The sequence below is a fragment of the Phacochoerus africanus genome, chromosome 14 (genome assembly GCF_016906955.1).
Source record: "Phacochoerus africanus isolate WHEZ1 chromosome 14, ROS_Pafr_v1, whole genome shotgun sequence".
Taxonomy (NCBI): Eukaryota; Metazoa; Chordata; class Mammalia; order Artiodactyla; family Suidae; genus Phacochoerus; species Phacochoerus africanus.
Genome location: NC_062557.1, coordinates 22,104,334 through 22,229,751, shown reverse-complemented (window position 1 = coordinate 22,229,751; position 125,418 = coordinate 22,104,334). Strand labels below are relative to the sequence as shown.

Here is a 125,418-nt window from a genome sequence, read left to right as displayed (position 1 = left end):
GCTGAGCGAAGGACCCTGGGAGATGACTGCGACCTGTTCCTCCTGGTCCCTCTTTCATTTTCCCTTTTGGATGTGGCGGGGATGGATGACAGACAGGTCAGGATGGCTGAGAGGGGCTAGCTCTCCCCCTTCTCTTAAAGAGACAGGGTGACCCTGTTGGCTGGCTCCGCCCCCGGGAACAGACCCAGGGCCACACCCCTTGCTGGGCTCTGCCAGCCCTCTCTTTCCATCCCCTTGCCTACCTGCACCCCATCCCCATCCCGCAGCTGTGTCTCCCACTGGAAATGAAGGAGGGGGTTAACCAGAGCTGCCCCCCTTATTGGGGGAACCAGGGGGCTCACGGAAGCCCACCCCCAACAGACTCCTCCAAACTGGAAGACCTAGATCCACTGTCAAGTGACTGTCCCTATGGAAGGAGGCCTTCAAGGCTGGAGGGAGGTTTGATGCTGGCACTGGGGGCACTGATATTTTAAGAGGCAGAAGACACCTGGTACCTCTGGTTTCAGCTCTGCCACTACTAACCTTGGACAAGTCACTCAGCTCCTCTGGGCCAGAGTCTCCTGGCTTGTCAACTGACCCCCAAGTTTCCTTCCTGCTCTCATCTTTTTTTTGTGGCCGTGCCTGAGGCATGTGGAAGTTCCCGGGCCAGGGATCGAACTCTGGCAACCGCAGCGACTCAAGCTGCAGCAGTGACAACACCAGATCCTTAACCCACTGTGCCACAAGGAAATTCCCCCCAGCCCTGCATCTTAATGCTAAGGTCCCAACTGCATTACAGAGAACAAAAAAGCCATGGCGGTTCCTGCTGTGGCCCAGCAGAAACGAACCCAGCTAGTATCCATGAGGACGCAGATTCAATCCCTGGCCTCACTCAGTGGGAGGGGGATCCGACATTGCCGTGAGCTGTGGTGTAGGTCACAGATGTGGCTCAGATCCACAGCATTGCTGTGGCTGTGGTGTAGACTGGCAGCTATAGCTCCGATTGGACCCCTAGCCTGGGAACCTCCATATGTCGCAGGTGCAGCCTTAAAAAGAAAAAAAGGAAAAAAGAAAAAAAGGAAGAAGAAGTCTGAGCCCAGAAAAATATCTCACATGGAAAAACATTAAGGTATCAAGAGTGTCTGGCTTTCATAGTGAAAGAAAAGCTTTTGCTTCTCTGCTGCTTTTCTGTAATTTCCAGATTTACTGTAATAAGCATGTCATTTTATAATGTGAAAAGGCGTCTTTCCCCCCATATGACTCTGAACTGAGTCACCTTCTTCTGCTCTAGGTGGCAGGAGAAGTTGTCCCATAGGGGAGGGGAGTTCAGATGACCAATGGTCACCTGAGTGGCCAGGGAGGGCCACTCCCAGGAGGACGTTTTTGCTTGTCCCCTCTGCCTTTCTGGGCATCTGCACAGCACTCCCCTCTCTCAGCTGTGCACCTGCTCCGAGCCAGGCCCTGTGCCTTGCCCATCACACCAATTAGCTCATTTAATCCTCCTGATGACCTTGGCAGGCAGGAAGCTGAAGGCTAAGCTGCTTGGTACAGCCACACAGCCAGAAAGAGCAGTTCCTGGCTTCATGCCCAGCCTCACTGGTTTAGAGCCCATGTTCTTTTTTTGGCTGAGCCTGTGGCATTCAGAAGTTCCCTGGCCAGGAATTGAACCTGCACCACAGCAGCGACCTGAGCCACAGGAGAGATGCCAGATCCTTAACCTAATGGATAACCTCCTTTTTTTGTTTTTAGGGCTGGACCTGCAGCATATGGAGGTTCTCAGGATAGGGATTGAATCTGAGCTGTAGCTGCCGGCCTATGCCACAGCCACAGCCATGCCAGATCCAAGCCGTATCTTTGACCTACAGCACAAATCACGGCAACGCCAGAGCCTTAACCCAATGAGCGGGGCCAGGGATCAAACCTGCGTCCTCATGGATACTAGTCAGACTCATTTCCGCTGAACCACGATGGGAACTCCCTTGGTGACACTATCTCTCCTCTTCAGCCATGGGAGGCCTGTGTGTTTTTCCACGTGCTGATGGGGACCCCTGGCCCCATTTCAAGAAGGGGTGGGAAATGTGTCCCTCACCCACACTGGCTCAGGGGCCCAGCCCAGCCTGGAAAAACCCTAGGTTAATGCCCGGGAGTGCTGGGGTTCCCTTGGGACTGGGCCTGGGTTGGGGGACACAGTCCAAAGGAAAGCACGTGCTGGGGCCCATTCGAAAAACAGGATGTGGGTGGGGGTCCCCGCCGACCTCCCCACCCCCAACCTCCACCTGCTCCTGGCAAAGTTGCTCCCTGACCCCTGTCCCCAGCCATGGGGACACAGGGACACACCTCATCTCCCCTGGAATGGTCCCTGCCCTGTCCTCATGGCCCCTGCCAGGTCAGGCCACCAGCCCAGCCTGGAAAAAAACCCATCAGACCAGACCTGTCTGCCTGTGGGGAGTGGAAAGCAGCAGACGTGGTGAGCTAGGGTGGGGCGGGGTGTGGAGCTCATGGTCACCCTGAGCTGTCCCCAGCCCCTGATACCACAGAACCAGACACAGGAGACTCTACAATCTCTGGGGCCCAACCTCCTTCTTAGATAGCACCATCCAGCCTGGGAGGAGGTGTCGCTGATGCTGCCCAGAGCTGGCGACGCGTGGCCCCGTTCTTGGCCATTCTTGAGGGCTGGGGCTGGGCTCAGAGGCCCGTCCTGCCCAGGTCCACACGCAGTCTCTGTCCCAGACACCTCACCCTGGCCCGATGAGCTGTGGATCCTCTTCCCACCTCCATCACGTTCGGAGGCACACATGCCGGCACACTCGTGTTTGAACCTGGTAAATCACTACCTGTGACATCATCAACACACGTGTCCCTTTAACATTTAAAAACATCTTTAGGGGAGTTTCTGTCGTGGCGCAGTGGTTAACGAATCCATCTAGGAACCATGAGGTTGCGGGTTCGGTCCCTGGCCTTGCTCAATGGGTTAATGATCTGGCGTTGCCGTGAGCTGTGGTGTAGGTCGCAGACTCGGCTCGGATCCCGCGTTGCTGTGGCTCTGGCGTAGGCCGGTGGCTACAGCTCCGATCGGACCCCTAGCCTGGGAACCTCCATATGCCGCAGAAGTGGCCCAAGAAATAGCAAAAAGACAAAAAAAAAACTTTACATAAAAGCTGCCCTTTATTAATTGATTGATTGATTGTCTTTTTAGGGCTGCAACTGCGGCATATGGAAGTTCCCAGGCTAGGGGTTGAAATGGAGCTGCACCTGCTGTTCTATGCCACAGCCACAGCAATGCCAGATCCAAGCCACATCCGAGAGCTATGCCACAGCTTATGGCAATGCCATATCTTTTTTTTTTTTTTTTGTCTTTTTGCTATTTCTTTGGGCCGTTCCCGCGGCATATGGAGGTTCCCAGGCTAGGGGTCAAATCGGAGCTGTAGCCGCCGGCCTACGCCAGAGCCACAGCAACGCAGGATCCGAGCCGCGTCTGCAACCTACACCACAGTCACGGCAATGCCGGATCCCCAACCCACTGAGTAAGGGCAGGGACTGAACCCGCAACCTCATGGTTCCTAGTCAGATTCGTTAACCACTGCGCCATGATGGGAACTCCGCAATGCCATATCTTTAAGCCACTGAGTGAGGCCAGGGATTGAACCTGCATCCTCATGGATGCTAGTCAGGTTCTTAACCTGATGAGCCACAAGGGGGACTCGCTAAATGCTGTCTTTTTTTTTTTTTGCCTTTTCTAGGGCCACTCCTGTGGTATATAGAGGTTCCCAGGCTAGGGGTTGAATTGGAGCTGTAGCCGCCTGTCTACACCACAGCCACAGCAATGTGGGATCTGAGCTGCCTCTGAGACCTACACCACAGCTCAGGGCAACGCCGGATCCTTAACCCGCTGAGCAAGGCCAGGGGTCGAACCCCAACCCCATGGTTCCTAGTTGGATTCGTTAACCACTGAGCCACGATGGGAACTCTGCTAAATGCTGTCTTTTAGTGAGGTCTTTCCTAGAGGTCCTAACTGCAATTTAACCCCCTACTTTCTATCCCTTTTCTCAGCTCTATTTCCTTTGCGCTGACCGCTGTACAACACACTGTATATTCTTCTCCCTCTTCTCCTTCTTTTTATGGCTGCACCCATGGCATTTGGAAGTTCCCAGGCTAGGGGTGGAATCTGAGCTGGTGTTGCTGTGGCTTTGGCATAGGCAGCTGCCAGCCTACGCCAAAACCACGGCAACATGGGATCTTTAATCCAATGAGCCAGGCCAGGGATTGAACCCGAATCCTTATGGACATTACATTGGGTTCTTAACCCGCTAAGCCACAACTGGCACTCCTGAATTACTCTTCTCTCTCTCTTTTTTTTTTTTTGTTTTAGAGCCGCACCCTCAGCATATGGAAGTTCCCAGGCTAGGGGCTGAATTGGAGCTGTAGCCGCAGGCCTACAACCACAGCCACAGCAACTTTGGAGTTTTAACCCACTGAGCAAGGCCAAGGATTGAACCTGTGTCCTCATGGATACAAGTCGAGTTCGTTACCTTTGAGCCACGATGGGAACTCCCTGAATTTTTCTTTTTTATCCCAGGGAACATCCATCTCTTCCATTAGCCTGTAAGCACCACGAGGGCAGGGATTTTTGGTGCTTTATTCACTGTCCTGCCCCCATCACCTAGAAGAGTTTGAACAGATGGTAGAAGATCAGCAAATATGGTGGGAAGGAGAATAGGTGAACCTGACTTGGGTGGGAGGGTTGCAAAGGGTTCAGACTTTCTCTGCCCCAAGATGGTGAGGATGCTGCCAGGCCCCATGCCTCAGTGGCCCGCTCTGATCTCCTCCAGGGCTTGTGATCACTAAAGTGGCCGATTCAGTCTGAGATTGACAATTGGAATGTCCAGTTCTGGGCAGAAATGAGAACTCCAAAATGGGTTAATGGGGAAAACCTCTGGCCCCAGCTCAGCCAGAGCATGGAGAGTGAGGGGGTGAGGCGTTCTCCCTGTGGCTCAGCGGGTTAAGAACTGGACTAATATCCATGAGGATGCAGGTTCCACGATCCCTGGCCTTGCTCAGCGGGTTAAGGATCCGCAAGCTGCTGTGTAAGTCCAAGATGTGGGCTCATCCTGTATTGCTGTGGCTGAGGTGTAGGTGGGCAGCTGCAGCTCCAGTTTGGCCCCTCGCCTGGGAACTTCCACATGCTGCAAGTGTGCCACCGCCCCCCCCAACAAATGAGGTGATGAGGGCGGCGGGCAGGGCTGGTTCTCCTGAGTTCCTCCTCCTAGTCTACTGCAGCCCCGCCCCACCGATCTGCGTGGTTTCTGACCCTTTCCCCAGGCTTGAAAATCCTCCAGACCAGATGACCTTCTGTTCACTCGCCCCAGCTCTGTCTCTTCCTCTCATCCTCAGCCTTTGGCTCCCCATAGCCCCTCAGGCTCTGTGGTTTTATCACCAGCTGGGACCTGCTTCCCTGTCTGGCCTTACCTCCTCCCTTGGCTCTATGATTATTAAAGATTATTTTGGCTGTAACAGCATAAATACCCAACAGCAGCTCAAACAAGAGAGAAGCTTGCGTCTCTCGCACCTAAGAGAAGGAGGAGAGTGGGCAACTCTGTGCCCCAAGGTCCTCAGGGGAACTCCTCCCAAACCGCTTCCTGGATCTGGCCTCCTCTTCCTGGATCCACAGAGTCTATTTACATTCCAGGCAGCGGATGGAGAAAGGGATGAAGGTGAAAGAAACCAGCGCAAGGACATCTCGCTGAAAAGCCCTGGGAACCTGCCACGTGACTGACCTGCTGGCATATCATTGGCCAGGATGACCTTCCGCAAGGAAGCCTGGGAAACGTAATCTTTATTTTTCGCAAGGGAGCCTGGGAAATGGAATCATTAGTCCTTGCAAGGAGGAAGGGGAGCGTAAGCCTGGCTGTCGTGCATCTGCTTCTCGTATTATTGACCCTTCATGCTGGGACTCAGAGACCCGATTTCCGTCAAGGCTCCCCCATCAGCCGCTCCTGCACAGCTTCTCCTTGAGGAAAAGGGAGACCTCAGTCTTCCTTGTCCCCCTGTCCCCACGTCCTTCCAAACCACCACACATCTGGGCCTTTATTCCCGTGCCTCTGCCAAGTCCTGTTTCCAATTTCTTGCTCTTGGGCCGAGGAGTCAATACGGCCAACTGGAAGTCCCCATCTGGTCCCTTTTTCTCCATCTCACCCGTTTCTAAGTTGTACATGTAGCAACTTTGCACAGTAAGGATATTAACTGGGTCTGAGGGTGACTGGGGCATCTGAGAGACAAGGGGCATGGGAGTCCCTCTCCATCTCCCTAAAAGCTTAGAGTGAAGGACAGATGAGAGAAGCTGCTTTGGGATTGAGTGGGGAAGGGGATGGGTTTGAGTTTGCAAGAGGCCATTCAAGTCTGAATGGCCTGTTTGTAAGTGAGATGAATATGCAACTGCGAGCCTGCCAGAGGCCCTCTGACCTTCTCTCCACTACCCTGGGGCAGAAGCCAGGTCAGGTTAACTCAAGATCAATTGATAGGCAAACCAGAGTGACTGCCTCCCTTGAAAGCAATCCTCTCCGATCCAAAGGACTGCCCTCCACCAGGCCCTGGAAATTCACAAAAACTTACTAGTGGCAGAAGACAAAATCACTTGTGGACTCGGCGTCCTTTTTTCTGGCTAAAATATCTTTTTCTGGGGTCAGGGGGCACCGCACCTGCAGCATTTGGAAGTTCCCAGGCTAGGGGCTGAATCAGACCTGCAGCTGTCAGCCTACACCACAGCCACAGCCACACCAGATTTGAGCTGTGTCTGTGATCTACACCACAGCTCACAGCCACATTGGATCCTTAACCCACTGAGCGAGGCCTGGGATTGAACCTGAGTCCTCATGGATACTAGTCAGGTTTATTACCCACTGAGCCACAGCTGGAACTCCCCAGCTAAATAAAATATCTTTTTCCACTCACTAGGATGTATTTGGGCCCCCTTGAGGCCAGTGAAGATATTGTCTCACACAAAAGAAACTGACTCCAAAAAGGAGGGAAAAATGATACAACTGCTTTGAAAATGTTTGTTAGTTCTTTAGGTAAAAGTATTCTAAATAACTGACAAATTCCACTTCTAGGTATTTTTATTCATTTCTAAAAGAAATGAAAAAATATGTCTATAAAAGACTTGGGAGTTCCTTTGGGGCAGTGGGTTAAGTATCCACTGCTAAGTTAAGTTGTCGCTGCTGTGGCTCAGATCACTGCTGGCCTGGGAACTTTCCCCATGCCTCAGAAGCAGCCAAAAAAAGGATTTACACTCTTGTGTTCATAATAGCTTTATTTGTAATAGGCCCAAACTGGAAACAACCCAAATGTCCATCAACAGGTGAATGGATAAACAAATCCATACAATGGAATCATATTAAGCAATTAAAAAAAAGGAACAATTGGAGTTCCCTTTGTGACACAGTGGAAGTTAATCTGACTAGGAACCATGAGGTTGCTGGTTTGATCCCTGGCCTTGCCCAGTGGGTTAATGATTTGCGTTGCTGTGGCTGTGGTGTAGGCCAGCAGCTACAGCCCTGATAAGACCGCTAGCCTGAGAACCTCCGAACAAGCAAAAAAAAAAAAAAAAATTGACACATGCAACAATTATGGTTAAATTTCAAAAACATTATGATGCCAAGTGAAAGAAGCCCGACACACAAACATACTCTGATGATGTATGAAGTTCTAGAATATGTAAAACTAACCATAATGGTAGAAATCAGGCCAGTGTTTGGAGTTAGGGTTTGAAGAGATACAGAACTTTTTGGGGTGCTAGAACTATTTTCTTTCCTTTTTGTCTTTTGTCTTTTTAGGGCCACACCTGTGGCCTGTGGAGTTTCCAAGGCTGGGGGGTCTAACTGAAGCTGCAGCTGCTGGCCTACACCACAGCCACAGCAATGCCAGATCCAAGCCATGTCTGCGAACCACACCACAGCACATGGATCCTCAACCCACTGAGCGAGGCCAGAGTTCGAACCTGCAACCTCATGGTTCCTAGTCAGAATAATTTCTGCCACACCAAGACAGGACCCCGAAACGTTTTCTATCTTGATTGTGACGGTGGTTATGCAGAGTACGCATTTGTCAAAAGTCATCAATCTGTATAGAGTGGGTGCATTTTAGGTATGTAAATTATACTTCAATAAAGTTGATTTGAAAAGAAAAGGTCTATCAACTATAATAGAAAAAATAAAAATCATTAATAAAAAAAGTGAGGGAGTTACCAACGTGGCACAGTGGGTTAAGAACCTGACTGGGATACGTGAGGATGTGGGTTTTTTTTTTTTTTTTGTCTTTTTTGCCATTTCTTGGGCCTCTCCCACGGCATATGGAGGTTCCCAGGCTAGGGGTCTAATCCAAGCTGTAGCCACCGGCCTACACCAGAGCCACAACAACGCGGGATCCGAGCCGCGTCTGCAACCTACACCACAGCTCACGGCAACACCGGATCCCTAACCCACTGAGCAAGGGCAGGGACCGAAGCCGCAACCTCATGGTTCTTAGTCGGATTCGTTAACCACTGCGCCACAACGGGAACTCCCAGGATGTGGGTTTGATCCCCTTCCTCACTCAGTGGGTTAGAGATCCGGTGTTGCCACAAGCTGTGGTGTAGGTTACAGATGCGGCTTGGATCCTTCGTTGCTGTGGCTGTGCTGTAGGCCGGCAGCTGCAGCTCTGATTGGACCCCTAGCCTGGGAGCCTCCATATGCCACGGGTGCGGCCATAAAAAGAAAAAGAAAAAAGAAAGGAAAAGTGAATGTTGGTCTGCAGTGAAATGCTTTTGCAGGAGTGACGGGAGGGAGGAGACTCTCTACGTCATCACTACACCTTTCTCTCCGCTGCTCTGGACAAGCTTTCCTCCTCTTCTTCCTTCACCCCCATGTGCCCCCTACTCCCCAGTGGTCATACTACCCCCTGTACAACTCCCTCTTTCCCATTCTTTACGAAATAGAGCAATTTGGCTTGTTCCCACAATCTGAGTTTAATGTCTGAAGGTGGCTTTTGTGCACAAAATCAATATCCTTGGGTTTGAACTTATATTCAATAATTTATTAAAACAAAAACAATTTAACTTTTTCCTGTTAAGCCTTCAACTTATACATTTTGTTATCCTATTTATACATTTAATATAAATTCTTTTTTTCAGGCCCGCGCCTGCGGCACATGGAGGTTCCCAGGCTAAGGGTTGAATTGGAGCTGTAGCCACTGGCCTACACCACAGCCACAGCAACGCCTGATCTGAGCCACGTCTGTGAACTACACCACGGCTTACGGCAACACTGGATCCTTAACCCACTGAGCAAAGCCAGGGATCAAACCCACAAGCTCATGGTTCCTAGTTGGATTCGTTTCTGCTGCGTCACGACAGGGACTCCAAAAAATTTTTTTATTAAAGTGTAGTTGATTTACAGTGTTGTGTCAATTTCTGCTGTACAGCAAAGTGACTCAGTCATATATATATATATATATATATATATATATATATATATATGCACATTCCCTTTTTTTAATTAAAAAAAAATTTTTTTTTGCTTTTTTAGGGCTGCACCAGTGGCTTACGGAAGTTCCCAGCCTAGTGATCGAATAGGAGCTGCAGCTGCTGGCCTACACCACAGCTAGAGATCCAAGCAACACTTGATCCTTAACCTACTAAATGGGGCCAGGGATCGAACCCAAGTCCTTATAGATGCTGTTGGGGTTTGTTGCTGCTGAGCCACAATGGGAGCTCCCATTCCTTTTTTTATTATCTCCATCATGGTCTATCCCAAGAGATTGGATAGTGTTCCCTTCGAGAATTGCCAGGACAAAGAGCTTGACCTTTTTGACCAGGTTCTGGTGAAATGGCTCCCTCTCTCTTTTTTTTCAGTGCCGTGCCAGCGGCAATATGGAGGTTCCCAGGCTAGAGGTCTAATTGGAGCTACACATGCCAGCCTACACCACAGCCACAGCAACGCCGGATCCTTAACCCACTGAGTAAGGCCAGGGATCGAACCCGCAACCTCATGGATACTAGTAGGGTTTGTTAACCACTGAGCCATGATGGGGACTCCTAGTACTTTTCATGTTTTGTTTTTGACGTTTAAATAGTCTGTTTGAACTTAACCTTTGTGTAATATGTGAGGGAGGAGTTAGATTTTTCTAATATATTTTTTTCTAAATGATTAGCCAGTTGCCCCAGTATGATTTTTTTGTTTGTTTTGTTTTTTGTCTTTTTGCTATTTCTTGGGCCGCTCCCGTGACATATGGAGATTCCTAGGCTAGGGGTCAAATCGGAGCTGTAGCTGCCGGCCTACGCCAGAGCCACAGCAACAAAGGATCCGAGCTGTGTCTGCAACCTATACCACAGCTCACGGCAACGCTGGATCATTAACCCACTGAGCAAGGGCAGGGACCAAACCCGCAACCTCATTGTTCCTAGTTGGATTCGTTAACCACTGCGCCACCAAAGGAACTCCCCCAGTATGATTTACTGATATTATCAAGTAGTTGACCAGGCTGTCAAAATATTGTTAAAATAGGAAATCATTAAAAAAAAAAAAAAAGACGTTTGAGAGTTCCCTGGTTGTACAAGGGGTTAAGGACTCAGTGTTATCATTGCTGTGGCCCAGGTTTGATCCCTGGCTTGGGAATTTTTTTAGGGCCGCACCTGGAGCAAATGGAAGTTCCCAGGCTAGGGGTGTAATTGAAGCTTCAGCCACTGGTCTACGCCACAGCCACAGCAATGCAGGATCCAAGTCTCATCTGCACCTACACCGCAGCTCACCGAAACACTGAATCCTTAATCCTCGAAGCAAGGCTAGGGATCAAGCCCACATCCTCATGGATACTAGTCAGATTTGTTTCCACTGCACCACATGGGGAACTCCTGGCCTGGGAATTTCTGCATGCTGCACGGGTGGCCAAAAAAAAGTTTACATTTATAACTATTTATTGATGTAGGGCCAAGGCCTTTGGAGTGTTAAGGAGATGACTTTAGTACCTATGTTTAAAATCCCAGGAAAAACCTGGTGTTGATCTCTCAGACCTTTCACTATGGCCAAGAGCTGTCAGGCACATTAGAAAGGGATCAGAATGGTCCCCCAAACTATTTTACAGTGAATAGTCAAGAGGTATATATTTTATTTTTATTTTTTTGTCTTTTCTAGGAATGCACCCACAGCATATGGAGGTTCCCAGGCTAGGGGTCAAATCGGAGCTATAGCCACCAGCCTACACCACAGCTCACGGCAACACTGGATCCTTAACCCACTGAGGGAGGCCAGGGATCGAACCTACAACCTCATGGTTCCTAGTCAAATTCGTTAACCACTGAGCCATGATGGGAACTCCAAGAGGTATATATTTTAGATAAAGAAAGAGTATACTGCAGGGGGAAAAAGATGGGCAAGAATCATGGGTTGAGATGTTCACATTTTATTAAAGTACAAAATTGTTGGAATTAAGCTGAATAGAAAAACATAGCAAATATTTACAAAAACATTGATAATACCACTCAAGTCACACACATGTAACAAATACAGGAAGGTCTTAAAAAAGTTGACAAGTGGAAAATCTGGAGATTTCTCAAAATAGATAGAACAGTTAGTTCACTGCTTGGTTTGGCATCAACGTAATATGTAAGATCTCTGGAGTGAATGTTGTCCCCACTCCCTGTGATCTAGCGCCGCCTAGAAATTTTGATCTTTGGGACATTCAGACTGAGGCAGCCAGAGGGGTTAAGTCAAGAATTGAGATAATCTACGTTATGGTCTAAATTTCTTCATCCTGTTGACTGTGTTGAGGCTCTGTAGACACAGTCATGGTTTTTGCTCAACTTCTGTTGATATTCAGATGGATGCAAAGAACATGAACAATTTTCACTGCTTCAACAAAAATTCAGCAGATAAAAGGCTGAGAGGAATATTTGATATTGGAACTACATAGAGTCTATCTAATGGAAAATTATCTACACAACTAAGATAAAATAGAGATTTAATCATGCCTAATCTCATATATACTGAATGTAGGCAGAGTAGAAACTTTTGGGTCAAAATGCTCTAAGTTTAGTTTAATGAATGGTCAAAATACATTATGCTGAAGTGACCATAGAACTATCTCTGGAGGCCAGAAAAACTTAAAATCAGATTTAAAAGGAAAACAGACTCAATACATACACAAAGCAGAGAAGAAAACAACGCCCACAAGACAGTCACGACTTAGACAGTATTAGAAACATTAAGGGCCACTTGGGTTCTACACACTTCACTTTGTGGTTCTGAGTTCAACTACCTTCCCCAAACTCAACTCGCAGGGGAGGAGATTAAGAGGTTCAGGTAACTTTAAAACCAGTCTTGGGCTCAAAGAGGCCATTACTTAAAAGAATCACCTCACATCTTAAAACAGATCATCTTCATCTGATTCTTCAAGGTACTTAATTGGCTTCTTGGTCCGTCCAGATTTTGCCCGAGAAGCCACAGCCGAGTCTAAGTCCAGATGGAAGTCATCGCTCTCTGCCTTGGGTTTCTAGAAAAGAAAAGCCCAAGTAATTCGCAGTGTCAACCTGACAGCAGAAAGTCAATGCAAGAAACGTTTTGACAGACTATACCTCAAGGACTTGTCTATTATCTTTTTTTTTTTATTTTTTATTTTCCCACTGTACAGCAAGGGGATCAAGTTATTCTTACATGTATACATTACAATTACATTTTTTTCCCCCAGTCTATTATCTTTTTTTTTGTCTTTTTGTCTTTTTCTTTGTTGTTGTTGTTGCCATTTCTTGGGCTGCTCCCGCGGCATATGGAGGTTCCCAGGCTAGGGGTTGAATCGGAGCTGTAGCCACCGGCCTACACCAGAGCCACAGCAACGCGGGATCCGAGCCGCGTCTGCAACCTACACCACAACTCACGGCAATGCCGGATCGTTAACCCACTGAGCAAGGCCAGGGACCGAACCCGCAACCTCATGGTTCCTAGTCGGATTCGTTAACCACTGCACCACGACGGGAACTCCTATTATCTTTTAATAAATAGTTAGAAGAAGATCCAAGGCAACTCCCTCGTTGACTAATTATCGGCACATTTAACTTTTTACAGCTACATCACATCGAGTAAAAGGCATAATGGATTATGAGATTAAAATTTATTTTCTTAAAAATGTGCCAAATTATTAGGAGCAAAGCTTGGTCGTGTGTTTCAGAACATCTACAGCAAAGGGACTGACTAGGATAAATACCTTGCTTGTGACTGCTTTAGAAATCATTTTCTCGAAATTAGAGTCGGAATCATCAGAAGTGGATGGCTTCCTTTTGCGGCGACCCTTAGGTTTGGGGGGATTAGGCTTTTTAGAGATATCAGAATCCAAGTCTGGATCCTTTTTGGCTCCTTTCGGTGCAGCCCTTTTCTTGGCGCCTGTAGTAGAGGTGGAAGACTGACCTGCAAATCAACACAGACATTGATCATGGCCAGTCGTAGATGAACTGTGGGGAATTGCTGGCACTGAACTTTGTTCAGCACCCTGCTGACTGCTTATGTTTACCATAGGAAAAGACAACCTAATAGAGGTGAAACTATATTAGAGAATCAAAGTTATTCTTAATCTGATTTTTTAGGGCCACACCCATGGCATACGGAGGTTCCCAGGTCACACTGGAGCTGCAGCTGCTGGCCTACACCACAGTCACGGGTGACACTGGAGCCGAGCCTCCTCTACCATGTCTACAACTCATGACAATGCCAAATCCTTAACCCACTGAGTGAGGTCGGGGATCGAATTTGCATCCTCACAGACACAATGTTCGGGTTCTTAACTCAGTGAACCACAATGGGAATTCCTAATAGGATTTTTTTTGTAGGTCTAAGCTTCATGTTAAACATTTGCAACTGTTTGTAAGGCCTATCATCATAGAAATAAGCTAAGATAATGCTTAATGTTTTAAGAAACATGCTATTTTTAAACCTTTTGACTAGCAATTTTGATGCTAAAGACCTAAAGATTTGTTTTCATTTGAAAAAGGCTTAGTTTCAATAACAATAGTAAATCTGGGGAATAAAAAATTGAAATTGACTGGTAGTTGCTGGTTAGTTAATCCCAATATTAGCCCATCTCAAAGATTTAGGCTCACTTTTTGCTGCTGTCTTCTTCACTGTCACGTTCTTCTTAGAAACAGGTTTTATAGTTTCAGTTACAGCTGGGAAATCAGCAACCGGAGAGCTTGGAGAAGGCGGTACATTGTCCTTGGCATCGTCGGTGTCAAAGTCCGAGACTTTAAATAGGAAGGAAAAGAGTCATCTGAGCAACATGTGAAAATCTGTTTACTGCTTTTGTCCCTGCTCTGAATTCCTAGTTAAACACTAAGTCTTAAATAGTCTCTTCTGGAGTATTTAAAACTCATAACTTCGTTCTAATTTCTGGCTTTTTCGTCAGCAAATAATTATTTTTTTGTATCTCTGATACCTAGCAAGCACATCACTTTTAGTATATTAAATGTAGAAATGATTTATGTACAAAACTAAACCTAACAACATCAATGTAATGCTAACAAGAACACACATATATTCTCAAAGGAAGGACGTGGATAACGTAGTCTGGATGGGAAGCCCGTTGGACATGAGTGCGCTGGTCGAGCAGATGTCTATTTTTACCTAAATACTTACCTGGCGGGGTACTTTTCTGTGGCTTCGGTTCTTTGTTAGTATGTCTAGAAAAAAAAATTAACATCCTGATAACAATTCTAAATGTGTCAAAGAACAAAGAACATACCATCTACTACTGTAAACAAACATGATAAAATCCGTAATAGAGAGAATACTTACTTAGGGGAAGTTTCGGCCTTTTGTGGACTAGTATCTGGTGGAACAAAATCTTCATCTCGAGTTTTTTCATCAGAATCTGAGAAATCTTCATCTGAATCCAAGTCCACTGTGAATTTGGTTTTCGCTATTAAAATATACATATACAAAGAATCAAAGAGGATAATAGAAACATTTAATCCATAGACTAATATAACAATTTGTGAAGATCATAAGCTTTTCTAAAAGATGTTTTAGTTTCTCAAAAATTTAATATAACTGCTGCTATGAGAAATTTAATATAATTGCAGCAGTTTCTGGGATTAACTGCCCTGAAATACATTGACTATTCAAATCTTTCAACATATGCAGCCTGTTCTTCAGTTTTCCTTACCTGCTGCTCTCCGTGGCTCTTTTTCTCGTGGAGGGACATTGAAATTACTTTCATCACTGCTTATATCTGATTCCGAATCAGACCAGGGGTTTCTCTTCTTTGCTTTCTTAATTGGTTTAAATGGCAAAGTAGTTTGTTTCTTTGTCTTGGTACCTGGAACAGGGAGATAGGAATTATCCACACCATCTATCTATCACCCATCCATCCTCCAAACAGTTATTGAGCTCTGTGCCGGTACTCAGTGGTGAACATGATGGTGAATACAATGGTGAACAGAAATGGACGTAGTCCCTCTTCCTGTGGAGCTTATAGCTTTGTCATCTAATCCTATAAATAAATACAGTGTGTTTACATAGGGTATGTAGGGCTTTTCCAAGAAAGAGATGGGGGCTTGAGCTGAGATGTGAAGTTTAAATAGGTAACTAGCTAAAAGGAGACAGATGATGAAACATTCCAGTTCATGTACAAAGCCCTGTGAGAAAACATAGTGCATTTAGGAAACTGAAAGAAATCCATTATGGCTGGAAAACAGAAGTCTGGGCGAGAGTGGCTGGTCTTATTTAGGATTTAGTTCCTGTTGGGGTTAAGAACCCGACTAGTATCCATGAGGATGCTGGTCTTATCTCTGGCCTCGCTCAGTGGGTCAAAGATCTGGCTTTTCTGCAAGCTGCGGTGTAGGTTGCAGGTATGGCTCGGATCTGGCATTGCTGTGGCTGTGGCATGGGCTGGTAGATGTAGCTCCAATTTGACCCCTAGCCTGCGAACTCCTGTATGTCACAGGTGCAGCCATAAAAGGAAAAATAAAAAATAGGTGCAAGATCAGGGAGTTCCCATCGTGGCGCAGTGGTTGACGAATCTGACTAGGAACCATGAGGTTGTGGGTTCGATCCCTGCCCTTGCTCAGTGGGTTAACGATCCGGCGTTGCCGTGAGCTGTGGTGTAGGTTGCAGACGCGTCTCGGATCCCGCGTTGCTGTGGCTCTGGCGCAGGGCGGCAGCTACAGCTCCGATTCGGACCCCTAACCTGGGAACCTCCATATGCCGTGGGAGTGGCCCAAGAAATGGCAAAAAGACAAAAAGACAAAAAAAAAAAGGTGCAAGATCAATAGAAGGTTATTGTAGAAGTCAAGGCAATGGAGACAATTCAAAGGGAAAATGGCGAGGACCAAAGCTTGGGGGGCATTTAATGGCTGAGTAAGAAGTTTAAAGTCATTAAGTCTTGTTAATTCTTTTCCCCAAATGTCTCTCACACCCACCCTTTGCTATTTATTTCCTTCATCGAGGCCCAAAGATGAGGAGGACTGTCTCCTTATTGGTCTGTATAGTCCTTTCTTCATATTCTAGTCAGTATCTATTCCATATTTCTTAGTTGAATCCAATCTTATTATCCTCCTCCAACAACTTGGTAACCCTCCCTAATCTTGTTCAACTACTTTCCAATAGAAACCCTCCCATTCTCTTGGAGGGGGGGGGCCCTTCTCATTGTCCTCTACACATTATATGACTATTTTCCTTCTCCTAATCTGGAAAACCTAAATCTTACCCAATATTTACGACTCTAACCAAGTTTTACATCTTTCACAAAGCCTCTATAATCTACATGTATCCACACTGACATCTCACCTTGCTCTAAATCCCTACAATAGTTAGTATGTATTGCTTCACCTTCTTTCCTTTCTTTTTCTTTTTTTTTGTCTTTTAGGGCTGCACCCTCAGCGTATGGAGGTTCCCAGGCTAGGGGTCGAATTGGAGCTGTAGCTGCTGGCCTACACCACAGCCACAGCAACACAGAAACCGAGCCACATCTGTGACCTACACAATTCACGGCAACGGTGGATCCTCAACCCACTGAGTGGGGCCAGGGATCGAACGTGCATCTTCATGGTTTCTAGTCTGATTCGTTACCCCTGAACCAAGATGGGAACCCCCAGGTCTCCAACTTATTTTCCTGTTTTCCCACCTTGTCTGTCAGCTCCAAAGCTGAGAAATGACAGGAACTCCCTCAATGGAACAGTTTAAATGGGTAAATTTGGTATGTGAATATCTCAACGAAGATGTTAAAAAAAAGTAGATACTCAGTAAAGGCATAATCTGTTTAATTTACTGAGTGAGTGTTAAATAATATCTGAAGCATGGTATTGAACTCTCCAGACAATATAACGTGACTAAGATGTGGGCACTGCCTGCAAGAAGCTTTATATAGGAATATACATGGTTTTTTTGTCTTTTTTTGTCTTTTTTTGTTGTTGTTGTTGTTGCTATTTCTTGGGCCGCACCCGAGGCATATGGAGGTTCCCAGGCTAGAGGTCCAATCGGAGCTGTAGCCACCGGCCTACGCCAGAGCCACAGCAACGCGGGATCCGAGCCGCGTCTGCAACCTACACCACAGCTCACGGCAACGCCGGATTGTTAACCCACTGAGCAAGGGCAGGGACCAAACCCGCAACCTCATGGTTCCTAGTCGGATTCGTTAACCACTGCACCACGACGGGAACTCTGGAATATACATATTTTCAAACCTCCTAACTGGCTGGAAAGTGAAATCTAATAAACTGAGCATTTTCTTTAGATTCTAAGGAGGTATTTCATTACAAAATGATCTCCTCCAAAATAAATCAAATTCCAAGGACAACATTAGGGAGGTTCAAGTACACTTCAGACACAGCCCTTCCTGACGTTACTCAGCAAGAACTCAATGAACATCTATGTGGAATGTACTAGGTAACAAACAGAATTTCATCTCAACTCTATACCATTTTCCTCGACATGTTTTAATACCTGGTTCTCTTTTCTGTCTCTTCTCCAGTCTCTGTTTTAGACCCTCTACTTCCATCCCATCCTCTTGAGGGCTTCCTTCAGTATTTTCACTCTAAAAGACAAAAATGGCCAAGTTCTGCCATCTTATTATTTGGAATAATGTAAGGTCAAATATATATCTGGTCAAAGAGTGATTTTTTTTTTCCTTTCCATTTTGGTTAAGAGCTCAGAATAAAGGTAAGAGTATGACTTTTTCAAGATACTTAAACATTAAAAAAAAAAAATCAGGCTCATAAGAAAGGAGTTATTATTAGTTTGATAAATTCAAAACTATGGGATTGGAAATTTTATAATTAGCTCAATTTTAAGTTGAAAAATGCTTAAGGTATTTTATGGATAATGCTTTCAAGAGTATTACCTTGATTTTCTTTTTGATTTTCTTCTCTGCCTCTGCTTTCATCTCTACAGTCACTCGGGGGATGACTCTTTTTCCACATGGAGAAGGCAAAACTTCTGCCATTTGTGTTTTTTTCCCCTTTGCTTTTCCCCCTTTCCCAGGAAGTCCTATTTGTTCATCTTGTTTTTCCTTTGCTTCAACAGCCTATAAAAGGTTGATGTGAGAAAGCAATTTATAAGCTAATAAAGACATTACAGCATCAATGCTGCTTTAGAGAGACAGAATAAAAGGCAATGACTCAACCAATTTTGATTTATTACATTTTAAGATACATTTGTGATAAGCTGTTCTATAAAGTATACCACCAACAATAGTGAAGTTATAATTAAGGCACACTTTGAAAAATGTTGGAGATAGAAGATGGGGTTCTACACATGATTCTACTATTTAACCTCTGTGGATAAAATGGGGAAACTAGATTGAAGATAAAATACATACGTACATGTATACATATTTGTAAACTCAAATAAGAAATAAGAATGTGATTCCACTAATGTACACTAAACCAATCGACTGATTACAAGTCGGACTCCAAACTGAAGTGCAATAATATAAATCTGCACATCAAGCCTTTTCGCTTAGTTTGTGAAATACTTTTTCCTTTTGGTCTTACCCATAGCATGTGGAAGTTCCCGGGCCAGGGAATCAAACCCCCGGCCACAGCAGCAACCTGAGCTGCTGGTAACAGCACCAGATTCTTAACCTCCTGGGCCACAAAGGAACTCCTAAAATACCTTTTCTTATGTTAAGATGTTGAAGAACAAACAATATTAGCAATTTTGGTAACAAGGGATCTTCTGAAACTACCAATTAGCTAGCCCTGAAGGAAACTGTCTTTGCCCTTTTTAGGTTTACTTGGAGGGACTGGGTTGGTGTTCTTCTACCCAGAATTTAAATTCTCTTTATCTCCTCAGTCCCAATAGGTCAAAAAATCAACTCCTGCCCTTTCTCTTCTTTGTCCAAAAACTTCTAGCCAGAATGTTTCCTGGCATCATTTACTTTATTCTAACTAGTTCCTAACAATCTGTTATTTTATGTTATCTTGCAATGTTTCCTCTTGCCTCCTTACTCTTTCCATTGCTAATTGTGAAATTTCTTGACAAAGAGGTGCATTGCTGGAATATGTTATTTCATTAGTAAAAATTCTAACATGGGTGTTATCATTTTTTTTTTTTTTTTGGTCTTTTTGCTATTTCTTAGGCCACTCCCGAGGCATATGGAGATTCCCAGGCTAGGGGTCTAATTGGAGCCGTAGCCACCGGCCTAAGCCAGAGCCACAGCAATGCGGGATCCGAGCCTCGTCTGCAACCTACACCACAGCTCACGGCAACGCCGGATCGTTAACCCACTGATCAAGGGCAGGGACCGAACCCGCAACCTCATGGTTCCTAGTCGGATTCGTTAACCACTGCGCCACGACGGGAACTCCATAACATGGGTGTTATAAACTACACACCTCCAGCTCTTCAATAAAAGCAGCCAAGTCTTCTTTCCACAAATCTGATGGACTCTTTCTCTTTAATGTTTCTAGTTCTTGCTCCTTTATAAGTTAGAAAATTAAAGAGTTAACTTATGTGTATAAACAGCATTTTCATAAAGCACACAATTTACTTTCACTGCTAGAATACAACTAAGCAATGTGTACTATCCATCAACAACTCACTTTTTCATTTCTTAGTTTGCACAGTTCATCTTTCTTTTCCTTGGTTAGATACCAAAGAGGCATATCAAGAAGGTAGTTGAAGGTTGGTCCAGAATCTGCTACAGAGTCACTCTTGTCAGCTTCCTTTTCATTGTCACTTTCTTCATTTTCTTCTTCATCTGGAACCTACAGGAGGAATTAAAATGTAGCTTTAATAGAAAATGTGAAACACAGACATTAGACTTTAACAACACAGAAAACGCTAACCAAATTACCTTTTGCTGGGCTTCTTTCCAAGCCTTCACAGGATCCGAGTCATATCCCCTCTGAATCAGAACTTTAATTAATTCTTTCTTAGGCTTGTTTTCTATTTAAAACAAATATGAACAGAGATAATGGTTTTAAGCAATATTTTAGGAAAGGGATAAGGATTTACAACATTAGGTCAAAAGATTAAAACTGGAAATTAAACTGTCCTCTTGCATAAATTTGTACATTCTAGTGGATAACCAAGTCTTCTCTCTAAACCACTGACAAATGTAATTACCACAAGGGGGCAGTCAAATCATACATGAGGCTGTGATCCAATGGTAACAGAAGACAATCAAAACCCTTAGACTGTTATTGACTTCAGTTATACTCCCTGGTCTTTATAAAGTGGGTGAGTTTTTAATGCCACCCATCCCCATCCAAACATTGATTTCTCTTGATTATGGTCCTCTATAATGCATTTGTTCCCTGTTTTCTATAGTACCCCTCTTCCAATGTCTACTACAGTCAATTTGTTAGACTTTGGGGGATATTGAGAGTCACTAGCTATAACAGAATGAGGTTCGGAGTACCACCTTTCAATTAACTTGACATAGGTCACGGTTTTAGCCCCTCTGTTTTTATTCCTCAAGAAGGCTGGACAGTCCCTATTATTTCCTAAATTTCAGTCAACTAAGTATAATCTTTACCTTTTACTTTTCTATGAGTCATATTCAAGATTACTCATTTTAGCTTTGTCTTAAGCAAAATCATCTGTGAAATCAGGGGACTAATACAGCACTGTTACTGTATTTAAAAATATCCACGCAGGGAGTTCCCGTTGTGGCTCACTGTGTCAAGAACCCAACTAGTATCCACAAAGATTCGAGTTTGATCCCTGGCTTTGCTCAGTGGGTTAAAGATCTGGTGTTGTCGTGAGATGTGGTGTGGGTCGCAGACGCAGGTGGGATCCTGCGTTGCTGTGGCTCTGGCGTAGGCTGGCGGCTACAGCTCCGATTAGACCCCTAGCCTGGGAACCTCCATATGCCACGGGAGCGGCCCAAAGAAAAGGCAAAAAGACAAAAAAAAAAAATTAAAATTATCCTGTGATCACTACTAATTCATGTTGTCATGCTTTGGGATTTAATACTATAAGCCAAAGTTATCTGGCTTTCTTAGCCCTGGCCAGAGTTGAGCCATTTCTTTTAACCTTCCAGCTTTAGTCAAAATTATTTTCCTCCTGGTTACTTAAACTCTGACATAGGTGCTTTTAAGACACGACTTTTTCAGGGACCTCTTCTAGCTCTTTATTCTCTTCCTGTTTAAAGGCTAACTAAATCTTGATTTCTAAAGATGCTCAATTTAGGAAAAGCTATCTCTTTCAAACTCTAAATGCTTAATTAGGTATTTGAAAGAAAGGCTTATATGCAGACAGCAGAACTAAATGGATTTTGCCCTCCCTCCCCACCATTACTCTTACTAAAAATGTTTAAAGGAAGTTAAGCATGATTATAATTTTAGTACAGGCAGTTATTGTTCTAAAAACATACCAATGATTATTTTGCCATCTATTTTTTCTAAGATAAAGCGAGCCTGATTGTTCAGTTTAGCAGATTCAGCACCAAGCATTCCCAGAAGCCATTCTTTTCTTAATCCATAATATTTAAGCCTGAGTTCAAAGAAGTCTCTTAGAATATCCAACACTGTGTCGTATTTCTTTAAACAGCCTACATGATCAAAAAGCACCTAGAAAAGAAAAACAAGATTAGAGCCAACAAATAGGTAAATTGGCTAAGCTTTAATCATTTAAGAGAAATTATTTTATTCTTTGAAAATATAAAAGTAGACTAAGATACCCTTTTAAAATACATATTATTTGTTAATATAAGTGGAAACATGTATTTCTCATAAAACAAGACACACCATAGAGTTGCATGTGAGACTGGTTTGCAGTTTGAAGACTTTGTGTAGTCCGACTCTCTCTGCCTCTGCCAGTTTTTCTTCAGTCATCTTCACAACAAACTTCACAGTGGTGTCTGTGTGGTACTCCCTATAATCTGTTATGAGAGGGGGTGTCTTCTCAGTGCCATTCAACATGGGCTCTAGAACCTGCTCCTTATATGTCTAAAGAAAGAAACAAGCATTTCGTAAGTTTCTAAAACACAAGCTCCTGAACATTCAACAAACATTAATACAAAAATTGTTTCCCTGATCTCAAAAAATAAACCCATAATTACCTGGGTCCATGTTCTGATGGGAAGCTCGGAGATTTCAATAGTTGTGGAATTAAGAATAGCCACTTCACCACTAATCACATACTGATTTGGAGCCAGCTCTTCGATAGTACCTTTGAAGTTCTTGTAACTTGGAAGCTAAATATTTTAAAAAAGAATGTTTTCTGAATGTGCTACTAAAAAGCAGAAATCAAAATAGCACTAAACAATAAATCTAACATTAAAGCATGAAATAAATTTTACATTGGTGTTCTCTTTAAATATATCATCTGCTGAACTGAATAGCTACCATTGGCAAAGGTTCTTCTCCATCCATCAAAAGTCTGATGTTGTTCACAACTTCACGCACATCAAAGTTGGGGATTTTGCAGGACCACCCAGTACCAATTCCTTCAGCGCCATTTATCAGCACCATGGGTATAATAGGAATGTACCATTCAGGTTCAACACGTTGGTTGTCATCATATAAAAACTTCAATGTGTGATCATCTTTTGGTGGAAATAACAACCGAGCCAAAGGACTAAAGAAAACAAAGAATGTTATTTTAAAAAAACATTGGCTTTGACACAACTTTCATGGAAAGAACATGACATGTGTTATCTCAGATGCATACATGAAAACTGCCTTGACTTTAACATGCTGACTAGTATTCATTTATTAATATTTATTGAGTGCCTTCTACATGCCAGGCACTGAATATATAAAGTCCCAGCCTTCAAGGAGCTCAGTACAAGGAGATATTCTAGTACAGAGAGATAGCCAATGAATGGACACATTGTCAGGTGGTGTGGGGTAAATGCTAACATAGAAAAATAAATTAGCTAGGATTGTCCCAGCGCTTCCCCCACAACCTCAGCTCCAGAGGGTCCTAAGGAATGGTAGGTACCTTCGGATAGGATAACGTTTGAGCAGAGAAGAAACAGAGAAAGAGCCATGTGGGTAACTGAAGAAAAAGTATTTATTGCAAGCAGAGGTTCCAATTAGTCAGAGGCCCTGAAGAAGTATGCTTGGCATGTCTCACTATAGGCAAAGAAGCCAGGTGTGTTTGGAGCCAAGACAGTATGAAAAGGAATCAAAAGATTTGGTGAGTGGAAGCACAGGGCCTGGTTTGCTAAAATAGGGCTTTAGTTTTTCTCTGAGTGAAGAAGTTGAAAGGCTCTGAATCAGAGTAACCTATTCAAAAAAATTAATCGGCTGCCAAAACAAAGAAAGATGGTAGACTGTGACGCTCCATGTGAATAAAGTGAATGGGGTGGCTTAGCATTTTTCCAATGCAGAGCCCATAAGATTTGTTGATGAATTGGATACAGTGTGGAGGAAAGGAGTCAAAGGCAACTCTAAGTTTTTAGCCTGAGAATTAGAAGGATGACATTCCTTTTTTTTTTTTTTTTTTTGCTTTTTAGGGCCATACACATGGCATATGGAAGTTCCCAGGCTAGGGGTTGAATCAGAGCTGCAGCCCCTGGCCTACACCACAGCCAGAGCAATGCAGGAGCTGAGCCAAGTCTGTGACCTACACTACAGCTCACAGAAACACTGGATCCCGACCCACTGATTGAGACCAGGAATCGAACCCACATCCTCAGGGATACTAGTCAGATTTGTTTCTGCTATGCCACAATGGGAACTCCCAGAAGGATGGCATGCCATTCATTTACTGAGCCAGGAATATTAAGGATGTGATTTTGGACTTATGTTTGCAATACTTATTAGACTTCCAAGAAGTACATGTTGGGAGGGAGGCTGTACAGAAAATTTAGAGGCTGGAGTTCCGTTGTGGCTCAGCAGACCCCACTAGTATCCATGAGAATGCAGGTTCAATCCTTAGCCTTCTCAGTGGGTTAAGGATCCGGTGTTGCTGTGAGCTGTGGTGTATGTCACAGACATGGCTTGGATCTCATTGCTGTGGCTGTGGCGTAAGCTGGCAGCTGCAGCTCTGATTTGTCCTCTAGATTGGGAACTTCCATTTGCTGCAGGTGTAGCCCTAAAAAACAAAAGAACAAAAACAAATATATACATATATATTTAGAGGCCAGGGCTGGAGCTATGGGACTGGATGTATGAGGTATGATCCACAGATGGGAGGGCAGTATAGTCAGTGTAAAGAGATCTGATGACAAAGCCCTGGGGCAGGCTGGTATGGGGAGATGAGTAGGAGCCAGCAAAGAAGACTAAGAGGGAAGAGAACTAACAGTCTGGTGTCTTGGAGGACAAAGAACAAAGAGTTTTAAAGATGAATGATTAACTGTATCCTATGCTGTTGAAAGGTTGAATGACAGCTGAAAACTGACCATTCATAATGTACATTCCATAGACTTGTAAAGGAAGTAAAATTTCAAACTTGTGTTTAAGAAGAATCAAGTTGTTTTTTATTCGGACTCAAACTCTACAGATGGGTTTCTCAACCTTGGTACTACTGACATCTTGGGTCAGATGAAGGGTGCTGTCCTCTGCATTACAGAGCGTTTAGCAACATCTCCGGCCTCTGCCCACTAGATGCCAGTTCTATGGCTCCCCTGGTCATGACAATCAAAAATGTCTCCAGATATTACTACATGTCCCCTGGAAGGCAAAGTCTACCCTGGTTAACAACCACAGCTTCATAGGAGAAAAAGAGAAGAAAATATAAGAAATGGGAGTAAAAAAATTTTATGATTTGGAGTTCCCATGTGCCTCAGCAGGTTAAGAACTAGGCACGCCACTGCAGCGGCACAGGATCCCTGGCCTGGGAACTTCCGCATGCTGCGGGTATGGCCCACAACAACAACAACAAACCCACCAAAAAATCACAGAACAAAAAAACTACAAACCAAAACCAAAAAACAAAGCAAACAAAAAAGCCATTTATAATCTGCCAAGGAAACAATACTTCTAAGAGACACAAAGTTCAAGCTATCAAACTGAAATGGAATTTTGACTTTCTGCTCATTGCAAAGAGTAGCATATTAAACTTTAATAAATTCATTAAAAAAAATTAATATCCGGGAGTTCCCGTCATGGCGCAGTGGTTAACGAATCCGACTAGGAACCATGAGGTCGTGGGTTCGGTCCCTGCGCTTGCTCAGTGGGTTAACGATCCGGCGTTGCCGTGAGCCGTGGTGTAGGTTGCAGACGCGGCTAGGATCCTGTGTTGCTGTAGCTCTGGCGTAGGCCGGCAGCTACAGCTCCGACTCGACCCCTAGCCTGGGAACCTCCATATGCCGCGGGAGCGGCCCAAGAAATAGCAAAAAAAGACAAAAAAAAAATTAATATCCGAGCATCTGCAACAAAGACATATTTTCTGATTAACTGAATTTAAAAATTTTTGGTCAGCTAAATGTCATAATACTTCAAAAGTGGAAATGGCAATTCACTGAAAATTGGAAGCATACCCACCTGAGCATTGTGAAGATGTATCGAGGACTAGCAGAATCCTTGCCACCATGCAACCTGGTACCAAACTGACCAATGGGCTGTAAGAGGTTCAGATTATTGCTACCCACAAAATTCTGAGCCAAATTGATAATGGTCATCATAAGTGACATCTGGGGGGGGAAAAAGATTCATTAATCTTATCTGTAGGCTTTTAATAATAACTGTCTGATAATGACTATGCTTCACTATACTCCTGTAAGATTTTATGAAATATAGATCTTTATTGGCTTTTTACATATGAAAACATAACAGAAGTAGTATCTAAACCCAAGACTTCTGTCTCCAAGCTCTGGGCTCTTGCCTTACATGGTTTTTATCATCTGACTCAACCTTAAAGGCATAGCTCTTCTCTTCACCCTCAGCAGAATGAAATATTTCCTTCTTTGTGTTAAAACATTTTGCTCATTTCTATTCTAGCATGTTATCAACTCTATTCTACCATTTTGTATGTGTGTGAGAGAGAGAGAGAGAGAAAGAGAGTCATATGGTTAAACTGTGATTTAAACTCCTTAAAGGTAGCAAACATATGATTTATTTTGTACACTTGGTAGATGGTAAGCATTCAACAAATGTTTACTGTGTGAACATTTATTTACTGAGTAGCCCATGTATATATTTTTAATTTTTTTCTTTTTTAGCTACCCCATGGTATATAGAGTTCCTGGGCCAGGGATCAGATTCAAGCCACACTTGCAACCTAAGTTGCAGCTGTGGCAATGCTGGATTCCTTAACCCACTGTGCTAGGCTGGGGACCGAACCTGTGTCCCAAGACACCACCAATCCCATTGTGCCATAGCAGGAACTCCTAGCTGCTATATTTTGATTGAAAGCGACAAGCAAGGCAATCATTACCTTTAAAATTCTAGAAACTTACAGGCAACCTAATTCTTTAAAATTGTTTTACATCAATGCAAAAAAAGCAACTTCAATCACAAAATTAAAAAATGAATATTAGGAGTTCCCATTGTGGTTCAGTGGTAACAAACACCACTAGTATCCGTGAGAATGTGGGTTTGATCTTTGGCTTTGCCCAGTGGGTTAAGTATCCGGCGCTACTGTGAGCTGTGGTGCAGGCCGGCAGCTGCAGCTCTGAGTCGACCCCTAACCCGCAGACTTCCATATGCCACAGGTACGGCCCTGGAAAAGCAAGTAAACAAACAAAAACAAAACCAATATGTATGTTTGTACAAAATCAATTCAGACATATATGAAAAACTGGAAAGTTGCCCTTTCCAATTCCTAGGGATAACCAAAGTTAACAATTTGGAGCACATCCTTCAATTATTCCCCTCACTTGACAATAGAACGTGGACATTCTTCAGTGTTAGCACACATAGATTTACTTAAGTAAATCTGATCCCATGTATAGATGTGTCACAATTTATAGCAATGTTCCAATTGATGGACATTTTTCATGTCTAAATTGTGGCATAACAAAGTTATAGCAAACATTATTAAACATCTTTGAATATAGATCCTTGCATGTCTTTTGATTATAGTATCCTTATATTATTTTTATAAATAGATTTGTAAGGTCAAAAAATAAGCACATTTTACAGTTTGATATTTTTCACCAAATTGCTCTCCACTATGGATATACCAGCTTATATTTTCACCAACTGTTTGGAGACTGACTTTGCAGGTATTTCTGCTATAATGCTTTCTGGAAATATTATGGATTATGTATTTACCTCACCATGATGATAAGAGGACATTTCAGCTACTGACCCAGCTAACTGGGCCACCTTCACTTCTCGCTTGTCATTTCGTTTGAAACATGTAAACAAAACTTTTCTCTGTCCCGGTTTCAAACCTTCAAAACAAAAGAAGTGTAAATATTAATATCCTCAATTTAACCATTTCTGGGCATTGATTTCCATGTTATAATAAAAATAGACCAATAAATTGAAACTCACCATCCACCATAGATGGGATAGATCTCTCATTATCAGAATTTGAGAACAGGATAAGTTCCTTGTTTATGAAGTCATTGTATGTCAGATATGTGGTAGTTTGCCCATACAAGTAATCCTGAGAAACCAAAGAGTGTTACATGATCTAGTTAAAAATAAAAAATATCACTGGTCATAACAATGATTAAGACAAAAATAAAACAAAGGCATTCCTTAGCACTGTTATTTCCACGAAAAAAAAATTTTCTTTTTTTGGTCTTTTTGCCTTTTTAGGGCTGCAGCCGCAGCATATGGAGGTTCCCAGGCTAGGGATTGAATCAGAGCTGCCGGCCTACACCACAGCCACAGCAATGCCAGATCCAAGCCACATCTGTGACTCACACCACAGCCCATGGCAACACTGGATCCTTAACCCACTGAGCGAGGCCAGGGATCGAACTTGCATCCTCATGGATGCTAGTTAGATTCATTTCCACTGAGCCACAATGGGAACTCTCTCCATGATAATTCTTAAGTCCCTCAAAAATAAAGAATTATGAAAAGTATTTTATATGTTTTAAAGACAAAGCGAATTTAACTGCTGCACAATTAGAAAAAAATGCATTAACTTTCTAGTTTCTTTCAGGTTCAACACATTTATGCAGGTGTCTAAATAAGGATATATAGTTATCTATTATTAACATTTCTAGTGAAATAACTATTCAGTAACTTTAATTTGCTCTGTCAATTCTAAAAGGTCAATAAATAGTACATTTCGTGGGCTATATTAAAAAATTTTTTTGTACCTCAGGAAGGCCAAGTAACTTTCGTTGCCGTCTATCTTCCATGAAATGCGTTAACCATTCCTTTCGATCATCTATCTGTTTTTTGCTAAAGGCCTGCAAATTAGAAGATGAAAAAGATGTCACTGGTAGACAGGTTCCAAGTTATTTCTTCTATAAGAAATTAACTAATAAACAACAAAATCTCAGTTTTTTAAAATATATGGCTCCTTTCTCTGGAATATGATTACTGAAAACATTCTACTCTCTCTCTCTCTATATATATATTTTTGGCTTTTCTGTCTTTTTAGGGCTGCACTCGCAGCATATGAAGGTTCCTAGGCTAGGGGTCTAATCGGAGCTGCAGCTGCTAGCCTACGCTACAGCCATAGCAATGCCAGATCCAAGCCGCATCTGCAACCTACACCACAGCTCACAGCAACGCCGTATCCTTAACCCATTGAGCAAGGCCAGGGATTGAACCTGCAACCTCATGGTTCCTAGTTGGATTCGTTTCTGCTGCACCACGATGGGAACTCCTCTACTCTATATTTTATTACGTGAAAATTTAAATGTTTGAAATGACCAGTTAAAGCATTGATCTCTATAACCAGAATGTATGTGTGAAATATAACTCAAACTCACCAGGCTGATTGCAGCATCATCTTCAGGACCGGAATATTTGAATTGGATACGATGTCTTTTCATATCTGCAAAGTATTCTTTAGCTTCTTTTGATGTGCTGGTACCCAAACCTACAAAAGCAAGAAAAGCAAGCTATTCCATATAATCTTATGCCATGGTATATAACAAAACGAGAAGTTCTATGAGTTTCATTACAAACCTTTGTAGTATTTGACTTTCCATTTTTTATGATTTGGTGTAGAACTCTTCCATTCTTCAAATTCAGGAAGGCTATAGAAAGCCATTTCTTGCTTGTTTTTAGATACCTAAGGTACAAAACATATTGCTGTGGGTTTCTATACTGCTGGGGTCCTTGCATACCACCATATACCACTGGGGTTATATGTGTATCTAGGGTTGAGGAGCAGGGCCTTAAAATATCCATTACGTAATCTTAGAAGTTAGTATACCTTTACAATGGGAGTGATAAATTCCTCCAGGAAACGATGTCGCAGAAGAGAGGGCCAGTTATGATGGATAAAGTTAATCAGCAAGCCTTTGATATGGGAACCGTCTTGGTCCTGAAATATTTGGAAAGCCAAAATACAAAAGAATTGCTTAGAAACTAAAATAAATAAATAAATAAAATTACGAAGGACGTACAGATAATTTCTCAAAATTTTTTCTATCGGTATTTTAAAAAAAGGCTATCAAATTCAGACACACTTAAACCGTACATTTAATATACACGTAATATAAACATAATATATCTGATTAGATATGAATTAAAGGTAATGAATACAGCTTCAGGTTAATTATTTTCTTTCAGGGCAGGAAAGTAATGCAATAATAAGACAGGTTTAATTTAATCATCTTAAACAAATCTGACCTGATCTGTCATAATCATTATCTTCCCATAACGTAGAGTCTTCAATGAATCTTCATCTTCATAGTTTTTCTTGTATTGAAGACCCACAATCTTGATTATATTGTTAATTTCAGCATTTTCCATTATCTGAAATGGACGTACAGCAAAAAAAAAAAAAAAAAAAGGTAATATTTTGTTTATAAACTCTAAAAAAAGAGAGAAATAAAATAGTATATGTTGCTTGGGTTTTCTTGAACTCTAATATTTTGTTATTAGCCTATACTTCAGTAAGTCAGAAAGATCTGTTAAGATATGCTACAATGTACCTAATTTCCTAAAATAACAACTAAGATATATTTCAGAACACTCAATGAGAGAATGAAATATGAGCATGAAGTCCTGCATTACAGAACTAGATTGAGATTCTAAAGATAGTTTTTTTATATTCTACCTGTTTATGAGAAGCTTCTCGAACATTGAGTATTTTTCCCCTAAGAGGGAAAACTCCGTATTTGTCTCTCCCAACCACACCAAGGCCTGAAACTGCCAAAGTTTTGGCTGAGTCTCCCTCTGTCAGGATAAGTGTACACTCAGTGGAATTTCGGCCCCCTAAAATAAACAAATTGATATTAACACATTTAGTTCAACCTCAAATACACTAACTCAGATATGTGATAAAATGAAAATAATTTATAATTCATAAAAATTGGCTTGGGGTAAAATGGAGCTAAATAATTAGATACATATTTTAGCTAAAATTCTTTTTTTTTTTTGCTATTTCTTTGGGCCGCTCCCGCGGCATATGGAAGTTCCCAGGCTAGGGGTCGAATCGGAGCTGTAGTCACTGGCCTACACCAGAGCCACAGCAACGCGGGATCCGAGCCGCGTCTGCAACCTACACCACAGCTCACGGTAACGCCGGATCGTTAACCCACTGAGCAAGGGCAGGGACCGAACCCGCAACCTCATGGTTCCTAGTCGGATTCGTTAACCACTGCGCCACGACAGGAACTCCCTAAAATTCTTAATAAAATCTTAGTTTCTTAGATAAATCTCTCACGACAATTATCCTGCTGCTAAACACTGGTTTGATTATATTACATTATTAGTGTTATATTTTTGTTTTTTAGGGCTGCATATGGAAGTTCTCAGGCTAGGGGTTGAATCGGAGCTGCAGCTGCCAGCCTATGCCTCAGCCACACAGGATCTAAGCCACATCTGCATCCTACACCACAGCTCACAGCAACACTGGATACTTAACCCACTGAGCTGGGCCAGGGATTGAACCCACATCCTCATGGATACCAGTTGGGTTCATTCCCACTGTGCCACAACGGGAACTCTTACATTTAATATTTTTGTTGATGATGGGGTTTAGGACATGCCACCCTCACGTAGGAGGTAACCTCCTTATACCACAAAGAATGGGACATTCTAATCCAAGATTGAGGGTCAAGAATCTGAATCTTAGCCTTGCTAATTTTCCCTAAGTTTATTCTATTTCGCTTATAATCTTTGTACTATCATATATTTCCACAACTTTCCATTCTTTGTCGAAGCTAGCATATAAAACACTTAGGTTTAACCATTTCTTTGGGTCTTCATTTCTTTTTTTTTTTTTATTTGTCTTTTTGCTATTTCTTTGGGCCGCTCCCGCGGCATATGGAGGTTCCCAGGCTAGGGGTTGAATCGGAGCTATAGCCACCGGCCTACGCCAGAGCCACAGCAACTCGGGATCCGAGACGCGTCTGCAACCTACACCAGAGCTCACGGCAATGCCGGATCGTTAACCCACTGAGCAAGGGCAGGGACCGAACCCGCAACCTCATGGTTCCTAGTCGGATTCGTTAACCACTGCGCCACGACGGGAACTCCCTTTGGGTCTTCATTTCTTTATAAATGTTCTGGTGTCACATGAAACTATATTTAATAAATTCACCTGCTTTTTTCTGTTTAATTTTCAGAGACAACCAGGAACCTAAGAAGGTCGAGATGACTTTTTTTCTCTTCTACATTAAGTAATAGATCACTGTATTATAAACATTCTTGTTTTATTTTTTTCTTTTTTGGCCGTCCCGCACTGGCATATGGAGTTCCCAGGCCAGGGATCAGATCCGAGCCACAGTTGTAACCCGTGGCTACAGCAATGCCGGATCCTTTAGCCTACTGTGCCCACAGGAAGCTGAATCCTCATCCTGGCGCTACAGAGATGCCGCCTATCCTGTTGTGTTACAGTGGAAACTCCTAACATTCTTGTTTTATACCCCCAAAATAATCATCTCAACATTATTTATAACAGCTAAAAAGTGAACATGACTTAAATGTTCATTAACAGGGGATTGGTTGCTTTTTAACAAAGTACAAATATTCTTTTGGATATTAATTGTCAAGGGAAAATACCACAGTACACTGTTAATGAATAAAACAAATAACTGAACTACGAGATTTAAAGTTTAGAAACATTATTAAATTTATACCTGCATCATTGGCATCATCAAGTTTGGGAATTCCTTTGATTCTGTTATGTTTTACAGCTGAACATTTCTTGTTTAACTGAACTTGGGCCTTAAATTTCACCCAGTTTAGGATGCTTTCTACAATACCACAGCCAATTGCCTGAAAATGAGAAAATTCATCTTAGGGAAGAGTTTTATCAGAAATTGAGACTACAAATGAGCCCCCATAAAAATAAAAATACTTTAAAGATGAAAAGAAGTAGAAAAATAATGGCTAGAGGGTGGCACTTCGTCCTGTCTTAGGTTATCACCACTGACGGAACTGGTTCCTTTGGGTTTTTTCACTCAGCAAATATTTACTGACTACATACTTATATTGTGCCAGATACTGAGCTACATGTTGGAGATCTTGTAACAAATTAAACATGGTTCTTGTTCTCTAGGTGTTTAGTATACAAGGAGGAAGACAGAGAAAATAAAAAGTTACAAGCATGATAAGTATTATGGGTAAGTGAAAAGCATGTTATATTTAGTGAGGTGTGTCCAGTGTTGTACTGGGACAAACTTAGTTAGGGGAAGGAGTAGAAATAGAAGGCAAAGGCTTTTCTGAGGAAATGACATTTAAGACTTAAAGTAGTTAGTCAGGTGAAAAGCATTTCAGGCAAAAAAACTAGCATATGAAAAAGCCTGAAGAGGGGGAAGAATACCATGTTTCTGAGTGTTTTTTTTTTTTTTTGGCTTTTTAGCAGCACCCTTGGCATATGGAAGTTCCCAGGCTAGGGGTTAAACTGGAGCTGCAGCTGCAGGCCTAGGCCAAAGCCACAGCAACTTGGGATCTGAGCCATGTCTGGGACCTACACCACAGCTCACGGCAATGCTGGATCCTTAACCCACTGAGTAAGGCCAGGAATTGAACCCTCATCCTCATGGATACTAGTCAGATTCGTTTCTACTGTACTACAATGGGAACTCCCCTGAGTAATTTAAAGCCAGTAGGAACAAACAAACAAACAAACAAACACAGGGAGTTCCCATTGTGGTGCAGCAGAAACGAATCTGACTAGGAACCATGAAGTTGAGGGTTTGATCCCTGGCCTCGCTCAGTGGGTTAAGGATCTGGCATTGCTGTGAGCTGTGGTATAGGTCACAGATATGGCTCAGATCCTGTGTTGCTGTGGCCCTGGCATAGGATGGCAGCTACAGGTCCAGTTGGACCTCTAGCCTGGGAACCTCCATATGCCATGGGTGTGGCCCTAAAAGACAAAAAAAAAAAAAAATCCGCAGGAGTGAAGCTCAGATAACATAGGAAAATGGTACAGAGATGAGGTTGGAAATGGCAGGGTTTTATAAGCCAAATTAAGAACTTTGGATTTAGATTTATGAAATCTAGTGGTTTGTTGAGGATTTTTACTAAACAGAAAATAGTTTTGCTTTTTAGGGGTGAAAGAGCTCCTTGTATAGAGCTCAGTGAGTATGGAGAGAACTAATTCAGTTTTGGATGTGTCCTGTGAAAGCAACTTTTGGCATTCATTGATTGGCAAGGAATTAGATGAGCTAAGTTCAGAAGTGATCTAAACTGGTGATATGCAATGGGGAAATATAGATGGCATATAGATGGTAATTAAAGGCCAAGGAAGAGTTGTTTTTTTATTTCCTGTTCAGAATAAGATGTGGGAGGAATCTTTTCTTCTGCAGAGATGAGAAGGGCAATGGAAGATAAAGCAAGGTGCTTCTATTTTTGATTTCCCTGTTGGTACTCACAGCTTTGATGAATTTTTCACTCAATTGGCATGTTGATCCAAAGCTCTTGACTTGTAAAGTCATATTCTCCTTTGTCTGGGAGTCAAAGGTTGGGTTTTCAATTAAGGCATTCACAAAAATCCACATGTGATTCTTAACCTGTGGTAAAAGTTGATAGTAAATCACTAAAAACTTACTCATGCTTTATTTATAGTCTTTCTCTTCTTCCTTGACTTTAGCAAAAGAACACTGGTACATCGTACCTGATGTGCTTTTACTGCAACACCACCCTTGTTTTTCTTCTTTACAACATCAACAAGTTTAGCCACAATCTGATCAGCTACATAATCAACATGTCTGCCACCCTAAAGAGGAAAAATACCACATTGTAAATTAATTATCCTCAAAATAATAACAATGAAACTTAGCTTCCTTTATGCTGAAGTAGCCATTCTGGTTCCTTTTCTATATTAAAAATGATAATGCTTATACATAAGGATAAACTGTAATTAATAATTCAAAAATAAAATTACCTTGGAGGTAGCGATGCTGTTGACAAAGCTAATTTGCTGAAAGCCCTTTTCACTCATTGTTAAACACACTTCCCATCTGTGGTTTACTTGTTCATGGATAATTTTCAATGGATTGCCAGTTTCATCAACCTTATCCTTCAAATACAAATCTACATAGCTACGGAATCCTTTTACCTAAACAAATTAAAAATAATGGTTTAAAAAAATTTTTAAAGTAAATTAAAAAGCAGACTATAAAGATTTTTCAAAATCAATGAAAGGGTGTTCACGGATGGGCATTAAGAGGATGGTCATAATGGACATAAGAGGATTTCTTAGGAGATTCTTTGAGAAAGATTTCAGTGAGTTTAAACTGAGCTAACTAAAAAAACGTGGTATACTGTTTTTTTTACAGGAACATATCTGAGGAAGTCTCAAAAAAAAATAGGAGGAAACAAACAAACAAAAAAACACTGCCTTTGACAATGATCACAAACATTGCTCATACTTACCGGAAGCTTATTTCCATTCAGAAAGACCTTGACATCTTTAGTGGATCCAGCAATATCATATGCTCTTCTAACCATAAGTGCAACAATATCTTTGTCTAGGCTTTGCATTTTAAACTTAGACAAATCAGGGTGGAAGGTAATACACGTATAATCTTCTCCATTAAAGGGCTTCAGTTCCATCTCACCAGCTCTCCCCATGTTATCCATCCACGTCTATGGAAATAAAGAATAGGGATTAAAAATTCCAGTAATCTCAGAGTTCTCCTGTGACGAAGTGGGTTAAGGATCTGGCATTGTTACTGCAGTGGTTTGGGTTACTGCTGTGGCTCAGGTTCGATCCCCAGTCCAGTAATTTCCGCATGCCATAGGGGGCAGCCAAAGGAAAAAGAAAAATCAACTAAGTTCATAAACTAATACTAAATAGCACAAATTTACAAGCCCTAAAAAACAAAACCAAACCCCAACACCCCCAAATATATGTTTATGAATAATTTCTTATGATTTAATAACCTATACATTATGTTAAATTAAGCCATTTTTGCCACTATAAACTGCTATAGTACAATTTATAATCAAGGCACAAGATACCCATTTACTTACCTGTTTGAACATTTTCTTATATTCTCTACTGGCTGTTTCCACAGTAAATTTGGTACTGAATATGTTACACAGTTTGGCTCCATAGCCATTTCGACCACCTGGGCAAATACATATGAAGTACTATTTAATTGTTATTATCTCTTAAACAGCTTTTTGTCATAATCATTGGCAATGCTATTCAATTATAGAGATTTATTCCCACACTTTTAACCTCTATGCCACAGAGTCATTTAAAAGATGTATTTCTTCAGCAACAAATATGTTCTTTATTTTCCTCAATACTCTAACCTGTTACTTTCTTTTCTTCATCATCATAGTTACTAGAAGTTAGGAGCTGTCCAAAGATGAGAGCTGGGACATACATCTTCTCAACTTTGTGTTCAACAACAGGAATTCCTTTTCCATTATTCCATATACTAATTAAATTGTTTTCCCTAAGAAAAGAAGATAGAAAAAATTTTTTGTTAAACAGATATTAGTGTTTAATATTTTTATATTTAAATAATATTATTTCTAAAACATGTGAATTCACAAGTTTCAGTTTCTTTGTGACTCTTTTTCATGTACACCTTCTGAAATTCAGAATGCTTAGTTCCTAACACTCCTGAAACAGGAGCCATGAGGGGAAAAAAAAACGAATCTCTTTCCAATACCTGAGCAGACACTGATAATATTGAAAAAATATGAAATTTTAAAATGTTAAGATAAACAAAGGGAAGTGATTTATGTCCAATGGAAAGAAAAGGACAAAACTTGGAAATAATATTATTATACTACTTTTAAGAGGATCATCTGTGCTGTCCCAGCTCCCTTAGCTTTCCCACCCAACAAAGCACATTGCAAAACAAATATGAAAGGGCATTATCCATTGTAAACTTCTCTGCTTGCAAATAAAATGCTACACATTTATTTGGACTTACTTATCACTTAGTTAATTCTCACAAGACAATATATTTTAGTTATAACCTGACACACTATGGTTCCTATTACAAATAGTATTAGCTACAAAAAAGACTAATTAAAATTAGCTTGACGGTTTTTTTCTTTTTGGCTGCTCCTGCAGCACACAGAAATTCCCTGGCCAGGGATCAACAGCACACCAAAGCAACCAAAAGCCCTTGCAGTGACAATGCTGGATCCTTAACTGGCTGTATTGCAAGAGAACTTAACATTTTTTAAAGAGTATGACAGCTAGTCCTCAGGAGCACTGAAGTACACCACTAACACTTATATTTCCCCAAAAGAGCCTAAAGTATCATTTATGTTATAACTGATCAGCCTAATAAAAAAGATGAAACCACACCTTGACCACCCACAAAGGGACATTTTTCCAAGCAGAAGTGTCAGATCAGATTATTCTCTATCACCATCTGCTGGCTTATTATTTGAATAGCATCATGAGAAAAAGTGAAAGCTATGGACTCCAGAGTACAATTATTGGAGATGCTTACTGAAGTATTTAGGGATGACGTATCATAATGTCTGTAATTTATTTTGAAATGGTTCAGAAAAAATATAAATGCAGTGAATATGACAAAGATTGATAACTGTTGGATCTAGATGTTAGGCATTATAGATCATTCATTTTAGCATTCTACCTTTCTGCACTTGGGCAGACTTTCATCTAAAAAAAAGGCCAACTTTACTACAAATTAAAGTAAATACAACTAACAGGAACAATGAGCTATAAAAATAACCAAGAGACTTACGGGTCAATTGTGACTCTAATACAAGACATTTTGGTGTCTCTTTGCTTGTTGTCTGCAGCATTGACTAAAAAGAAATAAAACACACATTTGGTAAAAAAAAAATAAAGTATTTTTAAAAACATTAAGATATAGAAAGAAAAAAATTTCGGATTACGCAAGAGTAAGATTAATGAGGTGTTAAGTTAGCAATTTTCATTCATAGTACAATTTCTAGGAAAGAAGTCAACTTCCTAGACTTTAGTAGACTGCCTCACCTTTGCCAACTATTGTTTGAAATGATAGGAGGTCTGGCTATGGAGGGTTTGCTGGGAATATCACTTCTTAGGAAAGATCTGACCAGTAAATATTTATATGAAAGAATTTACTCACCTAGAATCTCATCGAAGATTTTGTACAAACCAGGAACAAAAGTGACTTCCCTACAGTTAATGCCAATGTCTTCATCATAAACCCACATTTGCTAAAAATAAGGCAAAGAAATATGGTTATCTTTACCATATATTTATTCTATCATCCTGATTACTGTAAAGCCTTCTGGACTATGCACTACAATATGTATGATCGCTTAGGACAGTTCCAGTAACAAAGTAGATGAAGTATAGGCAATTAATCTGGAAAAGGACATATCTCAACTACTTAGTAACTGCATCTAATTCGCTTGGTTTTACCTGGGTCACTGATTCCACAGAGCCAATGTAGGTGTCTGGGCGGAGCAAAATGTGTTCCAACTGTGTTTTCTTTTGATAGATTCTTTCTATAGACAATCTTTTCTTAGCCTCTTCATTTTTCTTTGTTTTGTTGACTTGCATATTTTCATTTACAGGCTGGCAATTAAAAAAAAAAAAGATTGAAGAAAAGCGATTTTGAATCACAGGTTTATCAGAAACTGTACACAAAACACCTACCACAATGATCTGCTTACACACACCATGACAAATCACACGTTTTGAGGAGGTATGGGTGGTGTTGACATCGTTTGTGTACAAACGTGGCGGTTTAAGTTATCTGCAGCCAGGTTCCTGGGTGTCAGTTTAAATGGACATGTTCTCTAGCCCAGCATAACTATCTGACATGGAAATGCGTTCATATGTTAGATGCCATCCATAGAACACACCCCCTTCTTTCATCTACTCTGCACCTATTGACTGAGGGTCTACTGGGTCCCAGGCCCGTAAGAGATTCTCGTTCAGCAGCAGTTTGGGACGCTATGGAGTCCACTTTTTTTTTTTTTTGTGCCGAAACCCGGGACCGAACCATGGAGTCCACCCTTTGGGCACATTAACGTCTTGAACACAGGAGGGGCATATTTTGAGCACTCGGGCTCCGGAGTGGGAACCCCGTGCCTTGTCCAAGCGCCTCCCCAGGTCAGGGAGGTCCAATCCCATTTTCAGCCCGAGGGTGGATGAGGAAAGCATCTGTCCGCGCTGCATAAAGCCCCACGCGGCCCATTATCCCACCACCGACTCCAGGACCAATTGACTCGCGTTCTCTAGAAACAGTGAAACACAACGCCACACCCGTTTAGCTGATGTTACTTCACTATTAGCACCACAAAGGGGTCTCAGCCTCTTTGCGATCGCGCCGAGCCCAGGGGACCCGGGCCCATGCGGAACGTCGGCGCCGAGCCCGCGGCGTCGGGACCGCAGCCGAGGCACCTCCCCCTCTCACAGGCAGCAGGATTGATGCCAGGCCGCGCTGAGGATCCGCGACGCGCCCCCTTCCACGAGCTGTACCTGAAGTGGCGACACCTCCATGGTGACGGTCGTGAAGGGGCTCGAGAACCCTGCGAGCGACTAAACCAGCAGGACCCTCGAGATGGTCGGGAAGCTAGCCGCTTCTCCACAGACGATCGTCGGTTAGGAGAGAGCTTCCCCTCCGTTTGAACCTTCAGCCAGCCCGCCCAAACCAGAAGAGCCAATCCCTGACGCTCTCTGACGGCTTCCTTCCCGATAAACCAATCAGAGCTAGTCTTTTATATTTACCAATGAACGGCTGAGATGGCCGGGGGCCGGTTCGAATGAACCAATTAGGCAAGGGAGGCGGAACTAGAAGATCTTTTTCAAAAGGCACCACTTGGAGTCAAAGCGGAGAGACAGACAGGGAATTTGGCCAATAAGTAGGGCTGGTTTGTTCTCGGTGTGTAGCTCTTGAGGGGAAAGGGTTTTCTGAGTTCCAGGGTGGGAGGAAAAAGGGGGTATTTATACTTCTTTGAGATCCCTGGAATCTAAAGACCGCCCTCTATCCTGAGGCGTTTTCTTTTTCCTTTTTTTAAACGAGAGAAACGGGAGTCCCAGCTCTGTTTCTTGAGGAACTGAGCGCGGGCTTTCTGGACAGGCAGCCTGGCGATTTGGTTCCGTTTAGCAAGCTGTCTCTGGCATCTGCCTCAAACCGTCTCCCCCACCCCACACCCGCCCCATTTATTTTTGCGGAAACAAATGTGGTACAGTTGTGGTTTGGGTTTTCGTGTAATCGAAGGGCATAAGAGAGACCACACAAAAGAGAGCAGCGTTCAAGGCCCCTGGAGATCGGCGTGGGGCTGTGACTGGTCGAAGAGAATAGCATAGTCGGAGCTCAGGGGCTGAGGATGGTTTTAGGGGCCTTTCTAGAACCTGCAGCTGTTTCCTCAGGTGGCCGCCAGGATGCACTCCTACTTGTTACTTTGCTTTCCTCCGTGTTCCCTGAGCCCTGCAGTCCAGATTTGACGAAATGCCAAAGACTAAAGCGTTTGTTACTCTGACGTCTAAATGTTTGAGTGTGTTTCTTTTCTTTTTTTGCTTTTTAGTGCCGCACCCGCAGCATATGGAGCTTTCCAGGCTAGGGGGCGAATCGGAGTTGTAGCCACTGGCCTACACCATAGCCACAGCAACGCAGGATCCAAGCCATATCTGTGACCTACACCACAGCTCAGGGCAATGCTGGATCCTTAACCCACTGAGCCAGGCTAGGGATTGAACCCTCGTCCTCATGGATCCTAGTTGGGTTTGTTAACTGCTGAGCCACAAAGGGAACTCCTGAGTGTGTTTCTTCTGGACTCCTCAATCCACAATGTTAAAATGACAGAAAAAAAAAAGTCGTTGCCCTTATCAGATGCTAGAAAAAACAACTGCGCAATCTGAATGACTATGAATTCCATCTGAACCACCTCCTTCCAATCAATATTCCCTGAGTTTCAAGTCTTGACTTGGCCATTTGCCAGTCTTGTGGTCTTGATGGAGGCAACTTCATAAGGTGCTTTCTTTTCCTCTGCTCAGAAAAGGGAATGAAAATAACAGTGTTACCTCAGAGTGGTGGGAGAGGATTATAAGACATAAAGTGTTTAGTAAGCTAGCAGTATCCAAATCAGGAAGCAGGGATTTTCCTTAGGTGGGCGGGACAATTTGTGGATTTAATCCCTCCCCCAAATAAATCAGGAACAACAGTTGTTAAATCATCTCAGCATAGCCAATGCCCACAGTGCTGGCAAAGCCCCAGGGAGGGCCAGTGAGGAGGGGGTGTGTTGCGGCAGAAAATCAAGGATGGACGTGACCCACAGGCTAGGGTAATGGGGAAAGCCAGAGGAACGGAGCTTGGCATTGCTCTGGTCCCTGTGCCCTGGTCTCCTGGCCTCTGGTAGTTTCTGACCCCATTCTGCTCACCACATGTCTTGATGACAGGAAGGCAACCTCCGTGCCTCCAGGCACAGGACCACCAGGGTCTCAGAGCTGTTGGAGGGAAGCCTGTCCATTAGCTTCTGCCCATCCAGAAGGCTGACCAGGCCCTGGGCTCCAGGGCCAGCCTGTCATTCTCTGAAGCGTCCATACGACAGAGGATGGCACTGACAGAGACCAGCCATGCTGCCTTCCACCTCCTGGAACACAGAGGCCCCAGGTAGCAGGGGTGGGTGGGCATCCTTCCTCAAGGATGGCAATCCAGCCCCTGCTTCCCTTGGTCTCCACCTTGTAGCTCATCCCAGCAGTTTCCTGCAAGACCCATCTGGGGATGAGGCAATAGGAATTTAATACAAGCTCTAGCCCTATTTTCTGGTACCCAAGCTTTAAAACTCCCCTGCATTTTAGCCTAACCCTGACTTGTGGGTCTTTGGACCTGAAGCAAAACTGTGGAGGCAAAAGGACTTTTGGGAATTCCCTTTGTGGCTCACTGGGTTAAGAACCTGACTAGTATCCATGAGGATGCAGGTTTGATCCCTGGATCTGGTGCTGCCACAAGCTGTGGTGTAGGTTGCAGATATGCTGGGGCTGTGGTGTAAGCCGGCAGCAGCTCCATTTTGACCCCTAGCCTGGAAACTTCCAGATGCTGTGGGGCAGCCCTAAAAACAAAATCAAAACCAAAAGCAGAGGGCTACATGAGATAGGGAAGCACCTAAGACTACCTTCCTGTCCTCTAGCATAGGATGGCCTTGTGATGGGGTGGGGCCGTGGGGGCGACCTTCTCTTCTGGACACTCGCTGTTTCTCTTTTAGCCCTTCCTCTTTTCCAGAGCCTCTCACAGAGGATCCTATAGGAATTGAGGCGGGGAAGAAGCAAGTCTGGAATGGGTGGGCCTGGGAGGCATTGTTCCCAAAGAAGGAGTTCCAGGTACCAGCTGCTTCTAGTCCTGGGGGGGCCAGAAGGGAGTGGGAGCAGTTCTGAGAGAGGGCGGCCATCATCCTCATTTTCCTCCCCTCCCCCACTGCTCTTTCTTTCTTTCTTTCTTTCTTTCTTTCTTTCTTTCTTTTTTTTTTTTTAGGGGCTGAATCTGGGGCATGTGGAGGTTCCCAGGCTAGGGATCAAATCAGAGCTGTAGCTGCCAGCCTACGCCAGAGTCACAGCAACGCCGGATTCAAGCCCCTAGTTCTGTGACCTACACCACAGCTCATGGCAAAGCCGGATCCCGAACCCACTGAATGAGGCCAGGGGTGGAACTTGTGTCCTCATGGGTATTAGCCGGGTTGGTTACCACTGAGCCACCATGGGAACTCTGCCTACCCCCACTTTCTCCCAAGTCTGCAGGGGCCCACACTGGGTGCTCTGGACCTCAGCCCCATCTCTACCCCAACCTGCGGGGGTGAAGTTGAGTACCTGAGTCAGACTCCAGATTTGCTGGATGTATGACCTTGGGCAAGTCACTTGGTTTCACTGTGCCTCCATTTCTTCATCTAAAATGGGGATAATGTATGCATCTGCCCACAGGGAGAGATGACACACGTGAAGCGCTTAGTGCTCCGCTTGGCAAATAGGGCTCAAACCATGCTGGCAGGCGTTACCTCTACTCCTTTTCAAGAGCTTCCTCCCTGTCAGGTTTCCAAGTCCATGCTTCTAACACCAGTTCAAAATTGCTCTCTTCCTGGGAGTCTCCAAGGAATCCACTCAGACCATCTTTTGGTTTTCCTTTTTTTTTCTTTTTTCTTTTTAGGGCCACACCCTCGGCATACGGAGGTTCCCGGGCCAGGGGTCCAATTGGAGCTACAGCTGCCGGCCTACACCACAGCCACAGCAACACAGGGTCCGAGCCTCCTCTGTAACCCACACCACAGCTCATGGCAAGGCCAGATCCTTAATCCACAGAGCAAGGACAGGGATTGAACCCACAACCTCATGGTCCCTAGTCGGATTTGTTTCGTTTGTGCCAAACCATCTATTTGTTTGTTTGTTTGTTTAGGGCTTTTTAGGGCTGCACCTGCGGCATAAGGAAGTTCCCAGGCTAGGGGTCTGTTTGGAGCTACAGCTGCCAGCCTATGCCACACCACAGCTCAGAGCAATGCTGGTTCATCTGACCCACTTAGCAAGGCCAGGGATCAAACTTGTATCCTCCTGGATACTAGCCAGATTTGTTTCCACTGTGCCACAATGGGAACTCCTTGTTTTGGGGGGTTTCTTTTTTTTTGCTTTTTAGGTTGGCACCTGTGGCATATGGAAGTTCCCAGGCTAGGCTTTTGCTTTGTTTTTGTTTTTTGTTTTTTGTTTTTTCTTTTTTAACTGAGTCTCCCTGGAGATGTTTGGAGTATATCTACATATGCGGATGAGTTCCTATCTTATTTCCTCTGGCTGTTGTTTCCTTCCTTTCCATGCAGTGGTGGGGGAGGGGGCTCTATCCTCCAACTGGGAACCCCCCCCTTGAAAGGACAGGATTTCTTTCCTTCAGTGGGCTGAGGAAGCTGGCTGGGCTGAAAATGTGCCTCTGGGTTTGGGGAATGGAGCTGGCTAGGCTGGAGCCCGCTAGGCATTCCTCAGTGATGCTGGGCCAGGGCCAGGGTACTGGGGTGGTGAGGGCTGGGCCAGTAGGTCTGGTTTACCTTGAGGTTAATGATTGGCAGAGTCTGATCAGATCTTTTCACCGGGGATACCAGCCATGGGTTGGAGGCAGCCAGGAAAGCCCCGAATGCCCCATACAGTTCAGCATCTCCCTGCTGGTGGCACAGCAGGTCTGCTCCTTAGACTGTTAACTTCAGGCAAAGGGACATTGAGGCTGGCCAGACAGAGCTGGGAAGAGAGCAAGGGAGGTTCCAGCGGGGAGCAGCTCAGAACCAGAGATTAGGCCTCAACAAGCCCACTCCGGGGTTCCCCTCAGCAGTCTGGCAGGCCAGTATCTATCACAATGTTAAGAGTATACACATTTTATGACTCAGCATTTTAACTTCTAGGAATACAGATATACTCTTACAATTGTGCAAAGATATATATATATACACATAATTATTTATTGCAATACTGTTTTTATTAGAAAAGAAGGAGTTCCCATTTTGGCTCAGCGGGTTAAGGACCTGATGACGTTTCCATGAGGTTTGATCCCTGGCCTTGCCCAGTGGGTCAAGGATCTGGCTTTGGTGTAGGATGGCAGCTACAGCTTCGATTGGACCCCTAGCCTGGGAACCTCCATATGCCATGGGTGCAGCCCTAACACAACCAAAAAAAAAAAAAAGACTCAGATCCGGTGTCACTTCCTGAAGCTCTTTTTTACCACTCTGGCTCCACTCTGTTTTCTTGACATTCAAGTGCATTTCTCTCTATAACACATGACCGTGTGGTGTGTTTACCTGCAGGCCTCCCTCTTCAGATCACAAGCCCTTTTGAAGGCAGGGATTGCCTGTGGCTTTGGAATCCTCAGCATCTTCTCCAAGGTCCTTTATTCCTGGGAAAGGCTCTCTCAGAATGGTAGGGTCAGTACTACCATTGTCCACCTGGGGGCAGCATACCCAGAGGCAAAACTGGCTGGTGCAGGAGTGCAGGACTCTAGAGGAAAGGCAGGGGCAAAGTCAAACACTAAGGTGAAGAAACACTAATGTCTCTACTTGCGCCCCCAACTGGAAGCTAGGACCCATCGCACCAATAATTTGCTCCATTCTCTGGGGATTCAGAGAGTAGCTCAGTACTCATTGCTGATACTGGCTGAACCGCCCTTAGGGACTCTGGGCTGTCCTGGAGCATCTGTGCCTTAGACTCAAAGACGCAGGGAGGGAGTTGCAGGAAGAAGGGCAGAAGGTGTCAGATGTAAGAATCCCAGGAGAAGCTTCTCCTGAGTAAGGCTACACACCCTTGAGGGGAAAAGGGGAGGAGGAAGAATTCTCCACTAAGGCAAATGAATTCTGCTTCTAACTGGAAGGTCGATAGAAAGTTATCAGCCCCATCGATCTCATTCACAAGCCCCCTTGCACCCCTATGTTCATTGCAGTGCTATTCGCAATAGCCAAGACATGGAAACAACATAAATGTCCATTGACAGATGAATGGATTCAGAAGATGTGGTACGTACACACAATGGAATACTACTCGGCCATAAAAAAGAACAAAATAATGCCATTTGCAGCAACATGGATAGAATTAGAGATTCTCATACTAAGTACAGCAAGTCAGAAAGAGAAAAACAAATACCATGTGATATCACATATATGGAATCTGAAATATGGCACAAAAGTTCCTGTTGGAATGAATCTGACTAGTAACCTTGTGGTAACAGGTTTGATACCTGGCCTTGCTCAGTGTGTTGCACATCTGCGATTGATGTGAGCTGTGGCATGGTTTGCAGAGGCTGCTTGGATCCTGCGTGGTGTAGGCCAGCAGCTGTAGCTCTGGTTCGACCCCGAGGCTGGGAGCCTCCATGTGCCATGGGTGCGGCCCTAAAAAGCAAAATAAATAAATAAAAAAATAAATAAAATTAAATATGGCACAGATGAACCTATCTACAGAACAGAAACAGACTCACAGACCTGGAGAACAGACTTGTGGTTTCCAACAGGGAGGGGGAGGGAGTGGGATGGACTAGAGTTTGGGGTTAGTAGATGCAAACTATTACATTTAGAATGGATAAGCAAGTTCCCTTTGTCGCTCAGTGAAACGAACCCAAACAGTATCCATGAAGAGGTGGGTTCGATCCCTTTCCTCGCTCATTGGGTTAAGGATCCGGTGTTGCCATGAAGTGTGGTGTAGGTCACAGATGCAGCTTGGATCTGGCATTGCTGTGGCTGTGTGTCGGCCGGCAGCTGCAGCTCCGATTCGACCCCTGGCCTGGGAACCTCCATATGCCGTGGGTACAGCCCTAAAAAGTAAAACTAAAATAGAGTGGATAAGCAATGAGGTCCTTCTGTATAGCACAGGGAACTATATCCAGTCACTTGTGATAGAACATGATAGACAGAATATAATGCGAGAAAAATATATAAAACCGGGTCACTTTGCTGTACAGCAGAAATTGACAGAACATTGTAAATCAACAATAAGAAAGTTAAAAAAAAAAAAAAGCCCCTTTCCTCCTACCCTTGTCTCAGATGTTCTGTTCCTCCCGGATCCCTTCTAGGGACGGGGTGAGGTGGGGGTGCTTAGCAGTGAGGGAATCAGCTTCACCCTGTCCTCTGGAAGCAGAGATGGGCAGCCACAGGGGGTCTCAGTAGATCCCCTCCTGCAGCTTGCCGTCAGGGATACTGGGAGGCAGAGGGCATGTGTGGGTGTGATGATGGTGGTACAGGAGGCAGGAGGAGGAGGGTGGCCGTCCCCTCCAGCCAGAGCACGCGGAGTGAAGGAGAGCAGAGGAAGGAAGGAAGGAGGGGACCTCCGGGTGTTGCAAACGACTTAAACTTTGAGCAAACAGATGCGAGAAGGGAGGGTGAGGAAGGCATCTGGAATCATTTATCCAGAGAAAAGAAAGATATTTTCACAGGCTTCGCTGACATAATAAAAAGCGACACGTCCAAGATCACAGAATTCCTGGACTGTTGAAGTTCTACGAGAGACACTGACTCCTCAATTCATCTTTAGTGGTGGATTGTGGGAGTTGAAAGGCAGACTTGAGGATTTTCCTTCAGGGAGGAAGAGGAGCTCGGAGAGAAAGAGGGGATGGCAGCCATGCAGGAGGGGCGCTTCTGTCCTGTCCTCCTAGGGAGATCCGTCTGAGCATTGATGACCTTTCCAGGTGGACCTGGGGCTCCAGGAGGCCCCTCTAAGCCTATGGGACAAACCTGGGACCCCTATGGAACTTCCTTCTCCTTTTTGGCCCTGTACCGGGAAGGGGGTAGGACACAGGATGGGATGAGCTTTCCAACTGTGGAGCGAGATGCCCAAAGGGAGAGAGGTATCAGGGGTGGGGTAGGGTAGAGGGTCTGGGAACTAACACAGCTATTTCTCAGCATCTGTTACGTGCCAGACCACACAGGGATGTGGGGGACACAGGGTCTGACCTATGAACAGCATTTATTGTGGGGTAGGATGGAGATGGGGCGCTAAAAAAAGGAGGGAGGGCGTGGAGAAACGGAAGAGGAGGAGAGAAAGGCACAGTTGTCCATGTCTAGTAACTCACAGTCTAGGTATGGCCATAGGACCGCTAGAAAAAGGATGGCTAAGAAGCTCCGTGACAAGTGAGCAGTCTCCTGAAGGAAGTTAAAAAGGGTGTTGGGAGTTCCCACTGTGGCTCAGCAAGTTACAAACCCAACTAGTAACTATGAGGAGGCAAGTTTGATCCCTGGCCTTGCTCAGTGGGTTAAAGGATCCGGCATTGCCATGAACAATGGTGTAAGTTGCAGACGCGGCTGGGATGTGGCATTGCTGTGGCTGTGATGCAGGGCTGCAGCTGCAGCTCTGATTCAGTCCCTAGCTGGGAACTTCTGTATGCTGCAGGTTCGGCCCTAAAAAGCCAAAAAAGAAAAAAAGAGTGTTGAAGGACGTGGCAGGGGGGCGGAGAATAGAGGAGCCTGGGGGCCAAGGTGGGTGGACCTGGCTGGCTTGGTTGGTCTGGAGGAAACTCTCATCCATAGGGCCTCTGCTTCTCCCTGAGCGCTGTGGGAGCCAACGTTGACTTGACAGCCTTGGAGGACCCTGTGGCCCAGGAAGGCCTGGGGTCCCCAGGGTTCCTGGGAGTCCGTTAGTCCCAGCCCCCAGGTGTCCAGGGTAGTCCTGGGAGTCTTCATGACCAGGGTATCCCTGAGATCCTGGGGGTTCTGGAAACCACTGGCAGCCAGGAGAACCACTGGGCCAATTCCAACCTATACGTAGAGGAGAGGCAGGAGCAGCAGAGGTGAACCACAGAAGGACGTGTGTGTGTTTTGGGTGGCGGAAGGCAACGTGGCCAAGTCCGGAGCCCTGATGGGAGCAGAAAGTTACTAGAGGGTCAGAAATTTTGGTCCCATCCCCGACCTCCAGGAAAGGGAGAAAGGCTAGAGATTGAGTTCAATCACCAATGGCCAATGATTTCTTTATTTTTTAATTTTAATTTTTTTTTGGTCTTTTTGCCATTTTCTTGGGCTGCTCCCGAGGCATATAGAGGTTCCCAGGCTAGGGGTCGAATCGGAGCTGTAGCCACCAGCTTACACCAGAGCCACAGCAACTCGAGATCCAAGCTGCGTCTGCAACCTACACCACAGCTCGCGGCACCGCCGGATCCTTAACCCACTGAGCAAGGCCAGGGATCGAACTCACAACCTCATGGTTCCTAGTGGGCTTTGTTAACCACTGAGCCATGACAGGAACTCCCGCCAATGTTTTTTTTAAATTAAAAAATTTTATTAGCTTATAGTTGATTTATAATGTTGTGCCAATTTCTGCTGCACAGCAAAGTGGCCAGACATACATATATATCCATTCCCTTTCTCATGTTATCTTCCATCCTGGTCTATCCCAAGAGACTGGATACAGTTCCCTGTGCTGTACAGCAGGACCTCATTTCTTATCCACTCTAAATTCAACAGTTTGCATCTACTAACCCCAAACTCCCTTACATCCCTCTCCTTCCCCCTCCCCCCAAGTCTGTTCTCTACATCTGAGAGTCTGTTTCTTCTGTTTTGTAGATGGGTTCATTTGTGCCATGTTTTAGATTCCACATATAAGTGATATTATATAGCATTTGTCTTTCTCTTTCTGACTCTACTTCGTATGATAATTTCTAGTTCCATCCCTCTTGTTGCAAATGGCATCATTTCATTCTTTTTTATGACCGAGTAGTATTCCATTGTGCATATGTACCACATCTTCATCCATTCATCTGTATTAATGGGCATTTAGGTGGTTTCCATGTCTTGGCTATTGTGAATAGTGCTGCTATGAACATATGGGTGCACGTCTCTTTTTGAATTATAATTTTGTCTGGATATATATGCCTAGGATAGCCTCATTGATCCTTCTTATTGCCCTGCAGAGTGAAGTAAGGATGGGCACCCCCATTTTACAGATGAGGAAACTGAGGACCAGGGACGAGACACACCCACAGTTCATGGTTAATCAGGGCAGAGCTGGGATTTGAACCCCTAGCTCTGATCACAAGGGCTTATTGCCCTAGAGCTGGGGCACCCCAACCTGAGGGCCAAGCTCTTCTCTGTGACGGGCTGTCTGGTTTTCTCCTGGTTTTGGGCCCAGCGTCTGCTGCTCTTCAGGTCATCATGCCTGGGTGGGGGTGAGCAACAGTCTGCACAGATCTTACTGGCTCCAAATACTGAGCCTCTGGACACGGAGCACAGAGGGAGTGAGAATGGGAGGAATACAGGCTTTGGGAGGGAAGAGGATGGGGGTTATGAGATGAGGGGCTCCGGGCAGGATAGGCCTGGTGTCTGGGCCCACTCACCCCTCTCGCTTTGTCCTCAAGTTCCCTCCACCCCTCGCCAGCCATCTCTAGAACACCCCTACCTCTCAGGACAAGGACAATCAGAGATGGAGGCAGAAGAAGCCCTTGGCATGGAAATCCTGGTGGACACGGTGGCATCTTCCTGAGACCCTCTCTTCTGGCAGCCGAGCTGGGCTGCCAGAACTATCTGATTGGTGCCGGTGCTGGAGCTGGGCAGGCAGAGAGGTCACAACCGTCTCTGGGCACATGGAACTGTGACAAGGGCAGTCTGGCAGGAGAAGGAGGCGCTCTTCGGTTTGGGGCAAAACTCTCCAAGGTTTTGTTGCCTCTGGGATGTGGTGGTGGTACCTGCTGGAGCTCGGTCATCCCCCAAATGGGTTTATTTATTTACTTGTTTATTTTTCTTTTTATGGCCACACTTGTGGCATATGGAAGTACCCAGGCTAGGGGTTGAATTGGAGCTACAGCTGCCGGCCTACACCACAGCCACGGCAACGCGGGATCCGAGCCGCATCTGTGACCTATACCACCGCTCACTGCAATCCCAGATTCTTAACCCGATGAAAGCAGCCAGGGATTGAACCCACATCCTCATGGACACAATGTCGGGTGCTTAACACCCTGAACCACAACGGAAATTCCCCTCAAATGGGTTTAAAAATTACATCCAGTTGCATGTGACCCTAAGCCAGTCTTTTTACTACCTAGAACCCCATCTATAAAATGGGTTTCTAGGGAGTTCCCATTGTGGTGTGGTGAGTTAAGGATCAGGCACTGTCCCTGAGGAGGCAGGGGTTTGAATCCTGGCCCCATGCTGTGAGGGTCCAGCATTGCTGCAGCTCTAGCATAGGTCACAGCTGCGGCTCAGATTCCATCCCTGGCCCAGGGACTTCCATATGCCTTGGATGTGGCTGAAAAAGAAAAAAATAAAATAAAACGTGTATCTAGGGTTACCATGGTGATCAATAATCGTGATGGCTAATGTGTATCTGTGCAAGCGCTGTGCTGAGGGCTTTACACGGATAGTCTCTGTAGGTGCTCGCACAGCTCTGTCAGGCTGGGCAGGCATATTCTTCCTTTTTTTTTTTTTTTTTAATAACAGAGGGCATTTAAGGATAAGAGGGAGGGTGTCGTTTGGCTAAAGTCACAGAACTAGTAAATGGCAAATCCAGAATTCAGTGCAGGAATTTTGGCTTCAGGCTCTTCATCTCACTCACTTGGCTGGTCACGGCTAATAACTAATACTCACTGGGCACTTAATAAGCATTAAGCATTTTATGCATATTTATGCATTTCATTATGATACGTACCCTATATAATAGCCACTTAATATGACAGATGCGGACACAGAGGCACAGAGAGGTGCGCTGATTTATCCTCAGTCTACCGCCAGGAACCAGGCAGGCTGACTTGAGAGCCAGTGTGCTTTAAAAAGATAAAAAGAGTTCCTGTCATGGCTCAGTGGTTAACGAATCTGACTAGGAACCATGAAATGGCGGATTCGATCCCTGGCCTCGCTCAGTGGGTTAGGGATCCAGTGTTGCCGGGAGCTGTGGTGTAGGTTGCAGACACGGCTTGGATCTGGCATTGCTGTGGCTGTGGCGTAGACCGGCAGCTGTAGCTCCAGTTCGACCCCTAGCCTGGGAACCTCCATATGTCTCAGGTGCAACCCTAGAAAAGGCAAAACGACAAAAAAAAAAGATAAACTGTTTATCTTTTTTTTTTTTGTCGTTTTGCCTTTTCTAGGGCTGCTCCTGCAGCATATGGAGGTTCCCAGGCTAGGGGTTGAATTGGAGCTACAGCTGCCGGCCTACACCACAGCCACAGCAGCTCGGGATCCCAGCCACGTCTGCAACCTACACCACAGCTCACAGCAACACCTGATCCTTAACCCACTGAGCAAGGCCAGGGATTGAACCTAAAACTCCATGGTTCCTAGTCGGATTCGTTAACCCCTGAGCCACGACGGGAACTCCATAAAAATTTTCTTAAAAAAAAATTAAAGCGATGAGCTCTGGTCATGGCTCAGAGGTTATTGAACCCAACTAGCATTCATGAGGATGGGGGTTTGACCCCTGGCCTTGCTCAGTGGGTTAAGGATCTCCTGTTGCTGTGAGCTGTGGTGTAGATCATACACGCGGCTTGGATCCTGTGTTACTGTGGCTGTGGTGTAGGCTGGCGGCTACAGCTCTGACTGGACTCCTAGCCTGGGAACCTCCATAAGCCATGGGTGTGGCCCTAAAAGACAAAAAGATTAAAAAAAAAATTAAAGCAAGAGTTCCCATGTGGCCCAGCAGGTTAAGAACCAAACATAGTGTCCATGAGGATGCAGTTCGATCCTTGGCTTTGCTCAGTGGGTTAAGGATACGGTGTCCCCTGTTGCTGAAAGCTGCGTCATAGGTTGCAGATGCAGCTTGGATCCTGCGTTGCTGTGCCTGTGGTGTAGGCCAGCAGCTGCAGCTCCAGTTTGACCCCTAGCCTGAGAACTTCCAGATGCTGCATGTGTGGTCTTAAAAAGAAAAAAATTAAAGTGTAACGTGCATACAGAAAAGTGTAGAAATAAGACATGTTTCCTTCAGTGAATGCTCACATAGTTAAAAGACTATGTAACTAAAAAATGAACATTACTGGGAGATCCCGTCATGGCTCAGCAGTAACAAACGCAACTAGGATCCATGAGGACTCGGGTTTGATCCCTGGCCTCGCTCCATGGGTTAAGGATCTTGTGTGGCTGTGAGCTGTGGTGTAGGTCGCAGACACAGCTCAGATCTGGCGTGTGGCTGTGGCTGTGGCTGTGGCATAAGCTGACAGCTGCAGCTCCGATTAGACCCCTAGCCTGGGAACCTCCATGTGCCGGGGGTTTGGCCCCCAAAACACAACACAAACAAACAAAAAACAGGCTTTACCTGTTCCCTTGAAGGCCCCCTCCAGTGACTGTTCCCACATTTCTCCCCAAAAGTAACCTCTATCTTGATTTCTAAAACCAGAGATTAGTTTTGCCTGTTTTTGAATTTTATATAAATAGAATCATACAGTAGAAATCTGTTCAATCTGCAATTCATCTGTTATTGGATGTAGCTCTAGTTTATTCAGCTATGGACTTGTCTATTCTACTATTGATTCCAATGTTTGGCTGAATAAATGCTGCTATGAATACTCTTATACATTTGTTTTGGAATACACACACACACTTTTTTTTTTGTCTTTTTAGGGCCACACTTGCGGTGTATGGAAGTCCCCAGGCTAGGGGTAGAATCGGAGCTGTAGCCACTGGCCTACAGCACAGTCACAGCAATGCCAGATCTGAGCTATGTCTGTGACCTATATCGCAGCTCACGGCAATGAGAGAGCCTTAACTCACCGAGCAAGGCCAGGGATCGAACCTGCGTCCTGGTGGATACTTGTTAGATTTGCTTCCGTTGAGCCACGACAGGAAATCTCCCACACATATGTCTATTGGGTATTTCTCAGGGTGGAATTTTTGGTTGCTTCCACGTGGTTGTACAAATTCATTTTATTTCTTTGTTTTTTTTTTTTTGGCCACACCTGCAGCAAGTGGAAGTTCCCAGGCCAGAGAGGGTGACAATACCAGATCCTTAACCCGGTGGTGGCTGGGATGTCTGGTTTACTAGGCTGTGCCACCAGAGAACTCCACAATTTTCTTTTCTTACCAGCCTTGCAAGAAAATCCCCTTACTCCATGGTCTGGTACTGTCAATATTTAAATTTGTAACCAAATCTGGGAGTTCCCTGGTGGCCTAGTGAGTTAAGGGTCCGGCATTGTTACTGCTGTGGCTCAGATCAGTGCCGTGCCCGTGGGTTCCATCCCTGACCTGGAAACTTCCTCATACCACAAAGGCGGCCAAACAAAACAAAACAAACAAACAAAATTAAAAAATTAAATTGTTGCCAAGTCTGGTGGCTGTATAATAGTACCCATTATGTTTTTCCTTATGTATTTATTAAACGAGGTATAACAGGAAGCAAGTACTCTGTATAGCTTCTTATGTTTTTTTTTTTTTTTTTGTCGTTTTAGGGCTGCACTCGTGGCATATGGAGGTTCCCAGGCTAGGGGTCCAATCAGAGCTGTAGCTGCCGGCCTGCACCACAGCTCCAGGCAACGCCAGATCCTTAACCCACTGAGCGAGGCCAGGGATCGAACCTGTGTCCTCACGGATGCTAGTCAAACTCGTTTGTGCTGAGCCACGGTGGGAACTCTGTGTACAGCTTCTCATAATGCTGCTTTGAGGCTGGCGTGGTTATCATCCCTACATTGCAGATGAGAAATGGAGGCCATTGTGCCTCCCTCTCCGTTTCCTCTCTTGCAACCTGCTCACTTTTCCTGGGCGGGGGGAGCCTTCCCCACTTTCCTCCAGTGGTCCTGGGATGGCTGGTTTACTGGGCTTGGGAAGGCCCTCAGGCCAGGCTGTTCTCCCGGGTGGGGAGAAGAGGAAGGCTGGGGCGAAGTGGGCAGGGGTGGGGAGGGGAGGAAGGATGAGACACAAAGCCTGGTGTAAGGGACCGGAGACCCTGGATCTGGACCTGGGGTGATGGGGCCGGAAGAGAGTCTGGGACTAAGCAGAAGGCACGACTGGAGCTGTTTGTGAACAATTTTGGGAGGGAGAGGGGGCGTCGTGCAGCTGGGAAAGAAGGATGAGTGCTGAGATGTCTCTGGAACCCAGTGCCTCTCTCTGGGGTTTTACCAAATCTGAGGACTCCTCTGTGGGGCCTCTAATCCTAGAGACATTTCGGGGGGATTCTCTCTGGGTTCGACAATCCCCTGGTAGAGTCTTTTTGGGGTTTTCTTTCTTTCTTTTTGTTAACTCAATGAATTTTATTATATTTATACTTGTACAGCCATCACTGCAACCCAATTTTACAATATTTCCATCCCAAACCCCCAGCCCATCCCTCCCCCAGCAACCTGTCCCCTTTGGTAACCATAAGTTTTTCAGTCTGTGAGTCAGTTTCTGTTCTGCAAAGAAGTTCATTGTATCCTTTTTTAAGATTCTACATGTAAGTGACAGCATATGACATTTGTGTCTCACTGTCTAACTTCACTTAGGATGATAATTTCTAGGTCTATCCACGTTGCTGCAAGTGCCATTATTCCATTCCTTTTTACGGCTGAGTAATATTCCTTTGTGTGTATGTACCACATCTTCTTTATCCCCTTGTCTGTCAATAGACATTTAGGTTGCTTCCATGTCTTGGCGTTTGTATATAGTGCTGTAATGAACTTTGGGTACGTGTATCTTTTCGAGTCCTGATTTTCTCTTCTTTGGGGCTTTCTCAGGGGTAGGTTGCATTCCATTCTCTGGGGCCGGGGGAGTAGGAGGCAGCACCTAGAGGCCCCTCAGGGAGCATGAGGGAAGGGCATGGGGTCTGCTCTGATTCTGGGCTTCTGACCTCTTAGGCCCAGAGACACCTGGCAAGCAGACACCTTGCTCTTTGACGTCACTGGTGTCCAAGGAGGCGGGGAGAATGATCTCTCACCGTGACATCCAACTCTCTCTGTCCAGAGTCGCCTCTGTGTCTCTACTTTTGCAAGTGTCCTCTGCATAGATTCGCCCAGGTAGCCCCTTCTTTTCCTTCCCCACCCTCACCTTCCTGAGTCCTGAGCCCGGGGCTCGATGGCGATGCTCTGGCAGCAGAGGCAGTGTGGCACAGGGGGCTAAGTCTGCAGCAGGCAGCAACTGCATTTGGCCTGAGTCTTGGGTGGACTACTAACTGTGTGCCCTGGGGTGAGCCTCGCCCCCAGTCTGGATGGGGACAGAGCTCTATAGAGCCCGGCATCTTTCACCTGGCTTTGGGCAACGAGAAGGAATTTCTGCTGGCACCAATCATCTTGGAAGCCGTGCAAACTCTGGAGGGTTGGAAGCCATGCCAGCCTTGGGCCTAGGACCAAGCACAAGGACTCCGGAGGGGAGTTCTCTTGTGGCACAGTGGGTGAAGGATACAGCATAGTCACTGTAGCAGTAGCAGCTGGGGTCTTGCTGTGGGGCATGTTTGATCCCTGGTCTGGGAACTTCCACATGCCTTGGGCATAGCCAAACAAACAAACAAAAAGAATTCCCATTGTGGTTTCCCAGTGGGTTAATAGCAAGTTAAGAACCTAACTAGTGTCCATGAAGATTTGGGTTAGATCCTTGGCCTCCCTCAGTGAGTTAGGGATTGGGTATTGCTGTGAGGTGTGGTGTAGGTCATAGATGTGGCTTGGATTAGGTGTTGCTGTGGCTGTGGCGTAGGCTAGGAGCTGCAGCTCCGATTTGACCCCTAGCCCGGGAACCTCCATATGCCGTGGGTCTGGCCCTAAAAAGACAAGAGGCTTCACAAGCCAATGAGTTCCCCTCCCCCATTTTATTAATTGTATTTTATTTATTTGTGGTTTTTTTTGTTTTGTCTTGTTTTGTTTTTGCTTTTTAGAGCTGCACCCGCAGCATATGGAAGTTCCCAGGCTAGGGGTCTAGTCAGAGCTGTAGCCACCAGCCTACACTGCAGCCACAACAACTCAGAATCCGAGCCATGTCTTCAACCTACACCACAGCTCACGGAAATGCTGGATCTTTAACCCACTGAGCAAGGCCAGGGATCGAACCCGCATCCTCAGGGGATACTAGTCGTATTTATTTCTGCTGAGCCACAACAGGAACTCCCCTTCCCTCATTTTACAGATGGTAAAACTGAAGCCAAGGAAGAGGAAGTGGCCGCAGCGCTGCCAAGAAGCAGAGCTGGCTGGTCTGGAGATAGGAAACTGGATCCTGGCCAGCCCCACCGCAGGGGCTCTCCTCTCCCCACCCTCTCGCCTGCCTGGGTGTTGGCTTCTGGAGCTGCATGTCCCAAGGGAAGGGCCCAGGCTCTGGCTTTGGGACCAGACCTCCCTCTGTACTGTGGAATCTTTATGGAGATTTTGCTCTCCTGATCCGGTCTCTCCAAGTGTGGGGCCCTGGGGGGCTAGGAGACAGCCCACACCTGGGTGACTACGGAGGATGTTGTATCTGGGGCCTGGACACCAGCCAACCCAGAGGGAAACTGAGTTCCTTATTCAGGGTGGGCACAGTGGACAGTCCAGGGCAGCCAGGGAGGGGCTAGGAAGCCAGAGTCCCATGTCATGGGACCTCTGCTGTGATTCCTTAAACCCAGTTTGCACTCTGTACCCATAGGCAAACCCTTGGCATTTTTTTCTTTTGTCTTTTTAGGGCCGCACCTGCAGCACATGGCCTATGCCACAGCCACAGCAATGCGGGATCCGAGCTGTGTCTGCGACCTACACCACAGCTTGCGGCCACATTGGATCCTTAACCCACTGAGCAAGGCCAGGGATTGAACCCGCGTCCTCATGGATACTAGTTGGGTTCATTACTGCTGAGCCATGATGGGAATTCCATTTTTTTTTCACATTTTTTTTTCTTTTTTTTTTGGCTGCACTGGCTGAAGTTCTGGGGCCAGGGAATAGAACTCAAAGCCCAGCAGTGACAACACCAGATCCTTAATCCGCTGCAGCACCAGGGAACTCCAATCTCACTTTTTCTTGCAACCAGCCTGTGGGGAAAGCCATCCATGTCTTTCTCTCTGTCTTACAGAGGAAGAAAATGAGCCCTCCAGACATTATGTGTTCAAAGTCACAAAGCTCTTTAATGGCTGTGCTGCAACCCAAACCCAGGACCAGTGACTCCAAATCCCCAGCCCTTTATATCAGCCTCTCCCAGACACCAGCAGGCTCGGGGGGGGGGGGGACATTAAACCCAGTCCTCTGGGAGCTTCTGGTCCCTTAGGGGTGACACAGATCCTGCCACCAGGGGGGTCTCCAGCCACTCAGAGAAGTTAGTTTGCAGCAGGGAGGGGTAGGAGGGAGCCAGCCTTGGGGCCAACTGTGTGCTGGGCACTTTGCACAGGCCCCTCTTTCTCGCTCTCCCCTTCCCATCCTTTCCTTCTTATCATCTTCCAGGTAAGGACAGTGAAGCTCAGACAATAACTTGTTGCAAGTTCCCCGGTGAGTCTGGTGGCAAAACTGGGATAGAATCAACCTGATGCCAATACCTGTGTTTTTCACTCTAGTGTGAAAGACTGCGGGCCCGAGGATCACTTCCTCCACGAGTCTTTCCATGTCCTGGACGTAGAACTAACTACTGTGTCTCTGGGTCCGCATTGTGCCCCACTGTGTCCCACCGAAACACCCCTCAGGGCGCCTGTACTTATTTTATCTTTTATTTTTATCTTTTTGTCTTCTTAGGGGAGCACCTTTGGCATATGGAGGTTCCCAGGCTAGGGAGGTTCCCAGGCTAGGGGTCGAATCGGAGCTGTAGCTGCCAGCCAACACAACAACCACAGCAACACCACACTCGAGCCGCATCTGCGACCAACACCACAGCTCATGGCAACACCGGATCCTTAACCCACTGAGCGAGGCCAGGGATCGAACCGGCAACCTCATGGTTCCTAGTCGGATTCGTTTCCGCTGCACCACAATGGGAACTCCTCCATGGACTTAATTTATTCATATGCCTGTGCCTTCACTAGGCAGTGAGCTCCTTGAGGGTGGAGAGTGGTCTTGGCTGTGACAGGATCCCCTGTAGGTAGCACAAAGCTTGCATGCAACAGGTATTCAGGAAAGGTGGGTTGCGTGCCTGGCAGGGAGGTACTTGGAAAGCCTGTTCATGTCCATTTTCCTCCCTGCCAGGAATGATCCCACATGGTGATGGGGGTGAACTGGAGGATGAATGGGGGGAGGGTTTGCTGGGGTAGAGATATGGGCATCTGTCTCACCTGGAAAGTGTTCTAGATTCCCACACTCACCTGCACTCACGTTTCATGCCCTGGCACCCCTCTTGGCTTTAGTCCAGCCTCTTCTGCCCTTTCTCCTCCGTGTCTCAGACACTTTATCCCTCCCAGGTTTGCTCTCTAGGAGACAAGTCTGGCATGGGGATCCCGATCTGATTTTATTCCCATAAGAGCTTCCAGAGGTAGGCTAGGTGGAGAAGACCCACCTTCATTTTAGGTAGGGACATTTGAGCTCCAGGGGGTGGTGACCAGCTTCACATAACAAGTTGGTGGCAGCACTGGGTCCACTAGGTAAAGGAAGGGAAGAGGGCTGGAGGCAGTTTGCAGGGACAGGTTGGGCTTCCCCCAGGGACTAGAGGAACCTGGCTCTCTTTGCCCTTCTGCAAGGCAGACAGGGCAGAAGAGATCCCAGTTGGCCTGTGAGATGGCACGGAGAGAATCCCAGAGTCTCGTTCCCAGCCCCAAGCCTCCCACTCTTCTGCAGTCTTGACGGCTGCCAGTAGGTGTCGTCAGTTCGCAACTTTTGGTTCCTTCCTCGCAGGTCCGGCCTCCAGCCCCTCTTCCTCCTCTCACCTGGAGCGGGCAGAAAGTAGGAGAAGGCCCCATTCCTGGGAGACTGAAAGACCCCTGCCCTGGGAGAGGGGGCAGGAAGAGGGCCTCCAATCTGCACTTTAGCATGGCTGCCCTGCTGCTTTCCAGGTCAAGCCCAAAGAATCCACAGTGGGTCACCAATTATGCCTAGACAGGCGCCCTTACCCTGAAACCAGCTTCAGGGTGGCAGAAACCTTTGTGGGGGAGGGCGGGTAAATCCTGGGGAGACAATCTAGGAGGTGAGTCCCTGCTCCAAACGCTGCTCAAGAACCCCTTCCAATCCCAGCAGGACTGGGGCCAAAGGTGGGGGATACAGGCGCCAATGACATCTCCCAGGGGGCCTAGCCAACCTTGACACGGGCAACACAGGGTGAATTAGTACCCCTTCCTCAAACGCTTGAGTGCCATCTGCTGGAAAACTGTCACAAGGGCTACGCAAATCTACGAAGACTGCAGAAGTGGTGCCCCCTGGAGTTGTGCAATGCACAACTTGCACTTGAGATTGGCCATCTCCTTAGCCACTTTTCCTCTGGGAGGGGGGTCTGGGCAGGAGAAGCAAACGTCCAGGAAGAAGGAAGCGTCTTGGCACTTCCCTCTCCGAGCGAGAGTCCTGTTGATGCCATCCTGGGTAAGGCCGAGCGGCCAGGGGCTCACGCGGGCAGGGGGAGGTTGGAAGGGGCAAGAAGGCAGAGAGCCTATTAAGCTCTTAGGGCCACCAGGCTTCTCTGGACCCCTCTTCCCCCTCCTCACCGGACCTGATCTCCAGTGGCTGAGACGGGAAGCACTGGAGTGGGGTGGAAGGGGCTCCGGCCGGGGAGAGCGAATCCCCCAGGCCGCTGGAGTCGGGGCTAGGAGGCTGCGCTCTCCGTAGGCGGAGGGCGGGCCGCCTGGGCGGGGCGGGGGAGACGCCTGCAAGGTCGCCGGCGGGGGCCACGGAGCAGCCCCTTCGTTTCCTCTCGCCCTTCGCTGCGCTCCCGGGCTCCGGCTCAGAAGCGCCCTGGGCGCCTGCCGAGCCTTCCAAACTGAGCCGCTGCCTCCCGCGGCAGCAAAGGACTTTCAGATGTTGTAGCGGCGGCAACGGCGGCGGCGACTTAGGACAGCGCCCCCTCCCCCTAACAGCCGCCTCTCCCCCCCTGCCCCCTCCCCCACCTCTGGGAAGGCGCTGGGGGTGTGGCCAGGGGCTGGTATAAAGTCCGGGGGAGCTGGTCCCAGGCAGCCGCTCAGCCCCCTGCACCCCCCACCGCCCGCCGCCTGGGCCGGGCCGAGGATGCGGCGCAGCGCCCCCGCGGCCAGGCTCGCTCCCTTCCGGCCCGCTTGCTAACTTCCTCGGCTCCATCCTTGTCCGCCAGCCGGGCCAGCCCCGTTTCCCCGCGCCCTCCGGGTCGGGTCCCTCCAGGCGCGTCGGGCTCTGTCGCCGTGCGACCCCTGCTGCCAGCCGGCGTCCCGTCCTCGCCCGGTCATGCTGCCCCTGTGCCTCGTGGCCGCGCTGCTGCTGTTGGCCTCCGGGCCCCGGCCGAGCCTGGGCGACGAAGCCATCCACTGCCCGCCCTGCTCCGAGGAGAAGCTGGCGCGCTGCCGCCCCCCCGTGGGCTGCGAGGAGCTGGTGCGAGAGCCGGGCTGCGGCTGTTGCGCCACTTGCGCCTTGGGCAAAGGGATGCCCTGCGGGGTGTATACACCCCGCTGTGGCTCTGGCCTGCGGTGCTACCCGCCCCGGGGCGTGGAGAAGCCCCTGCACACGCTGATGCACGGGCAAGGCCTGTGCATGGAGCTGGCAGAGATCGAGGCCATCCAGGAAAGCCTGCAGCCCTCTGGTAAGGTGCCCCTGCCCTTGCACGCCCTCCCTGGGGTCCTCCCCTCTCAGAAGCCCCTTCCCCATTTGGGCTGGCCTGGACGGCTCTTGACAGTCCCCTATGAGTTGACCAGAAGGCAGGAACGTGGCAGGGCCCAACTGGCATGGGACAGGGTCAGCCAAGGAAACTGCTATCAAGTCCCAAGCAGCCTGTTGCCACCGTTAAGGGGGACTCTGTCCCATCCCTCCATGTCAAGGGTGCCTCTTTGGGAAGAGGGATATCTCAATGGTAGTCCTGGCTGCTGGTGCCAAGAGTGGAGAATTAAATGACCAGGTCCAGCCCGCAGCCTGCAAGTGAGCAGTCTAGAGCCAGATACCTGGAGGATGGGGACGGTGGCAGTGGGGGCTTTCTGTTCCTGATCCAGGGACCTCCACTCACCCTGAACACAGGTGAAACCCGGGGGGGTGGGGGGGTGTCTAAGAATCCAGGGCTTGGACTTTTGACATTGAGGTGGGCTGGAGGGGGACATGCAAATTAGAGGGGCTTTGGTGGTGAGGGGACATCAGAATGGCCCTGCCCCCAAAGCCCCAGGCCAGCTCACCTAGCTCTTTGGGGAGTAGTGGGACACAGGGGTCTCTCCGCCAGACCTGGGCACCTCCTCCTGCCTTGGTGCCTTTTTCCTGGTAGGTGCCGCCAAGGTGGCAGAAGAGAAGCCAGTCTTGGCTCCCAGCCTGGAGCTGCAGAAACCTAAGGGGACAGGGAGCTGAGTGGGGGGTGGGGAGATTTAGAAGGTCCTTTGCCCTAAACTCAGACTTTCTCTTTTTCCCTTTCTCAGACTTTCAGTTTCTCCTTATAATTCTTTTCAGTCTCTTTCCTTCTTTCTCGAATTCTTTTGTTCTTTCCCGCTGGTCTCTCAACCTCTAGTTTCACTGGTAACGTTCTCGAATTCTCCTCTCCTCAGTATCTCCTGTGTGTTATCAGTATCGTTCCCTATCTTGGTCCTTTTCCGTTTGGGGCCCTGATTGGTCTCTTTCTGTTGCGTTTTCCCCTCCTGGCTCTGTCCCCGTTTCTCTTTCTTTGTTCCTGTCTTTGCTCTGTTCCTTTTGGGATCTCTCTGTCTGCCCTTCTCTACCTCTGCCTCTGTTTCTTGTTGCCTCGCTGACTCTGTCGTGCTTTCCCTGTGCCTCTGTCTGTGTCTGTCTGTTTTCCTGGTGCTTGAAGCCCCCATTGTTGCAGTCCGGATGCTGGGACTCCGGCCCCAAGCTTCCTGCCCCGGGTCCCCGACGGCTCCACTTCCTCAATCCTCTGCAGCTTGTGAGCCAGAGGAGAGCAGGATGCAGGGAAAACAGGAAGGAGGTGGACCCCAGGGGTCTGGGCCTTGGGCCTCTCTGCCCTTCCTGCCCCTGGGCAGTGAGAGATGGGTCAGCAGAAAACGTTCTAGGAGAAGTGCCAGCCTGGCACCCAGCACATCTGGGAAGCTGGTGCGTTGGGGGGGGGGCGTTGTCCGGGAGTTGGGGGGGGGGGGAGTCACTGATCCTGGGGCAGAGGTGCCAGGGCCAATGGGAGAGGAGGGTTACTGATACCAGACCAGCCTGGAAGTGGGGGCTGACTGAGCCCTTGGGCTCCGGGTGTCACGGGTCCACTTTCCCTTTGTGTCTCCATCCTCCACCAGCCAACGGGTATCTGGCACCTGATCAGGATGGCCGGTGTGGGCTCCTCCTCTCTCACTAACTTGAACATGGGGCAGAAGAGCTCTCAGAGGGTCTCGGGAAACCTTTCTTCCCTGACTGGGTAGGAACACCCTATCCTGTGGTTGAAAAAAGCTCTGTCCCCCTAGGAGTTTTGAGGGGAGGGGGCATGGCATGGATGGTTTGTGATTGTCCTGTGGACATCGTGCACACCAGCCTCACAGGTGGCTTTAGGTCCCCTTTGGGTTATGGGGCCCCTTCTCTCTTTGCCTGGGCCCCCACCCTCGCAGTGCAGGCAGATATCAGAAGAGGGGAAGGGGGGCCTGGGGGACCCTGGGGAAACTAGGTTCCTGCTCAGTAAGCTGTGGCCATGCCCTCTTGTCTCCCAGTCACCCCAGAAGTACTGTCTGCCATGGCCTGGGCCACACTGCACCGTGTCAAAGGCACCCCCTAGCGTTGTGCAGCAGCCCTGCAGGGGCTCTGGTGAGACCAGGTGGCCAGGGCTTGGCCTCTCTCCCCACCGTCCTCTTGAACCTTCCACTGTCAATAGGCCACTCTCCCTCCTACACAGCAAGGCTTGAGCCTTCTTTCCTGGGGCATAGTTTGGCAAAAAGGGATCAGTCAGGCTCTTCTTCCCACCTTTTCCTCTTGGGGCCGAGCTTCAGCAGGTGACGGGGAAGGCCTGTCACTTGGCAGGTCCCCTCCCTTGGCCCTGCTGTGGTCCAGCTGCCTCCTCTTTGCTCTAGGAGCAGGACTCCCCCTTCTATCTCCAGGCTTTCCCCTCCCCCATGACCCCCTGCCCCAGCCTTTGGAGCCAGAAAAAGTTGTGGATTAACACCCCTCAGGCCACCAGAGGTGGGGATGGGGTGGGACATGTGTGTCAGATGTCCCCGATCTGGCATCTGTGTCCTGACCCTCGACTCATGGAATCTGGGGGAGTGGACAGCGGGGAGGGCAGCGTTTGGACTGGGGCGGGTCCCAATCTGTGCTCGGGTCCCTCTGGGACGGGGTTAGGGAACATGCAGATGGGGTTAATTTTTAGTCAACACAGCAAATATTGTCCCCCCTTCTTTGGTACTGGGAATCCAGTCATGTCATGGGAACAGGGCCTTCCCAGAAATTCTGTGCCTTGGGGGATGGGGAGAAGGAGGAGCCAGGCTGCTTAACATTTTTTCTTTAGTTTTGGCAAAGCCAGAATTATCGGTGCCTCGGGTGTCAGGCATCTTTCCATTTAAAGACATGAGAGTTCTAGAGATAAGTCCCTTCCCCTCCCCTCCAGCCAGACCACTTCATTTCCTCATCTGTGAAAAGGGGGTGATAGAGGGGATCCACCTCGCAGGGTTGGGGCGTCACACGGAGTAAGTGCTTAGTATTAGAGCAATGATGAGGTGACGATGAAGAGGAAACTCAACGGAGTTAAGTGGAAGCTTAATTTCTCCACCGATGCTGGGACTTTGGGGGAACAGTAGAGCAAGTGAGCAAAGCGGGGGCGGGGGGCATGCAGAGGAGTGGAGGTGGGTAGGCGGACGTTGGTAACTCTGGCTGCTATAAACATGGAAAGGACAGGCCAGCTGTCCCTCCCTGACCCTTTGTCTCTTTTTTTTTTCTTTCTTCTTTTTAAGGCCACACCTGTGGCATATGGAAGTTCCTGGGCTAGAGTTCGAATCAGAGCTGGAGCTGCCAGCCTACACCACAGCCACAGCCATGCAGATCCCAGCACATCTTCGACCTACAGCGCAGCTCACAGCAACATCGGATCCTTAACCCACTGAGCGAGGCCAGGGATCGAACCCACATTCTCACGGATACCAGTTGGGTTTGTAACCCACTGAGCCATAGTGGGAACTCCCCTTCTTTTGCCTGAGGCCAGCGGCATGGCACAAGCATGAGGGGGCTACTCCTTGAACCAGACCTCAAAGGAAGGGCCTGCATGGGCACCCAGCATGGATGGTCTTAGCTTCTCCAGCCAGAGTCCAAGGGATGAAGGAAATGGCCTTTCTTGCAGGGCAGGTGGGCGGCCCTCCACATTCAGTCTGGATGGCTGGACGTGCCAACCTCAGCCTCACCCTGGGTAACTTGAGAAGAGGTAGGGGCTGGAGTTGAGGAGGAATTATGGGGATGAAATAGGGCAGCAACAAAGACGAAATCTTCTAGTTTTGACCATGAACTTTGCAGCCATGAGTGCCAAAGCTGGGAAGCCTCTTCTTACTCCGGGTGCCCGCCCTTGTTCCTCTGTGGCTGGAGCCAAGACCAAGGTTTCCTCTGTGGCTGGATGTCCTTGGCCTTGTTCCTGGGAGTGGGGGGGGGGGAGGTCACCTGGCCTATCCTGGAAGCCCCGCCTCCCAAACCAACCTTTCAGAGGTCAGGAGGTCCGACCTGTGAGGGGTGGGGCTGCAGATCTGACTCCGCCTCCCATTTAGAGGGGACCCCCACCCGGATTGCGGTTTTCCCAGAAGGCACCCCTTGGGTGAGCAGCAGCGCCAGGCGGCTGGACCTCCTGCCTGAGCAGGGATGTAGGAAGGAGTTAGCCAGTTCTGGGGACTACTGAAAGGGGAATTTTTTGTGGCCACTCAAGGCCACGACCCTCACCCTCTCAAACCTAGTGTCTGGGGGTGGAGCCCGGGGTGGGGCCTATTAAACAGGCTGGCCAAGGAAAAGTTACAGATTAAGTGGAAAGTCAACAGCTGGGGTGCACAGTGGGTGTGCACGCGTGGCCCAGTGTGTGTCTGGACACGTGATGGTCTGTGTACGTTTGTGATTCTGGAGTCTCAGCCTGTGTCTGAGCTGGCGGCTAGGGACACACTCTGTGCACCTCCCATGCCATGTGTTCTACTCGAAGCTTAGACACGAGCTGGGGATAAGTGCTGGGCCGTGGGGGAACCAAGGAGAGGGAGGCCGGGGCAGGCTGTCTGCTTAGCTTTCCCCAGATCACCTCCCCGCCGTGGGATGGGAGCCCTGCCAACATAGGAACTCGAGCTGTGCTTCCAGGCCTGACCTCCGCCCCCTGCGGCCCCAGATTCTGGCGACCGATTGGACCCAGTCGTCTGCCTTGATGCTACCCCCTAAGTTAAGGGATAAGCATTCCCTTTCACAATCCCCGAGGGTTTGTCCTTTGGGAACTTGGACTCATAGAAACACAACAGTGGAAAGGAGTCGATCTGCTGCTGCTGCAGATCCTTCTGGGTTCTTGAGGCCTCTGCCACTCTGATGGGCAGGGAGCTCCCTCCCTCCTGAAGCAGTTCCCTGAGTCAGAACCCCTGCCACACACACACACCGGAGTTCCCGCTGGGGCAAAACGGGATCAGCAGTGTCTTGGGATGCAGGTTCAATACCCAGCCTCCCCACGGTGGGTTAAGGATCCAGCGTTGCTGCAATTGCAGCTTAGGTCCCACTTGTGGCTCAGATTGGATCCTCAGCCTGGGAACTCCATATGCCGAGTGGGGTGCCCCCCCTAAAAAAAACCCCAAAAAACCTCAATCTCTCACCTGGAACCTGAGGACATCTGCCCACTTACCGAGAGGAATAAGTGTCACTCTGTACAGCTGTGCTTTCCCTTATGGCCATGACGAGAAAGCAAACTCAAAGGAAAGACAACGACATTTTTCCAGGTCGAGAGTGCCCTCAAGGTAGGGCAAATGAGGCCCTGTGGTCCTTCCAGCCTGTCCAGGTAGAATGGTGGCCCCTCTCTTCCCAGTTCAGCTCAGTCTCTGTGGCGCCAAGATTTGGCTCTAATTCTTTTAGGTCTTCTATGTCCTTTATCTCTAATCCCCAGTTCCAACCTACTTGTGGCTCCATGCAAGGTGGATGCAGTGCTGGGGCCCTGGCCCTCCTGGGCCTTCTTGGCCAAAGAGGTTCCTTGGGAGGGTCTTCAGGGAAGAGCCTATAGCTCCCAGATCTTCCCTCTGGTCCCTGGCTGAGGGCTCAGGGTCCTTCTTTTTTTTTTTTTTTGCTTTTTAGGGCCATACCCGTGGCATATGGAGGTTCCCAGGCTAGGGGTCTAATCAGAGCTGCAGCCGCCGGCCTACACCACAGCCACAGCAACACCGGATCCGAGTCGTGTCTGCGACCTACACCACAGCTCACGGCAATGCTGTTTCCTTAACCTACTGAGCGAGGCCAGGGATCAAACCTGCAACCTCATGGTTCCTAGCCGGATTCATTTCCCATGCGCCGCGATGGGAACTCCTCCTCCTCCTTCTTTTCTTTCATTTTTGGTCACCCCATGGCACCTCATGGCATACCTGGCATTCCTGGGCCAAGGATCAGATCCGACCCACAGGTTCAACCTGCACCACAGCTGTGGCAATGCTGGAGCCTTTAGCCTACTGTGCTGGGCCAGGGATGGAGCCTGTATCCTGGCACTGCAGAGACCCTGCTGATCTCGCTGCACCACAGCGGGGACTCCTCAGGGTCCACCTTCTTAGGCCCCCCTTTGCACAATCTTAGTCTTCTGAAATTTTCCTGCCTTTTCTTTTGCTACCAACACCAGCTGGGAGGTCTTCCTGTAGTGGCTTCTCCTTGGTTGACCTTTGAGAACTTGAGGTCATCTTTGGGGACAGACGTCCCCTCCAGACGGTCCTTCCTGGGATGTCAAATAGGCAGACGGAGGGACGTTCTCTGTCTGCTCCATATTCTTTCCCTCCGAGGCTTTTTTCTAAGCCATCCCTGCACCCGTGACAAAACCTCTTCCCATCCTTGGTGACTCAATTTTATAAATAACCTTTGGTGCGGAATCTTGACAAAGACTTTCTGGGGGTCTACATTCTTCCTTGCCTGGTTTCCCTTTATCCACATATTCCCCCCACCCCCCCGCCACATCCCCAGCACTAGGAGAATAAAGAGAGAACTAATCCCCCAACTAACTTTGGCTCAGCTGAAAAATACCATTTGACCCAGAGGCAGCTCTGGGACCGCTGCCACGCATGGAGGAACCTGCTAACTCCTCAGGAAAAAAAAAAAAAAAATCCCGACGCAAACCAGATGTAACCTTCTGTCCTTCTGCCAACATCTGGAATGCTGGCAGGGACTTTGCACTCAGGCCGGCAGCGAGCTGCCAAGCCCAAGTATTTCAGAGGTGGCTCTGATCTGCGGGGAGACCTCGAGACCTCTTTCTCCAGCTCAGCCCTGAGTTCTGGTTTTGGCTGCCTGGATGGAGGAGCAGTGGTTACAATCCTGGGACTCGTGGAGGAGGTTCTTCTTGGGTTCGGCTGGAGTCTTTGGAGAGCCCAGGGAGAGGGTGGCTGTCCAGCCTCACCACCCCCTCTCCAGATCCCCGAGGCCCTGGCTCTGGGCAGTGGATGTGCCCTTTGGATGGCGTCTGAGGTCTAAGGATGGGAGACGTTGGGGCGGCGGTGCTGAGATGCATGAGGATATTTTCTTGGTCCTGGAACCACGCAGTCTCTGTCTCTGTCTGTCTCTGTCTCTGTGTCTCTCACCCGCCCACCCACCCACACACTTTCACATGCAGGCATACACACCCACTCCCACGTCTGTCCTGTGCAACTGATGGAGCGGGCTTTTGGACCAGATTTCTCATCACTCATGGAAACTTTGATTCTGGCTGTTTGGAAGAGGGTCAGCAGAGCCAGCAGCCCTGGGGATCCCTTGGCTGAATCAACCAGACACTGAAGAGAGCAGGAAAGGAGGCAGGAAGAGAGAGCAGACAGAGAGGGGGATGGTAGGAAGAGCCCAATGGAAGGGGGACAAGATCAGGTGTGGGGCCCCTCCAGCCTGCCTTAGACCTCCCTACAGGGCCCAAGGGACCCTTCTGCTCTCTGGGCAGCTGCAGCCAGTGACTCATCTGAGGGCTGGACGGGGTAGAGTGAGGGACAGAGGGAGGACTTCAAGAGGACTATTCAAGAGGATCCAGGGGAGTGGGAAGGAAGCCGGGGTGCTGCTCTCATTTCTTCCCAGTTCCATTCACCCTGCTCATCCCCAGGGCAGGGCTGGAGAATCCCCTGGAAGTGGGGAGCAGGTGGGAGGCTGGGCTGGGGTGCCGCGCGTCCCCTCCCGGGGCTGACCTCAACCCATCTCGGTTCTGACTGCAGACAAGGACGAGGGTGACCACCCCAACAACAGCTTCAGCCCCTGCAGCCCCCAAGACCGCAGGTGCCTGCAGAAGCACTTGGCCAAGATCCGAGACCGGAGCACCAGTGGGGGCAAGATGAAGGTCATCGGGGTGCCTCGGGAGGAAGCCCGGCCTGTGGTGAGGACCTGACCAAAAGCGCATGTGCATAGGTGCACGCGCCCCCCACCCCCCCCCCTCACCCCCACCGCCCCCCCGCCCCGCCAGATCCGGACCGTGTTCTCTCTCTGGATGGCTGCTCTGTGTCAGATGCCCCCAGTAGGCATCATCGGGACCCAGAAAGTCCTCACTCCTGTCCTTGAAATTCCTTTCCGGCTCAGCAGCTCTAGACATGGGGACAGCTGAGGTCATTGTGAAATACTGAGACACTTCTGTCTTGGCTGGTAAATAGCGGTCGCCCCAAGCTTCCTGATGTTCCCTGGCCCTTCCCATGGATTCCCCACCCCAGAGCATCTCAGTCATGAAAGGGTTCGTGCTGGCTCTAGCAGGGAGCCTGGGGACCCTGCTCCAGGCTCTGGCTAATGTCCCTTCTGATGGGCGGTTCTGATGGATCCGTGCCTGGGTCTTACAAGTTGTTAACTGCATGATTTCATCCATCCCTCCTGCTTAGAGATCATCCCCTTCCTGTCCTTCTTCATAGATTCCTTTTCCCCACAGGGTCCCTTCCCTTCATTCCCCCCCTTTTTTCTTTGGCTGAGCTGATGGCCTGTGGAAGTTCCCAGGCCAGGGATCGAACCTGCACCATAGCAGCAGTCCTGGACCACTGGAGTGACAAGGCCGGATACTTAACCCACTGCACCACAAAGGGAACTGCCACACCTCCTCCTTTGTATTTTTATTTATTTTATTTTATTTTTTGCTTTTTAGGGCCGCACCCATGGCATATGGAAGTTCCCAGGCTAGGGGTCGAATCGGAGCTGTAGCTGCCGGCTTATGGCACAGCCACAGCAACACAGGATCCGAGCCGCATCTGTGACCTACACCACAGCTCACGGCAACGCTGGATCCTTAACCCACTGAGTGAGGCCAGGGATGGAACCCACGCCCTCATGATACTAGTCGGGCTCTTTCCTGCTGAACCACGATGGGAACACCCCCTCCTTTTTAGAAGCTCTTTGGCTTAAGATCCTGTCTTCGATGGCCCTCTGTTCTGCCCACGGGTGTCCCCTGAACCCGAGCCCCTCCTCTTACCTTCTTGAGCCTGGCTCAGCCTCCAGGCCTCATGCCCCGCTTCAGAGCCTTCAGTCCTGGTGTGACTCCCCAGCCCCGATCCGCCTGCCTCTTTTCCTTCTGCTGAGCCGTGTCTTCCTCCCTGTCCTCCAGCCCCAGGGCTCCTGCCAGAGTGAGCTGCACCGGGCCCTGGAGCGGCTGGCCGCCTCGCAGAGACGCACCCATGAGGACCTCTACATCATCCCCATCCCTAACTGCGACCGCAACGGCAACTTCCACCCCAAGCAGGTGGGTCTCCACCCCCTCCCCCAGCCCCACTGCCTCGGCTCTGGCCTCAGCTCCCGCTCCGGACCTCCACAATGGAAGTCTCTGGAAGGGAGAGGCTCCCCGATGCAGCCTAACCCTCTAGACTCTCCCTCCACCCTCCCCCAGCCTCAGGACCTCAGCTCATTTTGCCCATTCACCCATTTGGCAGATGAGGAGACTGAGGCAGGGGCAGCATCCGGGCCCAAGGGCAGAGTAAGTTAAAAGTTAAAGGCAGGAGTTCCCGTCGTGCCTAAGTGGTTAACGAATCTGACTAGGAACTGTGAGGTTGTGGGTTCGATCCCTGGCCTTGCTCAGTGGGTTAAGGATCCGGCATTGCCATGAGCTCTGGGGTAGGTTGCAGACACGGCTTAGATCCTGCATTGCTGTGGCTGTGGTGTAGGCCAGCGGCTACAGCTCCAATTCGACCCCTAGCCTGGGAACCTCCATATGCTGCGGGAGCAGCCCAAGAAACGGCAAAAAGATCAAAAAAAAAAAAAAACAGTTAAAGGCAGGCCAGTTTTCCTGCCTCCCCATCCAGGGCGATTTCATTGCCTCTGTAGTCACCATCTGTGATTGAGGCCTAGCCCTCCTGCCGGCCCTCTGTCACTCACCTTCTCCTGTTCCTGTTCAGGCTTCTCCTTTGTCCCCAGGTGTTGGAGGTGTCATCCGGGAATCTTGGGGGGTTGGGGGTTGGTCCAGGTCTTGAGAAATTGAAGAGAAAACTCAGCCTGCCCCTTCCTGTAAGCTGAGGAGCTGTACCATCTGGGGTTCAGCCAGGCTGGGGGTGAAGCCAGATGTGACCGCTGAAGCTTTGGGTGGAACAGAGGAAGGAGAGAAGCCATGAATGCAGAAACCTCCGTTCCTCCTCAGCCCCTTGGATCACGGCTTCCTCTGAACAGCCCCCAGGAAGCCGGGCTGTTCAGCAGGGTCGGCCCGCCCCAGCCCCATCTCTGGCCTGTCAGGGTTGAGCTCACTTGGAAGGGTGGCTATCGGGTTGGGGCACTGGGGTGCCTTGTGCTGGGTGTGGCCTGGGTCTCCTCCTGCTTGGGTGGGCGTAGGCACCCATTCTCCTCCTCTGTACTCTACAGACAAGACCGCCTGGTGGACCGCCGCTGGGCCAGTCCTAGGAGGAAAAAGGCTGCCCCCAAGTCTGCACACCCCAGGGTGGCAGGAGGGGGTTATGAGGGGGTGTGCAGTGGTGGAGGGCCAGAGGGTCCCCCTCAAACCAGCGCCACCCCTGTCTCCAGCCTTTGTCCCCATACCCATTTTTGTCCTTGTCCCATTTTTTTTTTTTAGGGCCACACCCACAGCATATGGAGGTTCCCAGGCTAGGGGTTGAATCCCAGCTGTAGCTGCCGGCCTACACCACAGCCACAGCAACACGGAATCCTAGCCACGTCTTCGACCTACACCACAGCTCATGGCAACATGGGATCCTTAACCCACCAAGTCCTCAGGGATGCGAGTTGGGTTTGTTAACTGCTGAGCCATGATGGAAACTCCATCTTTGTCCCAATTTAAAAACTTTTCTCCCAAATAAAAAAATTAATAGACTGTGGCGTTCCCGTCATGGTGCAGTGGAAACAAATCTGACTAGGAGCTATGAGGTTGCAGGTTTGATCCCTGGCCTCGCTCAGTGGGTTAAGGATCTGGCATTGCCGTGAGCTGTGGTGTAGGCTGGCAGCTGTAGCTCCGATTCAACCCCTAGCCTGGGAACCTCCATATGCAGCCTGTGTGGTCCTAAAAAGGCAGAAAAGACAAAAAAAAATTAATAGACTTTATTTTTTTAGAGCAGTTTTAGGTTTACAGGAAGATTGAGCAGGATGTACAGAGCTCCCATTTACTCTCCACTCCCCGGCTGTCCTCTTAGCATCTTGCATGCGTTTGGTACACTTGCTACAATTGAGGAACTAAACAGGATTATTAGTTATTAACTGAAGCTCATAGTTTATGTTAGGGTTCACTCTTTGTCTTGCACTGTGTGTTTCCTTCTCCCCGTTTATTTTTACGGCCCCAGCCGTGGCATATGGAAGCTCACCATGGCAGCTCTGGATCCGAACCATGCCTGTGACCTACACCACAGCTCACAGCAATGCTGGATCCTTAACCCACTGAGCGAGGCCAGGGATCGAACCCATATCCTCACAGACACCATGTTGGGTTTTTAGCCCCCTGAGCCACAGTGGGAACACCTCTTTCCCATTCCACTGAAAATTCTGACAGTTGACCCTTTATCCAAAGCCCAGTTCTGACCCTTGAGACAACCATCACTCCGAGTCTAATCCTGAGTCCGAAGTACAACTTTCCCCTCTATCCTCCTTTTTCCCCTGTCTAATCCCAACCCAAACTTTAGTGCTCCTGCTTTATTTAAAAAAATTTTTTTTTTAATTTTTGCTTTTTTAGGGCTGCACCCACGGCATATAGAGGTTCCCAGGCTAGGGGTCAAATCAGAGCTGCAGCTGCCGGCCTACACCACAGCCACAGCAACACGGGGTCTGAGTCATGTCTGCGACCTACACCACAGCCCACAGCCACATCAGATCCTTAATCCACTGAGTGTACCTGCTTTAGTTTTCTGACCTTGACCCCTACTCTGGCCCAGTTCCATTTCTGACCTGGGCTTAAAAGCCTTACCCCACTCAAATGTTAGTCATAATTTCCAATTCGACTGCAGCTCTTATCCTGATTCTACCCCAACTTCAATATGGAGTCTGCTTTTAACCATAATCCTATTCTTCTTCCCTTTTTTTTTTTTTTTTTTAATGGCCACGTTGGAGGCATATGGAAAATGCTGTGGCAATGCCAGATCCTTTAACCCACTGCACTGGGCTGGGGTTTGAACCTGCATCTCTGCAGCGACACTACCCATTGCAATTAGATTCCTAACCCCTCATGCCACAGTGGGAACTCCCATAATCCTGTTTTTTTTTTTTGTCTTTTTGAGGGCTGCGCCTGCAGCATATGGAGGTTCCCAGGCTAGGGGTCTAATTGGAGCTGCAGCTGCCAGCCTACACCACAGCCGCAGCAACACTACATCCGAGCCGTGTCTGTGACCTACACCACAGCTCACGGCAATGCCGGATCCTTAACCCACTGAGCAAGGCCAGGGATCGAACCCGCAACCTCATGGTTCCTAGTCGGATTCGTTTCCACTACACCATGACGGGAACGCCTAATCCTGTTCTTCAAGTCATAACACCAACAGAACACAAACTAAAACACAGTCAGAACACAAACTAAAAACCTTCTCCAACCTTTCAAATCCAACTGCACCTTTATTTTTATTTTTTGCTTCTTAGGGCTGCTCCCACAGCATTTGTAAGTTCCCAGGCTAGGGGTGGAATCAGAGCTGTAGCTGCTGGCCTACACCACAGCTCACAGCAGTGCTGGATCCTTAACCCTCTGAGTGAAGCAGGGATCGAACCTGCGTCCTCATGGATACTAGTTGGGGTTCGTTACCACTGAGCCACGATGGACACTCTCCAACTGCACCTTTAAATTCCATGGATCCCATCTCCCCTCCAGGGAGGCTATAGAATTTCCTCAGGGCCTCGCCTTCTAAAGCTCTCTCTCTGTCATTCTTGGCCAACGTCACTCTACTCCCGTGAGTTCAGAGGACCCATGCTCAAGAAGGCCACCACCCTCAGAGGCTTTCTTGGAGCAACTGTCTGATGTGGGGGATGGGCTGGGACTGGGGCTGGCTGCCTGGGAAGTGACCTCCCACGCCTCTGTCTTGGTAGTGCCACCCGGCCCTGGATGGTCAGCGCGGCAAGTGCTGGTGTGTGGACCGGAAGACGGGAGTGAAGCTTCCGGGGGGCCTGGAGCCGAAGGGGGAGCTGGATTGCCACCAGCTGGCCGACAGCTTCCGAGAGTGAGCCCTGCCAGCAGGCGGGGGGGCTCGGTGCCTCCTGCTGCCCCCTTCCCTGGAGGCTGGAGAGTTGACCTGGAGCTTGAGTCTGCATCATGGCTCTGCCTCTGGCCTGGAAGTTTCCCTCGGGGTGTGTGTTTGTGTGTGTGTATGGACATGCGTGTTTATGAGCGTGGGTATGCCCTTGGGGTGAGCCGAAGCCTAGGGGTGTCCTCTTTGGGCTTAGATAGCCCCAGAGGTCTGTGAATAGCAAGAGGGAGCCCCGATGTATTTCCAAGTCGATCCTGGCTCATTCATTCATTCAGCCATCAAAAAATATTTCTTGTCCCCATGCTGCATGCCAGCTTTAGTTTTCAGCCCTGGGGGCTCTTCTTTTGACTCACTCTGATTTAGAACTGTGGGGCCACCTCTGCAAGGGGAGCACAAGTCTGTAGGAGAAAAAAGTCCTATTCTCATAATCAGGGGAGGAAAGCAGACATGTACCCTGACACACTGTCCCCCGCTCCGGTCTAGTCGGAGGGTGGAGGCCGTAGGGAAGGTGGGGGTAGCCGATGACTCAGTGGTTAGGAGACCCAGACCTGATCTCAAAGCCGAAAGCCTGCCAGACTCCCCTTCACTCCTTTTCCAGGTCCCTGCAAGGGGAAGCACCTGCAGAGACAAGCCCACCTTAGGGGTTGAGTGTGGTACCAGCAGCTTGGTTGCCTGGCAACCAAGACCTTCCCAGGGGGAGGGAAGAGGTCAGAGGCAGGGCTGGGGAGGTGGGGCCCATCTCTGAGCCGTCAGGGTAGGAGGAAAGAATGCACCTGCCTGATGGGGAAAAGGAACCACATGCTGGGAGGTGACGGACTTATCTGGGGTCCTGCTTCCTCCCCCCTTATCGGTCACAGCCAGGAAGTCACCAGGATGACTCCATCCTTCGGTGGCTCTGCCTCTCTCCCTACACCTCCTTCCCTGGACCTTCTTCCCTCATATTTCCCTCCCCCCTGGGCATTTTCTGGCTTGACTGGAAGGAGAGAGACAGGAACCTACCAGTTGGCCGTGATTTTTTTTTTTTTTTTAACAAAACAGAACAAAACCAAAAAAACCCTAGACAATGGTGTTTGGTTGATTTATTTATAATGCAGAGACAAAGGGTGGGGAGACCTGTCTTACTTACAGCAAAGGGTCGACCACCCAAGCCTCTTCTTCCCTGCAGCCTCTCCCTAAGGGATGTCTCTGCCCCCAGAGCCTGTGCTGTGTGTGTTCAGGCTCTTGGTGGGCAAATAGTGGCTTCTGAAGAGAGGGAGGGAGCAGGGCCAGCCTGGCTGGGCCAGAGCTATTTCTGGAATCAGCTGGGGTGTGAAGCGGGAGGGGGGGGCTTTTGCTAGGGTATCAGGCGGATTGGGTTTGTGTCTGGATTTGATTTATCAATGTAATGGGGGTGGGGAAAGGGGGTAAGCTCTCTAGCACATTCCACAGCTCTGACTGCCTAGATGACTGACTGGGGGGTTGTGCTGAGATTTGATTCTGAGGGGTTGTGGGGTTGGGGGGGCAGCTTTGATCTTGCTGTCCTGGGCTCACGGGGCCCTGGGTTCTCAGTGCCAGTTCCAGCACGTGTGCCCACATGGTAGCACTGATTCCTGGTCAACTCCCAGTGCCCCAGCCTGTGCCATGTTTGTGTGTGTGTGTTTGTATTGGATCTCTTGGATGGGGGCCCCCTTTCTGGAAGGTTGTGGGCAGCCTAGAGTCTGCTGGGGGATCTCCCCACCCACCCCACTGCCCGTCCCACTGTCTCCTGGATTCCCGGCCTCAACTTCACTGGCCCCTGATGCACTGGCACCTGCGCCATCAGAATCTCAGTCTGAAGCTGTGGTTCTTGTCACTCTAGCTCTGTCTTGGTGGCAGCATCCCCTGGCCATCTGGTCTCCCTCAGGCACTGCAGGCCCCTGCCAGCAGCAGGAGATAAAGAACAGAGTGACCTCAGGTTGCTCCCTGGACCCCCTGGCTGCTCTGCCTAGGGCCCCCTACTTCTGGCGCTGAGGCCAAGGCATGTTGGGGGAGGAGGGGACTGTAGGTAGGCAGACAATTAAGTTTTAGGTCCCTAAGCCAAATGTAGCTGGAGCATCTCTCTCTTTTTTTCTTTTTTTTTTGTCTTTTTGCCTTTTCTAGGGCCACTCCTACGGCATATGGAGATTCCCAGGCTAGGGGTCTAATCGGAGCTGTAGCCACTGGCCTATGTCAGAGCCACAGCAATGTGGGATCTGAGCTGTGTCTGCGACCTACACAAACAGCTCACGGCAACTTGGATCCTTAACCCACTGAGCAAGGGCAGGGATCGAATCCGAAATCTCATGGTTCTTAGTCGGATTCGATAACCACTGCGTCATGACAGGAGCTCCCTAAGCCATCTCTTTAAATTCCCCTTTCTTCCAGCCCCTCTTCCCAAGCTCTGAATGGATGGTAAGAGGTCCTTTTCCTTTCATAGGCCTCAAAAAAAAGAAAAGCTGAAAATGCTTGGAAAGTTGTTCCTGTGTGGCCTGGGAAGTGCCTTTGGGATACATGTTTATTTATTGTGTGTGGGGGGGGGGCTTTGGGATACATGTTTATTTATCGTGTGTGTCTGCACGTGTGTGAGCATGCATGCATGTAGCAAAGTGACACCTGAACTGTGAATGACAGTGAGGGCTTTTACAGAGCACGTGTCCTCCATCTGGGTGTGCACACATGTGTGTGGCATGTCTGTGTGGGCTGTACGAGCCCAAGTGTGCATGTGTGTGCTGTGAGGAGAGGGGGAGTGGCATTCACAGAGTAGGTGCCTACTTCCCTCCCTGCTGTGAATGCCTGACCCCCACACAGGAGGAGACCCACTGCAGGGTTTGTGGGGAGCTGTCTAGCACCAGAGAGCAGAGGAGGTGCACTTTGGGAGGGGGACTCCTACATCCCACGGAAACCCCCCTCCCCACCCCGGGCGTGCCCCCATGATCTGGGAGGCAGGTCCTAGCTGTCAAAAAAGAAGGGAATAAAAGCAGTTCTGTGTCCATATGGATACACCCTCCACCGCCGCCAGGCCAGAGGAAGTGAACTGTCCCAGGCAGTGTCACAGTGGGGAGAACCAGGCTCCGCAGAGGAGTTGCTGGGCTAGTTTGCACCTAAGTCCAACCACTGTGGCCTCCAAATACCCTTGAGTGGGGAGTTCCCTGGTGGCATTGAGAGAGATGCAGTGGGTTAGGGATTTGGCATTGTCACTGCTGTGGCGAGACCTCCATTCCTGGCCCAGGAACTTCCGCCTGCCGAGGGCACAGCCAAAACGAACAAACAAAACAAATACCCTTGAAAAGTCCCTCTAGTTGTCACAAGGGCATCAGCATCCTGGCAGAGGTGGAAGAGAGGAGACAGCAGGGGCCAGCCTCTCGTGTCCTGGTGGGGCCACCGTACCTGGGATAACTTAAAACTCAAGTGCTTGAGTTGAGTGCTCTGTCGTCGTGCCTCCCTAAGAAATGTCATTTGCGCCTCTGCGGTTTGGACCAGGGATCTGGGGGATCCCCTAGTCCATCAGGCATTTGGTTTCCATTTCCCAGCTCATTAGCAGAGATCAAGACCTGATGTCTGTCGGCTGAGGGTTGGGGGCTGGGCTTTCCATTATCAAGAAGGCAAGATGGGGAGTTCCCATCATGGCACAAGCGGAAACGAATCTGACGAGGAACCATGAGGTTGCGGGTTCGATCCCTGGCCTTGCTCAGTGGGTTAAGGATCCGGCGTTGCCATGAGCTGTGGTGTAGGTCACAGACACGGCTTGGATCTGGCATTGCTGTGGCTGTGGCGTAGCCCGGCAGCTACAGCTCCGATTGGACCCCTAGCCTGGGAACCTCCAAATGCTGCGGGTGCGGCCCTCAAAAGACAAAAAAAAAAAAAAAAAAAAAAAGAAGGAAAAGATGGGAGTAGAGAGAAAGAAATGGAGACTTAGATTGACTCCGGTATTGGGTTCAGGTTGGGGCATCTCCGGAGAGATGGTCAAAGCTCCTGCCCCTTCTCCCAGCCAGGGCTCTGAGATTCCAGCCATGGCCATTCCTTCAACTCCTTCCAGGAAAAGGCTGCCTTTCCCAACTCCTCTGCCCTCTGGGCCAGATTCCACTACAGAGTTACTCCAGGAATGTCATGAGGCGCCCAAGACTTGGGGCTCCTGCTCAGCCCCACTTCTGGGGGGTGGGATATGGCTGTGCAGTAAGTGATCCTGAAACATGCCCAGCCAGAGATGCTCCTCTTGTATGCCAGTCCCCTGTGTCACCGCCCACCTAGAAAAAGAAAGGCACGATGGTGTGGGAGGGAGCTGGGAGGAGGCTGGCAGCTGGGATATTGGGGAATCGGGAAAAGGGGACCAAAGGGGTGCCTGGTGAGGCAGGGGAGGGGGTCAAAGGGGAGGAGGCAGTTAACGGGAACTGAGTGGAGGGGAGAGCACAGAGCAGACCTTGGGGCACAAGCCTGCGCATGCTGCTCAGGGAGCAGACAACCCCCACTGCCGGCCAGCCAGGGGTCTAATTAAATCCTCAGTGTCAGAGTAACCTGTCACCTCTATGTCTGCAGCCCCAGAGCTTGGGGAGGGATGGGGTCAGGGAGTAGCAGAGGGGATGCTGTAGGTAATTAGAAACATATTCTTGGAGTCCCCGTCGTGGCTCAGTGGTTAACGAATCTGACTAGGAACCATGAGGTTGCAGGTTCGATCCCTGGCCTTGCTCAGTGGGTTAAGAACTTCTCGAATTCCTTGTTGCGGTGGCTCTGATGTAGGCCAGTTAGACCCCTAGCCTGGAAATCTCCATATGCCGCTGGAATGGCCCTAGAAAAGGCAAAAAGACCGGAAAAAAAAAAAGAAAGAAAGAAAGAAACGTACTCTAATGAGTGAGCAGGCGCCACCAGGACCACCTCTCCTCTCACTGTCCCTCCTCCCTTCCCCAGGTCCCCACCCCCTTCCTCCTTGACCCAGACAATTCCATCCAGACTCGGGGAGGGGTTGGTGGAGCCTGGGAGTGGAACCCCAGTGGGATTGGCTTCTTGGCCCCTTACACAGTCTCTAAAGTGCAAACAACATATTTTTGCCATGCAATGGTATTTAATTACACATAAAAACAGAGCCATTAAACTGAAATTAAACCCTTGTTGGAATCGCTTAATTCAGGGCATGACAAATTGCTTTCAGTGCAGGCAGCAGTGAAGTCCCCTCAGGGAGAGAAGGAGATTCGTGGCTTCCATGGCTGGCTGGGTCCCCTCATCCTCTTGGCCCCCTCGCTGGCTGTAGGTTCTGAAACTGGGGTTATTACCTTCTTCTAAAGACCACCCAAGCCAAGGGGAAGTCTCTGGGTTTGTTCAGAACGACAGGAAGGGAGGGTTAGAGAATCACCAATCACTGTTTAACCCAGTTGCAGACAACTCGGTCTATTTTATGGATGGGGAAGTTGAGGCCCAGGTGCCAGCATCATCCAGACCCAGGATGAGAACGCTGGCCCCAAGTCACGACCAGGGAGGCTGATAAAACCTTCACCTTGGGCCTGAAGACAGAGGTTGGAGCTGGGTGGGTGAGGGTTGGGAAACCAGACCAGGACCTGACTGGGGAGGGTAGATTTTCCCAGAACTGAACTCCCACCGGGTCCGAGTCTAGAAACAAGCAGAGGAGGCAGACATGGGATTCCTGAGGCAGACTTGACTTCGTGGCGGGCAGCCTGGTGCCCACACTCTGGCTCAGGCTGACTGAATAACTTAACCACCTGGGTGATGTTGGGCAGGCAAGCCCTTTCAGTCCTGTGAGCCTCCGTTTCCCTACCTGTCAAATGGGGATGGTGATCCCGATCGAGTGAGTTCCCGTGAGGACCTACGGGCAGAATGCACAAATAGAGCTTGGGGTCAAGTTCAGTAAGTGGTTCTATTAGACTTCCTTCTCAGGACCTCTGGTCCCCACTTATAAGATCCAGCGGGGCCCTGGTGGTTCCTGGGACTCCCCTGCTCTGTGTCTGCAGCCCTGTCTCCTCCCTCCTGTAGGTTCCCTTCTCTCCTCTGAGGCCTGGTCTCTAACGGTGGCCAGAGGTCTGGGGTGTGTGGTCAGACGACGGGGTAGGAAAAGGCAGGCCAGGGTCCCTGCCTCACCTGGTCTCCCAGGGGCTGTGTGTGAGGCCGGTCTGGGAGGTGAAGGGGGGGGGCCGGGGGTGAGCAGTGAGCCTGCGGTCTCCTCCCCCGTGTGCTCTCTTCCATCTGGGAACCAGCTCTCCAGATTGGAACCAGATGGGCGTGCTGTGGCCGGGGGCCTGTCTCAGCGGCCCACTTACTCACTGTCCTTCTTGGCGGGGAGGCGGGTGGGGGTGTGTGGAGGAAGGGAGGGGGTCCCGGACTAAGAGGAGGGGGAGGTGGAGAGGGTCCTTGGCACTGGGGCTGGAGGAGAGAGGGTCCTTTTCTTCTCTCTCCTCTCCAGGCTAGTGGCGTGGGGGGCTTTTCTATAACCCACAGAGGATGGTGGTGGGGAGACTTGTCCTCAGTTTTCCCACCTGTCGAATGGGGATGGTGATTCCTATCTAGTGAGTTCCCGTGAGGACAAGTCTCCCATTAAGGCTTGGGGTGGGGGGGCAGCCCTAGAACTTATGACACCTCCTCATAACGGGGTGCAACACCCCCTCATAAGGGGGCGCAGCATCCCCGTCCCCATCCCTGCAGCTCAGCTCGGCTGCAGGATGCCAAAGAGGTGCTAACTAGGCCTGTCCCCCAAGCCCTGGACTGGCCTCAGGTTCATTCTCCTCACCCTTGTCCTCCTTAGCCTTGGTAGGCAGAGAGGTTCCTGCCCCTGGGGCTGGGGTGGGAGGGCGGGGGCCAGGCTGAAGACCAGGGTTCCCTGTCATTGCAGGCCTGGCCGCTACCCGGCTGCAGATGGCTCCCCCGCCAGCCTGGCGGCCACACAAATGCTTTACAGCTGTCCTGTCGGTTTGCCCCCCACCTCCCACCCCGAGAGCCTAGAGACCCAGGCAGGGAGCTGGGGGACACGGAGCTGTGGTGGGTGGGGGACAGGCCAAGCTAGCTGCCAGCCAGACCTGGTGGCTGAGGTAGTGAGGGCAAGGCAATTTGGAGATTAAAAAAAAAAAAACAAACTTCCCAATGTGCAGGGCTTGGAAGGTAGGTTCCCGAAGCGTCGCCTGTGGGGTGGGGGTGGGGAGGGGACCCTACCTCCCTTCTGGGTCCTGGTCTCTGAGCAGAGCCAGAAGCTTCTAAGTTGAAGTGGCCGGGAGGGGAGCCCAGGCTTGTCCCCACCCAAGGGAAATTGGACCAGACTGCTCAGGAAATAAATTCAATTTTCCAGCATCATGGAAGGTTAGTCGGACAATAGAGGGTTTTTTTTCCCCAAAAAAAATCAGAAAAAAAAAAAAAAAAGTCCAATTGCTTTTGGCTGAGCTGTTTCTCAACTTTATTTCTCAGCCTCAGTTCAAGGCTTCTCATTGAAAGTGACATGTGACTGCTCAGTGACCCTGGCCTGATCGCTGGCCTTGTGAGGGGTCAGGCCGGGCCAGCCTGAAGCCATGCTCCCAGGGTCTCTGGCCACCCCCACTTCCCAAGTCCTGAGCAGGCCCAGCTCCTTGCTGGGTAAAAACAAAAAACCTTCTCCCCAAGAGGTTCTGAATTCAGGGGCTGGTGAGTCTGAAATCCCAGGCCACAGGGTTTATATTAAAATGTAAACGGCCCTTAAAAGTTCTGGAAAGTGTTCTTTTGGGGGATGGGGTGGAACGGGGACGTTGCCTTTAAAATGCAAACAGACCTTGTAAACCTCGGCTTGGGGGCTTGGGGACTTTCTCGGGCTGGAATGAGGGGAGCCCCGGGCCTGCGGGCTGGGGAAGGACTGGCCTCCAGTTGTGCTCTGTGCCGACGGTGGCCTTGTGGGGGACTCTGGGCTCTGGCAGAGGAAGGGGGGTCCGCAGGATCTGAAGCAGAGGGCAGACCCAGAGTGGGGGGGGAGGAGGGGGCAGAGGGCGCCCAGAGGCAGAACCCAACCTTCTAGGGTGGGAGCTGGGACAGACCACCCAGGAGGCCTTGGGGAGAACAGGCCCGTAGAGGGGTGCGGGGCTGGGTGGCGGGCAGAGGGCATGGCTCTAGCCCGACGGCTGAGAAAGGTTCTTTCCAAGAAGACCTGGGCAGGGAGCAGCCTTCAAGTCTTCGCCAGTTCACCCATGACATAGATGCCCCGTGGCTTGCTTGTCTGAAGGCATACATGCATGAGCTGGTGGCAGACGGATTAGAACCCGGGGCAGAGTTCTTTTTGAACCTCCACCCAGTGGGGCGGGGAGACTCTTCCGGCTTCAGGAAGGACAGCTAAGTAAAGACTACTTGGGAAGAAGGAAGGAGAGCCTGATTGAAGATTCTGGGTCAAAGGTGACAGGGGACACAGGCCACCTTTCAGGCAGAAAGAGGGACAGGTGACTTTTTGCAACCTGAGCAACCTGGGGTAGGGATGACGGTGGGAGAAAACAGCCTTGGCAGAGGCACCAGGAGGGGCAGACAACCCTATCCTGGGGTAGGTGGAGGCAGGGGATTGGGCGTAATGACCTCTGATTCCATAAGCTCCCCATGGCGTTATGACCATCATCGAGCTCAGTGGTTCAAATCACACTCTGCCGTTTATTACGGTTGGACCCTGGGAACCGTGCTTCATCCTCAGCTCCACGTCCATCAAATGATAGCAAATTATGGTAGCTCCACAGTGTTGCCGTCGAGATGAAATGAGATAACACGTCGCAAAGCTCCTTACAAATATTTACTGCAGCCTGAAATACACCAGGCACCGTTTTAGGTGCTAGGCATTCGATGGTGAACCCTCGAGTCTCTTTCTTCGTGGCGCTCCCGTCCCAGCAGCCTGGTCCTTGGCCTGCATTAGGTGCTCAATAAAGACGGCTAGGAGTGCTAGCCTTCTCCTGACGAACAATGCTCCGCCACAGGCTGCAAAGTACCTTCATGTCCGTTGTCTCTCTAGGCTTCCCACGACCCTGTTTGTGAGGCAGAGGCCCAGAGAAGCAACTCGCCCTCAATCATGCAGGGAGTCAATGGTGGGGGGCGGGTGGGGCGCTGCCACCCAGATCTGCCTGACCGCCAGGCTTCTAATTCTTTTTTATTTTTATTTATTTATTTATTGCTATTCCCTTGGGCCGCTCCTGTGGCATATGGAGGTTCCCAGGCTAGGGGTCGAATCGGAGCCGTAGCCACCGGCCTATGCCAGAGCCACAGCAACACGGGATCCGAGCCGCGTCTGCAACCTACACCACAGCTCACGGCAATGCCGGATCCTTAACTCACTGAGCAAGGGCAGGGATCGAACCTGCAACCTCATGGTTCCTAGTCGGAACTACGGGACTGCGCCATGACGGGAACTCCAGGCTTCTAATTCTTGATGCAGAAGAGAGAAGCTGAGGATGTCTCTGTGTGTATGTGGGGGGTGGGGTGGGGGGGGAGTGGGGTGAACTAGGGAAGCATACGTCCCATCTCGGTGTTCATGGGGTGTCCGGCCTGGATGCTGGGGGAGAGAGAACCTCTCTCTGGGGGCACATAAGAGCTTCCTCCCCACCTCCTCGCCAACTTGGGGGCACCTAGTTCTGCCCGGTGCCCATGGGCGCTCAGCCCCCCTGTATTTGGTGATGTGGTGACTGAGCGAGTGAGGCAGTGTCATCTTCCTTCTCCTCCTTCCCTCTTTCTGGTTCCCTGCTCCTGTTCTGGTTCCCTCCTCCTGGCTTGTCTCTCCCCACCCACACCGCACCCCCACCCTTGCCCCGGCCTGCCCCAAACCCAGCTCCCCTTGCCTCCCTGGCAAGACTGGGAGAGGCGAAGGCTGAGGTGCTCAAGAAGAACAGAGAGTCACAGAATGAGCCCCTGGCTGGTTCCAAGGGCACAGACGCAGGAAGAAGAGGGTCTGATTCTCTGAGGCTGAGAGCCCCAGCCTGGCTAGGACGTGGGGCGGGCCGGGGGCGGGCGGTGGGGGGTAATGGGGGAGGGGAACATGGCTAGGCCAGGGCCCTGTATGGAGGGGTGCTATGGATTGAACTGTGTCCGCCCAAGTTCATGTGTTGAAGCCCTGACCCCAAGGTGACTGTATTTGGAGACAGATCCCTTGGGAGGTAATACAGGAGGTTAACTGAGCCCATAAAGGAGGGATCCTAATCTGATAGGATTGGTGGCCTTACCAGAAGAGGAAAATGCACTGAGGAAAGGTCATATGTGCATACAGCGGGAAGGCGGCCGACGGCAAGCCAAGGAGAGAGCCCTCCCTGTGCTGGTCCCCAGATGGCACACCTCCAGGCTCCAGAACTGTCAGGGGAGATGTGTCTATTGGGGGAACTGCCTGGTCTATGGTTTTTTGTTATGGCAGCCCGAGCAGACTAATACAAGGGGGAAGGCTCCCCTCACCTGCGGCCCCCCTGCCGGGGCTTATTTTTCCCATGTGGCCCTTTCAAGTTCAAGGGGAAACCGGGTCCCAGGCCCAGGTCAAGTAGGCTCCTGTCCCAGCCCGTCTCGGCCTGACAGACCCCATCTTTTTCCTGGCTTGAGCTCCCAATCTTCCCTGTTTCCTCTTCCCATCACACTCCTCCCCACCCAGGCCTCAGGTCTTTTCTCCTGTACCCCAAAATCCGGTCACTTAGTCCGTGGTTGAAAAGCCTTGATGTCTCCCCATTACCTACAGGATGAAGCCCAAAGAGGCTGCCATGTACACCTGTGCACCGTGCAACTGTTAGGGGACCATTGACTGAAACTGCCCACCTTGACCAGGCACAACAACAACGGCTCTTGGGAGTTCCCGTTGTGGCTCTGTGGGTTCAGAACCCGACACAGTGTCTGTGAAGAAGTGGGTTTGATCCCTGGCCTCACTCACAGGGTTAAGGATCTGGTGTTGCTGCTAGCTGTGGCGTAAGTCCCAGATGTGGCTTGGCTCCTGCGTGGCTGTGGCTGTGGTATAGGCCAGTAGCTGCAGCTCCAATTGGACCCCTAGCCTGGGAACTTCCACAGGCCGCAGGTATGGCTCTAACCCTAAAAAGATAAAATAATAATAATAACTGCTGGCATGAGTTGTCTCAAAACAGGAGGCCCCGATTGGGAACATGATGCTGCCCTGAAAACTAACAGGAGGGATTGGGAGGGGCCAACAGGAGGGAGGAGACGACCAACCTCCCAGAATCCTTGGTGCTGGAATCCATCTTGGCTGAGAGGTGCAGGTGCCACCAAGAAGGACCTTGAGCGGGACCAGATATGGGCCAAGCAAGATGACTGGCCAGAGACAATCTGGAAACGAACCCTGTTACCATAAAACCTGAGGCAGCATTCCCTGGTGGCTCAGAGCGTTAAGGATCCAGCATTGTCACTGCTGTGGCTTGGGTTGCTGTTATGGCATGGGTTCAATACCTGACCTGGGGAACTTCCACATGCTGCGGTTGTGGCAAAAAAAAAAAAAAAAAGCCCCCACCCCAAAACCCTCATTACAAAACCATGAAACCTGAAGCTGAGAGCCGTGTGGCAGAGCAGTTCTCTTGCAGAACTGTACACAGTGGTGCTGAGGCCAGCCCCATCCACTCATTCATTCATTCATTCATTCAACAGATTTTCATTCCTTGGACACTCAGTTTAGCAAGACCCAAGGTTCTTGATCTGGCTGCTATCTCTTTCCTTTGCCTCCTCTCTGACTCCCTTGGGTGCCATAGGCTTTAGCCACACTGAACATGGTATCTTTTCCTACCTGTGGGCTTCAAATTCATCCATCTGCTTGCCTGAGGGTGCTGAGCTAGTGGACCAGGCACGTTTGGAACCCTGTTTCTCTGCCTTCACTAGCTAGGTGAATGTGGGCAGGTGACCCTCTGAGCCTCAGTTTTCCAATCTGTAAAGTGGGATTCAACATAACGTGCCTCACATTGCGCTTAGCACACAGGAGCCCCTGGTAAAAGCTGGGTTTCCGCCCTCTGTGCTGTTAAATTCCTGTTTATCCTTGAAGATTCCACTCCGCTTGGTAACGTTGCCCTCATTCTCCCCAAAAGGGGAAAGTTTATCTTCCCTGTTTATATCTTTCTTGCCAGTACATGACACTTACAAACCTCTGTTATAACACTGTTATATTTATCCATTTTCCTGGCTCACATGAACAAAGCATGCAGCCAAAGAACATTTTTTGCATAAATCAAGGTCCTGATTTCTGGGTTGGGAGACCTTAGCCCCCAGCCCTGGTCTGGTTCCAAGCTCTCAGCCCCATGGGTGGCATGAGAATTAAGGATAGGGGTGGGGGTGGGGAGGTGGCAGCTGAGGGTGAAAGAGCAGAGGTGAGCTGCCTTGGCCATCTGCAGGAGGAGTGTGGGGGAGGTGGCTGGCCAGATGGGGTGGGGGTGAGGGTGCTTCAGCCTGTTGGAGCGTTTGCTCTGTAGCCAGCCAGGAGGCAGGGTTAGGGGACATGGGAACCTGAGGGGTTTTTGGTTTGTTTTATGGCCCCACCCGTGGCATATAGAAGTTCCAGGGATGGAATCTGATCCTTAACGCATTGAGCCACAGTGGGAACTCTGGGAATCTGTGGGGGGGGGTTTGTTTGTTTGTTTGCTTAAAGCTACATCCATGGCATATGGAAGTTCCCAGGCTAGGGGTCAAATAGGAGCTGTAGCTGCTGGCCTATGCCACGGCCACAGCAACACCAGATTCAAGCCTTGTCTGTGACCTACAGTGCAGCTCACAGCAACAGTGGATCCTTAACCCACTGAGTGGGGCCAAGGATCGAACCCGCATCCTCATTGATACTAGTTGGGTTCGTTACTGCTAAGCCACAATGGGAACTCCAAGAATCTGCATTTTGAAAAGTGGTTAGTGGTGCAAGAGGCTGCCATCCTCTCTTCCCATCAACTCCAGCTGGGCTTTGCTGTGGGTCCAGCCCCCTGGGACAGAGGGGCGAGGGAATGAAATGGGACAGGAGTGAGAGAGAAGTGTAAAGAGAGGACCGTCGTGGCTCAGTGGTTAACGAATCCAACTAGGAACCATGAGGTTGCGGGTTCGATCCCTGGCCTTGCTCAGTGGGTTAAGGATCTGGCGTTGCCATGAGCTGTTGTGTAGGTTGCAGACGCAGCTCGGATCCTGCATTGCTGTGGCTGTGGCGTAGGCCGGCGGCTACAGCTCCGATTGGACCCCTAGCCTGGGAACCTCCATATGCCGGGGGTGTGGCCCTAAAAAGCAAAAAAAACCAAAACCAAAACCAAATGAAGCAGAGGTCATTACTTCCTGCGGACTCTGTCCATGGCCAGGGAGGAGGCTGGGTGGGGGCTGAGAGGGGCCCCTTCTGGAATTGAGTGCAGCTGTGCAGCAGGGGCTACTCAATGGTGGTTCCAGGGCAGCCCTGGCCACGGGGCCACAGAGCTCAGCCCAAGATGTAGCAGCAGCTCGCCTCTTCCTGAGGCTCTGTAGGAAAGAGGACATCTCGGCAGCCCCCTCCTGCATCACTTGACGAGGCTTTTCATGGTCTGTTGGCCCTGACTCTCTAGCGGCAGCGGGTCCAGAGGGGTCTGGGGGGGGCGTTGCCCTGGGACTGGAGGCGGGAGCACGAACCACCGTCTTGCAGGACCTGGATGATGACGGGGCTGTGGTCCAGGTCTCCAGGCCAGGCTGGCAGCTCGGGGCTCATCTGGGTTCCAGAACTCTTTCAGACTCTTCTGGAGCCTCTCCTCACCCCCCAGAGAGCCCGAGTGAGACCCTGGAAGCTGGCAGGGCTGTCACACATGCTCACCTCAGGCCCTGGCATGCACCAGAAATCTGGGATCTCCTGTTTTTCCTGGCAGAGTGGTGGGAAAGGGGTCGTGAGGCAGGAAAACGGATGTGTCAGACATGTGGGGGACACAGAGGGGCTTAAGCGACGGCTTCTGCAACCGTCCTGCCATGGCTGGGGGCGTGGCACATGTGGTCTTCTCTAAGACACAGCCACCACCTGCCAAACCAGGTCCCTTTTCTGTTTGGCTGTCCATCTCTGAGGGAACAGCCCTGAATGCCGCAGGACCAGCTTTCGTACAAAGACAGATACTTTAGGAGTTCCCGTCGTGGTGCAGTGGTTAATGAATCTGACTAGGAACCATGAGGTTGTGGGTTTGGTCCCTGGCCTTGCTTGGTGGGTTCAGGATCCGGTGTTGCCATGAGCTGTGGGGTAGGTCGCAGACGTGGCTCGAATCCCGCGTTGCTGTTGGACCCCTAGCCTGGGAACCCCCATATGCTGCGGGAGCAGCCCTAGAAAAGGCAAAAAGACAAAAAAAAAAAAAGCCAGATACTTTATTTTCCATGACAGGAGCTGCGAGGCACCCATGGGTATATTGGGGTGGGGTGGGGTGGGGTGGAGGTGGGAGGAGGCTCTCTGCCAGGCCCCAGCCTGTGACCTTGAGCATTTGGGCACTGCGACCTTGAGAACCTTCTCTGACATTCTGTGGTCTCCGGGGTGGGGCAGTGCCTGACCGCGGGCTGGGTGGGCTTGTCTCAGCCAGTCCCGCCAGCCCAGGGCCGCTTCAGTCCGGTTTGGTTTTCTGGGTTGAAATAATAACCCGTCAGGCCCAGCTTTGGCCAAAGATAATGATTCTCTGGCAGGGGCCCCAGCTGGGCGGGGGCAAGCCCTTGTCCCTCACGGAGCGAAAATGGGCTCCTTCACCGAGTCTCCTCTTCTACCCTCCTAGTGCGGTTTCCTCAGGACCCCAGACATGCTAGACAAACAATTCCAGCTTCTTGGGGGTCTTGATGGGGTCGGGGTGGGGCTGGTGAGACCACCCAACCTCTCTAAGCCTCTTGGGGTGGCTGCCTGTTTTTGCATTCCTGACTCTCTGCTGCCCTCGTGTGGCTATGAGGCCAGTTGCCACCACAGCACCATGGGTGGGTGTGGGGGTGTGTGTGTGTGTGTGGGTGTGTGTCTTCAAGGGACACACGCTTATGAGAAATTGCAAGAAGAGATGGAGCTAAAAAAAATAAAAAAAGAAGAGATGGGGCTGATATTCACTTGCAATAGAGGAGATGAGATATCAAACTCATGAAGGCAGCTGGGTCATCTCTGACCATGGGGGCAAGTTCCCACTTGCTAAGCTTCCCAGCCTGACGAATCCAGGGCAGGCGGATCTAGCTTTGTTCTGATAATAGCAGCTCAAGAAGCCATCAGAGAAATGGGGAAACGAACAGAGATGGAGGGAAAGAGAGTCAGTCCATTCCTCCTTTGGTCTTCAATCCTTGCCAACCACCTGCTCTCAGGCCAGCCTGGGACCAGGGCCTGTGGCTCCCAACCCAGCACCTGCTATCTGCCATAAAACGAGGGTCACAGGTCTCCAGCTCAGGCTGCTGTGTGTGTAGCGTCCAGGTGGAGGGAGGCAGGGTCTTCAGAGGTTGTTTTTGTGGGGGAGTCCTCAGACGTGGATGTGGTTCAGAGTCCTAGGGAGCTTGTTAAGCTGACCACTGACATCTAAGAAGAACAACTGTTTCTATCTGTTGGCCTTCTTTAAGGGTGAGTTAACCGAGGCTCAGGGGGGTTTGGATGAAGGTCACTGCCAAAGGTCATAGTGAGTTCAAGGGTTTCAACTTGGTACAGTTCTCCTGCAGTGCAGTGCATTGGTCCATTTGTATGGAGACAGGCTCCTTGTTCGGGGGGGCGGGCGGGGGGATGCTGAGCAAGCCCCTTGGGATGTCTGCGAAGGTGCAGATGATGCTCCCTCCCCTACATCTTTTCTGGGTCCTGCAGCAGAGCACCCACCAGGCTGATGACCTGCGAGGCTGGCTGGACCGGGTCATACTCTGCAAAGAGGTGGCACACATTCTCCTGTGACTCCGTCTGGCTCTTGGCCACAAAGCCAAAGATCCTGGTGGGAGAAGAGAGCCTGAGTGAGTGAGGGGTGGGACCCAGGCAGGTACCAGGCTGGGAACAGGGAACTCAGTCTGCAGGAGAACCCAGCATTCCCCCAGCCCCCTCCCCAGCTGAGTGCTCCATCATCACGGAAGCTCCCCTGGGGGAGAAGGTGCCTCCCTCATCAGACTGGGAGATCCCTGAGGTTAAGATCAAAGTTTCCTGGAGTTCCCGTCATGGCACAGCGGAAATGAAGCCCACTAGGAACCATGAGGTTGCGGGTTCGATCCCTGGCCTCACTCAGTGGGCTGGGGATCCAGTGTTGCCATGAGCGGTGGTGTAGGTCGAAGATGCAGCTCGGATCTGGCATTGCTGCGGCTGTGGTGCAGGCCAGCATCTGTGGTTCCAATTAGACCCTTAGCCTGGGAACCTCCATATGCCTCAAGCAAAAAAAAAAAAAAAAAAAAAAGATCAAGGTTTCCCTTCTTTGGAAAGGGAGCCCCTGAGGATAGGACCCATGTATTCCCCATCAGAGTGGAGGCTTCCTGAGGGCAAAGATGTGTCTTGACTACTGGACCGAGGCAACCCTGCAGACTGAAGCCTGTGCCTCCTACGTAAGACTGAGAGCGTCCAGGCTCCTGTCTGCCCCATGAAACGGGAGGCTCTGGGAGGGCCGGGGCCTGTACCGTCCCCGGTCAAACCCATGGGCTCCTAAGGTCAGGGCGAAGGCTTCCCTCCTGCCCTAACTCCCTCCCCATGTTGGGTCTGGGCCTTGCTCTCACGGCAGCTGATGGAGTGGACGAGAAAGTCTTACCAGGAGGGCTTGCAGTACTTTTGCCACCTGTGGGAAAGGAGCACGGAAGTCATGAGAACCAATTCCCCGCTACATCCACCGGACTCTGGCTGAGCCTCGGGGATAAGGGCCAGCTGCTTCCCCACCCGCCCCGGGCCCCCCTCCCCTTGTTCTGTTGCCCTTGACCCTTGGAGGCTCAGAGGCTCTGTCTGGGATCCCAGTCCCAGAGTCAGTGGGCAGCTGGGCCCTGGATGGCCTTCTTAGTTTGGCTCAGCCTTGAACTTACTTCCGATGCTCGGGGTCCATGCCACAGAAGCGGAGGGTGGCGAGGGGATAGTGGCGCCGGAAAAATAGCCTGGGAGGAGGTGGGGGCGGGAGGAGAAAGGGAGCTGGTGAAAGCCTGTCCCAGAGTCCTGCCCTCCCTCCATCATCTCCAGCTCTCTGTCCGCCTGGAAGGCTCCCGGCTCCACCCCTGACAGCCTGCCTGCGGCCCAGGTTTGTACCTCTCTCCTTTCATCAAATGCATCTGCCTTGTGTCGCGCGCGTATGGAGATTTTCTACCACCCTGCCCCACCCCCACCCCCTACTAGGTCATTTAACTACTTGAGGAGAGGAATTAAGTCTGGTAGATTCTTTTATTTTTCTTTTTATGGTCGCACCCACGCACGGCATATGGAAGTTCCCAGGCTAGGGGCTGAATCGGAGCTGCAGTGCTGCCCTATGCCACAGTCACAGCAACGGGGGATCCGAGCCGCGACCAGAGCCACGTCTGCCATCTACACCACAGCTCACAGCAGCGCTGGATCCTTAACCCACTGAGTGAGGCCAAGGATCGAGCTGCATCCTCATGGACACCGGTTGGGTTCTTCACCCACTGAGTCACCGTGGGAACTCCCATCTGGTGGTCTCTTATTCCTCCAGCCCAGGACCAGGATCCTGCTGGATTGAATCCCTGAGCCCGGGAAGGAGCATCCCATTGATCAGCCGGAGCCTGGCCTACAGAAGATGTTCCATCAGCGGGTGCAGATTTAATCAGGGCCTGATGAATATTGGTTAATTCCAAATCCACCAGTCCTTGATGGAGGACTTGGGCAGGAGGTCCTTGGACCGAGGCCCGGAGAAGGCAGAGAATTGCCCGCAGTCACTCCAGCATGTCACTGACCCTGCTGGGTCCAGGAGCCTGAATTCCACCACCATCACAGATCCGCAGCCGTGCCCTCCCGCGTACCCCGCCCAGCCCTGCAGCCCCAGGGCGAGGAAAGTCCCTCACTTCCTCTGGACGTCGGTCAGGGTGATGCCCTGCTCGGTGACTTTGAAGTGGACCACGGTGGGTGTGGGGAGGACGTCTGTCTCCAAGGCGGTCGTGATGGCCTTCTGCACGGCCAGAGCTCCGCTCAGGGTCTCCACGCTCACCGAGCTCAGGTACAGGGCGTGGCAGCCTGGGGGTTGCAGACACTGCGCTGGGGCCCTGCCAGAGTCCACCGGGTGCTCTGGAGGTCACCCAGGCCCTGGTCCCTCCTCTGCCCAGAGCCAGGGGCAGGGGTGCCTTCCCTTTGTGGGGATCTAGCAGGGCTCCTCTTTGAGCCATCAGGCAGGTGGGCAGGGAATGTGTGGGTGACTGAAATTTGGGGCCAACCCCAGAGGACTTTGGGATCCTCTGACGTTTGCACAGCTCTGGGCCCTGGCCCTCCAGCAGGGGGCCAGGGACAGGATGCTGCCCTGTGCAAAGGGATCTCGGGGGTGGGGGGGGGGGAAACAAATCTTCCTTCTGTCCCGGGACTGGTGCTGCCTCCATCCCGGGGGCCCTGGCTCTTTGCTGAGAGTAGGGAGAGGAGGCAGGAATGGGCAAGGGGCCCACAGGGCTCCAGGCACAGAGTGGGAGCTGTCACTCCGACAGTGCTGACCTGTGCGGGGCTTCTGGGTGTCAAGCAAGCCAGCATCCCCCAGGACTGGGGCCTGACCCTCCACAGAGGATCCCACCCCCAGGGCAGGTCCCTCAGACCCCCAGAGACCCCCTGGGGCCACACCGGTCTGTGGGTGCCCGTTGTGTGCAGGATGGGGTGTGAGCCTCGGCGCGCCCCTCCTCCCCGCCCCTCTTCCCCCTGGCTCGCCGCCCGCAGCCTCTGGTCCCGGGTGTACAGGGAGGGGGAGGAATGTGACACCTTGTTAAAGATGAAGAAATCAAGCTGCAACGGGAAACACGTGTGGGCCTGCGCGTGCGTGCGTGTGTGCCCGGGGCTGGGAGGTGCCCTCGGTGGGGGCGGGGAGCACAGCCAAGCCTGGAGGGCCCCCCCCGACCCCGCCACTCACCCGCAGATTTCTTCAGGCAGGAAGCCCGGCCGTCCGCAGAGGGGTCTGAGGCTCCGTCTCCACCTCCCAATTCTGAGCCAAAGCAAAGAACAGGCCCCCAGGGGTGGGGTGCAGTCAGTGGAACACTCTGCTAGGAACTGGTCTCATTTAGCCCTTTGAACATCTCCCGCCTCTGCCCCTCCACCTTCAGGAAGTGACTCGGCTAAGAAACCAGGTGTGATTCCTGTAACTGGGCAAACGGAGCCGCTTTGGGGGCCCCCCCGGAGGCCCCCCGCCTGGCTGGCAAGCCTTTGGATTCCCCCTGCCCCTCCCCTGCCTCCAGCCCCAGGTCTGTGGCAGTGACCTTGTGCCCAGAGGCCCCTGACCTCATGCCCAGAGGCCCCTGACCTCCTGGTTTCCCTCGGGCCCCACTCCAAACCCAGGCCTTTTTTGTGCAGACAGCAGGGAGGCTCTAGCCATCCCCACAACAGGGGGCTCCCTGGCCTTGACTCCTGTCCCAGAACCCCCTTTGCTGCTCTCCTGCACACCCTGAGATGAGACACTCCGTCTAGGGGTGTGGCTGGGTTCTAAGCTGTGGACGGGGCTTCCTGATCTGGGTTGGAGGTCTGACTCTTCGCCCTTGGGCAAGTTACTTAACACCTTGAATCTTCCTTTTCTTTCTTTTTTCTTTTTCAGGCTGTGCCCATGGCATGCAGAAGTTCTGGGGCAGGGATTGAACTTGCGCCACAGCAGCGACCTGAGCCACAGCAGTGACAACACCAGATCCTTAACCTGCTGAGCCACCAGGGAACTCCTTCCTTTTCTTTTTTGTGAAACAGCAATGCCTGCTTCACAGGGTTGGCACGAGGTGTTTATGAGTGATGGGGCGCCCAGTAAATGTTGGACCAGGAAGTAAAAACTAAACCTTACCGCAGACTTTCTGTCATGGCTCAGCGGAAACGAACCTGACTAGTATCCATGAGGACGCAGGTTCGATCCCTGGCCCTGCTCAGTGGGTTAAGGATCCGGTGTTGCTGTAAGCTGTGGTATAGGTTGCAGACGTGGCTCGGATCTGGCATTGCTGTGGCTGTGGCGTAGGTGGGCAGCTACAGCTCTGATTTGACCCTTAGCCTGGGAACCTCCATATGCCGCAGGGGCAGCCCTAAAAAAGACAAAAAATAAAAATAATAAAAATAAAAATAAACCTCACCATTCTGGCAGCTTTATGCCTCTTCCAACCTCTCAAGAAAGGCTACTATTTATCACACATCTGCTCTGCGTCAGGCGTTGTGCCAAGAGCCTCGCCTGAGCGCTCTCATTTAATCCACACACAATCCTACATGGAGGTAGGATGATGGCTGTGCCTGTTTTATAGATGAGGAAAAATGGAGGCTCGGCGTTCCCATGGTGGCTCAGTGGGTTAAGGAACCTCCCATAGTTTCTGTGAGGATGCGGGTTCGATCCCTGGCCTCACTCGGTGGGTTAAGGATCTGGCATTGCTGCACACTGCGGTGTAGGTCACAGACATGGCTCGGATCCAGTGTTGCTGTGGCTGTGGCACAGGCCGCAGCTGCATCTCCAGTTTGACCCCTAACCTGGGAACTTCCATATGCTGCAGGTGCGGCTGTAAAAAGGAAAAAGAAAAAAAGAAAGAAAGAAATGGAGGCTTGGCGAAGTTGACCTGCTCCAATTCTCACGGCTAGGAAGTGGCGATGTTAATGGATCCCAGAGCATGAGCTTTTTTTTTTTTTTTTTTGTCTTTTTAAGGCTGCACCCGTGGCACATGGAGGTTCCCAGGCTAAAGGTCAAATTGGAGCTGTAGCCATTGGTCTACACCACAGCCACAGCAATGCCAAATCTGAGCCGCGTCTGTGACCTATACCACAGCTCACGGCAATGCCGGATCCTTAACCCACTGAGCAAGGCCAGGGATCGAACCTGTATCCTCACGGATGCTAGTCAGATTTGTTTCTGCTGAGCCACAAACAGGAACGCCCAGAGCATGAAATTTTAACTCTGACCCTCAAATAATCCCCAAGGAAAGGCGAGGCGTGACCACTGGGACCCTTTCTGCCGAGAACAAATACGTCTGGGGCCCCGGCCTACCTTTCTGTGGGATGACGAGTTTGCAGGGCAGGGCCAGGGCCATGATGGAGTGCTGGCACACGAAGGCAGAGAGGCTCCCTGCACGGAAACCAGAGCCTTGCGTCAGGACACCTGCCCCAGGCCACCCCTCAGCCCGGAGGGAAGGGTAGGGGGACCCCCAGGACCTGCCCCAGGCTGAGGAGACTCACCGAAGTAGGGCTCTTCGTCTGCTCCTTTGAGATGCACCCCTTTGGCAGAAGACTCAATGAGGAAGTGGCGAATGAGGTCGCTGCCGTCCTCGCCTGGATGGGGAACGCATGTGGATCGGAGTTAAAGGCCCAGCGTCAGCTGCTCATTTCCTGCCCAGCCTCCTCTGGGCCCACCCAGAGGTCACCTCATCCATCCCCCTGCCTCCGGGTGGGACTGCAGGGAGGAATCCCACCGAGTCCTCCTATGAAGGAGGTACCAGCACCTTGGCTCTAAGGCACCTCTGTCCAGTTCTTCTTCTTCTGGGAGACCTTTCTCTTGGTTCCAACAGCGGTCAGGGCTGCTTCCCGATGCTCTTTGGATCAAATCATAACTCTTTGACCTGGTTTCCTTCTCCCCCTCCCCACCCACTCCCAGGTGCTATTATTCTCCACCAGATGGTCCCTGCTGGCGCCAGGCTGGCCCTGGGACGGGGGACCACGCCCCCTGCCTCTTCTCCATCAGCGCACGGCTTCCTGCTTCCTCGGCAAGGCTTCCTCGATCACCGACACGGCCCAGAGGTCACTTTCTTGTTTAAACAGAGAGGTGTGGTGTAGAGAGTGTGGACTTGGAGTTTGTATCCTCTTGTTCTATCACCTGCTTGCTCTGGGGGTGTCATTAACTCCCTCTCAGAGCTACCTTCTCCCTTTGTTGTATGACAGCTATAGTCCTGGGGCCGTGAGGGGCTGTGACCCAGGTACCTTGAAATCTCGTGATCTCTTTCCCTCTCTTTCCCCAGGAGGTCTGCCCAGTGCCTGGGGCAAAGCGGAGGCTCCACCAGGTTGTTGTGTGTGCAGGACCACAGGGGCTAAGCTAGAACGCATGTTCTTCCTGCATTAGCTTCCTTCGTGATAAAGCCAGTCTGGACAGAGGTGGGCGCCCCCCGAAGAGAGGGGGGCTGAGACCTGCCTCCTCTTCCCACCATGAGTCAGGGCAGGGAACCTGGGGCCTCAGGGAGGCAGAGGCAGCTCAGGCTTGCTGTAAAAGGGGCTTCTCACGGAGCCTCAGGGCCTGGGGGGAGGCCGAGGCGGGGGCAGCTGGGAGGGCGCCGAGGTGGGCCCTCCTCCCAGGAATCTTTATGGGACTGGCCCAAGGTCGCCCTACAAGCTGGGGCCAGAACCGGGACTGGAACCCCCCCACCCACCCTGTTGCCTCCGAGAAGCCTTGGGCGAGGACAGAGACAGGCGCCTACCTGGTCGGTTCTGCGCAGGCACGGGGGCCTCCTGCACCTTGAGAGCAAGGCCGAAGGAGCCTCGGTATGAAGAGCTGTCCCTCACGATGAAAGCCCCTGGTTCCTCCTTCTTCAGCAGCTCAATGGCTGGAACGATCCTTGGGTCAGAGAGTATCACCACCCCATCCAGCCACCCTCCGGGCCTCAGCCCCCCTGGGTCTTCATGGAGCAGAGTCACTCTTTACAGAATCCCCTCTTGTTCCTGGGAAGTCCTTTCTCTTGTCTAATCTCTACCAGTCCTGCTGCAGCCATTATTCCTGCAGGTCATGGGGTCCACAGGACATCCCCCCTGCCCTGGACCTACCACTTGCTGTTCTCTCCCCTGCAGGGCCCCAGGGCCCCATCTGCCTGATGTGGGTGCCAGACGCAGGCCCGATTCCTGGGTCCCTCGTTCATTCCCTGAAACACAGTGCTGCCCTTTTACCTTGCTCTCTGGTGATGCTTGGCTTGAACCAGTACTTAGATGTGTCCATCACAAACTTCATGCTGGGCTGCATGTCCCTGGTGGGTCCTGGAGGCAGACAGGGGAGGGGGACCCCTGTTGGCTGGATAGAGGGGACCCGAGAGACCCTCCCCGTCCCCTGGCCAGCGGTCCCATTCAACCTACCCTCCGCTCCCCCGACTCCACGGTATTGTCAACTGCCTAAAGAGGAAAAATCCATGGGAAGAAGCCCAGAGCTTGGTGCATCTAGGATTTTACAGTCTCCCCTTGTATCCTTGGTAATGGATCACAAATAAATAGATGCAATCTTGGTTTAATGAGAAACAGTTTCTCAAAGTGAATATTGCACGGTAGAGACTGGAATGAGGAATAAATGGGGGATTCTGAGACGCACCGTTTGTTTGATTTCACTCTTCCTCCCCCCTTCAATAATCCCAGGAGTTCCTTGTGGGGGATGTACATTCAGTTTGCAAAAGAAAATGAAGGAAAGGGAGAAAGAAAGGAAAACAGCAGATCTGGGCAGAAGAGCCCAGGAGATGGGATTCTTTTCTCCTTTTTTTTTTTTTTTTGGCCGCCCTGAGCATAGGACGCTCCTGGGCCAGGGATCAGATCCGAGTCACAGCTGTGATCAGCACCGCAGCTGTGGCAATGCCGGATCCTTCACCCACTCTGCCTGGCTCCTGGGATCGAACCTGCGTCCCAGGGCTCCAGAGACACTGCCCATTGCACTCGAGCGGGAGCTCCAGGAGACAGGATTCTTGATTCTGAATTGGGACAACTGTCTGGCTCCTGAAGCCCAGAGGGGGACAAAGCCCAGAGTGAACAACAGCCACGACAAAGCCCCTGAGGGTCTTTATAGCTCTAATAGCCTCAGAAATGGACATGGATTTTGTATTGAGACTATTTTGCAGAATTTGAGAAGATCCCAGGGGATGAGGAGTGCTCATCTGGGGCATCCCCAGGATGGGGCGATCACCAGACCAGGTAAAGGTGCTCTTGGTGATGCTCAAAGGCCCGTTTCCTGGGTCCCTAAGGCAGCTGGGCAGTGCTTCTCAGTTTCTGGCCTCTTGAAAAGGTGTGCTGTGGCCAGTTGAGAGCAACTCCTAAAAAAATGTACTGAAATCTGCAAACGATTTGTCCCAGGGAAATGATCAGAGCAGCTTCAAAGGCGTCCTTGTCACCGCAGTGTCTTTGGCTTGCATTGGGCTCAGCCGGGGGTGGGGGGCTCTGCTCCTGGGAGAGAGGCCCCCTGGGGGTGCTAAGGCTCAGCCTCGGTGTTTACTGCTTTGGGTTCTGGCTGGCTTTGTTCTTTCTGGACGCCTGTAGTCACAGACGCCCGGGATGGAGGGTGTTTGCTCTTTTGCGGTTTTGAGCTGTCGGAACTGGAATGCTTTGTCTCCGTTGCCGGCCCTTCCCTTGTCTGTGTTCGTCATTCACCAACGTCAGAGCTACGCTGACTCTCCTTCTCCGCTTGGGTTAGTCATCCAGCCTGCTGCTTCCATGTCCCGAGGGTCTCCTGGCTCCGGCCTCTCTCCTCCACCCTCTCTCCCACCCTGGTTTGGGTCCCCGTTACAACTTGTCTGGACCATTTCGTGATGAAAACCAACCCAAGCAGAACCGAACACAAACTCTTCTCCGTGCCAGGCCAGGCCCTGCAATTCATCTGCCATGCGGCTGCCAGAGGACGGTTGAAAGTGCACCTCTGACCCCACTGCTCTTCTGTTTGAGAGTCTCTGATGGTCCCCTGTCGCCTAAAGGGTAGGATCCCCTCTTTAGCTTGGCGTTCAAGGCCTTTCGCAATCTGGCCCCCAACTACTCTCAAGGATCTTAGCCGGCACCCAAACTCCCAGTCATTTCGTGGACATGCCATGTGCCTCTGCACCTTCATGACTGCGGAACGGGCTGCTCCCTTTGCTGGAAATGCCCTTCCTTGCCTGCTTGTGCTGTGGGCGTTTGATCCATTTTCCAGACCCGGCTGGGATGTTCCCTTCCTCTGAGGAGCCTTCCCAATTCTCCAGATGCAAAGGCTCACTCCTTCCTCAGTGGCTCCCTAAGATTTAGACCATCTCTTGATCTCTGTGCAGATCCTACTCTATAGCAATGCTTTGGGTTTGGAGGTTTTTTGTTCTTGTTTTTGTTTTGCTTTTTTGAGGGTCGCACCTGCGGCATATGGAAGTTCCCAGCCTAGGGGCTGAATCGAGCTGCAGCTGCCGGCCTACGCCACAGCCACAGCAACGTGGGATCCGAGCCACGTCTGTGACCTACACCACAGCTCGTGGAAACACCGGATCCCTAACCCACTGAGCGAGGCCAGGGATCATCGAACCTGCATGTTCATGGATACTAGTCAGATTCGTTTCCACTGGGCCATTAGGGAACTCTCTTGGGTTTTTTTTTTTTTAAAGGGCCACACCTGCTGCATATGGAAGTTCCCAAGCCAAGGACTGGACCTGAGCCACAGCTGCGGCAATGCCCGATCCTTTAACTCACTGCGTGTGGCTGGGAATCAAACCTGCCCCTCTATAGGGACCCAAGCTGCTGCCGTTGGGTTCTTAACCCACTGCACCACAGTGGGAACTCTGTGATGCTTTGGTTTTTGTCTCTCTTTCTAGACTGTGTCCTTACTACCTGGCATAGTGCTTGGCACACAGTAGGTAGTTCATCAATGTGTTGACTTGCTGTTGCAGAAACTCACTGGTGCTGTCTGTTTCCCATCAGCCAAACCTTACAACACATGAAGTATTGACTGGTTTACAACTTACCCTCTGGGGATGTGGTGAGAGGGGCATCTGGCAGGGTCTGGCTGTGGCTCCTGGTGGCTGGACAGGGGTTGCTGGAAGAAGCAACCTCAGGTCGGACAAAGTCCTGGTGTCCTCGGGTCCTCTGGCATGGGGGAGATCCTGGTTCTGGCTGGCCGTTGATCAGCACGATGGGTATGTCCACCATGGAGTTGACGATGGAGGGGGGGCAGCTGCTGGCATGTTCCTTGGCCAGTGATGGGGCGTGGGGTGCTCTGGGCTGGCCCATGCTTGGGGTGGGGTTGCTGGGGACCTGGAGGTCACTGGATCTCGTATGCGAGGACACTGGGCCAAAGCTGTGGAGGCTGGAAGAAGAGCTGGCTGGGCTTTCCAAGGATCTAGAAGATGACTGGTGGCTGGAGAGGCTGGAGTGGAGGAGGGACTGGCTGCTGCAGGGAGAGAGCCGCAGACAGGAAGAGTGTCAGAGGGAGGGGGCGAATACTCAGAGGCCAGAGCTAGGCTCTAGAATTTAGTGATCTAGGTGCCCGTGGCTTTGGTCCGAGAACTGCAGGTTCCACCCCACCCCCCATCCTCCCATAGTGCTGAGCAAAAGGCATGCCCACCTGAGCCCCAAGAGATGCTGAGAGATACCGGATATACCTGCACTGTAGGGTCTGTGGTCAATTAAAGCAGCCAATAGGCTGGCCCCCCTGCAGGTCATGTGGGCTGAGGCTGGACTCTATTCCCTCTGCCGTCCCAGCCAGGCAGGTCCGACTGAGTTGTCACACCAGTCCCCACCCCCCCCACCCCCATTCCTCCCAAGAGTCCAGCATACAGGCAGGACCTGGGCTGGACCATGTCCACGGCTGATGCAGAGGGAATACCCCAGCTGGAGGAAGAGAAAGAGGCCAGCTCTGCATCCAGCCAGACCTCTCCCTGAGCTCAGAGGCTCATGCCAGCAGGCATGGCTGTGGAATCTGAGTCTCCTTGCCAGAGGCTGCCTTGGCACAGTGGCTTTGGAGTTGGTGTGGGGGACAGAGGTCCTGGGGTTTGCTCTTCCTGGGCAGGATGAGTGTGTGTGCAGCCCGGCTCTGTGGCCTGCAGAGAACTGGACCGAGGTGATTGAAAATAATGCCCAGGCAGGATGGCCTCCCTTCTGCTAGGTCTGGCCAGCAACAAAGACCAAGGAGGCTTCTCTTTCCTACGTAATTCATCCCAGACCCCCGATTCTATTTACAGCCCTGCGTTTTGAGGTTTAAAAAAAAAAAGAAAAAACACCCTTCCTTGGAGTTCCTGTGTGGCTCAGTGGGCTAAGGATCTGGCATTGACACTGCTGTAGCCTGGGTGGCTGCAGTGGTGTGGGTTCCATCCCTGGCCTGGGAAATTCTGCATGCTGTAGGCTCAGGCAAAAGAACAAAGCAAAACAAAATAAAACAAGCAAAAAACCCAGTCCTTCCTTGCGATGGGCTGTGAGGGCGAGAAAGGACATAGGTGAGCCTCATGGAGGCAGTGGTTCTTTTCCTAAGAGGCAGGTACAGGTCAAGGTTTTTGTATATTGAATCATATTCTAAATGACTGAGGAAAGCTTGAGATCCAAATGGCTGCCATGGCATAAAAGAGAACATTTGCTTTTATTTTTGGCACATGCCAGATTTTGCTCAGAAACAGCAGGGTGCCTTTCTTTGATTCAGGATGTGTGTGTGTGTGTGTGTGTGTGTGGTAGAGGCAATGTCAGAAGCTGTGGCGGGAGTGACCTACCTTCCAAACACGCAGCTGACATCCGACGCCGGGCTGGATGACAGCACAGAGACTCTGCCGCCCAGCTGTGGGGCCGGGCCCCCAACCCCCTTCTCCAGGCCTGGGGAAGCCACCAGTGGGGAGCCCGAGCCAGGGGGGCCTGAGGCCTTGTGCCGCATAGAAGGGATGGAGATGCTGGGAGACGAGGGAGGAAGAGAGGAGGGCGCCCCGGCGGGGGGAGAGGGGCGCTGGTGGCCCCTACCCTGGCTCCCGGAGAAGATAAGGCTCTCGCTGCTGCTTCGGGTCTCCCAGGGGATGTCCCGGGAAAGGAGGAGGCCGCCACTGCGGGGGGAGCCGAAGGGCGGGGTGACAGACGGGCTGGAGCAGCTCTGGGGGCCATCGTGGCACCTTGATCTGGCGGAGGTCACCTCGATGTACTTTATATCTTTGGGGAGAGAAGCATAATAGAAAACCAGGTGAAACCCGGAAGCCTGGGCTCACAGGACAGGAAGGCTGGCGGGGTCCTCAAGGCCGTCTGGTCCCCCCTTCCAAGTGCAGGTGAGGAAACGCAGGCTCAGAGAGGGGAAGCTTGTTGGAATCGGGAGGAGCATCCAGCTCCACCTTCAGGGCCCAGTTCCAAAGTCACCCTCCTGGGGACATCTTCCCTTGGGTGGGGAGATGCCGTGGAATGAACACAGGCCTCGGGATCAGACTGACCAGGGCTTCAGATCTGGCTCTGCCACTTTCTCTCTCAGAGAGCCTGGCCAAATGACTTCACCACCTAGAGCCTCAGTTTCCAGACCTGCAGAATGGGGTGACTCTACCCAACCTCTTGGCGTTACAGTAAGGATGGACTGAGACGAGCATAGGTGGCACCCCACTGTGCCTGGCCTTGCGTAAGCCCTTTACAACTGAGAGATCCTGGAGTTCCCATGTGGCTCAGGGGGAATGAACTCGACTAGTATCCAGGATGATGTGAGTTTGACCTCTGGCCTCGCTTGGCAGTGGGTTAAGGATCTGGTGTTGCTGTGAGCTGTGGTGTAGGCTGCAGACTCAGCTCGGATCCTGCATTGCTGTGGCTGTGGCATAGGCCAGCCGCTGCAGCTCCGATGTGACCCCTAGCCTGGGACCCTCCATATGCCGTGAGTTTGGCCCTAAAAAGACAACCACCCAACCAATCGAACAAAAGCAAAAACTGAGAGATCCTCTCCTTCCTGTTTGCTCCACTCTCCAGGCTGCAGCGACCATTTACTGCAGTGGCACAGCCGTATCTTTGGATGCCTCTGTTACTCAGGCGTGGGAAGGCTCTTTTTATGTACCTGCAATGGAGGCAGGGCTTCGCAAGCCTGGGTGCACGCTAGAATCATCCGAGGTTTTAAACGTCCCTAACATCCAGGCTCCACACGTGTCAACGAGACCAGAAGCCCCCAGGGCAGGCCCAGGGTTGGGGGCGTTAGTTTAGCTCCCCAGGTGATTCCCAAGTGCATTGGGCCGCACCACTGTGGTCCCCGGTCCAGCAGCGCCACGTCACCAGGAGCTGGGCTCTTGCGCAGAATCTCTGGCTCCGCCCCAGGCCTGCTGAGAATCAGAATCTGCATTTTAGCGCGATTCTCCGGGGGACTTGGGGGCACTTGGGAGGCTGAGGAGTGCGGTTTAGAGTTGACTTTGGATGGAGAACTCCCTGAGGGCCTTCCCGGGGCTGTGCTCTTAGCCGGCGCACAGTGATGGTTACTGGGCTGCTGGCTCACTCTGCTGCTCTTTCCATTCCCGCAGTGGGGGCTCCTAGGACTCTTGTTCTGAGGCGTCATTCCTCCCTGGATGGGCACCCTGGGGTTCTCCCAGTGGGAGGAGGGGCACCTCACCTCCTGACTTGGGGGAGGGGGGTGTCCTCGGTGCTGTTCTAGCAAAAGAGGGGACAGATGGGGGTTATCGCGGAGCTCCCTTCTGGAGCTGTAAGTCCTGCCTCTGGCTTCCCAGCATGGAAACTGGGGTAGAGTTGGCGGGAAACTGCACCCTCAGCTCCTGCCTGCCAGCCTCCCACCGCCTTGGGCTCTGGCACCAGCCCCAGCCCCCCACCCAGCATGACTGTGGAGTCCCTGCTTGCCCTAGCCCGCCCTCGGGTAGGACCTTTTGGCCCCACTCAGGGTTCCTGCCTCTGTCTGAGCCTGCTTGGGCCGGGTGGGGGTGGAGGATTGCATCAGATGAGGGGGGCTGGTGGACTGACCCGAGGATGCTGTTCCCGGGAAAGGAGGAACAGGCCTGGCTTTGTCGACAAACCTGGGTGTGAGTCTTGGCTTTGCCACTTTCCCGCCAAGAAGCATCAGGTAACTTTCCAAACCGCCTGAGTTTCCTCACCTGCAAAGTGGGGGTCTAAAACCAATCCCCCAAGATTGCGATGAGGGTGAAACACGCCAATGAATGGAGCCTGGAGCCTGGTCCGTGGTGGGGTACAAGGAGCATCTCCTGCCTGCCTACCTTTGGGGAGCAGTGTTGGCTGGATGGCTAATATGCTCTGCTGAGGGCCAGGGGAGGAGGTTTCACACAATTTTTCTGGGCTCTGAGAGAGAAGACGTCCTGGAATGGGGTGGATTCATCTGCAAGGCTGGGAAGCACAACTCTTTTTTTTTTTTTTTTGAGGAGGGGCCGCACCTGCAGCATATGGAGGTTCCCAGGCTAGGGGTCGAATCGGAGCTGTAGCCACCAGCTTCCGCCAGAGCCACAGCAACGCCAGATCCAAGCCACGTCTGTGACCCACACCACAGCTCACGGCAACGCTGGATCCTTAACCCACTGAGCAAGGCCAGGGATCGATCCCGCAACCTCATGGCTCCTAGTCGGATTCGTTAACCACTGAGCCATGACGGGAACTCCAACTTTTTTTTTAATAGGACTTTATAGCGTTTAAACCCGCGATCCTCTCAAGCCTCACAAGAGCCCTTATGCCCAAGGCCAGCAGGCATTGCTTTTATCGAGGAGGGAACTGAGGCATGCAGAAATGTGGGGTGGAGCTAACATTTATTGCACAATTTTTTTTGGCCGTGCCTGAGGCACGTGGAAGTTCCTGGGCCAGGGATCGAACCTGCACCACAGCAGTGACCTGAGCTGCTTCAGTGACAATGCTAGATCCTTAGCCTGCTGTGCCTTAAGAGGACTCATATTGCACAATTTTCTTTTTTTTCTTGTTAGGGTCACACCCGCAGCATATGGAAGTTCCCAGGCTAGGGGTCTAATTAGAGCTGTAGCCGTTGGCCTACCCCACAACTACAGCAATGCCAGATCTGAACTGTGTCTGCAACCTACACCACAGCTCATGGCAACACCGGATCCTTAGCCCACTGGGCAAGGCCAGGGATTGAACCTGCGTCCTCATGGATACTAGCTGGGTACTTAACCCATTGAGCCATAATGGGAACTCCTATTGCACAATTTTTAATAAAGGATGGTATTTACTGAGGGCTGTGTGCCAGCTCTGCTACAGATAAGTTGCCTGTATTAGCTTGTTTAACCCTTATGACAACTTGACTGAAGTAGGAAACTTTTTTTTTTTTTTTTTTTTTTTTTGCTTTTTAGGGCGTACCCGCAGCATGTGGAAGTTCCAGGCTAGGGGTCGAATCGGAGCTACAGTTGCCGGCCTACACCACAGCCACAGCAACGTGGGATCCAAGCCAGGTCTGCAGCCTACACCACTGCTTACAGTAATGCTGGATCTTTAACCCACTGAGAGAGGCAAGGGATTGAACCTGAAGCCTCATGGATACTTGTCGGGTTTGTTTTTGCTGTGCCACAACGGGAACTCCCAGGAACATTCTAAGGCCGCATAGCATAACGGATGAGAAGCTAAAGCTCAGAGAGGTTAAGGAGAGGCACCACTGCTCCTGCGCTCTGCGGAGGGTGGGGCGTGGGGTGGGCGGCCTCTTCCGTGAGGAGGGGCTCCTCAGGACCGCTTTCCAAGGCCTTGCGGTGCGCAGGGGCTTGGCTGCTTCGGGAGGGTCTCTCAGCCGGGGGAAGCTCTGGGCCCTGCTCACAGGGTCATCGAACACCCTTCAAAGGCAGTGCTTGGGAGCTGAGCGAGTGGAGGCAGGAAGAGAGGGAGGGATCCTGGAGCTGTGAGGTCCCCCCTGTCTCCCCCTGCCACTGCCGGAGGTGGATGCGGCCGGGGAGGCGGAGGCCCCACCCCATCACCCGGGTGCAGTTGCTGTTTACAGGCCCGTGGGGCAAGTCTGAGCAGTGCTGGGTTGTTGCAGGGCGCCAGTACCAGGCGGGTGGGTCAAGGCGGGGGAGAGGGGGACGGTTATTAAACACCCTCCACTTGGGATTGGCAAGCGGCCTTGCCTGGCAGAAATTCTGGAAAATGAAACGTGGGGGCCTGTCCCAAAGACGAGGAAGGGGGGGGGGGGGGCGGAGAGGATCAAGAAAGGGATACGGTATGTGTTTCTAGAAGCCACGTTCTGTGTGGGAGGCGTCGCGCCCTCCCCTGCCCCGAGGGTGAATCGGAAGAAAGGAAGGTGAGCCAGGGGCAGAGGCTGGAAGGCTGGGGGAAGGTGGAGCCTCACAACTCCAAATGGATTTATTCTGTGAAGCCCCAAAGGGCAGGAGACTAGTTCCAAGGAAGAGAAAAAGATAGGAATCTGGACTTTGGAGCCCAGAGGCCCAGGCTTTGAGCTGACCTACCAGTCACCAGCCGTGGGACCGTGGCCATTGCTCCTCCTTCCTGAGCCTGTCTTCACACCTGTCAACAGGGTTTCTGCGATTCCCTTCGCAGGGTAGATGCTGGGGTCCTCTGTTACAGAGATCTATCTACTGGAGTTCCCGTTGTGGCTCGGAGGAAATGAATCTGACTGTATCCATGAGGATGCAGGTTCAATCCCTGGCCTTGCTTAGTGGGTTAAGGATTCAACGCTGCCATGAACTGTGGTGTAGGTTGCAGATGAGGCTCAGATCTAGCATTGCTGTGGCTGTGGCATAGCTCTGATTTGACCCCTAGCCTGGGAACCTCCATATGCCACGCGTGTGGCCGTAAAAAGCCAAAAAAAAAAAAAAGAAATATAACTACTTAGAGGAGGGATCAATCCAGGATTGCCAATGGTTAATTTTTGATTTTGCCAAGTTAGGACAAAGACAAAAAGTGAACATCGCTGCTAGTGTCACAATTATAGAACGTCTTCCACACAACACCCCAAAAGTAGGACAGATAAGAGGGCAAACGGTGGGGTCCTACCACACTGGCTGCGTTTGAATGGATGAAAACTTACCACAGAGAGTTCCCCTTGTGGCTCAGTGGGTTAAGAATCTGACTAGTATTGGAGTTGTCATCGTGGCACAGTGATTAGCGAATCCGACTAGGAACCATGAGGTTGCGGGTTCAATCCCTGGCCTTGCTCAGTGGGTTAAGGATCCAGTGTTGCCGTGAGCTGTGGTGTAGGTTGCAGACACAGCTCAGATCCCATGTTGCTGTGGCTGTGGTGTAGGGAGGCAGCTACAGTTCTGATTCAACCCCTAGCCTGGGAACCTCCACATGCTGCAGGTGTGGCCCTAGAAAAGACAAAAAGACAAAAAAAAAAAAAAGAAAGAATCTGACTAGTATCCATGAGGATGCAGGTTCGATCCCTGACCTTGCTCAGTGAGTTAAGGATCTGACATTGCTGCAAGCTATGGTGTAGGTTATAGGTGCGGCTGGGATCTGGCATTGCTGTGGCTCTGGTGTAGGCCAGCAGCTGCAGCTCTGATTCGACCCCTAGCCCGGGAACTTCCATATGCTGCAGGTGCAGTCATAAAGAAAAGACCCCCCCCCAAAAAAAAAAAAACTCACCATGGTGCCATAGGGCATTGAGAGCTTTGTCACCAGGAGTGGTGGACTGAGGTGGGGTTTGGGGAGCAAGGTGCAGCCCACAGTGACATGCAGGGCTTGCTCTTCTTAGTGATGGCAGAGAACTTTCTAACAGGGAGCTGACCTGCTGGCTGTCGGAGGAGGTAGCGAGCTCCCAGGCACCACAGGTATTCAGGCAGAGGTTAGAGGAGAGGATTTTTTTTTTTTTTTGGTCTTTTTGCTATTTCTTGGGCCGCTCCCGTGGCATATGGAGGTTCCCAGGCTAGGGGTCGAATTGGAGCTGCATACGCCAGCCTACGCCAGAGCCACAGCAACGCGGGATCCGAGCCGCGTCTGCGACCTACACCACAGCTCACGGCAACGCCGGATTGTTAACCCACTGAGCAAGGCCAGGGACCGAACCCGCAACCTTATGGTTCCTAGTCGGATTTGTTAACCACTGCGCCACGATGGGAACTCCAGAGGAGAGGATTTTTTTCTTTTTCTTTTTCTTTTTTTACGGCTGCAGCTGCAGCATATGGAAGTTCCTCAGGCTAGGGGTCCAAGGGGCGCTGTAGCTGCTGGCCTCCACCACAGCCACAGCAACACAGCATCCGAGCTGCATCTGCGACCTTACACTGCAGCTCACGGCAATGCCGGATCCTTAACCCACTGAGTGAGGCTAGGAATCGAACCCACATCCTCATGGATACTAGTCAGGTTCTTAACCCACTGAGCCACAAGGGGAACTCTTAGAGAAGAGGATTTTTAAACAGTTCCATCAGAAGGGGTTTCATCGAGACCCTCTGACCACTGCCGCCCTCTAGCGCCCCCTGCTGCCCAGAGTCTTACGGCCACATCATCACAATGACAGCTTGTGCCCAGGGCATCTGAGAGCCTCAGACTGCTGTCCGTCTGCCACTGGGAGGAAGGGCTCAATTGTCAACACCTCCACCCCATACATGTGTATACGCCACAGAGGCCCGGCTCACCCCAGCTGGCCTTGAGTACGCGGAACCCCTGCCTCGGGGCATGAACATTAAATCCCGGGCTTGCTCCTGCCATGGGTAATTAAGTCCAAGCCGCCCTCCGTGCAGAGACATGCCCACGGCTGGCCTTAAGAAGCAGGAAGACTCTTGAAGGAAGGGGGTGGTTCTTTTAACAAGCCTGGCAGGCCATGCTCGGTGGGAGGAGCAGAAGGCAGGCTGGAGGCTAGGATCCTGGGTGCCGGAGGACCTGGGTGCGGAGCTCACCTCCGCCCCAGAGTCTGAACCTGCCCTGGGGCTGGTCCTAAATGCAACCCCAATGTTGACTAATAAGCCACCACTGTTTATGATGAAATAGCGTGCCAGGATCTGTGATAGACACCCACCACATATGATTCCCTTTAATCCCTACAACACCCTTCAGGTAAGAACTCATCTCTATTTTATAGATGGAGACTCTGAGACACAAAGAAGTGAAGTCAACCGCTTGTGTAAGGTTTGCCTAACTCCACTAATTAGGCTAGTAGCTCCTTAACTCCAGTCCATCAACTTCAGTCTTTTCATTTGTAAAATGGGGAAAAAGGATTCATCTCATGGAGATGGACAGGGAGGATTAAAGATTCATTTATTATTATTGCTATTTTTAATTCTTTCTTTCTTTCTTTCTTTCTTTCGGGCTGCACCCAAGGCATATGGAGGTTCCCAGGCTAGGGGTTGAATTGGAGCTACAGCTGCCGGCTTACACCACAGCCACAGCAACACCAGATCCAAGCCACATCTGCCAGTCTCGCCACAGCTTGAAGCAGTGCCAGATCCTTAACCCACCGAGCCACAACGGGAACTCCTAAAGATTCAATTATTAAGTGCTCTGCGCAGTGCCTGGATATAATGATAAAGGCTCAATAAGCAGAAATTCTGGAGTTCTCTTGTGGCGAAGCTGGTTAAAGATCTAGTGTTGTCACCGCAGCAGTTTGGGTTGCTGGTGTGGTGCAGGTTTGATCCCTTCCTGGGAACTTCTACATGCCATGGATGCAGCCAAAAAAAAAAAAGTGAAAATTCTCCTGATCCTATCTTTACTCATAATCCACATCCCCAAACCCACGCTGGTTGGTTTTTTGTTTTTCGTTTTCGTTTTAGGGTGCAACCACAGCATACGGAGGTTCCCAGGCTAGGGGTTGAATCAGAGCTGTAGCTGCCGGCCTGCATCACAGCCACAGCAACGCAGGATCCGAGCTGTGTCTGCAACCTACACCACAGCTCATGGCAACGCCGGATTCTTAACCCACTGATCGAGGCCAGGGATTGAACCCTTGCCCTTAAGGAACTAGTCAGATTTGTTAACCACTGAGCCGTGATGGGAACTCCGAACCCGAGCTGATTGTTTAAATCCCTGAAGGTCTCAGTTTTCCAGCCTGACGGGGCTGCTGCTCCTTATCCTCAGCCTCGAAGTATGACTGGAAACTCTTTGGGGAACTTAAGTCAGAGGCAGAGATTTCCGGAGGCTCTTGGATGTGGGATTGGTTTTACCAGCTCACGAAAGCTGATGGTTCAATTTTCAAGATTTTTTCCAGCTGGTTGCTAAATTATATAAACATTGTAAGTTTATATAATTTAATCTTCAGTAATGGTTTAGCCATTACTAAAACATTGGCATTAATAACATATGAAAAACAAAATTAATAAACACTCAAAAATGCATCATATCCCAATTATTTTACTGTATTTTACCATTATCTATACTCGAAGTTATTTACATCTATTGTTATTGGTAAGATAGAAATCCTATTTCTATAAAAATTTCTGGGGGCCGGGTTAGGACCTAAAGAGAACGGTGAGGTTCTCTCCCCATTTATCAAGCTCTTATTTATATGCATGACGTCATATCACATTTGTATCAGTATTAGCTTGTTTAAATTTTTTTTTTTTTGTCTCTTGTCTTTTTAGGGCCGAACCTGCGACATACGGAGGTTCCCAGGCTAGAGGTTGAATTGGAGCTGCAGCTGCCAGCCACAGCCACAGCCACCGCAACTCAGGATGTGAGCCATGTCTGCAACCTACACCACTGCTCATGGCAACGCCAGATCCTTAACCCACTGAGCAAGGCCAGGGATCGAACCCACAACCTCATGGTTCCTAGTTGGATTCGTTAACCACCGAGCCACTACAGGAACTCTGTAGCTTGTTTAAATTCTTTGAAAATTTACATAAAATAGGTATCCACCACTTTCCAAACTTAGGAACCAGAAAGAATTTTTTTTTTTTTTTTTTTGCTTTTTAGGGATGCACCTGCGGCACATGGAGATTCTCAGGCTAAGGATTGAATCAGAGCTGCAGCTGTCAGCCTATGCCACAGCCTCAGCAATGCCAGATCTGAGCCACATCTGTGACCCACACCTGAGCAAGGCCAGGGATCAAACCCGTGTCCTCATGGATACTAGTTGGGTTTGTTACTGCTGAGCCACAATGGGAACTCCCCAGAAAGGACTGGATAGTGAGGGATACTTAGATTTATCCCTTTTATAGAGCAGAGAAAACAAAGAGGTTAAATAACAGCACTTCCCAATAGAACATCGTCCCCTGTTCTCTGACTTGACAGAAAAGCCCTTCCCCGTGAGGTCTGGTCCCCACGCCCTCCTCCTGGTGCTGTGCCCTGGTTCCTTACCCAAGGCTTCAGGTTCCTCTTTCTTTCTCCTTGATGTAGTGCTCTGGGTGGGCTCAGCCCAGGGGCTGCTAGGCCCTGGAGGGAGCAGCTGGAAGGTAGGGTCCAGTTCCAGAATCATCTGGTTGAGGCTCTCCAGTGAGAAGTCAATGTAGGAGTCAAGCTCTTCCAAGGCCCCTGAGGTCTGCTCCCCGGGGGACGGCAGCAGGCAGCTGGCTTTGGCTCCAGCCTGCGGGGCCTGCTGGAGCCTGCTGGGTGGCCCCTTGCAGGATGCAGGGGCCATCAGGACCTGGGCTCCCCAGCCTTCTGTGGTGTAGTAAGGATACTGGGGCGGCAGGCCGGGGCTGGGTGTTGGGCGCAGAGCCCTCCTGGGTTCCTCACAGGGAGCCAAGCCCACTGCAGGGCCTCCTGCAAGCAAGGGGCTGGACATCACCTGTGACATGTCCAGGCACCTGGCAGTTTACTCTGGCTTCCAACCAGCCTCACTTAGGTCAGGTGTCTCTTGCTGACCAGGAGCTCTTGGGGACCTGAAAGAAGCCAGGGGGTAGGAACTGAGTAACTTCTGTAGATGAAGCCCCTTCCTCCTCTCCCCACAAACGAAGGCATTTAAAAGCATGGCTGTCAGAAAACTGAAGATAGAACTACCATAAGACCCAGCAATCCCACTCCTGGGCATCTATCTGGACAAAACTTTCATTGAAAAAGATACATGCACCCCTTCCTATGTTCATTGCAGCCCTATTCACAACAGCCAGGATATGGAAACAACCTAAATGTCCATCGACAGATGAATGGATGAGGAAGATGTGGTACATATACACAATGGAATACTACTCAGCCATAAAAAAGAACAAAATAATGCCATTTGCAGCAACATGGATGGAACTAGAGACTCTCACGCTAAGTGAAGTAAGTCAGAAAGAGAAATACAAATACCATATATCATTTATATCTGGAGTCTAATATTATGGCACAAATGAAACCTTTCCACAGAAAAGAAACAAACTCATGGAGAACAGACTTGCGGTTGCCAAGGGGGAGCGAATGGGCTGGACAGGGAGTTTGGGGTCAGTTGATGCAAACTATTGCATGTGGACCGGATAAGCAATCAGATCCTGCTGTATAGCACAGGGAACTCTATCTAATCACTTGTGATGGAACGTGATGGAGGATAATGTGAGAAAAAGAATGTATATATATGTATAACTGGGTCACTTTACTGTACAGCAAAAATTGACAGAACACTGTAAATCAACTGTAATAAAAAAATAAAAAAAAAAAAAAGAAAAAAGCATGACTGCTGGAGCCAGACTACCTGACTTTGTACCTTGGCTCCACTACTACAAGCTGTGCAACATTAGGTGAGTTAATTAACATCTCTGTGTCTCAGTTTCCTTATTGATAAAAGGAATTAATATTTGCAATATGCTCAGAACATGCCTAGCACTTCATAAGCATTATTATGTAAGTGATGGTTAAATAAAATAACTTCGATAGAAGTTTGTTGAATACCTACTATGTCCTAGTCTTATTTATTAAATACTAGCTAATACTTACTGAATAATTATTGTGCACCTAGACTCTGCTATTTAAAACCTTGTAGGGAGTTCCCTTCGTATGGGAGTTCCCTTCGTGGCGCAGTGGTTAACGAATCCGACTAGGAACCATGAGGTTGCGGGTTTGGTCCCTGCCCTTGCTCAGTGGGTTAATGATCCGGCGTTGCCGTGAGCTGTGGTGTAGGTTGCAGACGCGGCTCGGATCCCGCGTTGCTGTGGCTCTGGCGTAGGCTGGCCAGATTGGACCCCTAGCCTGGGAACCACCATATGCCGCAGGAGCGGCCCAAGAAATAGCAAAAAGACAAAAAACAAAAAACAAAAAACCTTGTAAAATTCTTGTAGGGAGTTCCCGTGGTGGCTCAGTGGTTAATGAATCTGACTAAGAACCATGAGGTTGCAGGTTCGATCCCTGGCCTTGCTCAGTGGGTTAAGGATCTGGCATTGTTGTGAGCTGTGGTGTAGGTTGCAGACACTGCTTGGATCTGGCATGGCTGTGGCTCTGGCATAGGCTGGCACCTGTAGCTCTGATTCGACCCCAGCCTGGGAACCTCCATATGCCATGGGTGTAGCCCTAGAAAAGACAAAAAAAAAAAAGACAATAAATAAATAAAATTCTTGTAACAACCCTATGAAGCAGATACCATTATTATTCCATTTCATAATGGTAGAACTGCGACATGGAGAGGTAAGTAATTTGCCCGAGGGTCATCAGGCCAACAAATGTCAGAGCAATGACTGGACCCCAGGATGCCTGATAGCAGGGCCCCTGCACTTCGCTTCTACTCCAGGTGGGCCAGGTGGTGAAACAGACAGGACGCAGGTGAGCAATCGTAAGCAGTGTCATCAGGGAGGAAGGGAGACCGAGGGTACTCTAGGCACTGGTGGGGTAGGTCAGGGGGGACTTCCTGGAGGAGGTGACGTGTAAAGGGAAACAAGCAGGGAGTTCCCACTATGGCTCAGTGGTAAGGAACCCGACTAGTATCCATGAAGACGTGGGTTTGATCCCTGGCCCCACTCAGTGGGTTAAAGAGCCCGAGTTGCTGTGGTTGTGGTAGAGGCCAGCAGCTGCAGCTCTGATTCAACCCCTAGCCTGGGAATTTCCATATGCCATGGGTGCAGCCCTAAAAAAAAAGAAAAAAAGAAAAGAAAAAAAGCAGGAAAAGCAAGAGCTGGCTGGGCAGGTAGGGGTGAGGAGGCAGGTGTCTTCAGAGGCCTGATGGACAGGGGAGAACACGAGACGTTATTGAGCATCTGGGAAACAGAACCTAGGAAGGATGGAGGGGATTAGAATGCAGGAAGCAGGTGAGCCAGACCCTGCAGAGCCTTGCAGGCTGGGCTCAGTGGCCCTGACTCAACCCTGAGGGCAATGGGGAGCCACAGAACAGTTTTGAGCTAAGGAGTGACATCATCAGATGATATTCACTCCCTGGGGGCTCGTCCGGGAAAGAGATACCCCAATGTCGTCATTTCCCTTCCTGTGGAAAGTTCTTCCTGTTGTCTGGCCTCGATGTCACATGTTAGCGGTTCCTTATGGAGTGGGGGTTGGGTAGGAAGTAAGCTGGTTTTGGAACAGAGGCTGCCAAGAAAACTGTAACGACACGCCGGTGGCGCTGCCACTGCCTGCCCTGAGCCTCACTACCCCCCACCCCCCAGCACTGCCCAACTCTGCTTCTCTCTTTTTCCCAGATGCCTCTCTCACATCCTGCTTTAGAGTCAGACCCTGGTGCTAAAAAAGGCAGTGAGATCAGCCTGGGGCAAATGAAATGATTAGGAACTTCGGAGTCTGGGGATGAGGATTCAAATCCCAGCTCAAACATTTCCTTAAGCCATAACTCTGACCCTCAGTTTTCTCATCTGTGAAATGGGACGAAGAATCCCTGCCCTATATATTCAGAGAGAGTGATGTCACACCAGTGAGGTGCTGCTTGTGAAAGCAGTTGGACGCATCTAAGCACTACTTAGAAATAAGAGCTTACGTAGAATATAACACCTTCATAATACTCGAGACTAAGCGCTCCTCTTTATTCAGCGCTCACCATGTGCCAGGCACTGATTTTATCTATGGTCACCCTTTCAACCTTCTAGTAACCCTGGGAAGTACTGCACCCCCATTAGCAGCCCATTTGACAGAGGAAGATACTGAGATTCAGAGAGGTTAAGCAATTTGCATTGGCCGCATGTCCAGAAAAGTGCTAGAGCAGGGATTCGAACCCAGGCTTGGACTTTAGACTCTTATCTCCTTATACCACACGGAGTTCAAATGCGGAGGGACACATGAGGTCCAGAGAGGGGGTGTGACTTGCCCAAGGTCACACAATAGGTTAATGAGAAAAGCCAGAACCCTCTCCTCCTCCGAAGCTCCTGCCTGCCCCTGCTGCCAGCCTCGTGCTTGGCCAGGTCCTGGACATGTCACCCTCTGGAAGCGTGTCTATAAATGGCAGTGGAAGGGAATAGACGCCGAGCGCCTTCCTGGGGGCAGCTGAGGACACGGAGCTTTGGCTTTTTCCCCACACGCTCCAAGTGGCCTGGGTTTGTCGGGGCAGGATCGTGGAACACCCCGGAGGGTTTTCGGCTGGGCGCTGCAGAGCAGCCTTGGGATACAGATTTTGAGGAGCACCCTGGGGCCTGGGTCCTCCCTCAGGACCAGGATCGAGGATGTCTGTCTACTGATTTGGAAACGGCTTTTGTACCACCCTGGGCGAGTGTCCTTTCCTCTCTGGGCCTCAGTTGTCCCATCTGTATAATGGGAATATGATAATAACAGACACATAAAACATGCTCATTTTAATTTCTCAATGGTTCTCTGAAGAAGGTACTCTTACTGTGGGGCTGGAGAGGTTAAGGGATTGATCTGAAGTCATACAACCCACAGAACCTGTCAGTGGACCTGGGACTTGAACCCACATGGTCTTGGCTCCAAGACCCACAATCTCTGCCACCACTTTGTAGATTTAAGATCTAAGCCTCTCTCTGCTTCTGGGATTCTGGAACCCAGAGGACCAGGCTTGGGATTAAGCAAAGGGCAGGCAGCCCCTCAAGCTTTTCTTTAAACTCTTCTCACTTTTTTTCTTTTTGCTGTTTTCGGGCTGACCTGCAGCACATGCAACTTCCCCAGCTAGGGGGTGAATGGGAACTGCAGCTGTCAGCCTATGCCACAGCCACAGCAACGTGGGATCCGAGCCGAAATTGTGACCTCTGCTGCAGCTCACAGCAATGCCAGATCCTTAACCCACTGTCTTCTCACTTTTTTTTTTTTGGCCGCACCCACGGCATGTGGAAGTTCCCTGGGCCAGGGATTGAACCCACACCGCAGCAGTGACCCCAGTCACAGCAGGGACGATGCTGGATCTTAACCCACTTAGCCACCAGGGAACTCCAAACCCTTCCCACTATGAACACTCCCTGAAGAACCACTGGCTCTCCCTAGGCAGGGCTGTTCTCACTCCTTTATTTCCTGACACCTTCCTCTCTTGTCCCCACCAGCGCACTTTCTAGCTCTTTCCTTTCTGCTCTAAGGGTGAGGGGAGGGTCACTGGGCTCAGTCTGTGTGGATGCTGGTGGGCTGTGGGTAGGGAGGGCTCCAGGCAGCTCAGACCTATTTAGAGTCCTGCCCACCCACTGGACGCCCATCTCTCCCTTTGTTCCCAAGCTCTCTGGAGGCAGGGGCATCCTGATTCCTTGGCAACCCCCCTTGTCCGTTTCATTGCCAACTTCTCCTGACTTAGTCTTTCCTTCCTACAAGCCCAGGTCAGCAGACAGACAGGGTGGCAGAGGGGGAGGCCTGAGTCTCCTCCAAGCACCTTGCCTCAATAGCTCCACCCCCTCGCTCCCCTCCCAGATCCAGTGAAGCAGACCCAGGGACCGCAGGCAGGGACCCGCAGGACCAGCGACGGCCATGTCCCCATCTCCTGGATTCCCAGTGGCCTCTGAAGGGCCCAGCAGGGAGCTCAGGGCCAGACCCCATTGTGGGGGCACTCTGGGCTGCGAGGCAGGAAGCTGGGTGCTGCGTCTTGGGGACCCTCCAGCAAGCCTCTGCCCCTCCCTGGACCTCGGTTCTCTCATCTGTAACCGAGGCTACAGCTTTCATTCTCCCCAAGTGCTGCCCTGGGTCCCGAGGGAACATCTTCCTCTCGGGCTCAGCCTCCTCCCCATTTCTCTCCACCTTCCCTTCCGGCCCCAGGAGAAGTGGAGGGGCTGAGACAAAGGCTGGGGGAAGGTGCTGAGCCTCCCGCTCTTCTCCAGGAAGAAAGGCACCTACCTGGTGTCCAGGGCGGCAGGGCTGCGGGCACTCCAGGCTCCGGGACAGGGCGTCAGCTCCCAGGTGAGTTGCAAGGCCTGGCCCCGCCTTAAGAGCAGCCGGGCGGCCCCGCCCTCCCTCCGCCCCACGCTGTCCTGCACGTGGCCTGACCGCAGGCCGGCCCCACCCGAGTGTCTGGACGAGCTCAGGTGGGGCGGCACCGGCGGGGGAAGGGAAGCGCTTGGGTGGGGCGCTGGGGCCAGATTGTGGGGTGGGGGGCTCCCAAGCTTCCTGCTTCCCATACCCTCCCAGGCACCATGTGCTGGGAGGGGGGGACTCCTGCTTGGACAAGGCCCTGTTAGGGCCAAGGTGCCCTCCGGGCATTCCCTTCACCCGTGTGTCAGCCAGGGGAGGGACCTGGGGCTGGCAGGGCTACCAGACAGTGAGGCCCAGGCCTTGGCCTTGGGGTGGCAGGAGGCCAGTAGGCAGGAGACCCTCCCCACAGGCCCCTCCTCTGCTCTCTGGGCTGGGTCACACTGCAGCAGGCACAGGGTAGGGGCCCACTGGAACTAAGACTGGGCACAGACATGGCCTTTTCTTTTTTTTTTCTTTTTGGGCTGCACTTGCAGCACATGGAAAGTCCCAGGCTAGGGGTCGAATCAGAGCTGCAGCTGCTGGCCTACACCACAGCCACAGCAATGCGGAATCCAAGCTGAGCCAGAGCGCATGGCAACGCCGGATCCTTAACCCACTGAGTGAGGTCAGGGATGGAACCCGTGTCCTCAGGGATATTAGTTGGGTTTGCTTCCACTGAGCCGCTGTGGGAACTCCAGACCTTGGCTTTCATTCTTCGCCTGGGGATGAGCTTTGCACTCAAGGCGGGTGTGGGCTCTGAGGGCTGGAGGGCTTTGAGAAGGGCCCAAAGCCTTGCTGGACTTCATTCATTCACTCAAGCACTATCCCTCAGCACCATCTGGAGGATGTTCCTTGTGGGAGCGACAGTAGAAGCCCAGGCATTCTGTCTCCCGGGCTCCAACTCCCTCCTTGTTTTGTGCCAAGGGCCCCAGGGCGTTTTGAGGGGACATCCAGGGGCACTGGTGGTCAAGCTGGGCCCCATCTGGGCAGGGTGGCCTGAAGCAAAGGGACCGGCAAAGTTTCCAGCCCAGGGACTCATAATGATCTCCGCAGTGGTTAATCTCGGGTGTGCATGAGCTGCCCAGTGCCAGCATTAAGCCCAGTGAAAGGGCTCCTTTTTTTTTGTCTTTTTGCCTTTTCTAGGTCCGCTCCCGAGGCATATGGAGGTTCCCAGGCTAGGGGTCTAACCAGAGCTGTAGCCGCCGGCCTACACCAGAGCCACAGCACCGCGGGATCTGAGCCTCATCTGAGACCTACACCACAGCTCACGGCAACACCAGATCCTTCACCCCCTGAGCAAGGCCAGGGATCGAATCCGCAGCCTCATGGTTCCCGCAGCCTCATGGTATATAGTTGGATTCATTAACCACTGCACCACGACGGGAACGCGTCTTTTTTCTTTCTTGCTTAAGGCTGCACTTGCAGCATATGGAAGTTCCCCAGCCAGGCATTGAATCAGAGCTGCAGCTGCGGTCTGTGTCACCAACACGGTAACAATGGATCCAAGTGGCAGCTTTCGGCAGTTCTGGATCCATAACTCACTGAGTGAGGCCAGGGATCGAACCCGCATCCTCGTGGATACTAGTCAGGTTTTTAACCTGCTAAGCCACAATGGGAACTCCAGTGGAAGGGCTTCTGCCCTTAAAGTTATTGATGTCCTGGAGTTCCCTTGTGATGCACTGGGTTAAGGATCTGGCGTTGTCACCACAGTGAGCTACTGTTGTGGTGCAGGTTTGACCCCTGGCCCAGGAACTTCCATACTCCATGGGGATGGCCCCAAAAAATTTTTTTGATATTCTGTGGCTTCATGGAGGCATGATGAGCAAGGGTCATGGGAGGCCAGGGAGCATAGCTATGCAAAGTCATGAAAGGTGATCCCTCCTGATGGGGTCACCTCCTGATGGTGTTCTCTGGCTGTTCCTGCAGCCAAGGTGGCCCACGGCTTGCTGAGCAGTTGGGTCTTTGAACGAAGAAAATGGTGCCCCACTGGAGTTCCCTTTGTGGCTCAGTGGTTAACGTATCCGACTAGGATCCAAGAGGATGTAGGTTTGATCCCTGGCTTCGCTCAGTGGGTTAAGGTTCCAGCATTGCCATGAGCTGTGGTGTAGGTTCCAGATACGGCTTGGATCCCTTGTTGCTGTGGCTGTGTAGGCTGGTAGCTGTAGCTCAGATTCGACCCCTAGCCTGTGGGAACTTCCACATGCCATGGTGCGGCCCTAAAAAAGAAAAAAAAAAAAGAAAGAAAGAAAGAAAAGAAACTGGCACCCTTCCCTTGGGGTGGATGCAGCTGCCAACCAAAGTACACTTATTCATGGGCAGCTAGTTGCTGAGATTCTCAGGTGCCAGGGGGTGAAGTGTTGGGCCAGGCTTGGAGTGGTTCTGGCCTTGGCCCTGGCTGCCTTCCTGGGGTCTGACACGAAGGACAGTTTTTGCAGTATTTCTTCAGGCCCTGGAGCCCCAGCCTCATGACTGTGCCTGAGGTTACAATCTTTTTTGGCAGTTTGATTCTTTTGGTTCGTATTTGGCCACTTCTTAAGCCAGCCTCAGCCACCTCATGGACCCTGCCCATCCACCCCTACCCACCTCTGCCTCATCCCCCATCGCCCTCTGCTCCCCCCACGATCCCCCACCTCCCCCTGATATGATCAGCCTCCCAAGGGGTATGATCCTGCGATTTTTCCTCTTTCGCCTGTCGATGGGATGGAATACATTTTTTTTGTCTTTTGTCTTTTTTTTGTTGTTGTTGTTGCTATTTCTTGGGCCGCTCCCTCGGCATATGGAGGTTCCCAGGCTAGGGGTCCAATCGGAGCTGCAGCCACCGGCCTACACCACAGCCACAGCAACGCGGGATCCGAGCCGAGTCTGCAACCTACACCACAGCTCACGGCAACGCCGGATCGTTAACCCACTGAGCAAGGGCAGGGACCGAACCCGCAACCTCATGGTTCCTAGTTGGATTTGTTAACCACTGCGCCACGACGGGAACTCCGGGATGGAATACATTAATTGCCTTTTTTTTTTTTTTTTGGCTGTGCCTGGGGCATGCTGAAGTTCCTGGGCCAGGGATCAAACCCACACCACAGCAGCGACTCAAGCCGCTGCCCTATCAATGCTGGATCTTTAACCTGCTGGACTGCAAGGGAAGTGCATTAATTGATTTTTTTTTTTGTCTTTTTTGCCTTTTTAGGGCCGCACCCGCAGCCTCTGAAGGTTCCCAGGCTAGGGGTCAAATTGGCGCTGTAGATGCTGGCCTGTGCCAGAGCCACAGCAACACCAGATCTGAGCCTTGTTTTCAACTCACACCACAGCTCATGGCAACGTTGGATCCATAACCCACTAAGTGAGGCTGGGGATCTAACCTGCACCCTCATGGATGCTAGTCAGATTCATTTCCACTGAACCACGACTGGGACTTCCCATTAATTGATTTTTGAATATTGAACCAGCCTTGCACACCTGGGGTACATCACACTTGGTTGCAGTGCATAATTTTGATACATGGTTGGACTCAACTTGCTAGTATTTGGCTGAGGATTTTTTGCATCTGTGCTTATGAGAGATATTGATCTGTAGTCTTGTAATGTCTTTGTCTGGTTTTGGTATTTGGGTAATTCAGATAATGTTGGCCTCACAGAACAAGTTAGGGATCATTCTCTCTGCTTCTAACTCCTAAAGGAGACTGTAGACTGTTGGAATCATCTCCAACATATATATACACATGTGTTTGTGTGTGTGTGTATTTTTTTTTGTTGTTGTTGTTCTTTTTGTCTTTTTAGAGCTGTACCTGAGGCATATGGAAGTTCCTGGGCTAGGGGTCTTATCAGAACTGCAGTTGCTGGCCTATGCCACAGTCATAGCAACGCCACATCTGAGCCACATCTGTGACCTATACCACAGCTTTCAGCAATGCTGGATGCTTAACCCACTGAACGAGGCCAGGGATTGAACCCACATCCTCACGGATACTAGTCGGGTCCTCTACACACTGAGCCATAACGGGAAATCCCTCAGCCTATGTTTTGATGGATCCTGAACTCCTCTCACTAAAGAAGAGGGAAAATCAATCAATCAAACAAGCAAACAAACAAAAAGTAGTTCCCAACAGGATTTTTTTTTCTTATGGAGAATCTATTACACATGTATTCATTTATTCAGTACATTTATTGATGGTCCCTGTGTTTAGGCACTGGGATACCAGATGAATGGGACAAGGTTCCCACCCCCAAGGAGCACAGTGCCCACGCGCGAGATGACTCATGGGCAAATAAATGCCCAAATCCCAGGCTGGTGCTCGCCTAGAGCCCTACGAAGGAGGGGATATGCCCCATCCTATACAGTAGCCATTAGTCACATATGGCTAATCAGCTCTTTTGACGTGGCTGCTCTGAATTGAGATGTGTCATCAGCGGAAGATACAATTCAGATTTCCAAGACTTAGTAGGAAAAAAAGAATGTAAATAGCTCATTAACTCTTTTTATATTGATAACATGTTGACAATACTTTACGGATGTTGGGTTAAAGAAAAGACACTATCAAAATTATTTTCCCCTGCTTCTTTTCACGTTTTGAGATGGGTTTTATTAGTTTCCTGAGGCTGCTGCAACAAATTGCCACAAACCTGGTGGCTTCAAACATCAAAAATGTATTCACTTACAGGCCAGAGCCTAGAAGCCTAAAATTGGGTGGTTGGGGAGGATGTATTTCTTACCTCTTCCACCTTCTTGTGGCTGCCCTGGAATCCCTGGGCTTGTGGCCATGCTGCTCCAATCTCTGCCTTGTCTTTATTTTTATTTTATTTTTTAATTTTTAGGGCGGCACCCGAGGCATATGGAGGTTCCCCGGGCCAGGGGTCAAATCAGAGCTGTAGCTGCCGGCCTACGCCACAGCCACAGCAACGCCAGATCCTTAACCCACTGAGCGAGGCCAGGGTTAGAACCCAAGTCCTCATGGATACTAGTCCGGTTTGTTAACCGCTGAGCCATGAAGGGAACGCCTCTGTCTTGTCTTTCTTGCTCTCTCCTCCGTCTGTGTTATCTTTTGGCACTGTCTTTCCCCCCCCCTTTTTTGTCCCCCCACTCCCCACCCTGTCCCCTCTGCAGCATATGGAGCTCCCTGGCCAGTGATCAGGTCTGAGCTGCCATTGTGACCCAAACCTCAGCTGTGGCAACCCCGGGTCCTTAACCCACTGTGCTGGGAGGGGGATTAAAACCTGCATTCTGGCGCTGCAGAGATGCTACTGATCCCATTGCAGCATAGCGGGAACTCCAACCTCTGTCTCATAAAGACACTTCTGATGGCATTTAGGGCCCTCCTAGATAATCCAGGGTAATCTCACCTTGAAATCCTCTGCAAAGATCCTTTCCTCCATGAAGTTCCCGTCGTGGCTCAGAAGTTAATGAACCCGGCTAAGAACCATGAGGATGTGTGTTCGATCCCTGGCCTTGCTTGGTGGGTTCAGGATCCACCATGGCCGTGAGCTGTGGTGTAGGTCACAGATGCAGCTTGGATCCTGTGTTGCTGTGGCTGTGGTGTAGGGCGGCGGCTTCAGCCTGATTTGACTCCAAGCCTGGGAACCTCCACATGCCGTGGGTGTGGCCATAAAAAAGGCAAAAAAAAACCCCCCAAAAATATCCTTTTGTCCAAATACGGTCATATTTGAAAGTTCCAGGAATTAAGACTTGATATTTGGGGAATGGCCATTATTCAACCTACTACATATGGCTACTGGAAAATTTAGAATTACATATGTGGCTTGATTATATTTCTTTTGGGCAACTTTGGGCTCTAGTAACCCCTGTCTCCTGAAGCCAGAGAAAGCATCTTAGACTCAGAAGGACATTCTTTTTTTTTTTTTTTTTTCTGTTTAGGGCTACACAGAGGCATATGGAAGTTTCCAGGCTAGGGTTTGAATCAGAGCTGCAGCCGCCGGCCTAGGCCACAGCCACAGCAACACCAGAGCCAAGCCATGTCTGTGACCTACACCACAGCTCACTGCAACACCAGATCCTTAACCCACTGAAAGAGATCAGGGATTGAACCTGCAACCTCATGGCTACTAGTCAGGTTCATTACTGCTGAACCACAACGGGAACGCCCCCAGAAGAACATTCAAGGTGGAAGGGGATGGGGACCAGCCTGGGCGAGGTGAGAGACGTGTGCAAGAGCCTGGGGGCCCCTCGGAGGGGTCTCTGCAGCTGGAACTCAGGGTGAGGGTGAGAAGATTGCTGGGAGAGGAATCTGGAGAGTCAGGGTTGTCTCTCTGTCTCTGAATACAGCCTTGGCCTCCACCCGGGCTTCTCCTACTGAGCCTTCCTTAGCTGGGGAGGCTGGACTCTGAAAGCTGAATTTCCTCACACTCTGTTGCCGCTAGAGTTCTGATTAGGCAATGGGTCTGTCAATCAGACAGACTTGGGAACCAGCTTCTTGCCCCTGCTTAGCGTGGTTGTGGAGACACATTCTTTCTGTATTTTAGTTTTTTTCCATTTTTATCTTTTTCACTTTTCTTCTTTCCTCTTTAGGGCTGCACATGAAACATATCACAGGCTAGGGACTGAATCAGAGCTGTAGCCGATGGCCTGTGCCACAGCCACAGCAATGTCAGATCCGAGCCGAGTCTGTGACCTGCACCGAAGCTCATGGCAACACTGGGTCCTTAACCCACTAAGTGGGGCCAGGGATGGAACCAGCATCCTCATGGATACTAGTTCTTAACCCACTGAGCCACAGTGGGAACTCCATGAAAACCCTGTTCCTTGGAGGACAGCTATCTTCTAGCATCCAGTGTTCTGCTGCATGGGTGTAGAGACGTTGTTGCTGAAATGGCCTCCTGGCCCCTGAATCAGTTAGGTGATGATTCTGGAAGTCAACAGACCCTAGAAAGCTCCTGATTCTTTCCCTTCCTGACAGTGCCAGAGTGGGCAGTTCTCAAGGTGGCTCCCATAGTTTCCTGGGAGCCATTCCTGCAGGGGCGGCCTGTTCCTCTAGCTTCTCAGATGATTTTGTAAGCACAGCATTACCCGCGTGAAATTCCTTCCCGCTTAAAGTAGCTTGTGTGGGAGTTCCCATCATGACGAAGCGGAAACGAATCTGACTAGGAACCGTGAGGTTGCAGGTTCCATCCCTGGCCACACTCAGTGGGTTAAGATCCAATCCGGCGTTGCCATGAGCTGTAGTGTAGGTCTTAGATGTGGCTCGGATCCTGCATTACTGTGGCTGTGGCGTAGACCGGCAGCTACAACTCCAATTGGACCACCCCTAGCCTGGGAACCTCCATATGCCGGGGGTGCAGCCCTAAAAAGCAAAAAAAAAAAAAAAGTAGCTTGTGTGGTTTCTGGTGAGTGACGCCGGTGGGCTGGCCCAGGGGGTCAAGGGCATATGGATTGGGCTAAGCAGCCTGGCCTTTCTGTTGTGGGCAGTGGAGATACAGGAGATGCTTTGAAGCCGAGCAGGAGCAGAGAGGAGCGGCATGAATATCTTTGTGTCAGAGAAGGATCGTTTTGCTGCAGGGAGGGGCTGAGCCCCTTGAGAGGGTAGCAGAGGTGTCGGCCCTACTTTTCTCTGTGACTCTCTCTTCTCTGGGGTTAAGACATGCCAAAGATTGGGGAGAGCAGAAAACTGGCCTGATGAGCCTCCTGAACATTCTGGGCTTCATCTGCAATGGGTAAGACTGAAATTAATGGCAGGCAGGGCTTCTCAACAGAGACAATAGTGAGAACTTTGGTAACTAAACACCAGGTCCTGCATCAAGGTCCAGAGAGAGCAGAGCAGGCAAAAGGCGCTCTGGATGCTTGATTCAACACTTCGTCTCCATTGCCAGTTTGCTGCGATGCTCCAGGAAAGACTGTTACCCTCTCAGAGCCTCTGGATTCCCTCCCAGCAGAAGGAAAAGTCTTGTTTTCTTTCTCCGGCTGCAGGGGGAGGAGTGAGGAGAGGATTGTGGGGGCGGGGCTTTCGGTCTTCAGGATGCAGCTGCGCTTGGGAGGCAAAGCCCTTCGCAGCTCTTACTCTTTCTCACTTCTGACTCCATACCTAAAAAATGTGCATGCCTGAACCTCCACTGGTGAGGCTCAACTAGGAACATCGTATGAGTGGCCCCACCCAGAACAGGACGTCCTCCACAGCGCCTCCAGTGCCAGAGCTGGAGGGCCCCTTTGGGCACTGCCATCATCCTGGAATTCAAATTTGATGGTTCAGGGAGTTCCCGTCGTGGCTCAGTGGTTAACGGATCCGACTAGGAACCATGAGGTTGTGGGTTCGATCCCTGGCCTTGCTCAGTGGGCTAAGGATCTGGCGTTGCCGTGAGCTGTGGTGTAGGTTGCAGACGTGGCTCGGATCCTGCGTTGCTGTGGCTGTGGTGTAGGCTGGCAGCTACAGCTCTGATTAGACCCCTAGCCTGGGAATCTCCATATGCCTCGGGAGCGGCCCCAGAAAAGGCAAAAAGACAAAAAAAACCCAACAAAACCAAATTTGATTGTTCACACATCATCCGTAAAAAACGTTGAGCAGGCATCCCTGGTACCTATTTGTTCGTAAATCACATACATAGAACTTAATGAATCATATACATGAACTATATACATGAATATACATTAGCAGGTACATTACAAAAACATAGATATTATCAAATATGTATGCTAGACATAAATGAATAAACTATACATTATGTATATTATTATATTATGCAATTATAAAACAAGATAACTAGGAGCTCCTGCTGTGGTGCAACGGGATCCACAGCATCTCTGGATCGCTAGGGGCATGGTTTGATC

The 125,418-nt window shown here is 50.2% G+C and overlaps 3 protein-coding genes and 1 long non-coding RNA gene across 4 annotated transcripts; 1 reads left to right on the top strand and 3 right to left on the bottom strand.

Annotated features, from left to right (window-relative positions):
* Positions 1-11,393: 11,393 nt before the first annotated feature.
* On the bottom strand, positions 11,394-39,495 carry TOP2A (DNA topoisomerase II alpha). Its single transcript, XM_047758215.1, has 35 exons — positions 39,339-39,495; positions 38,274-38,429; positions 37,975-38,065; positions 37,606-37,669; positions 36,185-36,330; positions 35,897-35,994; positions 35,297-35,509; positions 34,806-34,979; positions 34,536-34,637; positions 34,294-34,431; positions 32,554-32,692; positions 30,528-30,685; positions 30,098-30,223; positions 29,679-29,789; positions 29,429-29,534; positions 29,230-29,339; positions 28,609-28,701; positions 27,827-27,941; positions 27,602-27,723; positions 25,871-26,019; positions 22,784-23,015; positions 22,498-22,632; positions 22,184-22,384; positions 21,811-22,006; positions 20,287-20,378; positions 20,033-20,197; positions 19,826-19,909; positions 18,331-18,513; positions 17,934-18,024; positions 15,157-15,309; positions 14,787-14,910; positions 14,628-14,671; positions 14,096-14,236; positions 13,207-13,406; positions 11,394-12,498 (listed from the first exon to the last, which is right to left on the bottom strand). The coding sequence occupies exons 1-35, from the start codon at positions 39,357-39,359 to the stop codon at positions 12,370-12,372; spliced, it is 4,602 nt and encodes a 1,533-aa protein (XP_047614171.1). The 5' UTR covers positions 39,360-39,495; the 3' UTR covers positions 11,394-12,369.
* An 18,611-nt stretch (positions 39,496-58,106) lies between these two features.
* On the bottom strand, positions 58,107-59,842 carry LOC125114478 (uncharacterized). The gene is made up of 3 exons (XR_007131814.1): positions 58,610-59,842; positions 58,419-58,523; positions 58,107-58,192 (listed from the first exon to the last, which is right to left on the bottom strand). It is a non-coding gene; the product is annotated as an uncharacterized LOC125114478 (long non-coding RNA).
* Positions 59,843-59,981: 139 nt separating this feature from the next.
* IGFBP4 (insulin like growth factor binding protein 4) lies at positions 59,982-74,990 on the top strand. The gene is made up of 4 exons (XM_047757770.1): positions 59,982-60,805; positions 68,520-68,677; positions 69,881-70,015; positions 73,774-74,990. The coding sequence occupies exons 1-4, from the start codon at positions 60,454-60,456 to the stop codon at positions 73,906-73,908; spliced, it is 780 nt and encodes a 259-aa protein (XP_047613726.1). The 5' UTR covers positions 59,982-60,453; the 3' UTR covers positions 73,909-74,990.
* A 13,159-nt stretch (positions 74,991-88,149) lies between these two features.
* On the bottom strand, positions 88,150-116,617 carry TNS4 (tensin 4). The gene is made up of 13 exons (XM_047758163.1): positions 116,536-116,617; positions 110,725-111,248; positions 101,292-101,715; positions 99,558-99,982; positions 96,778-96,864; positions 96,315-96,440; positions 95,086-95,178; positions 94,898-94,975; positions 92,813-92,884; positions 91,773-91,941; positions 90,789-90,857; positions 90,524-90,550; positions 88,150-89,725 (listed from the first exon to the last, which is right to left on the bottom strand). The coding sequence occupies exons 2-13, from the start codon at positions 111,161-111,163 to the stop codon at positions 89,584-89,586; spliced, it is 2,151 nt and encodes a 716-aa protein (XP_047614119.1). The 5' UTR covers positions 111,164-111,248; positions 116,536-116,617; the 3' UTR covers positions 88,150-89,583.
* Between the last annotated feature and the right edge of the window lie 8,801 nt (positions 116,618-125,418).

Excerpts from the sequence above, each read along its gene's own strand:
- TOP2A (XM_047758215.1), bottom strand. The coding sequence starts at position 39,359 with ATGGAGGTGTCGCCACTTCAG. Across the intron at positions 28,702-29,229 it reads ATGATGCTGCAATCAGCCTG|GCCTTTAGCAAAAAACAGAT; the intron begins GTGAGTTTGAGT and ends TCTAATTTGCAG. Across the intron at positions 23,016-25,870 it reads TACATCTTCACAATGCTCAG|TCCTTTGGCTCGGTTGTTAT; the intron begins GTGGGTATGCTT and ends TGTTTTCTTTAG.
- IGFBP4 (XM_047757770.1), top strand. The coding sequence starts at position 60,454 with ATGCTGCCCCTGTGCCTCGTGGCCGCGCTGCTGCTGTTGGCCTCCGGG. Across the intron at positions 60,806-68,519 it reads GGAAAGCCTGCAGCCCTCTG|ACAAGGACGAGGGTGACCAC; the intron begins GTAAGGTGCCCC and ends TTCTGACTGCAG. Across the intron at positions 68,678-69,880 it reads GGGAGGAAGCCCGGCCTGTG|CCCCAGGGCTCCTGCCAGAG; the intron begins GTGAGGACCTGA and ends CCTGTCCTCCAG.
- TNS4 (XM_047758163.1), bottom strand. The coding sequence starts at position 111,163 with ATGTCACAGGTGATGTCCAGCCCCTTGCTTGCAGGAGGCCCTGCAGTG. Across the intron at positions 95,179-96,314 it reads GCCTGCGCAGAACCGACCAG|GCGAGGACGGCAGCGACCTC; the intron begins GTAGGCGCCTGT and ends TTCCCCATCCAG. Across the intron at positions 89,726-90,523 it reads AAGTACTGCAAGCCCTCCTG|GATCTTTGGCTTTGTGGCCA; the intron begins GTAAGACTTTCT and ends TTCTCCCACCAG.